The 117,936-nt window shown below is 46.1% G+C and overlaps 1 protein-coding gene and 1 non-coding gene across 5 annotated transcripts; both read left to right on the plus strand.

Annotated features, from left to right (window-relative positions):
- Positions 1-698: 698 nt before the first annotated feature.
- Positions 699-93,208, plus strand: TRPM8 (transient receptor potential cation channel subfamily M member 8). Of its 4 annotated transcripts, XM_061412695.1 has the most exons (25): positions 699-1,006; positions 4,831-4,904; positions 10,176-10,332; positions 12,482-12,659; positions 16,403-16,575; positions 17,387-17,561; positions 19,103-19,170; positions 20,813-21,010; positions 28,632-28,734; positions 30,031-30,149; positions 35,808-36,098; positions 37,898-37,993; positions 39,020-39,149; positions 40,613-40,758; positions 41,542-41,654; positions 42,462-42,678; positions 50,679-50,770; positions 55,880-56,021; positions 57,294-57,465; positions 59,299-59,476; positions 70,793-70,983; positions 79,534-79,633; positions 80,995-81,028; positions 87,399-87,491; positions 90,518-93,208. In XM_061412695.1, the coding sequence occupies exons 1-24, from the start codon at positions 890-892 to the stop codon at positions 87,447-87,449; spliced, it is 3,315 nt and encodes a 1,104-aa protein (XP_061268679.1). In that variant the 5' UTR covers positions 699-889; the 3' UTR covers positions 87,450-87,491; positions 90,518-93,208. The 4 variants fall into 4 exon arrangements, with proteins under 4 accessions (XP_061268679.1, XP_061268676.1, XP_061268677.1 ...); XM_061412692.1 differs by lacking the exons at positions 699-1,006; positions 4,831-4,904; positions 10,176-10,332 and having other exon boundaries at positions 12,202-13,111; XM_061412693.1 differs by lacking the exons at positions 699-1,006; positions 4,831-4,904; positions 10,176-10,332; ... (1 more) ...; positions 80,995-81,028; positions 90,518-93,208 and having other exon boundaries at positions 12,202-13,111; positions 87,399-87,487.
- TRNAG-CCC (transfer RNA glycine (anticodon CCC)) lies at positions 27,134-27,206 on the plus strand. The gene has a single exon. It is a non-coding gene; the product is annotated as a tRNA-Gly (tRNA).
- Positions 93,209-117,936: the final 24,728 nt, after the last annotated feature.

Consider the following 117,936-nt stretch of genomic DNA (forward strand, 5'->3'; position numbering starts at 1 on the left):
GTCATGGGAAACTGGGGGAGCTTGGTCCCAGGAGCAGACAGAGGGCCAGGGGCGGGGCAGAGGGGAGTGTAGGAGAAGGATGATGCCTTTGTTCTAGGAACCCCATGTTTGCTGTGTCTGCTCGACCGCCCAGGGATGTGGTGTAGCTGTTGGTGGATACAGGTCTGAGATAATGTTTGGGAGACAAGAGGGACAGGTTGCTCCTGCAGCTGGGATGGGAGACTCGGATTCCCAGAAGAGCAGGGGTATCCGGGGACATCTCCATGGCAACCAAGGCTTCTATGATACCCCCGGCTCAAGGCCTGCTCCTGGAGCCTGGGAGGAAATTGTCAGGGGCCCCTGGGACTCGTGTGCTGGCTCCAAGTGTTGGGGTGACCCAGATCTCACTGGTCCTCAGGCCCTACTGCCCTGTCGATCAAAGTCCTCCTCCCCCTTCCTGTGACTGGATCAGGGCAGGAGTCCTCTCTCCTACCTGTCAGCTGGTCTTCTTGCTGCAAGCCGCTGGTTACAGCTCTCTCCAGGGCCATCAGCTTGAAAGGAGCCATCCTTTCCCCTCTTATGTGGTGGTCAGGGATGCTGGATCCCACCCCCCAGACAAGAGGGCGCACCCAGAGGGGCCCTGCCCACAAGGGAAGGGCCAGGGAAAACATACGGAGGGACTGAACTCAGGCTGGGTCCTGGAGGAGAGATGAAGTGAGGAGAGCAGAGGCGGGGGGACAACTACCCCGTTAGGGGGGCCGGGGTGGGGGCGGGTAGGGATGGGGCTCTGGGGGCAGCAGACGGCGAGACCGGAGGGGCTTGGGGAGGGCACTGCGGTGAAGCCTTCAGTGAAGCCTGTCCACGTTGGTGACCCCATCTTCCCCGCTCCACTTTGTCCACAGGAGAAGAGATGTCCTTCAAGGGTGCACGGTTCAGCATGAGGAACAGAAGGAACGGCACCCCGGACAGCACCCGGACCCTGTACTCCAGCGCGTCCCGGAGCACCGATGTGTCCTACGCCGAGAGCGTGAGTTAAGCGCGTCCCCTGCAACACGCAGTTAAGGTTCTTTGGGGACCCGTACTCCTTCTTTAAAAAGTTCATGTCTCATCTCACTCTTGTCTGTGGATTACTTTTGTCGAACGCAGAGATGTTTTCTTTTCTCTGTTGTTTGTCAAGCATTTCTGTTTTAAAGTTTGTAACTGTAACCTTATGTTGTTAAAGAATGCATTTGTTTTGGCCTTTTAAAAAGGCCAAAGTAGATTTTATTGAAGTGTAGTTGACAGCACAGTGATTCAGTTAACACACACACACAAACACATATATGCACCTTTTCATATTTTTCATTATGGTTTATTACAAGATATTGCATATAGTTCTCTGTACTCTACAATAGGACCTTGTTTATCCATTCAAGAGTGCACCTATTAACTGACTTATATAACATTTTAAATACTGCACTTTAAAAAATATTTATTTTTAATTGGAGGATAATTGCTTTACAATATTGTGTTGGTTTCTGCCATACAGCAACATGATTCAACTATAGGTATACATATGTCCCCTGGCTCTGGAACCTCCCTCCCGCCTCCCACCACATCCCACCCCTCTAGGTTGTCACAGAGCACCTGTTTGAGCTCCCTGAGTCGTGCAGCAAATTCCCACTGGCCATTTTACATATGGTATCTATTTTACACACGATAGTGAAACACCATAGTATGAATATTTGGTTTTTACTACTTAATGCTTGGTGTTCTTGCTTCCAGCCCTGTGGGTTCACCTTAGAAGTGAGTTTTGAAGTCCTTTTATTTAATTCCGTGGCTGGTGGCTCATTCTGCATCTGCATTTGTCCTGGCTGTAGCTTCTGACCCTTCTCTTTGGTGCCCGTCTCACCTCTTGCCATTCTGTGTCCCTGCACACTGAGTTGCTGCTTAGGACTCGGGGCGGGGAGGGGTGACTTGGCAGAAGGCTCCTCTCTGCACGCCCCTCCCATCCAGTCCCACCTGCAGCTCCAGTGATGCCCGAAGGCTTTCCACTCACTCTCAGGTCCTAGAGAACACTCTCATGTGTCAGGAAATAAAGACAACATTCCAGTCTGATACCAAGGTCCCCCTCAGCCTGAATGATGAAAGTCGGGGTGGTGGCTGACTCTGGAAAAGGGAAGGAGGAGGAGGGACTGGGCTGGGGCTTCTGGGGTGCTGGGCATGTCAGTATTTTTTTTTTTAAGCTATTTATTTTTTTATTTTGGCCTAGCCCCTGGACATGCGCGATCTTATTTCGCTCCCCCAGGGATTGAACCTGTGCTCTTTGCAGTGGATGCTCAGAGTCCTAACCACTGGACCACCAGGAAAAGTCCCCATGCCAGTATTTTGATCTGCGGGGTGAGGTTCTCTGGGCACCCAGGCTCTTGCCATTCCCACCACCCCATGCCCACTTAGGTTTTGTAACTGCTGCGGGCACCCTGGCCCTGTGAGAATTACACCATGGGCAAGGACCCTGTGGCTTCTCCAGTGCCCTCTCCTCTGGCCTCCAGCAGTGTGAGACCCCTGGGAGGGCAGAAAAGGTCTTTCCGGATCCCACGTGGAGGCAGGCATGGGTGCTGTTGGCAGTCGGAGACTGACTCTTTCCTGTTTTGCTCCTCTGGGCTCCCCCGGAATTTCTGGATGGATTTCCCACTCTGCTCAGAGATGCCAGCTGTCATGTGGGTAGGATTTCTGAGACCACACAGGTACATCCCAGTTCTGAGGGTCCTCTTTATCCCTGAGAACATATACCTCTGCAAAGTACATTTTTCAGACGGAACTATTAGCAACAAGATAGTTTTTGTCCCCACCCTTTCTCCATCACCAGCATCAATTTCAAAAGCTTATACGTATAAGCTTATATATACTGTGGAGTTTTCTTTATCTGTGTGAAGTAGACTTAAAACTAGTGAAGAGCTAGAAAAAATTATGAAGAGGAAAGGCCATCACAGGGCTTCAAAACTTATTCATTCAGAGGATATAAGATTTATTTTTGCTTTCTACATTTTTATTATTAATATTGGTAGAAAAGAACCTACAAACCTAAATTCCCAGCCTAAGGAAAAACAATACAACTAACACTCTTGCACCCATCACCAGCACTTTTCACCGCATGTCAAAGCCCTCCACGCTCTCCTGAGTTTTGTGTTCCCCATTCCTTGCTTTTATTCATAAGTTATGGTTTGAATATACGTGTGTAAACAGTGGATGGTTCCGTTTCGTCTGTTTTGACATTTGTGGAGCCCCACCATCAGCTCCTCTGTGGGTTTGGTTTCTTGCTAGCGTCCTGTGTTCGTGGTTCTCCGAGTGACCGTGTGTCGTGGCTGTTGATTCAATCCTGCTGGGTTGGGCTTTCTCTTGCGCTCCTTTGTCCAGCTTAAGGGGGATGAACATTTGAGTTTCTGATTTTGCCTTTAGGAGCAGGGCCATTCTGAACCTTCCTGGATGTGTGAGGTGGTCCCTGGAGAAGGTTCTCTGGGTTGAGGCTGCTGGGTGAAGGTGAACACCTCTCCCTAATGGGAATTGGGGTTAAGACACAGGATTTATGGCGAAATATCATTTAAAGGGCCAGGTAAAGGGGGCATGTGGTTCCTATTCTCTGATGTCTCAGAATGTACAGTGGTGGGCGCCAGATGGCTGGAGGAGACTGCTGAAGGCACGGTGGGCCTTTTCCCAGGACAGGGACTGTCCCCTCCCTTTTTGTGGTGGCCTCGCTGTGGGGGATGAGGAGTCAGGCTTGGCTTTGGTGCAAAGACAGGAGGAAAACCCACAGGACACTGTCTGAGAACTGTGGGTGCCTAGTGACCTGATGGAAGTGGGTTTGGGCTGCCAACTGCACCTCCACGGGGCAAGATAGTCCCCTAAAGCTGACAGCCCTGTGCCAGGCATCTGAGCGTGCAGGGCATTCCCAGGACACAGGGACTATTTCGAGGGACAGCGGTGACCAGTTTCCAAGAGTTGTGGCAATTCGCTCACCGCCCACAGTGGGTCTGAGGCCCCTGCCTTGCCCTTCCCAGGCCTTTGGTGTCAATGCTTTCTTAATTTTTCCAGCCTGGTGCGAGTGTCGTGGGACATCATTATGGTTTCCCTTCACCTTTGCCTCATTCCCGAGGAGGCCGAGCACCTTCTCACACATTTATGGTTGTATATGCTCTTTTATTTAATGCCTGTTCACGTCTCCTTCCGTTCTCTTATGACGTTGTCTGTCTTATTCTTGGTGTCTCATCGTCCTTTATATATTCTATTGACCAAGCCTGTGGTGATCAATAAATGTTGCAAATATCTTCTCCCACTCTGGGGAGTATACATATTTTCAAAGTAGTTTTCAACCTTTGCCATTTGGTTTGCTTCTGTCACCTAAAGGGAAATTTTCCATCATGTGTCAGAATTAGGTCCTGAATATGCCTGATCACCTGCCCGTGGGGGGACAAATGAAAATTCGGAAAGAGCATCTACACGTTATCGTCTTTGGAAAAGCAAGCATTAGAGGAATGGGAATCTGCAGTAGTACATTATTTACGATACTCTACCAACAGATCCTTATTTTCCCCTGGTTGCTTTAGAGTTGAAAAAACATACTTTGCATGTGTGACATTTGTTACAAGATAATGCCAAGTAACTGTTAGAAAAATTTATATTTAGTTATAAAAACTTAAACGTATGCCTCTTTTTTACAAGCTCTGTATGCTCTAAAGGTGTGACGGGATACTGGGTGCCACCGATCTGCAGTGAATCCTTAAACCCTTTGAAGTAGGTTTAGTTTATTCATGAAGAGCAGCGGGGGTTAAGAGCAAATTAGTGATATGTTGTTCCCATGTTCTCTCTCCAAAGGACCTGGTGAATTTCATCGAAGCAAATTTTAAGAAACGGGAGTGTGTCTTCTTTACCAAAGATTCCAAGGCCACGTAAGCACCTCTTTTGCCTCCGATTTTGCTAGTATGTTCAAAGATAAATTATTAACAACCACGACAACAGACTAGTTCATTATTCAAGTCATTTGCATCTTGTAGTTCTCAGAAATGGTGTGCGAGCAGGAAGAATTTGGCAAGCAGCTTGTCCCTAGAGAGGTATCATTTCATATTTTAAGCTTTGGCAGGAGGGGGTGAAGGTTCCAAGACAGGCTGTCACTCTCTTGGTGTTCCCGTGGGCCTGGGAGCCCGCCCGAGTGGCTGTGGCAATCAGCCTTGTTATTTCATAGCCGTTGGCAGGCGACAGCAGGCATGCACACTCGTGGCAATCTGACCGGCTCCTCTGTCTGGCTGTTGACTGTGGCTATATCGTAGGACTTTGTTGTTTATTCTTTCTCTATATAGTAGTCTAGCTACTAACTGATGGTGTAGTTGCTGCCATAGTTTATGTTTAAAGGCTGTTGACCAGAGGCAGTTACAGCAAGATCAGGAGTGTTACAATCAGCCTTAGATCCAGCCTTGGCTTGGCTGCCTGTTCACTGCATGAACTGGAACTAATTATTATCTTCTGAACTGAATTTTCTTATCCTAGAAATCCAGCACAGTATACATTCTGGGTTGTGGTAAGGATTCAGTGGGATGTTTCATAAAATCCCTACTCTAGAAAGTTCTCAGTCAGTGTGCTTTCTTTCTTTGTATAAATTAGAAAATGAATATCAGAAAAAATAAGAGATTTCTATTTTGTCATTGGTATAAACTTAGTCATTATGAAGCATTTTGACAGAGTATAAATTCTGTGAGTCAGCTATCTACCCCCCATATTTCCCTGAAAGATTTTGTGTTAATTTGTTTGACTGGTAGAAAACACCGTTTGGATTCATTCACTCATTCAATCAATATTTATTGAGCATCAACTGTATCAAGGGGACTTTACATACTTGATCACGAATTCTACAACTGCCCTGCAAGGTAGCTGTTATCATTTGACTGACAAGTCAAGTGAGGCCTGGAGAGGCTCAGTGTTTTACCCAGGGTCTCATTGCTGGGCTTCCCTTGTGACTCAGATGGTTAAGAATCGGCCTGCAATGCAGGTGATGCGGTTTGAGCCCTGGGTCGGGGAGATCCCCTGGTTGGAAATGGCAACTCACTCCAGTATTCTTGCCTGGAGAATCCCATGGACAGAGGAGCCTGGCGGGCTACAGTCCACGGGGTGGCAAAGAGTCAGACACCACTGAGGGACTAACACTTTCACTTTCATATTGCTGGTAGGAGAGAAATAAAGGATTGAACCCAGTTTTCTGATTTTGTGCATTCTTTTTAAAATTATTTTTAAATTGGGAGAAAATTGCTTTACAATGTGATGGTTTCTGTCATACAGCAATGCAAATCAGCCATAATTATGCTTATATCACCTCCTCTTGAGCCTCCCTCGCCTGCCCCCAGACCACCCCGCTGGATCAGCACTATTTATAACAGCTAGGACGTGGAAGCAACCATGCATGCATTCTTTTCGGGCCCAGCTCCTGCCCCTTCTAAGGATGACCCTGCCTTGGCCTGACTGTATTCATCAGTACCTTGTCACTTGCAGATATCCAATCTAATTGGCTTAAATGAGTGGCGGTTGTAATGGGACCTCCTGGCTGGAAAGCACAGCCAGATCCAGGGCTTAATATTACCAAGACCTTGCCTCTTTTTTTACCTGTGAGTCTGTCCTTCTCTGGGTGTGAAGTCTCCTCCTTTGTAATGCAAAATGGACACCACAGCTCTGGCTGATACCAATTCAGCTTACCACTGAGGGGAAAGAGGGCCTGGTTCCTAGCAATTCTATCCAAAGTCCTGTAACCTTGATCTTGGAGTTCATGGCTCTTATTGGCCTGGCATGGGCCATGGACCAGCTCTAATCCTTGGGAAGGTGATGGAATATGTAATTGGCCAGTCTTGGGTCATTGGAAGGACTGATGCTGAAGCTGAAACTCCAATACTCTGGCCACCTGATGCGAAGAACTGACTCATTTGAAAAGACCCTGATGCTGGGAAAGATTGAAGGCAGGAGGAGAAGGGGACAACAGAGGATGAGACGGTTGGATGGCATCACTGACTCAATGGACATGAGCTTGAGTAAACTCCGGGAGTTGGTGATGGACAGGCAAGCCTGGTGTGCTGCAGTCCATGGGGTTGCAAAGAGTTGGACACGACTGAGTGACTGAACTGACTGACGGTGTTGTGTCCATATGGACCTGGTGTGGGAAGGATGGGTCCTCAAAGGAAAGACAGGGTGTTTCTACTAGCTGCAGCAGAAGTGGATGGAGGATAGGGAAATCTACAACTGCCCAGCTGATGGTGTCTGACTGCAGCTCAGCTCTGACCCCAAACGAAGGGATTTGCTGTGAGTAGCCCTCACCCTCCACAATACCAGCTGAGGACAGGAACACCTCGGGGTCTCCCAGTGCCTAACTCAGAGGAGACCCAAGGTTACAGACCAGAGTCAAGACTCCATAAGCTTTTTAACTCCTCATATTTGTTATTTTCATCTGTCTATTGGCAGCGGGGATGCTCTGTGTAATCTAAATTACTCATCAAGGGAAGTGACTGGTAACAGTGATACTGTAATCCTGCTGCTGCTTGGCACACCAGCTGACGTAAGCTACTGCAAATCTCCCCAGAGTTGTCCCTTATATGCTAAGCCCAGACCATTCATGTTTTTCTTCTTTAACCCCTTTCGGATGTCTGTTTCTTGTGTGGTCACGGGAGAGTGATGCCTGACTATGGCCCCTGTTGTTGAGGGTACCCTCTGAGACACTGCTGCCAGTTAGGGGTCGCCTCCTGGCACTCCCGAGGCTGTAGGTCCCTGGATCTGGGTTTGTTCTCTTCAGTTCTCACTGCCTCAGCTATCCTGGATTCTAGGTAGAGACAGGAAGAACTTTGCTTTTGCTGTAATGGGCTCTGTGTGATGGACCTTTCTACTATAATGGGAATATTCTTTATCTGCATCAGCCCATATGAGCATTTGAAATTGGCTAGTGCAACCAAGGAGCTGAATTTTCAAATTAAATTAAATAGCCACACATGGCTAGTGGCTACTATATTAACAGTGTAGTTCTGTAGGAGTCTGACTTGTCCCAAGGGGTAGAACTAGCATCCTGACTCTCTCCTAATCCTCTCTATCTCCCTTGTCTGTCACTTCTGTGCCTCCTCCAAGTATCTATGCTCCTAACGCCTTCCTAGCATTCTTCCCACCTCCTCTCCATTTGTAAACCAATTTACGTACATTGGTACTCAGATATGCAGATGACACCACCCTTATGGCAGAAACTGAAGAAGAATCAAAAAGCCTCTTGAATGAAAGTGAAAGAAGAGAGTGAAAAAGTTGGCTTAAAGCTCAACATTCAGAAAACTAAAATCATGGCATCCGGTCTCATCACTTCATGGCAAATAGATGGGGAAACAGTGGAAACAGTGGCTGACTTTATTTTTCTGGGCTCCAAAGTCACTGTGGATGGTGATTGCAGCCATGAAATTAAAAGACGCTTACTCCTTGGAAGGAAAGTTATGACCAACCTAGACAGCATATTCAAAAGCAGAGACATTACTTTGCCAACAAAGGTCCATCTAGTCAAGGCTATGGTTTTTCCAGTAGTCATGTATGGATGTGAGAGTTGGACTCTAAAGAAAGCTGAGCACAGAAGAATTGATGCTTTTGAACTGTGGTGTTGGAGAAGACGCTTGAGAGTCCTTTGGACTGCAAGGAGATCCAACCAGTCCATCTAAAGGAGATTAGTCCTGGGTGTTCTTTGGAAGGACTGATGCTGAAGCTGAAACTCCAATACTTTGGCCACCTGATGTGAAGAGCTGACTCATTTGAAAAGACCCTGATGCTGGGAAAGATTGAAGGCAGGAAGAGAAGGGGACGACAGACAATGAGATGGTTGGATGGCATCACCGACACAATGGATATGGGTTTGCGTGGACTCCGGGAGTTGGTGATGGACAGGGAGGCCTGGCGTGCTGCGGTTCATGGGGTTGCAAAGAGTCGGACACAACTGAGCAACTGAACTGAACTGAACCCAATCATCAAGATGGAGCCAGACAAGCTTCTCATTCGAGGTCACCCAAAACACACCCCTATTCTTGGAAGGGAAAAGGGTTTGAGAGTCACTCTTCAGTTGTAGCAAAGACAAATGGGACAGGGGCTTCCCTCCCCAGTCCTGCAATGAACTTGGGTGGGTGTGGAAGGACCCCAAAGGAGAGTGGCACAGAAACAGCTAAAGAGAGAGGGGAGGAAGCCACCTTGGACCACAACAGTGGGGAGGATCCTGAAACCACCAGGAGCAGCCTCAGCTCAGGAAGTGCCCCAGGGCTAGTCAGAGAAAAGCCTAAAGCAACTGCAATCAAGTCCAGTTGACTTTTTACAATTTTTCTTGGCCAAACTGAGTGATGCCTGAAAGACCTGTTCCAAAAAAAGAGGCAAGGTTACTGGTGGAGGAGTGATTTTGGATTCTAGGTTCTAGCTCAATTTTTATAACTCTAGAAAATATAGAATGTTTTGATATCAATACAGATAATTTCTATACCCTAAAGTAATTAAGATCTGGGCTTCCCTGGTGGCTCAGTGGTAAAGAATCCACCTGCAATAGAGGAGACATGGGTTTGATTCCTGGGTCGGGAAGATCTTGGGGAGCAGGAAATGGCAACCCACTCCAGTATTGTTGCCTGGGAAATCCCATGGACCGAGGACCCTGGCAGGCTCCAGTCCACGGGGTCGCAAGAGTCGGATGTTACTGAGCGACTGAACATTCCTGTGCACACACACATACACAGTGTTAGTACTTAAGACTTTCAGTTACAAGGAACCCAGGTTATTTTAACCTAAATGAAGAAATTTACTCTAAAGAAAAGGAAGTTCCCTGCAGAACCTGAGAGATAAGTGGCTGGGATCTAGAATAGTTAGGGCTATGGCCAGAGTGTGTGAAGGCTCAAGAAGTCTTCTCTGTTGTCGTTTATTCCATGCCTCCCTACATTCCTGCTTTCTTCTTTCTCAGTGGAGATGCAAGTGAAGTGTATTGCCTGAATCTTCCATGTCACAGGGATAAAACATCAAGATAGTTTTTAAACAACCGAGATGATGAAAACAGTCTGGAAATTAGATGTGATGCTAAAATCTCTTTTTGTGTTGATTTAAGCTAATCATGTGTGGTCTATGAGACGTGATGAAACATTAAAGTAGGTTTAATGAAATCTGTTCCTTCCTGTCAATATCCTCCTGCTCAGGGAGAATGTGTGCAAGTGTGGCTACGCCCAGAACCAACACATAGAAGGCACCCAGATCAACCAAAACGAGAAATGGAATTACAAGAAACATACCAAGGAATTTCCCACCGATGCTTTTGGAGATGTTCAGTTTGAGACTCAGGGGAAGAAAGGGAAGGTAAGCGATGGTTTTCTACTTGAACTAGCTAATCCATATGCTAACATGGTAGGTTACTGAAGTACCTTGAGTTACTTCAAATTGTCTGATAGTATGTATGAAAGCAGAAGAGATGGGTTGTCACCCAAAACATGATTGCAGAAAAAGATAAATCTTGTGAAAAATCAAGCGCTGTGATTAGATCACGTGTCGTGGCAACACTCCTCAGGTGATTGTTAAGGCGGTAGTGAGTAGTGAGGAAAGAGCAGAATGAGTTCCATGTGTAAGGTGCTGGTAACACCAAGGTGGCGGGTTCAGTTCCCATATGGGCCACCAAATGTTATGACTGTCTGGGCATGGGCTGGAAAAGAATTTCCAGATACAGAATATTTTAGAAGAGAGGATTCATTGAGAACAAAGGACTGAGGTAGTGAGAGGTGCTGCAAAGACAGCAGGCCGGCTTTCTGACAGACCAGGGAGAGATGACCGCCAAAGAGAGAATAGAGCGGGAGATGCTATTAGACCAGCAGGCCGATCCTGAGGTGTTTTCAAGGGAGAGCTGATGCTTTTGTGGGCTTGCAGCCAGTTTTTATAGCCTTAGGACAAAGAAAATTCCTAAGGGAAGGGTTGGCGTTTAGTCGTTGGTTCTATATGTACACGTGTTACTTAATATAGAGATGGGAGCTGGCTGGTTAGGGGCAGGCTGGCTCTTGACAAACAAGATGGCTTTTGACAATAGTGGTCGTGGAGCTTGGCTCATTCTGGAAATACTGGCCTGTGACCCAGGATGGCTGGCTTGTCATACAGTGTCCTTTCTCCAGGCACAGCACAGGCTCATGTGATATCCTCGTTGACCCTCCCTGCTACAGACAAATGCATTTATGGTTTAGTTTGGCATATGACATTTTTGACAGTAAATGTGGTCTTGAATAAGGTGACATTTTGCTTTGCACACCCACACTGCAGGCTCTTATACAGCATTTTACAAAGCTGTTTAATGGATTGTGTCGAATGGAAACAAAAAGGATAGTGTGAGAGTTGTGAGTTAAGTTTTATTGGGGGCAAATGAGGACTATAGCCAAGGAGACAGCATCTCAGATAGCTCTGAGGAGCTGCTCCAAAGAGGTAGGGGGGCAAGGTCAGTGTTACCTATGATTTTAGTGAAGGGGGTACGTGCAGTCAGGCACCCACTTTGGTAGACGCTTGCTGCTAGTCATGAGAAGCAGGTGTCTCCATGAATGATTTTAGTGCTTTTGTAGATATGAGAAGATGCAAGAATTTGGGCTCATTATAATATGCTGAAAATACCTAACTGTCTGAAGCCCAGTTCTGTGGGTTTTCCCCAGAGCACAGTGAGCTTCATTCTTGATCTCCACCCTGAACTCATTTCATGATGTGTGGAATGTCAGTGATGACAGTGATTGATTGCATCCTTGTAAAGGCAGCTCCCTGGTGGTTAGGATCCGGTGCTCTCACCCCCTCGGCCGGGGTTTGATTCCCCATCAGGGAAGCCTTTCTTCTTCCTCTCCCCCTGCCACCTACCGACCTCCCCGGTAGGTCCCGTTAGGGCTTGAATCTGCCTGCAATGCAGGAGACCTGGGTTCGATCCCTGGGTTGGGAAGATCCTTTGGATAAGGGAATGGCAACCCACTCCAATATTCTTGCCTGGAGAATTCCAAGAACAGAGGAGCCTGGCGGGCTATAGTCCATGGGGTCACAAAGAGTCGGACACAACTGAGGGACTAATATTTCCCCTTTCAGAGGCAGATGGCAGGTGACCGTTTTCAGTTGGCCATTATTAACAGTTTCCTTAAATTCTCCTCTGTCCACTCTGTCTCTTCCCAAGGCCTCTGTCTCGGAATGGGCCACCACTGTCTTGCCTCCCCCCTGTCTTGGCTCACAGTCTGTAGTTAGCACTCCTGCTGGAGGGCTCCCCAAAATGTAAATCCCTTCTGGCTTCTACTCTGCTTAGAACACCTGACGGGTGCGCCACTGCCTTTGGGATGAAGTCTCCAGCTCTCCAGCTGGCTGGGGTGTCCCCTTCCACTGCCCCAAGGGGACCTTCCTCACCTGCCATGCGCTCCCCTCCCAAAGGAACAGGTAGACTGGGCCACGCCCCCGCCATCAGGAGAGCACCTGCGGATCCTGATGCTTCTGTCCTTCCCCACAGTATATCCGACTGTCCTGCGACACGGACGCGGAGACGCTGTACGAGCTGCTGACCCAGCACTGGCACCTGAAAACACCCAACCTGGTCATTTCCGTGACTGGCGGCGCCAGAAACTTCGCCCTGAAGCCGCGCATGCGCAAGATCTTCAGCCGCCTGATCTACATCGCGCAGTCGAAAGGTGCGCGGGTCCCGCGGTGGCCGACGGGACCGTCCCGGGCGGGGACGTGGCGCCCGCGGGTTTGTCCGTCCAGGCTGCGCCACGTCTTTAGAGACTGAACGAAATTGTCCTCTACCATTCATGCGCAAGACTGCAGATACTCTAGGGCTGTATGATTAATCCTGATGTTAATTAGAAACAAGATCCTTAAATGAGGAAACAGATCCGGAACTCTGGAGGGTGGGGTGAGGTCGGGGAGGGAGGGAGGATTTCCTTAATCAGAGCTCAGGAAATTGCATGTGGGTAGTTGCATGTTTCTCTTAACCTAACGTTTTCATTTAGTCGTTTTTACATAAAACACTCAGAGTATTCTGGCCAATCAAAAAAAGAAAGTTTAATTTTTGCTGTTTCATTTGGGGACCATTAATATGCTTTGGAAAAAGTGACCGTGCCTGGCAGGTTGTGAGCGCCAGGTGAGTGTCTGATGGGGATCAAAACACAGAACCCTGGCTTTGTTATTTGAAATATGTTGCTTTTTTTTTTCTTTTTTGATTTTTTGTTATGATAAATTGTAAACCTACAGAAGAGTTGTAAGAATAATCTAGTGAATATCTGTACAGCCTTCACTTAAATTCACCAATTGTTAACAATTTCTCATGTTTGTCTTCTCCCTCTCTCTAGATATTCTCGTATTATGATTTTAAAAATCGTTTGAGGGATTCCCTGGTAGTCCAGTGGTTATTGTTGGTATTGCTCAGTTGCTAAGTTGTAGCCGACTCTTTGCAATCCCATGGACTGCAGCATGCCAGGCTCCTTGTCCTCTGTTATCTCCCGGAGTTTGCCCAGGTTCTTGTTAATCGAGTTTTGTTCTTGTTCAGTTGCTCAGTTGTGTCTGACTCTTTGGTAATGCTATCTAACCATCTCATACAGTGGTTCAGTTCAGTTCAGTTCAGTTGCTCAGTCGTGTCGGACTCTTTGCGACCCCATGAATTGCAGCACGCCAGGCCTCCCTGTCCATCACCAACTCTTGGAGTTCACTCAGACTCACGTCCATGGAGTCAGTGATGCCATCCAGCCATCTCATCCTCTGTCGTCCCCTTCTCCTGCCCCCAGTCCCTCCCAGCATCAGAGCCTTTTCCAATGAGTCAACTCTTTGCATGAGGTGGCCAAAGTACTGGAGTTTCAGCTTTAGCATCATTCCTTCCAAAGAAATCCCAGGGCTGATCTCCTTCAGAATGGACTGGTTGGATCTCCTTGCAGTCCAGGGGCCTCTCAAGAGTCTTCTCCAACACCATAGTTCAAAAGCATCAATTCTTCGGCACTCAGCTTTCTTCACAGCTCGACTCTCACATCCATACATGACCACTGGAAAAACCATAGCCTTGACTAGACGGACCTTTGTTGGCTGCTTATCAATATGCTATCTAGGTTGGTCATAACTTTTCTTTCAAGGAGTAAGAGTTGTTAGGACTCGGAATTTCCACTGTAGAGGGCACAGGTTCAACCTCTAGTCAGGGCATTAAGATCCCCCAAACCGTGGGGCGCAATAGCCAAAAAAAAAAAATCCTTTGCAAGTAAATTTTAGGTATCATGAGCTTTAGCTCTTAAGCACACACATTAGCACATGTCTCTGAAGAACAAGCTTGTTTTCTCATGTAACTGGTATAAATTTCAAACCCAAGGAAGTTCACACTGACCAATACAGTCATCTAACAAAAGGTTCTTGTTTTAATTTTGCTAATTATCCCAACAATGTTCTTCAGAGCAAAAAAATGTTTTTTGTTTTTTTTCTCCACCTGGATTCCAATCCATTTAGCTTTTCATATCATTGAAAGCTGAAAAGCTTTCTTTCCTCTGGAAATGTTCTTTAATCTTTTTGGCCTTTCAGGACCTTTTTGAAGACTATAGGCAACTTTTTTTTTCTCTCCAGAATTCCTTTCATTTGAGCTTGACTGATATTTCCTTTAGATTTGATTCTGTTTATCAAAGTCTAATATTTATTTTATTAGTTTAATGCTAAGATTGTAAAAACTTAATTTTTTTCATCATGGATTTTTGGGCATCAGTTTTTACATTTATTTATTTATTGGCCATGCAGCATAGCATGCAGATCTTGGTTCCCCACCTGACCAGGGATTGAACCCTTGCCCCCTGCAGTGGAAACTTGGAGACTTAACCCCTGGACCACCAGGGAAGTCCCTTGAAAACAATTTTATTAAGAATATTAGTTGACAGAACCAAGGTAGCATGTCTTATTCTAAATATGCTTTTTCTTAAAATCAAGAAGAAAGGCTGCTTTCTCCCCGTATTTATTCTTAATTTCCTGATCAACCAGATGGGACCACAGTAGATACTTTGTTATGAAACCCAGCAGCTGACTTCCTCACCACTAAATCCGAACATGCATAATGCATTCCTTCAGCAAATACTTCTTAAATGCATGCCATGTGTCAGAAATTGTTTTAGGTACTGGGAATACATAGAGTAGAACAAAGCAGACAAAAGTGCCCAGGCCGGGATTCTTCTTAGATGAAGTGAATGGGCGGAGCTGGGGGTTCATTGTCTTCTTGTACTCTGGGTCAGCCATGTGGAGAGCTGCTTTGTCTCCTATTGCCTCATTTGAAACGGGGGTATTGACAACTGAAATCTGTCTGCAGGAAGGAGACTGGGTGCCAGGGGGTCTGGAATTCACATCTTGTGAGAACTGGCCAAAGGAATGAGATCTGAATGTTCTAGGGACTACATCACATTTACCGTAAAATATTGGAAGGACTTTTCTGTGGGAGATGACTAAAGTAGCTCCCTGTCGGGAAGTCAGTGACAAAATTGGAGAATGGAGACAACAATGAACAAAAGGACTTTCTAACAGTTGGGGGAGGGGGCTGCCTCAGGACTCCTCAGAATTCAGGGAGACAGGTGGCCAAGCCTCAGGCTAGATTCCTGCCTGGGTGGCACACTGGCCTAGGCACATTTTCAGCTTTAGATGCCATTATTATGTGAAGTCATATTTTTAGGTATTTTGTTTACTACAGTTTTGAAAACAAAACTGTGAAAAATTCTTGGCCTTGCAAAGATCATCAAATAAAAACCTTCAAACACCAGTGTGCAAGCTTGTGCAATTTTAAAGTTAAATTGTAGGCACCAGGGTCATGCTAGAAGACCCCATGGACTGTAGCCCACCAGGCTCCTCTGTCCACGGGATTCTCCAGGCAAGAATCCTGGAGTCGGTTGCCATTCTCTTCTCCTGGGGATCTTCCTGACCCATGGATCAAACCCAGGTCTCCCGCATTGCAGGCCGATTCTTTACCATCTGAGCCACTAGGGAAGCCCAAAATTAAATGGTAGGCACCAGGGTCCTGCTGGGAAGATCACTCCAGATCCATGGGGCGGGAGGTGTGGGAGCAGAGCGTTCCACTTTCCATGATGACATTGCTTAACTTGCTCAACAGCTAAGGGCAGGTGCTTATTAGCCCTGAAAAGATTTACCTGAGAGATGATTAAAGGGACAGATTTCTTGGCCCCACTTCCCAGAGAATCTGATGATGTGAGTCTAGAGTGGGGTCTAGAATCTGTATCTTTTTAAGCGGCATCTCTAGACACTGGGACATCCTCTTCTCTTTCCTAAGTCCGTGTCTTAGGTTGAACATAGTCCAAAGTGTGGCCAGCGATGCTGGGTCCTGGTGCTCACAGGTGGGGCTTCTTTAGGGATTGAGCACAGGATGAAAAACTTATTCAGAGCCTCTGTTCTCCTCTCTTGTTGGCAGGTGCCTGGATTCTCACTGGAGGCACCCACTATGGGCTGATGAAGTTCATTGGGGAGGTGGTGAGAGACAACACCATTAGCAGGAATTCGGAGGAGAACATTGTGGCCATTGGCATCGCCGCTTGGGGCATGGTCTCCAACAGGGACACCCTTATCAGGAATTGTGATGTGGAGGTACGGGCAGGACATGAGGAGGTCTGCGGGGTCACGGGGGAGAGTGGCCCTGGCATGGGGCTCTGGGATGCCATCAACTTGTAGGAAGTTGGCCTTACAAGGTTCCTTTGGAACCTCAGGAATTAAAAACAAGGATGACATAATCAAAGCGGTTCTGTGAAGGAATTACCGATAGATGTGTTTTGTTCATGAAAATTTGTTCCCAGCAAATCCTGTTAGAGTCAGTTCTTTAGTTTTTTATTCTCTGGTACTAAGTCTTATGACAAAGTATATGTTTAATTACTTCTTTTCATAATCCTGTAACTATGTGCTCCTCAAGAGCTAAGACTTCATTTTATTCATTTTCTAATCCCTAGACCCTGGCATAGGTCTTGGCATATGATGGATTCTAGACAAATATGTGTATATCAATATCTACCTCTATCATATCCACACCCACACAAATATGTATGTCTGGACACACACACACACACACACACACTTTCCTGAATGCTATCAGTTTCAGTGAATTTATACAAAAGCACAGGGTGATGGAACAAGAACTGGATTGGGAATCTGATTCTTACACTGCCACCGGTCATTTATGTGACAATAGGCAAGTGATCCAACTATTTTGAACCTTCATTTCCTCATATTTAAAATGATGGCCTGAACTATAAGATTTTTAAGACCCTTCTGCACTTAGGAATCTGGAAAGAGGCATCAATATAGTTGAACCCAAAGAGTCAGCCTTTCATGAACCCATAAAGATGTCATCAGGCATTTTGGCCAACAAGCAAGTCTCAAAGACAAGTTGCTGTGTGCTTTTCAGGGATATTTTTCAGCTCAGTACATTATGGATGACTTCAAGAGAGACCCTCTGTACATCCTGGACAGCAACCACACCCACCTGCTGCTCGTGGACAACGGCTGCCACGGGCACCCCACAGTGGAGGCAAAGCTCCGGAATCAGCTGGAGAAGTACATCTCTGAGCGCACGATTCAAGGTCAGTGCTTACGAGATGGGACGTTAGAAAAACATATGAACAAAAGCAGCAGCAGCATCAACAATAGCTCCAATTATTGAGTGAAGCGTGGTAAACCCATCCTATCAGATGCTCTACTGCCAAAGAAGAGTCGTTGTATCTCTTCTTTAATATACTAGAAATGCCTCTGCTCCTATGATACGTACCCTCCAGTGTGCTAGAACATTGATGAATGCTGCCTTGTCCCACTCTGGCTTGGCAATAAAGAGACCTGCTGTCCATTCTGCTTGATAACATTTAAGACCTGGTAAAATTCACGGTAGCAAATTGCACTGATGAAGCAATGGGATTTGCTAGAGTAGAAGTGATAAAAAACCAACCCGCTAGCTTCACAGTTAGATGATTTACTTCTTTGACTATTGGCTACTTCTCTATACCATTGTTGTTTAGTTGCTAAGTCCCATCCAGCTCTTTTGTGACCCCATAGACTGTAGAATGCCAGTCTCCTCTTGCCCATGGAGTTTTCCAGGCAAGAATACTGGAATGAGTTGCCATTTCCTTGTCTAAGTGATTTTCCTGACCCAGGGATTGAACTCGTGTCTCCCACTCTTTACCACTGAGCCAACCAAAACCTCCTAAAACATTGGTTTCAGGGGGAGAATGCAACCATGGAGTGAAAGCCTTTATTTGCTATGGAAAGTGATAAATAATGTCTTCCTACTGCTGAGATGTTGGTGTTGAAATGTGTCCTGTTGTGGAACCAGATTACCACATCATCTAGGGACAGTCTCCATCACAGAGACTTGTTGGAGATAATCTCAATCTTTTCTTTTCTCAATGGGAAGTCTGTGGAGGAAGACATTTGTATATGCAGTCATCTCTCTGGAGAAAACACATAGTTATGCAAAATTTTCACGCATAGATTATGCAAATGAGTGAAAGTATAATTATTGTCAGGATAAATTTGAACCTGGCTTAATATATTCAAGTCAGTTCAGTTCAGTTACTCAGTTCTGTCCGACTCTTTACAACCCCATGGACTGCAGCACTCCAGGCCTTCCTGTCCATCACCAACTCCTGGAGTTTACTCAAACTCATGTCCATTGAGTCGGTGATGCCATCCAACCATCTCATCCTCTGTCCTCCCCTTCTCCTGCCTTTAATCTTTCCCAGCATCAGGGTCTTTTCAAATGAGTCAGTTCATTGCATCAGGTGGCCAAAGTATTGGAGTTTCAGCTTCAGCATCAGTCCTTCCAATGAATATTCAGGACTGATTTCCTTTAGGATTCACTGGTTTGATCTCCATGCGGTCCAAAATATTTATTAACAAAAGTCAATCATTCACAGACTTTAGCATTTTAAATAAATGTCATGCAATGTGACTCATGTCATGCTACTACTGGTTTGGAGCCCAGAGATGATCCATTGTGATCAACTGATTGTCAGGTTCGTTAGGTATGCAGCCAGAACCCCCACCCTGGGCTCAAGGGGCAGAAGTTCCCTTGAGGTAGGTGAGTATTTCTGATGAGCCCAAAATATATTTTATGTTTTATATTTTACAGATTCCAACTACGGTGGCAAGATCCCCATTGTGTGTTTTGCCCAAGGAGGTGGGAAAGAGACTTTGAAAGTGAGTCTTGGTTTGGTTTTCTGGAAGATCGGTCAACAAGTTTGCTCAACCAGTTTTTATTTTCATGGCTTTGGGGGCTCACCTAACCTAATCTGGTTGCTTTCTTTTCTACAGCAAGTAAGTAGCATTTTTCCAATCACACAGCCTGTTGCCCTAACAGACTTATGTTGTCTCCTCAGCTGAGAAGATTTAGGAAGAGACTTGGTAGCAACACGAATAGTCTCTGTCCTTACTGTTGGCTTTGGCCATCAACCAGCCAAATAGAAGGGCTTGACCTGAACTCACAAGACTCAGGAATGGTAACCAACACGTATGTTGGAAAACCATGGCCACCCTATGATCACACGCACTTAGAATTACATGAAATTTCTGGCAGAGTTAGTTGCAATCATAATCTAATGCTTCTCTTTGTTTATTATTTTCTGTAACAATGATCCATTCATTTATTCCTTCATCAGCAGGTATTTATTGTACCTTCTATGAGACCTACTGTTGAAAACATTATTAAATAAAGATTTTTCAGGGAAAGACTTTTCAGAGAAAAATTAGAGATTTTTTTCAGTGTGAAATAGTCAGTATGGAAATGCTTGAAGAGGCAGTCACATTAAAGAGGAAGAGAGATGGAGAAAAAGTAATTGAAGATGGTTGCCTCTATTATCACTCAGATTTTAGATTTAGAATTAAGGTTTCCAGCGAGGTGCTGCCGGTCTAGAGTATCGCATTTCTATAGCATTTCCCTCAAAGTCTGTTCAGGCAATTCACAACCCACAGATGCTACAGGAGAGAGGAGAAAGGGAAGAGAAACTACCCACTGAGTTCTTCATCCTTCAGCTCACTCTCCTATACCCTCACTCCCGCCCCAGCACAGCCCCGACACCCACCTTTGGCTCAGGTAGGGAGGTGAAGATGGATCCCAGCCTGATCTGATGAAGGCTCCACACTCCGTGGGCAACATCTTCTGTAAGGGAGACAGCACTCCTGGCTAAAGGAAGGGGCTGTGCTCACATGTACATCACTTTGTCTAGTTGTCAAGTAATTAAAATTCTTAAGACCTGATTCCCCTATGCTGGTCTCTGTGGTTTTTATCGGGGAAATAAAACTGTGGTATGTGTTTATCCAGAAAACAAATATATTTTTCTTTTCTTTTCATAAAAGGAGAAAAGAAAATTATTTGAGGAGGGAAATATGTGAGTCAAAAAAGTGTGCCAGCTTCTGGGAAGGTATTTTCATGCCTTAAATCTATGCATATTATTCACCTCTGGCAGATAAGCCATCAATGACAATGTTGGGTACCATCTTAAGAGTTGTCATTTAAATCTATGATGTCAATATTTGGAATGATCAGTTTTGTATAGAGGGATATTTTGAAGCACTTATTTATGGAAAACTTGCCAGCTGCACATGTCCTTACTATGGAATTTGATACTAACACAGGATGTAAGACAATTGGCTTACATTTTTGATTCTTAAATGGTTGCAAGTATTTGGTTTGCTTCTGATTGAAAATGAACCTCCCCTGCCCCCACAGAAGGATACAGTGCAGAGATGTGTCCGTATGATTTGTTCACCAGCTTGATTAGAGCCTCGGCTCCGGGCTGGGTTCTGTTGATCCTCTGGTCGACTCTTACCTCCCTTCTCTCAGGCCATCAATACCTCCGTCAAAAGTAAGATCCCCTGCGTGGTGGTGGAAGGCTCGGGGCAGATCGCCGATGTGATCGCGAGCCTGGTGGAGGTGGAGGATGTCCTGACGTCATCCATCATCAAGGAGAAGCTGGTGCGCTTCTTGCCCCGCACGGTGTCCCGGCTGCCTGAGGAGGAGACCGAGAGTTGGATCAGATGGGTGAGTTGCAGCGGGGGCAAGTTCATGGGAAGGGAGGGGGCGGGCGCTGCCACTGCCAGCCTCTACTAGCAGCTCTGGGCGTTTATACTTTCTCAGGGACTTGGAAACTGCACTCCAGCCCAAACAGGTTTTTCCTTGGAAACTGAAGCTCACATACATTAAATGACTTGCCTAGTCTCCATACCTCATAAGGTGTAGCAGATGGGGCTTAAATTCCAGTCCGCCTGTTTTCAAAGCTGATACTCCTTCTTTCATACCCTGATGATACACGTTGAGCTTCTGTGTTTCGTATCAGCCGTGGGGGCTGAGGGGGTGGGGGGTGGGGGGTGAAATCCCTGTGATGATGTTTTAGGAATGCAGATTCTAATTCGAATCTGTGTCTAGTGGAGAAGCTGTTACTACAGAAAGATTGCCTTTCTAAGTTAACTGGCCTGTGATTCATCCACAATCTCTCATCTTTCCTATTGGATCATGTAAGAAATGTGTACTGATTGAAATATCTCCGGCTTCTTGTTGCTAAGCCTGTATTTTAACAGAGTGCTGTGCTTTCTCACATTTCTCTCTGAATCATGACTGGTGTTGACTTGAAATGACTTTCATCTTGTTGACTGTTCAGTTTGTGATAGAGTTCACATTGGCGGGAGTGGGAACGTTCCCATCAGCTCATCTGAAAGTGGCCTTCCATGTTTGGGTTCTTAGGAGTGTGTGCTTCCACTTGGAAAGTTTGCCATAAAGGAAATAACAGGATGTAGACAGCAAGAGTTATTTTAATCATGGAACCCATTTCATCATTAGAGTGAAAGGTTGAATTTAGTATAAATATTTTTTATAAGTTCTTTAATTAACTTGGTATTTCAGCAGCATTTCATTATAGAAGAACCTCGAAGTGTCAAATTTGGCAAACTGAAATCCTGGAGTAGTGAAGACAATCTTGTTCTTGGTGGCATTTGTCATTATGTTGTTTCTTTTATCAAAGCACAGTTGATTTGCAATATTGTGTTCATTTCAGGTATACAGCAAAGAGATTCATATATATATATGCTGTGTCCATTTGCTCGGTCATGTCTGACTCTTTTGTGACCTCATGGATTGTAGCCCACCAGGCTCCTCTGTCCATGGGATTTTCCAAGCAAGAATACTGGAGTGGGTTGCCATTCCCTTCTCCAGGGGATCTTCTCAACCCAGGGATCAAACCCTCATCTCCTACATTGGCAGGCAGATTCTTTACCACTGAGCCACAGGGGAAGCCCATATATACATAGGCACAAAAGTGTATGTATGTGCATGCATGCTAAGTCGCTTTAGTCATGTCCTCTTTGCGACCGTGTGGAGCATAGCCTGCCAGGCTCCTCTGTCCATGGGATTCTCCAGGCAAGAATACTGGAGTGGGTTGCCATGCCCTCCTCCAAGGGATCTACGTGACCCAGGGATCAAACTTTTGTCTCTAAAGTCTCTTGCACTGGCAGGCAGGTCTTTACCACTAGGGCCATCTGGGAAGCCCCCTATATATATATGTTACATATATATGTAACTTTCTTTTGCAGATTCTTTTTCATTATAGATTATTACAAGATACTGAATGTAGTTCCCTGTCCTAAACAGTAAATCCTTGTTTATTTTATATGGAGTAGTGTGTATTGGTCTTTGTCATTATTTAAAGCAAGCATGAACAAATCAAATTCTTGTAAATAATGAGAATAATCAAGCCCATTGTCTAGGCTACCGGTACTCGGTATTAAATTAATGAACAACGAGACCCTCTTGGCTTTATTTAATTTCACATGCCTGGGCAGTTAGGTGATGATCCAGGGAAGGTGCGGCAGGATCAAAGTGATCAGGACACAAGTCCTTTCTGGATTAAGCCTCACTACTAAGACTCAGAAGATGGCAGCTGCATCTTCTTCCTATACCCGAGAGTCTCTGTTGGTGCTGAATGATGCACTGTCCAAAAAAAGCCCACGTGATGTTCCTACAACATCTGTGTTTCGCAGATTTTGCTAAAAAGGGCAAAGCTAGTGGTTTTCTGTGAAAGTTCTTGCTGGGATTTGCTTGTATCTTGTTCAAGTCCAGTTGAGGGGAATAGAGTGATATTAGCGTCATTGATGATGAAGGCCGAGTTGAAAGATGCGGCTTAGGGGTGCAGCCACCACGGACCTCCTTGTGCTGAGCCCCTGAATGAGACAGAGGAACCCACCCAGACAGAGGCAGCCCCGGAGGATTGCCGGCCTGCTGTCAGGCGACACGGAGTGACAGCTGACACTAGAGCACTAGCACCCTGTAAGGAGCAGATCCCAGCGAAGAAGCGGGAAGGGGCTGGCTGGGCACAGCCAAAGTGGTCAGTTGCCTATGTCACTCCCCAACCCCGAGCCAATCAAGGGAGAGGTGAAGAATCCGCCTGCCAGTGCAGGAGATGCAGGAAACGTGGATTCGATCCCTGGGTTGGGAAGATACTGTGGAGAAGGAAATGGCAACCCACTCCAGTGTTCTTGCCTGGAGAATCCCTTGGACAGAGGAGCCTGGTGAGCTACAGTCCATGGGGTCGCGAAGAGTTGGACATGGCTGAACATGCATACACACAAACGCCCTGAATACCCAGGAGCCCGATTTGAATAGAGTGCCCTCTGGGTGAAAATATGTGGGTGAGAGAAATACATATAACCCACAGTGGTTATTTCTGTTCCCCATATATTCAGACCTAAACAGCTTGAGTCTTTCCAAACATATCAAGGGAGCAACCCCAAAGCACAGATAGAAACCTAAGACTTTGTGTGTTGAACAGTGTCGTCAAGATACTTTCCTGTGATGGATGGAAGAAATCCAGCGGTCAGTTCAAGGATGCTCGCAGGCAAAGGAATAGACAACTCTTAACTCACCCATCAAAGATGGCCCTGGGTCCATTCCAGTGACTTTCCTCTTATTCATTATGCACATTGCTTGTAGAGTCCAGACAAGGTCATGTCCAAAGGGCCATGCCACCGTATGGGTCCCCATACCCTTTATAAAGGATATTAAAAAAAATTTTTTTTTGATGTGGGCCATTTTTTAAAAAGTCTTTATTGAATTTGTTATAATATTGTTTCTGTTTTATGTTTTGGGTTTTTGGCTGCGAGGCATGTGGGATCTTAGCTACCCAACCAGGGATTGAATTGGCTCCCCTTACATTGGAAGGTGAAGTTTTAACCACTGGACCACCAGGGAAGTCCCTTTATGAAGGGTTTTGATTTTCTGCTTCAAGAAAACTGCTACGGGAAAGTCACATGAAGCAGGCTAAATGTCAGACACATTTCACTTTCTATGATTATATTGCCCTTTCTGGGATGCGTATCTAATTTGTATTCATATGCTAATGATTTATCATAATTATAGTCATGTCAATCAGAAGACATACATCAATAATAAAAATTAGCCTGGCATTTTAATTGTGCACTTATATGGGGTTTGGCAGTTGGTAGAGATTTCCCAAAAGACAAAGCTCAAGAGTGGAATTATTAATGAATGAATGCATACATTCAGCCAGACATTCGTTGAGCAAGCTCTCAGGGGAGTTGCGGGTGGCCTCACTGGCCATGTGGACAAGCAGCCCCTAAGCCTGGCGTCACAGTTTCTCATCCTCCTCAAGAGACCCCATATGCTTGCCCACTGGGCCCAGGCCCTCCTCCCCACCAGGGCTCTCATAGTTCCCCACTCTGCCCACTCCCACCTTCTCAAGAGCTTGACCCTTCAGCGTCTCCCAGCCTGCCAGCCAACCCGGTATCATTCATTTCCAACACTTGCATTTATTCAGTAGTAATTTATTGAGCACATACTGATGCCTGATCCTGCAATAGACATTTCAAAAAGGAGAGTACACAACAGGGAGTGCCTGTCTTCAGAAAGAAAATGGAAATTAAAAAAAAAATTCCTGTTGAGTGATTACAGTACAGTGTGCTGTTTAATTTCCTACCAGAAAAGGGAGTTTTAAAGAAAATTAGTAGCGTGGATACACTGGGCTTGAGCCAAGGGAGCCTGGCCTGGTGTGGGAGGGCCTTTCAGCGGAGGGCTTCTCAGAGGAGGTGACGTGGGATCTGAGATCTGAGTGATGGGTGAGGGTCAAGGGTGAGGGTCAAGGGTGAGGGCTGGGCTTGTTTGGGGCACAGCTCCTGAGACTCGAGATAAGCCCAGCTCCCAAAGGGACTGAAAGATGGAGGTGAGGGTGGACGCTTTGAGGTGGAGACTGTAGGACTTAGGAGGGGCCAGGCCAGGGAGCTCCTTGAACACTGTCTAGAGCTTTTGGTCTCATTCAGGTGTGTCAGGAAGTCACCAAGGAGTTTGAGGCAGGGCGAGGTGTGATCTGAGACTGTTGCAGTTGAGCTCACACGGGCTGCAGTTAGGGGTCAGGATCCTAGGGGGACGGAGTACGGGTGGGTGCCCCTGCAGAGTCCTCTGGGTTCCATCCATTTGCTCTGTATCCATGTTCATCTTCTTCTTCTTCCTTTTAATTCCAAAGGAAAAGTTGTCCTGGCCCTTCTGTGCTGCCCACCCCCAGCTGGCCCCAGAATCCTGGGACCTGGACCCCTCCTCACCTGTCATTTCTGGCCAGGCCCCTTTCCTTTGCGTGAACAAAGGCCGCCAGCATGGTGGGAAGACCCTTCCCTTCCTGCCGTCAGCCCCTCTCCCTCTCCGTCAAACTCACTGTGGTCTGTGCCTTCCTGCAGTTTTCATCTATTTCCTCGTCACCCTAGGATGCTTCTTGAATGAAGCCCTTGGACACCACCTTTCCCAGGAAACTGCAACCTTAAGGTCACCTCCTAAAGTCAAAATTCAAGGGCGCTCCTTTTTTCTTTTTAAAAAATTGAACTCAAGTTATAATACTGTGTTCTATCAGGTGTACAGCCAAGTGATTGAAATATATATATGCATATATAAATAAATGTACTTACTGTTGTTGTTGTTCAGTCGCCCGGTCGTGTCTGACTTTTTGTGCCCCATGGACTGCAGCACGCCAAGCCTCTCTGTCCCTCACCATCTTCTGGAGTTTGCCCAAGTTCATGTTCATTTCATCGGTGATGCTGTCGAGTCATCTCATTTTCTGACCCCCCCTTCTCTTTCTGCCCTCGATCTTTCCTAGCATCGGGTACTTTTCCAATGAGTCAGCTGTTCGAATCAGATGACCAAAATACTGGAGCTTCAGCCTCAGCATCAGTCCTTGCAGGGAATATTCAGGGTTTATCTCCCTTAAGATTGACTGGTTTGATCCCCTTGCTGTCCAAGGGACTCTCAAGGGTCTGTTCCAGCAACACGATCTGAAGGCATCAATTCTTTGGTGTTCTGCCTTCTTTGTGGTCCAGCTCTTACAACTGTGCGTGACCACTGGGAAGACCATAGCCTTGACTCTGTGGACCTTTGTCGGCAGAGCAGCGTCTCTGCTTTTCTAGGTTTGTCATCGCTTTCCTGCCAAGAAGCCACTGTCTTCTGATTTCACGGCTGCAGTCACTGTCCTCAGTGGTTTTGGAGTCCAGGAAGAGGAAATCTGTCACTGCTTCCACCTTCTCCCCTTCTATTTGCCATGCAGTAATGGGGCCGGATGCCATGATCTTAGATCTTTAAATATTTAGTCTTAAGCCGGCTCTTTCACTCTCCTCCTTCACCCTCACCAAGAGGCTCTTTAGTTCCTCTTCGATTTCTGCGATTGGAGTGCTATATCTGAAGTTGTTAATGTTTTTCCCGCCTGTCTTGATTCTGGCTTGTAACTCACCCAGCCCGGCATGTCTCATGATGTGCTCAGCGTATAGGTTAAACAAACAGGTGACAGCAGACAGCCCTGTCATACTCGTTTCTCGATCTTGAACCAGTCAGTTGTTCCATACAGGGTTCTAACGGTTGCTTCTTGACCCACATATGGGTTTCTCAGGAGACAGGTAGGATGGTCTGGTATTCCCATCTCTCAGCTTTCCATAGTTTGTCATGATTTACATGGTCAAAAGCTTTAGCATAGTTGATGAACAGAGACAGATGTTTTTCTGTACATATATATGTGTGTGTCTATATATAAGAATAAGAATATATGTACACACATATTTTTATGTAAAGAATATGTATATATTATTTTCAGATTCTTTTCCATTAAAAGACATTACAGGGAATTCCCTGGTGGTCCAGTGGCTAAGACTCTGTACTCCCAATGCAGGGGGCCTGGGTTCAATCCCTGGTCAGGGAACTAGATCCCACATGCCACCACTAAGACCAAGAACAGCCAAATAAATAAAAATACATTAAAAAAAAAACAAGACATTGCATATAGTTCCCTGTGCTATACAGTAAACCCTTATCATTCGGACAATCCTTGCTGTTTTATATTTAGTAGCATGTATCTGTCAGTCCCATACTATTAGTTTATCCGTCCCCTCCCCTTCCCCCTTTGGTAACCATGAGTTTGTTTTCTATGTCTGTGAGTCTGTTTCTGTTTTCTAAATAAGCTTATTTGTATTATTTTTAGATTCCACATATAAGTGATATATAATTTGTCTTCCTCTGTCTTATTTCGCTTAGCGCCATCCATGTTGCTGCAAATGGCATTATTTCATTCTTTTTTTATGACTGATATTCCATTGTGTGTGTGTGTGTGTGTGTGTGTGTGTGTGCATATTTACCACATCTTTTTTGTCCATTTATCTGCTATGGGTGCTTATGACCTGGCTATTGTAAGTAGTGCTACTCTCAACATTGGAGTGCGTGTATCTTTTCAAATCAGGGTTTTCATCTTTTCTGAATATATGCAAGAATGCATATATAGCCAACCTGACCTGAGGCTTCCCTCTCTGCCCAGCCAAGACTGTAGTTCCAGATCTTCATGTCCAAATGTTGCCGGGAAAACCCACCAGCGCCTTGAACTCCGTGTAACCACAGCCAGACTCGCTTCCTCCTCTAGAGGGAGCTCTTCATTTGCAAGCTCCCTCGAAGCTGGCCTGAAACCTTAGAATCAGGAGGGGCTCTGCCTCTCCCCAGGCTCTTTTTTTTTTTCTTTCTTTTTTTTGTCTTTTATTGACCAGGGATCAAACCTGCTTCCCACTGCTGGACTGCCAGGGAAGTCCCTCCCCCAGCTCGTGAATCTTACAAAATGTCTTAAAATTAAACATTACAGAAAATCACAAAGGAAAATATAGAGAATCCCTCATCTCTTTATTTAATCACCACGTTGTCTTGGCTTTTATTCACATTGAATTTTCCTTTCTATAGTCTAAGCCCTTAGGACCACACTTGGACAATTTCTGTGATTTTTCTGTTGTCTTTTCCTGATTTATTCACTCACTCAATGATTGAGTATCTACCATGTGTCACATACACACACTCACACTCACCCCTAGTCATTTTATCTTGCAGCTTTCTGATAGGTTCTTTTGATATACCTGTCCTTATAGAAGCAGTGCTTTATGCTCATTGTGGTCAAGGACTCACTGTTTCAATTTAGAAATTAGATGCTGCGAGTATGGGCACTGAGAGGAGGGAAGGAAATCTGAAACATTCCTATAGGTCGTCTTTAAAAAAAATGGAACGAGACATTCCTCACCAAAAGAGAGAGAAGTTTATACTCCTCGGGCCTGAAATCAGTTGGCTGACAATTCTGCTCTTTAAATCTTGCCAGCTCAAAGAAATTGTCGAAAGTTCTCACCTATTAACAGTTATTAAAATGGAAGAAGCAGGGGATGAAATTGTGAGCAATGCGATCTCCTATGCGTTGTACAAAGGTGAGTAAAAATAGCTCTTCTAGAAATGTGACTTTCTGTGGCTTTTAATGGCTGGCATTTATTTTTTAAACAGCCTTACTGGAAATATAATCTTGCATTTAATTTTGATTATCATAGGTTGAAAGTTAGAATAACTATTATTGACCTCCTTGGATGTATGTATTTAATAGAACAAGAATTTTTATGTCATTGAAATACTGGTTAAATATGATCACAGTGCTTTCCAAAGAATTGTCTCCAGTAGTGGTTTAAAATCTTTTTCTGAGCCTCAGACACCTGGGAGAATGTGATAAAAGCTGTGGACCTTTGTCCTAGGATTCCACATCTGTGTACACATGTACACACACACTTCACACACAGATGATTCTGCATTCAGTTTCAGGGGCTAACACATCTCCTGAAGCTTGTGAATGAACCTTAGTTTTAAATTCTCATGTGTGAACTTTGCTTCCTGAGAATCCCATCCAGGTGAAATTACCTGACAAAGACCGTGCGGAGTTGAACCGCCTGATTAATATCTGTAAGGTATGCAGAGCAGTGCAAGGCACCTCGGAAGTGCATTTTTAGCATTAACTATTTATTAGAAACATTCTTGTCGTACTTGTCAGAAATGTGGTTGTAAGGATATTTATTGAAATGGGGCTACATCTGTAGAGATACACAGATACAGAAAATAATAGCTCTGGAAAAGACAAGTAGAACATTGTTATAATATAGCTCTTTATTTCATAGATTTAGATATAGTATAAGTCAGATGTGGCCCTGGATATGTAATATTTATGGAATCTGAATCTATAGGAAAATATCAATATGCCATAGTTACACTGTTAGGATATGGAATGGAAAGATATTATCACCTAAATTGATCCTCATCATATACTTTGGGACCTAGAGAATATGGATAAGAATCAGTGAAAATAAAGTGTCAGTGAAATGACAGCTCTGAGTGTCTGATTCCTTTTTTTTAAAGTTTTTTCTTTGATCTGGACCACTTTTAAAAAACCTTTAATGAATATATCATAATATTGTTTCTGCTTGTTATGTTTTGGTTTTTTGGCTGCAAAGCATGTGGGAATCTTAGCTTCTTGTCCGGGGATTGAACCCACACGCCCTGCACTGGAAGATAAAGTCTGAACCACTGGACCACCAGTAAAGTCCCTCTAAGTGTTTGATTCTAAGAGAATATGTTCAGAATCTCCTTTGACAAATGGCTCTGGTAGTTGGCTGTATGGAATGGTTCTGATGCTCTTGTTTCTGGGTGTTTGGTAAGTTGACTTTTTCCCTGTCCTCTTACAGCCTTTAGCACCAATGAACAAGATAAGGATAACTGGAATGGGCAGCTGAAGCTTCTGCTGGAGTGGAACCAGCTGGACATAGCCAATGATGAGATTTTCACCAATGACCGCCGATGGGAGGTAAATAAGAAGTCCTCTTTGGTGACTCCAGTGGCAGGTCTAGTCCGTTTCTAAGAAGGCCTTTGATACTGAATCTTGAAATGGACGCTCTGTCTGGTGCATCTGTGTTGCTAGGCCTCATTTTCTTCATCTGTTCTTGCTGTTGTTCAGTTGCTAAGTTGTGTCTGACTCATTTCGACCTCATGGACTGCAGCGTGCCAAGCTTCCCTGTCCATCACCATCTCCCGGAGTTTGCCCAAACTCATGTCCATTGAGTCGGTGATGCCATCCAACCATCTCGTCCTCTGTCACCTCCTTCTCCTTCTGCCTTCAATCTTTCCCAGCATCAGGGTATTTTCCAGTGAGTTGACTCTTCACATCAGGTGGCCAAAGTATTGGAGCTTCAGCATCAGTCCTTCCAATGAAAGTTCAGGATTGATTTCCTTTAGGATTGGCTGGTTTGATCTCCTTGCTATCTGAGGGACTCTAAAGAGTCTTCTCCAGCACTTCTTCATCTGTAGTATGGGATAATAACATTGACTTCGTAGTTTGGTTGTAAAGAGATAATAAAACTAAATACACTAATGTAAGGTAGCATCAAGCCACCAATATCATCTAAAGTTTACAGCTTTTCAGCTATGACGTGAGAGGCAATTCTCCATCTGGGTGTAGAGGTGAAGATTTCCTCTTAGGGGAAGTATATGCTCGACAGCGGTACTCATTTTGTGCCCTACTCTACCTTCCTAGCCAAATTCTAATGAGAAAACTGTCAGACGTGAGATGCATAAGAGACAAATAGAACAAGTTGATTGAAGACATACAATGAATATCATAGAAAATTGGGCCTCCCCCAGGCAAACCTGTGCCTCCAATATGGAAGTTGTATGTCCAGGAAATCTGTATTTTTTCCCCAGTAAGCTGACTTTTCTCATTTAGAATTATTTTTTTCACATTTATTCAGCTGCACTGAGTCTTGGTTGCAGTATGCGGGATCTCTCATTTCAGCATGGGAACTCTTAGTTGCAGGATCTAGTTCCCTGACCAGGGATCAGACTCGGGCCCCCTGCATTGGGAGCACAGAATCTTAACCACTGGACTGCTAGGGAAATCCCTCTCACTTTGAATTTGATGACAGCTGTAAGGCTACACTTTCCAGCAGCATCCTCTTGTATACAACTCAACTGAGATCCACTTCAGGAATTCTGTTTCATAGGAACAATTACAAAATGTCACACGTGGATCCACATAGCAGGGGCTTCTTTGTTTTCAGCTCTTCAGTCATTGGTGGGCAGTGAGAATTTCATTTTATATGTGTATAACAGTATAAGGCATGTGTATTTCATAACTTTGTATCCTTCCCAGTCAGACTCAGAAAACTTTTAGGCCCATTATCATATAATCAAAGATGAAGAATTCATTTATACTAACGTGATCAATTTTAATAATAGAATACAAATAAAGTCATGGTTTATGGACATTTAAATTATTCATTTCTTTAGCAAACACTATCTTTGTTTGGTTTTTACAGTATAATGAGCCCTATCTCATATGGCAAGCCTTGAGTTAGTTGAGGGAAAGTAGAATTGCAAGTAGATTTAGTTAATTGATTTGTAAATGAACCCATGTGTGTGAACTGTCCTATTTAAGTGAGGTTAGATGGTACAAATAAACATAAAGTTGGGCACATATTGAATTGATCATTTAATTTTACTAGCTTAGATAAAGATAGTTAAGCATGAAGGGTCTAATGGTTGAGAGAATGGACTCTGGAGCCAGCTCCTCTGCATGACTTAACCTCTGCAAGTTACTTAACCTTTCCATGCCTCCATTTCCTTGCACAGTGGTGAGTTGGGGTCAGCTCATACTGTTTTTGGAGAAGGCAATGGCAACCCACTCCAGTACTCTTGCCTGGAAAATCCCATGGACAGAGGAACCTGGTAGGCTGCAGTCCACAGGGTTGCTGGGAGTCGGACACGACTGAGCGACTTCACTTTCACTTTTCACTTTCATGCACTGGAGAAGGAAATGGCAACCCACTCCAGTGTTCTTGCCTGGAGAATCCCAGGGACGGGGGAGCCTGGTGGGCTGCCGTCTCTGGGGTCGCACAGAGTCGGACACGACTGAAGTGACTTAGCAGCAGCAGTAGCAGCCATGGGTACCACGGGGGCGGGGCGGGGGTGGCATTCTGATGGCATTTTGGGAGCCTGTTCTGAACTTGAATCTCTAAAGGCATCTTGACCTGTGTTACCTCATTTCATCCCCACAAACACCTACTTTACAGATGAGAAAAATGAGGTTCAGAGACACAGTCTCATTCAAGGTTGCACATAAGGTAAGGTAATGGTAAAACCAAGGTGTGGAGACAAAGGTGTGTCTGACTCTGAAGCTGTTCTCTTTCCCTGTGTGCCAGGGGTTCTCAAAGAGTGATCCCTGGACCGGGGGGTAGCACGGCCTTAACCTGGAAGCTGGTTAGCAGTGCAGGTCATCAGGTCAGCCACTGCTTTCTGCCTCTGTCCCACTGGGAGCCACAGTGTGGGCACTGAAGGGCCCCTTGCCAGTTCCCTGCCGGGGTCCAGCCCTGGCTGATCCAGGGTATTCAAAGGAGAGACAGCATAGGCGACCTATTTATTTAAATATTTTATCAAAGATATAAAGAGTAATAGAATGAGGATAGCTCAGTGAGGAAATTCAGTGGAGAAAAGAGGCTGAGTAGCTTGGTTTACGTGGGAGACCAATAAAACTTCAAGACAAGAAGTTTGCACCACTTACGTAGGCCGCAGGCGTCCTTCCGTTCTCCCAAAGGAGAGGAGACACTGAGGCCTCCCCGGTTGGATCTTAGAAGCCCAGGCATAATTAATAAGCATGGTGGCTTCCGCGCTCCAGATGGAGACTCAGCCAGAGTGAGAGAGAGAGCGACATGGGGAGACCAAGTTTCGGTGAACAAGGCCCGCACTTTATTTTCCAAAGTAGTTTTTATACCTTAAGTCATGCATAGAGGATAATGGGGGAAGGGGTGGAGTCATGCAAGGACAGCAGTTCCTGGTTCTAATTGAAGCCAGGCTTTCAAACTTATCATATGCAAAAGTTCAGGTGAATTACATCATCTTCTGGCCAGGAGGCCTGTTAACATTTTAAGAAACTTATTTTTCTCTAAAGGTGATTATTCCAAAGTCAGGAGCCACCCTCCAAAAGCATTAGATAAAGTTGCATTCCTATAGGGCAAAGGTGTGGTGGGCTCAATCAAGAAAAGAATTAACTCAAGGGTCCAAGGTTACAAACATTAAAGCTACTACTTACACCAATTATATTAATCAATACACTGCCAGGGACACAGCAGGTAAGGGATGCAGAGACTTAGCAGAAAACATTGGCCCAAAAAGTGAAAAACCCTTCACCAATACAATTTCTAATCAATCGTTTAACTGCTCAAAGGAATCTGTATTAGACAGTTTGGAACATCTCCCGCCTCTCACAGTTGGGAGGCTCTGAACAATCACATGTGGCTGGAAAAACCTATTCAGGCAGGCTAGGATTTCCAAAGGAGTTTGTAGGTTGAAACACTGTCACACCCAGGAACTGTTAACTGGAGCTGTAAGCTAACTCTTTTTCAGAGAGAGGTAGTGGGGGACAGCCCCCCATAAAGTCAGAGGTGTAGGTGAGAGCACAAAGCAGAAAGTAGGCAGACTCTGGTTTTGGGGGTAGATGCTCGAGAATTTCCAGGGGGACTCCTGAGGCTCGATCCCGCCTTTGCGTATGCCGAGCCTCCTTCCTCATGACCTTTGCCATGGACGGAGTTCCTCACACTGGCTCCCCGCAGTGATAGAATTCTAGTTGAGCTATTCCAGATCCTGAAAGATGATGCTGTGGAAAGTGCTGCACTCAATATGCACTCAGTATGCAATATGCCGGCTCCTGGCAGTTCCCTCTGCAGGTAACGTGTGATCCTGCTGAGACCAACATCAGACAGAAACAGAAACCGCTAATGCTGCCCTTGGCCGGGGATATTCCCCTGAACTGGGGCTCAGTCACGTCCAGTGAGGAGAGTGGATTGGGTGGGCGGCAAGGAGATGTGTGTGGGTTTGGCGCTGCAGCGCCCAGGCTCCTGGAACTGCCCCCACTGGCTCCAGCTGATGGTTCTCTGTGGTGTCAGATCTTCTGGTGTTTACTCGTGAGTGTTATTCGCTCCGTCATGTCTGACTCTTTGTGACCCCATGGACTGTATGTAGCCCGCCAGGCTCCTCTGTCCATGGGATTCTCCAGGCAAGAATACTGGAGTGGGTTGCCATTCCTTGTTTCAGGGGATCTTCCTGACCCAGGGATTGAACCCAGGTCTCCTGCATTGCAGGTGGATTCTTTACTGTCTGAGGCATCTGGATTTTAATGCTGGAATTGTGGATTTTTATGAACCATCTAATTTTTTATTAATTTTTATTGCAGTATAGTTGCTTTATAGGACTTTATAGTGGTTTTGTAGGACTTCCCTTTAGCTCAAGTGGTAAAGAATCTGCCTGTGATGCAGGAGACCAGGGTTCAATCCCTGGGTCGGGAAGATCCTTTGGAGAATGGAATGGCAACCCCCTCCAGTATTCTTGCCTGGAGAATCCCATGGACAGAGGAGCCTGGTGGGCTACAGTGCATGGGGTTGAAAAGAGTCGGACACGACTGAGCGACTAACACACACACACGGTTGCTTTAGAGTGTTGTTAGTTTCTGCTGCATGGCAAAATGAATCAGCCGTACGTGTGCACATGTCCCCTCCCTTCCGGATTTCCTTCCCATTTAGGACACCATGGTGCATTGAGTTCCCTGTGTTATACAGTATATTCCTATCAGTTTTCTATTTTATACGTAGTCTAATTGTTAATGTTGGCAACTGAATCAAACTGTAAAAAATATTGGGTTGGTCAAAATATTCATTCAGGTTTTGAAACACATGAGCGAACTTTTGGGCGACCCAGTACTAAGGAGGACGTTGGGAACCAGTGGTGTGATCTGTGGACCACTGGTTTGTGCCTGAAGAATGTATTCATTATTAAGATTTTCAATAGGCTTCTATGGGATAAGACTTATCAGGAGCCCAGACAGTAGAGATAAAGGGAAATAATAACTGGGTATCACTGTCAGGTGTTCCAGTAACTCATGGTTTTTGAACATGGCCAGGCGTTTGCCTCATGGTGTGTGAAGGGCAGCAGGGTGACTCCACGGCACAGACGCAAGAGTTGGTTGGTGGTTGGCTCATAATGGTGTCTACTGTAGACCTCAGAGAAGTGGTGTGAGCTGGATGGCAGGTTCCCTGCCCCCTAACAGAGCCAGTGCTTCTGTACGAGACATTGGGATCAATTCTTGATCAATGTCACCCCTATATGGTGCCATCGTCTGCACTTTACCATAGCACAAGGAGAAGTCCCATCCAAACCCATGTCTGGCTGATTTCAGATCCCACCATGCTGCTTCCTTCTCCTGCCGCACCCTGCCGCTCCTGCCGCAACGCTTGAGCTAAAATCCAACATTGTGTTACAACTGAAAAGATAAATTTTATTTCCAAAGCAGAACTGAAAGAGAATCTGATAATCCTGTTACTTTGTGGTTGAAAATGCGATGGAAGCTGAGAAAGAAAATGGCTTGCTTCTTTAACTGGATTTAGGGTGTGCGCCCTCTCTCTGTGCTCTTTCTCCTCAGTCTGCTGACCTTCAGGAAGTCATGTTTACAGCTCTTATAAAGGACAGACCCAAGTTTGTCCGCCTCTTTCTGGAGAATGGCTTGAACCTGCGGAAGTTCCTCACCAATGACGTCCTCACGGAGCTCTTCTCCAATCACTTCAGCTCCCTGGTGTATCGAAACCTGCAGATCGCCAAGAATTCCTATAATGATGCCCTCCTCACCTTTGTCTGGAAACTGGTTGCTAACTTCCGAAGAGGCTTCCGGAAGGAAGACAGGAATAGCAGAGATGAAATAGACATAGAGCTCCATGTATGTAGTGGGATGGTTGTCTGCCTGAATACTCTGATCTCTTGAGTCTTCCTTCAGAAAAATCTCTCTACCTCTCTAGATTCCTACTCCCTAGATTCCTACCTAATCACCATCATGTAGTCAACATATTGGGTTTGTTAATTTTCTTGCCCTACTTCATTTATTTAAGCTAGCAGATCCTACTGAGATAATAAATGGTGCATTTTCTTGCTTTATTCTTTGTGCTATATTTATAACTAGTTATTGCAGTGTTTATTAATTGCAGAGGTTGGTGTGATGCACTTTCTGAAGGTATCTAACAGAGAACAGGGGCAAAGAAATGGCAACCTGTTCATGCCTTAGCCTTTTAGATGTGATCTGCCTAAAACAGTTCTGTGCTATCCATGCAAAGGACTGGAGAACTGCCAAGTTTTCCTTTGTGAATGAAAAGGGAAGCAAATCTTTCCAAAAGGATAATCCTGGTTTCCACTTGAGAGGATGTTATGGATGTACCATTTACATTCTTTCAAGATTTTCTACTTAAAGGACAGGCAGGGCCAGTTTCCTGTACCAGCAACTCTTTGCTGAAGGCTTGCTCTGCTCAGAGCCCACTGAGGGTCAAGTTGGTGTATAAATACCCCAGCAACCTTCCTGCTCAGAGGGGATAATTCTGAGGCCTGTGTCCTACACTGCCCCCTAGAGTTGCCTAGTGGGACAGTTGTTGTTCAGTGGCTAAGTCACGTCTGACTCTTTGCAGCCCCATGGACTACAGCCCACCAGTCTCCTCTGTCCGTGGGATTCTCCAGGCAAGAATACTGTAGTGGGTTGCCCTTTCCTTCTCCAGGGGATCTTCCTGACCCAGGGACTGAACCCACATCTCCTGCATTGGCAGGCAGATTCCCGCTGAGCCACCAGGGAAGCCCCACGTGGTGGGGTTAGTTTCTGGTTATTTACCATGATAACCTGTTGGTCCGTCCTTTTCTAATTTCATTTCCTCAACCTTCGAGTGGTTTTCCCGGAATCACTTCTCAAATAAAATGCTTGTCTGAAATCCTTTTACTTCTGGGAAAACTCAAGCTAGGTCATTATCTTTTATAGTTCTTGAATTTTAATATATGTGTGTGTTGCAAAAATCTAAATGAGCTAGGTGTTTGAAGAAGTTGGAAGTGTTTAAAAAGCTGTTTGATTCTATTTATAGTGAAACTCTCCACAGTATCCATAACTGTGCAAGAAACATTTTGTATCTTGGTAAAACTTGTAGGAAAGATTAAAAGGAATCTATACATAGAGTTGTTTTTCTATCTGAAAAAGATTCCCTTGGGTGGCTAAATGAAGCTGGGATTCTAGCTGAAACATTAGGAACTTTGAATAACACTCCAAAGAAATAAATATAGTTTTACATTGTGATAATTGAACTTTAACTATCGGAAAGTCGGAATTTAGATTGAGCATTTTTCTAGATGAGAAGGAGAGTTATATGGTGAGAAGGAATTGCTTTCTCTTCTGGCTGTCAGAGTCATTCAGTTTTTAAATTGCTGTCAGCACATTTTTTTTCAGCCTTTATACTTTTCCATCTACTTGTACACTGCCTTTTGTGATAGATCAAAGATTCCGTGTCAGATTATACCACCTGGTGCACTGGGGAGATGAAACGCTCATCCCTATTCTCTGAAAATGGATTCAGGCACCGAGTTACAGAGCCCTCCAAACACGGGGTGCTCCCTAGGGCATCCTGACCGCATTTTCATTCTCATACTGGTGTGTCTGCTAAAGTGGTGTTCCAGCTGCAGGTGCTGACTCCCTGCTCTAACCCCTCCCAGGATGTGTCTCCTATTACTCGGCACCCCCTGCAAGCGCTCTTCATCTGGGCCATTCTTCAGAACAAGAAGGAACTCTCCAAAGTCATTTGGGAGCAGGTAAACGCCCAATTCCTTGGCAAATGTGCGCTTTGCTGTGGTTGTTCTGACCCTCTCAGAACTCACACATGTGTGCGCATATGTGTCCACGCTCAGTCCTGTCTGACTATTTGCTGCCCCAGAGAGTGTAGCCCACCAGGCTCCTCTATCCTTGAAAATTTCCAGGCAAGTATACTGGAGCGAGTTGCTGTTTCCTTCTCCAGGGGATCTTCCTGATCCAGGCTTTGAAGCTCTGTCTCTTGGATCTCCTGGACTGGTGGATGGATTCTTTACCACTGTTCCACCTGGGGAGCCTAATCTTAAAGCATCACTAATGAAATGAAATATTTGATGTAACGAAAATGGTTGTGGCTTGTTTTTAATGTGAACAGAGGTGTATTTGGGAGGGGAGGTCTCTGAAAAGTGCTGGGCTTTGTGGGCAATCCAGGAAGCACTTACTTCTTAGGTGTGTGTGGATGTGCGATTGTTTTCCAAGTGGATGAGGTTTTTAAGTTTAGTTTAAAAATTAATTTCTAGCTTTATCACATTATAGACAGGAAGGTATGGCCTGTACAAAATCTTCTCTGGGAAATGATTGATATTTTTCTCTGTGATTCCCTACATAATGATTTTTCTAAATGATTTATGAGCAGTTGAAAAGCAGTTACCTTCTCCATTTTTAGAGCCTACAATTAGGTACTGAATATTAATTCACACACGGTCTCACTAACTACATTGTCAGATCTTCATGTCCTTGGCCACTTTCCCATCTGAGCTCTTACAGCATGGGGGTGGGTCTTCAGACCTCCCACTGCCCCATCGAACTATCAGCTTGTCCTACATTGATCTTGATACTGTCTTTTTGCCTGTTAATTCCGTGTTCAAGACTGTGAGTATATTCAGGTTCAGGACTCTTGGTGCACATTGCACATCTTGCTGGGAACCCATTTCTTGCTTTTGCCACAATTTTTTTCCTTGTCTGACTTTGATGTTGGCTTGACCACAAGGGATTTAGAATTAACGGCAGCATGCTCACTTCTCTGAAAGACCAGGGGCTGTACTTTGGCCGCCCTGGGGGCCAGCAAACTTCTGAAGACTCTGGCTAAGGTGAAGAATGACATCAACGCTGCAGGGGAGTCGGAGGAGCTGGCAAACGAGTATGAGACCCGGGCAGTGGGTAAGCCTCCTGGAATGGGACCCGGGGGTGGCATAGGCACGCTAGGGGGCATTTACTGACTTTCCTAAGATTGAAGGTGGGGAAAAATGGGGGCTTCCTCACCCCACAGCCTCCCAGAGCCATATCCAGGTCAAGTCTAAGTAACTCAGCACCGTAGGAGAGCCTTGGAGTGTTGCTGTTCAGAAACCGTGACAGGTCTGAGGTTTCACCTGACGTGTGAGCTGATGGGTTAGCCTGCCAGTGTCTTATACCCATACCTAGGGAAGACCCCAGAGCCCTAGTTAGGGGCCGCAGATAGCTTATTACTATGGGAAAGGCAGCATTCAGAACAGCATCCAGGGTTGTTCCTTGTGCCTCGATTCCCCACGGGGTGATGTGAATAAGAGCTGGTGTTGACAGTCCCGTAGCTCCCCAAAATCAGGAGACTCAGGGCCTCTATAATATAAGACGACAGGTGAGCTGCCCAGCGCCCTCCAGGGGGAGGTTTCTCATCACCAGGAACAGAAGTGGGCAGAGGCCTTGCTAAGTCTGATGCTCCCGGAACATCTGTCCTCCATTTGCTTCACCTGCCCTTGAACAAAGCTTATCGGTGCCCCTGCTCAGAAGGCCCGGGCCATGCGAGGTGTGAGAAATCCTGGACCAAGTTGCCTCCCAGCAATGCAGAATGTTAGGCCAGTTCTATTTTTTTTTCCCCCCACTTCAGAGTTTTAAGTTTGCAGTGTGGCACATTGCCAACTGCAGCCGTGTTTATCTGTTGTCTTATCTAATGAAGAAATCCTCATGAGTTGAGCTTCTCTGCACTGGAAAAAAAAGGTGTCTGATTTTTTTCTTCTAATATATTTAAAATTTGAAGATACCATGTTGATTTCAGATTGATTTAGCTAGTCAATGAATCCTAACATTTGACTTTTAAAATAGCTCCTCTGAGGATCAACACACCAATCTCTTTGTCATAAGAGCACAAAATATGAACTCTTACGTGTCAAAATACGAGACATCCTCAATGCAATTGGTCAGTGTTTTTTTATTACATCATTTTGGCTTTTTTTTTTTGGCCCTGTGCCTTAACTGCAGAGACCCTCACCAAGAAAGCACAAAAGGTAAACGAGATAGCTGAGGGTCTGAATCCTCCCTGCTGTGGCTGAGCCCCATCAAAGCGGGGGCGGGGGCGGGGGCTCCCTGTGTTCACTACAGCTCAATGGGCATTTCTGACATCTCCCACCAGGAGGTGCTATGCCCTCCTGGGCATGTAATGGGCATGGGGTACCCAAAGAAGACCCCTTGCCCTGTGGAGAATTCTCTTCTGTTGGCCTTATCTCTGCCTTTTATAAACCAGGAGAGTCACAGCCGGGGTTTTGTGGAAGCCGGGGCTTGGCTGGGGCAGAGGGGACAGGGTGAGAAAGTGCTATGCTTTGGCCAGCCCTGCCTCCCTCTTCCCTCTCTCTGGGGATGCTGTCGCTTAGAGCTGTTCACAGAGTGTTACAGCAGCGATGAGGACTTGGCGGAACAACTCCTGGTCTATTCCTGTGAAGCCTGGGGGGGAAGCAGCTGCTTGGAGCTGGCAGTGGAGGCAACCGACCAGCATTTCATTGCCCAGCCCGGGGTCCAGGTGAGCAGCATGCCGTCACCAAACGGCATGCCTAGAAATGGGCCTTTCTCATCAGCTGGCTCTCGGGACCCAGGGTTACCTCTAGCTCGGTGTAGGGATGGGCCAGTTACACAAGCTCTCTGAGCCTTAGTTTCCTTATCTGTAAAATGGGCAGAGTAGGGGGTAAAGAAGGGCTTGCTATGAGGATTCAGTGAGACAGTCTGTGAGTGGAGCCGGCCCTTTATGGTAGCAGTTACTGTCACAGCCGTTATCCGTAGTACTGGGAGCAGGGAATTTAGTGTGAAGTGGGTTCAGCCACTGTAGGTGCTTTCTGCCTTGAATTACACTCACAGCAATTTGTGTCTTGTGCCTCAGGTTTGGGAGGGGAGATATTTCACCCACCATCCCAGCTGGAGGAAAGGTAGGGAAGGGGACAGACTGACATTCACCTACACACTCCTCGAATGTGCAATCACACTTTATCTTCACAGCATGCGTGCAGGTCAACATCATCCTGTTTTACTGACGAAGACTTGCACAATAAAAATTACAGTTGGTTAAGGTTCGTAGGTTTAGTGAATTTGGACTCATACAGCCTCTATTTTAAAGTCCACAGAACTGAAAATCAAGCAGAAGTTTCAGTGGTTTAATCATAGCCCCTTAGAATCCAGGTAACCAATATAAAAGAATAAGGATCTCAATTCAGAGAGTGAGGGGAGGTTTGAGGGCTGGGAAGAAAGGTTGCACACCATCCAGCAAGTCATTGCACTGATAAGGACCTGTTCCTTTGTCTGTTTCCTCTAGAATTTTCTTTCCAAGCAGTGGTATGGAGAGATTTCCCGAGACACCAAGAACTGGAAGATTATCCTGTGTCTGTTTATTATACCCTTGGTTGGCTGTGGCTTTGTATCATTTAGGTATGAAACCAAGGCACACAATAGTGTGTGCGTGTGTACATGCATCTGTGAATGTGTGAGCACGTGTGCGTGCACATGCACCTGTGTGTGTACACGCACCTGTGGGTGTATAATCGTCTGTGTGTATACATATATCTGAGGCTGTAGATGTACTTGTGTGTGTACAAGCATCTGTGTGTGTGTATATGCACCTGTGGGTGTATAAGTGTCTGTGTATATACAGACATCTCTGTGTATAGATGTACTTATGTGTGTACAAACATTTCTCTGTGTGTACATACATCTCTCTGTGTATAGATGTACTTGTGTGTGTACAAGCATGTGTGTACAAGTGTCTGTGTGTAGATGTACTTGTGTGTTTATAAGCATCTATGTATGTACACGCACCTGTCGGTGTATGAGCATCTGTGTGTACACGCATATGTGTGTGTACATTCTTCTGTGTGTGTACAAGCATCTGTGTCTGTACAAGTGTCTGTGTCTGTGCACACATCTCTCAGTGTGTGCTCTTGTGTAAAGAAAGCATTGTAAGGCCTGGAATTTATGACGTCCACTCTAGTGCCCGCACACATTAGGTCTGGGATCTCTGTGGGTTTTCCCTGGGCTTGAAACAGGCAGAAGTGGGGTCATGTCCTTATATCTGAGGCAGAATTTGGATCTGGTAGCCAAGCAATGCCAAGGCTGAATTCTGGCCGCCTGGCCCCAGCCCGGCTGTGGGTCTGTGTTCATCTGCGTTCAGCAGGGGAGATGAGGCCCACACAGCGATGCTGGCTGGGATGGTGACAGGGCTCTCTCCTCTCGGTCCAGGAAGAAGCCCCTGGACAAGCACAGGAGGCTCCTGTGGTACTACGTGGCCTTCTTCACCTCCCCGTTCGTGGTCTTCTCCTGGAACGTGGTCTTCTACATCGCCTTCCTCCTGCTCTTCGCCTACGTGCTGCTCATGGATTTCCACTCTGTGCCCCACGCCCCAGAGCTCGTCCTCTACGCGCTCGTCTTTGTCCTGTTCTGTGATGAAGTGAGACAGGTAGGTCAGCCCTCACGTGCGTGCCCCCTCCTGTCCTCAGTGGGTGGGGGCTTCCTACTGCCATGGAGGAACAGAAGCTGCTCCTGAAGTTCCAAAGTCACTATGTCCCCCAAACAAACGTTCTCCTTAGGTGATCACCCGTGAACATGAAGATGCACTTCCGTGAGATCTCAGCCCCAGGCCCAGGCTTTGCTCTGTAATTAATGTTAATGGAGATGAATTACTCGGGATCAGCAATGTGTTCAAAGAGCAGGTTGACCTTGGACTCTAAACCCACTCCTGTGTTTAGGGATTGGGAGCTATTTGTGGCCCTGTCAGTACCATCGCCGGGGGAGGCGGCACCATGCGTGGCAGGGAGACCGGAAGGACTTGCCGTTTAAGAGCATCTCAATGTGCAGTGTGCCAGATTGACAATGTTGGGAAGAATTCATATTCATTCTTGTGAATTTCAGGGAGTTCGTTTCAATTATTCATGGTGCTTTTCTGTAGTTTCTTGGGATCTGCATTGTTTGACATGCTCTTTCCACCCTTGAATCCAAACTTGGCCCAGGCTGGGCATGTATCAGTGTTCAGTTAATAGTTGTTGAATAAATAAATGTTGATGTTGAAGGTCAGTGCTGTCCTTAAACCATCATAAAAAGTCATCCAGAAAACCCTTTTAAAATGGTAATTTGTAAAGTGTATGAGAATTGCTCTTGCCATCACTCTCGTCCCATATGAGCCCAAATGCAAGAACATATCCATTCAACAAGTATGGCCTAGGTGCCTATAGTTTGTGAGGTGCTGTGCCAAGTGATACAAGATGTTTGGAGGGGCAAAGGATACTGGTTTTGACCACACAGAGTCACTGCCTAGAATGGGAATCCTAAATTGGTTTCAATTATCATGCCAACTCTAATACTTTTTGGTGCCTTCTAGGATCCCTGGCAATGGCACTCCACTCCAGTACTCTTGCCTGGAAAATCCCATGGACAGAGGAGCCTGGTAGGCTGCAGTCCATGGGGTCGCTAAGAGTCGGACATGACTGAGCGACTTCACTTTCACTTTTCACTTTCATGCATTGGAGAAGGAAATGGCAACCCACTCCAGTGTTCTTGCCTGGAGAATCCCAGGGACGGCAGAGCCTGGTGGGCTGCCGTCTATGGGGTCGCACAGAGTCGGACACAACTGAAGCGACTTAGCAGCAGCAGGATCCCTGGGTTGAGAAAGATTCTGAGGCTCTGTTTTCAGCAGGAGCGCACCTTAATGAATTAGCAGCATCTGCCATGGGCACAAGGAATGGCAGAAGTCCTGGCACCAGTGCCCTGAATCTGCCTTTGCTTGTCCAGTAGGTGGGAGTTTCAGGTGTGGACTGGAGATGGGGTACAGGTGGAAGTGTGTTGACCATGGTGAGATTATCAGGCTTCTGGTCTGATAATCTCCCCCAGCAGGTCTTCCCCAGGATCTGGTCCTGCTAAAGTGCAAAAGGCTTCTGTGATTTCGGAACAGCCTCACGGGAGCCCCAGCACTGGCTCAGGAGGTCACAGTTCAGCCCAGGGACCTTCTGTATGAGCCCATGAGGGCTAGGGCTGCGATGATGGCAGGGCTAGGGCAGGCTGCGATGATGAAGCACCGCCAGGTGGCTGAAACAGTGCAAGTTCATCACCTCATTGTTCTGAAGGTCAGAAGTCTGAGATCAGGTTGTGGGCAAGGTTGGTTCCTTCTGAGAATGCAAGGAAGAGCCTGTTTGAGGCCCCTCCCTGGTTCCTGGAGACTTGCTGGCCATCTTTGCTGCTCCTCTGCTGGCGATGTGTTGTTTGATTCCTGTCCTCATGCCCACACCACCTTCTCCCCATGTGCGTGTCTCTGTCCCAGCCTCCCTTTGTCATGAGGACACTAATCGTTGGGTCAGGGGCCCATCCTGCTCCAGTATGACCTCATTTTAGCTAATCCACACCTGCAAGGACTCTACTTCCAAACAAGGTGCTGGGGGGTATTCCTTAGAAGTATCAATTTGGAGGGGACATGGTTTGACCCACAACTCCTTCCATGCAGTCTATCAGTGCTGTCTTTACTTGCTAGTTCTTGCTCTCTTTTTTGGACTTAACTGCATATCAGCAGGCAGGGTATGAAAATACCTGCATGAGAGAATCAGAGAAAGATGGAAGGAGAGTCAACAATTAGAAATGGGCCATCGTGAGAGTTAACCAAGTTAAACTAGCACCTCTTGAGTTATGTTGTCATGGGAGTTGGCACTGCCCAGGGTCACACATGCTTCCTCCTAGACCAGTGGGGTCGGGGCTGGGGCCCTGCCTCCCTGCCTTTGCTCCACTCCCGGGCGTGGTTGACTACCTTTCAAAGCCACATCAAAGAGAAAGTTTAGCTACTGCAGAGAAAGACGATGAAAGGGTGAGTTTGAGGGGCTTTGGCTGGCTGCTGGGGGAAAGCCCTGAGTCTCACACCATCTTGGAGGCTAGCAGACCTCTTGTCCTCTGTGGGTGGGGGATGCCCAGCAGGGAAATAAGTCATGAGCCCAAAGAAGTGGAGAGGGAGAGAGAAAGAGAAAACCAGCAGGAATTGCAAACAGCATGGTTATTGTTCAGCTGTTCAGTTGTGTCTGATTCTTTGTGACCCCATGGACTGCAGCATGCCAGGATTCCCTGTCCTTCACTATCTCCCAGAGTTTGCTCAAACTCATGTCCATTGAATCGGTGATACCATCCAACCGTGTCATCCTCTGTCATCCCCTTCTCCTCTGGCCCTCAATCTTTCTCAGCATCAAGGTCTTTTCCAGTGAGTCAGCTCTTTGCATCAGGTGGCCAAAGTACTGGAGTTTCAGCTTCAGCACCAGTCCTTACAATGACTATTCAGGGTTGATTTCCTTTAGGATTCACTGGTTGGATCTCCTTGCAGTCCAAGGGACTCTCAATAGCATGGTAGTAACTGAATTTCTTTGATCTTCTGGTTTCCTGTCCTTAAATGGGCATCTTTCCTACTGTAAGTGGTAATTTTTTTCTGTTTTATTGAAATATTGTTACATAGCCCTGTATCCATTCCAGGTATGTAGTATAATGACTTAACGTACATAGAACTATGAAATGATAGCCACAGGAAGTCCCAGAGAGGAGCCACAGGACCGGATGCCTTGTGAGGCAACCTCGCCCATCTCATCCGCATCAACTGTACTGGGGAGTTCCAGCTCCTCGCCCAAACTCTGCTCCTAACCAGAAGTGGGTGGCAGGGGAATGACTTCATTCAGACATTTGGTTTTTATTCACATTTAATCCTTGGGTACTAGCATAGCAGCTGGCGCTATTGCGTTTCCGGCAAGCGTGTGTATCTTTTTAATAAATGAACTGAGAAGGCAGGGTCTTCCTGACTGAACCCCAGAGCTGTGCTGTGACTGAGAATAAGTGGGGAGCCCTGAGGCCAGAGCCAGGCTTTGGGGAGGAAGCTCGCAGGAAGGGCTCAGGGGTAGCTTTTTGGGCAGTGGGTGCTGTTGGCAGCTGCTTCTTAGAACAATTGATAAAAAGTTCTTTTCCTGCTCTTAACTGCCCCTTACTCACACTCCCAACATTTCTCCCCTAGTCCCACTCCTGACCCTGCCTCCTGGCTGCATTTCATCACAGAGCCTGCGATGTGATTCCCAAGGTCATCTGTATCCTCCAGGCACCTAAAGGAGCATCAGGTCCAGAGAGAGGGCGTCTCCTGGACTGCTTCAGGGGCAGAGCTGGGCCTGAATGGAGGATGCAGGGAGAGTCATCCTGGCTCAAGCCAACACACTTCATCCACGCCCTCCTTCTTTGAACAGATATTTATTGAGCACCTACTGGGTGCCAGGCAGTGTTTAGACCCCAGGGATGAACCAAGCAGGCAAACATCTCTGTCCTCATAGACTTTTTACCAGTTAGAGAAGACCGTCAGGGTCACTTCTGAGAGCTTTCAAGGAGAGGAGGTGAGCATGGCAGGTAGTGTAGAATGAGCGAGTTTTGAGTTGATGGGGAGATTGGCGGAGAGGACCCAAGAGAGTGAAATTCTAAGTCCTCTCAGCACAAGCGTGTCCCTTCAGATTCGGATGCATATCAACTGCTCGTCACTGATTTGGGTCATGCAGGAAGGAGCCTCAGGACAGGTGTGTTTAGCTTGGAGAGGGGCTCTGGGCAGGCGGAGTGTGTGGAGAGTTGCCCAGGAGAGACACGGCGGGGACTCTGCGTGGGAGGACGGCGGGCTAGTGTGCTCCCAGTTATTCCCCAGGCCTGACGTGATGCCCACAGTGTCCGACTGGTCCCAGCTGTCCTGCCTTCCAAATGGGTGATATTTGACCGTGTGTAGCTCTGTCCCATGGACGGAGGAGCCTGGTAGGCTGCAGTCCATGGGGTCGCACAGAGTCGGACACGACTGAAGCGACTTAGCAGCAGCAGCAGCAGCTCTGTCCAAGTTTGTCCTCTCTTTCTCTGTAAAAAGTTATTTTTTTAAATTTATTTTTAGTCGGAGGATAATTGCTTTCCAATGTCGTGTTGGTTTCTGCCGTACAACGTGAATCAGCTATCAGTATAAATACACTCCCTCCCTTTCGAGCCTCCCTCCTACCTGCCCATCCCACCCCTCTAGGTCATCACAGAGCACCGAGCTGACCTCCCCGTGTTACACGGCAGCTTCCCGCTAGCTGTCTGTTTCGCGCGTGCTGGTGTGTGCGTCAATGCTGCCCTCTCAGTTTGTACCCCATCCTTCCCCAGCTGTGCCCTCAAGTCTGTTCTCCATGTCTGAGTCTCCATCCCTGTCCTGCGATTAGATTCATATCTAATCATATCTCTAGATTCCACATGTATGCATTGTACGCATGCATGTTCAGTCACGTCACGTCTGACTCTGCGACCCCCAGGAACCGTAGCCCTCCAGGCTCCTCTGTCCATGGGATTCTCCAGGCAAGAATACTGGAGTGGGTTGCCATTTCCTCCTCCAGGGGATCTCCCTGACCCTGGGATCAAACTCACATCCCCTGCGTCTCCTTCATTGCAGGCAGATTCTTTTACTACTGAACTGTCAGGGAAGGCCTATATATATGCATTAATATACGATACTTGTTTTTATCTTTCTGACTGACTTCATTCTGTATAACAGGCTCTAGGTTCATCCTGTAAAAATTCTTCTTGAAGGGGCAGTTTGAATCCAGCAACCTTGCGTATTAAGGCAACGGTGAAGGACATGCTTAGGGTCAGGAGCGTGGGGCCCAGGCTAGCCCTGCCATCCGAGAGCCGCTCTGATTGTGTGGTCTGTGAGCCAGTCTGCAATGCCAGCCAGCCTTGCTGATTCTTGTCATTACAGAACTCTGACACTAGAGGTTGCTGTTTTCCCTCAGGTGTGCAGTCTCAGGCCTTTGGAATTCTCCATGCGGTTGGTTTCCTCAAACCATCAGTTCTGCCAGCCTGGTACTGTCTTAATTAACCCAATTCACACTTGTTAGCGAAAATCAAAACCAGGCGGGATGCTACCTGTTTCAGATCGTGTCTGGGTGTCAAACGCATGCTCCTCGGTGTCTGCCTGGGTCCCCTTGCCCGTGGGGGGATGGTGGTGGCAGAGGTTGCTCTGTTAATTGGAATTTTTAACCAAGGCAATCAATGAGAACAAACAGAGTTAGTTGCTAAATAGCTCTTAGGTCTGTTAAGCAGTCTGTGAATGTTTATTTAAAATGAGGCAAGTCCCAGCATCCCTTCATGGAGAGCACACTCATTCTTTAGGCCCTCGAATCCTGAGAAAGATGGTGAAATATGGTGTTTTATGAATGTAGCCTGACCCTGGCATTCCTTTCAGAAAAGAGACTGCTGTTCCTTTTTAAAGATGTCTTCTTACTGTAACAGTATCTCCCAGCCGCAGAATTGATGTACTTACCGTTCCTCCCATCACGGGTTCAGAGGCTGAGCCAGGCTGGCGCTGCCCTGTTGCCCTGTGCCTACCTGCCTTGCAGGCCAAGGTCTCAGAGAGGGAAGTAGGTGGCAGGGAGAGCCTGTCCCAGCCGCCCTCATCTTGCCCTGGGTGGGTGGGGACCCACGTCACTGGGGTCACCCAATGGACCGTTCTGAGCCCATGAGATCCGCCACCCACAGGGGAACAGGGTCAGATCAGGCTGCTTATATCTGGGGGATTTTTTTTTTCGTATTTTTTTTTAATTTAAGTTTTTATTTTGTATTGGGGTATAGCCAATTAAGGGCTCCCCCGGTGGCTCACTGGTAAAGAACCCACCAGCCAAATGCAGGAAATGTAGGAGACCCAGGTTCAGTCCCTGGGTTGGGAAGATCCCCTGGAGAAGAGAGGGCAACCCACTCCACTATTCTTGCCTGGAGAATCCCATGGGCAGAGGAGCCTGGCAGGCTACAGTCCATGAGGTCGCAGAGTCAGACACGACTGAATCGACTGAGCACGCACGCACATAGCCGACTAACAATGTCGTGATAGTTTCAGCTGAACAGTGAAGGGACTCAGCCGTACATATACATGTATCCATTCTCACCCAAACTCCCTCCCATCCAGGCTGCCACACAACATTGAGCAGAGTTCCATGTGCTGTATGGTAGGTCCTTGTTGGTTATCCATTTTAAATATAGCAGTGTGTACCTGTCCATCCCAAACTCCCTAACCACCCCTTCCCCTGGTACACCTGGGGGATTGTAATACTTTCTTGGTGCTTGATTTCATAATGTTCTCACCCCCTTGCCCACTAAAGTTGCCATTTGCATTTATCAACGAGTGAAGAGAAGTGCTTCCTGAGAAACTGATGCTGTTTCTTGAATCTCTTCCAAGTCTAAGACTGGGGGATCCCCATGGACTGTAAAGAAGCAGGGTGATGCTGGAGAGAGGAAACCGGATTTCAGAACCCCGAGACCCACCACTTACTGCCTTTCTGTCTTTGGGCGAGTTCCTTTGCTTCTTTTTCTCAGGCCCTGGTTTCAGGTGTAGAATAGGAAAGGAGATATCTGGATAGCGGGTGGCCCATGGTGGTGAGTTCATGTAGTAGAGTTGAAAAGTGCCGTGTTCCTTTGATGACGCGTGTTTGTTGTTATTTTCCTCTTCCCTGAGTAAGGCAGGTACGTGGTTTCCTTATCTGAGCTCACTGGGACCTTTGGTCTTACCTCCCCTCCGACCCTTATCACGTTTCATTTTAAACATGTTTAACATCTATCTTTCCCGTGGGCCAGTGGATTCCTTCAAAGTCCACGTTGCACCCAATCTGATGTCTTTGTGTCTCAGGAGCCCACCACAGGTATTTGCAATCCTGTGGACTCTCAGTAAATATGTTCTGACTGGATAAGCAAATGACAGGTGAGATGACCTCCCTGGAATCACCCAAATCTAGTGGATGGATTGCCAGAGAGGCTGTCCAGATGCAGCCTCTTCTAATGGAGAATCTTATTCCTCTTCAAGTGTTTTCCTGACATGCTTTCTTCTGAGAAATCATGACTGATATATGCACATCATGACAAAAAGATCCTTAAGACACATTGTTCACATCAGTCATTTCTGTGACCACATCTGTTCCCTTAGGTACCATGTATAGCACCTGCGTGCAAAAAAGGGTTTTTTAAACTTCTAAAAAAAAGTTCCCTTTTTAAAGACCTTTTATTGTCATGTGTCAGAAAATATTTATAGGAAACACACAAATCTGTGATGACGGCAGTATGGGTAACAGCCTTGAAGAGTTGTCCAGTGTGCAGCCTACACCACTGTACGTGGCGGTTGGGGGAGGGTTCCAACTTGGCCCACACAGGCTCTGCAGGTTCCTTTTTAAAGAACAGTAAGGATCCCTGTGTCTTTTTCCTTGACTTTGTTAGCAACATATGAGCAGCAGAACAGCAGGCATGTGACCTTACTTTCCAATCCCCCGGGAATCACAGGGGTCAGTTGCAGGGCATACTTGGTACATCACGGACTCAAAATGGATCTGGAGAGAAATGTGTGAGCGTGAATAAACCTGGACACAGCTGATGTTCCAGCTGCTGTGTCCTTTCTGTCCCTCTGCTCTGCAGTGGTGCGTGAACGGCGTGAATTACTTTACCGACCTGTGGAACGTCATGGATTCACTCGGGCTTTTCTACTTCATAGCGGGGATTGTCTTTCGGTAAGTAGTCCTCAGCACATCTTCAAGTGTCAGTGTGTGGATTCTCTCAGGTGGAAAGGTGGAGGAGAGACATTTCAAGCCCAAGATAAGTGAGATAGGGTGAAATATGGTCCTGATATTTTATGAATACAGGGCTTCCCTGGTGGCTCAGTGCTAAAGAACCCACCTGCCAATGCAGGAGACAGGGGTTCGATCCCTGGGTCGGGAAAATCCCCTGGAGGGGGAAATGGCAATCCACTTCAGTATTCTTGTCTGGGAAATTCCACGGACAGAGGAGCTTGTGGACTACAGTCCATGGGGTCACGAAGAGTCAAATACGACTTAGCGACTAAGCAGCAACAGCAGCAACGTTATGAGTATGGTGGTGGTGGTTTAGTCACTAAGTCGTGTCTGACTCTTGCGATCCTGTGGACTGTAGCCTGCCAGGCTCCTCTGTCCATGGGACTCTCCAGGCAAGAATACTGGAGTGGGTTGCCATTTCCTTCTCCAGGGGATCTTCCACCCACTCAGATCTAGGAATCGAACTCAGGTCTCCTGCATTGCAGGCAGATGATTTACCAACTGAGCTATGAGGGAATAGACTATCTCCAGAACACCATTCAGAAAATCGGTGGCTATTCCTTTTAAAAAATGTTTTCTTACTACAGCAGTCCCTCTGAACCCCAGAATTGGTTTGCTTACAGTTCTTCCCATCACGTGGCCGGAGGGTGAGCTGGTCTGGGGCTGCCCAGTTGCTATGTATCCTCCCTGTCCCCCCCATTTAGAGATTATTACAAATGCCTGTTGTCTCTGCCTCTTAGAGACACAGCCTGGTTGATATAAAGTTGTGTCTCCTCTCATCCCCCCTCTTGGTGATCTGTAATTGGAAAGGGGTTCTTCATGGTTTTTCTCTTTGCGCTTGTATAATTTGGGGAGAGGAAATTAGAAATTGAGGGCCCTAGAGAATGATGAAGGTGTAAATATCACACAGCGTTTTGCTTTGAGGCCATATAATCTAACATGCATTTAACTTCAACTCAAATGTTGGTTCTGGAGCCTGCCCTCCCAGCTGCAAGGTTTCCTCAATCTCAGAACTCATGATTGGAAAAACCAGTTGGAAATTGTGTTTGGAGGGAAAAAGCAACATGACTTCACCTGACAGGGATATTGGGGTGCACCCAAACCGTGAGCCCCCTTGCCCAGTCCTGCTCCTTCCAGACCTGCCTCCCCAATAGCTTCAAGGTGAAATTCCTGGTTCTGATGGAGCAGAGAAGCTTTTCTATTCGTATTTACACCCACTTAAATCAAATCCCTTATGATTATACAGTGGAAGTGAGAAATAGATTTAAGGGCCTAGATCTGATAGAGAGAGTGCCTGATGAACTATGGAATCAGGTTCGTCACATTGTACAGGAGACAGGGATCAAGACCATCCCCATGGAAAAGAAATGCAAACAAGCAAAATGGCTGTCTGGGGAGGCCTTACAAATAGCTGTGAAAAGAAGAGAAGCGAAAAGCAAAGAAGAAAAGGAAAGATATAAACATCTGAATGCAGAGTTCCAAAGAATAGCAAGAAGAGATAAGAAAGCCTTCTTCAGCGATCAATGCAAAGAAATAGAGGAAAACAACAGAATGGGAAAGACTAGAGATCTCTTCAAGAAAATCATAGATACCAAAGGAATATTTCATGCAAAGATGGGCTTGATAAAGGACAGAAATGGTATGGACCTAACAGAAGCAGAAGCTATTAAGAAGAGATGGCAAGAATACACAGAATAACTGTACAAAAAAGATCTTCATTACCCAGATAATCACGATGGTGTGATCACTGACCTAGAGCCAGACATCCTGGAATGTGAAGTCAAGTGGGCCTTAGAAAGCATCACTATGAACAAAGCTAGTGGAGGTGATGGAATTCCAGTTGAACTATTTGAAATCCTGAAAGATGATGCTGTGAAAGTGCTGCACTCAATATGCCAGCAAATTTGGAAAACTCAGCAGTGGCCACAGGACTGGAAAAGGTCAGTTTTCATTCCAATCCCAAAGAAAGGCAATGCCAAAGAATGCTCAAACTACCACACAATTGCACCCATCTCACATGCTAGAAAAGTAATGCTCAAAATTCTCCAAGCCAGGCTTCAGCAATATGTGAACTGTGAACCTCCTGATGTTCAAGCTGGTTTTAGAAAAGGCAGAGGAACCAGAGATCAAATTGCCAACATCCGCTGGATCATGGAAAAAGCAAGAGAGTTCCAGAAAAACATCTATTTCTGCTTTATTGACTATGCCAAAGCCTTTGACTGTGTGGATCATCACAATAAACTGTGGAAAATTCTGAAAGAGATGGGAATACCAGACCACCTGACCTGCCTCTTGAGAAATTTGTATGCAGGTCAGGAAGCAACAGTTAGAACTGGACATGGAACAACAGACTGGTTCCAAATAGGAAAAGGAGTACGTCAAGGCTGTATATTGTCACCCTGTTTATTTAACTTCTATGCAGAGTAAATCATGAGAAACGCTGGACTGGAAGAAACACAAGCTGGAATCAAGATTGCTGGGAGAAATATCAATAACCTCAGATACGCAGATGACACCACCCTTATGGCAGAAAGTGAAGAAGAACTAAAGAGCCTCTTGATGAAAGTGAAAGTGGAGAGTGAAAAAGTTGGCTTAAAGCTCAACATTCAGAAAACGAAGATCATGGCATGCAGTCCCATCACTTCATGGGAACTAGATGGGGAAACAGTGGAAACAGTGTCAGACTTTATTTTTGGGGCTCCAAAATCACTGCAGATGGTGACTGCAGCCATCAAATTAAAAGATGCTTACTCCTTGGAAGGAAAGTTATGACCAACCTAGATAGCATATTCAAAAGCAGAGACATTACTTTGCCAACAAAGCTCCGTCTAGTCAAGGCTATGGTTTTTCCCGTGGTCATGTATGGATGTGAGAATTGGACTGTGAAGAAGGCTGAGCGCCGAAGAATTGATGTTTTTGAACTGTGGTGTTGGAGAAGACTCTTGAGAGTCCCTTGGACTGCAAGGAGATCCAGCCAGTCCATTCTGAAGGAGATCGGCCCTGGAATTTCTTTGGAAGGAATGATGCTAAAGCTGAAACTCCAGTACTTTGGCCACCTCATGTGAAGAGTTGACTCACTGGAAAAGACTCTGATGCTGGGAGGGATTGGGGACAAGAAGAGAAGGGGACGACAGAGGATGAGATGGCTGGATGGCATCACTGACTCGATGGACGTGAGTCTGAGTGAACTTTGGGAGTTGGTGATGGACAGGGAGGCCTGGGGTGCTGCGATTCATGGGGTCGCAAAGAGTCGGACAGAAGTGAGCGACTTATCTGATCTGATCTGAGAATGAGAAGCTTTACAGTGAGTGCTCACACTATGATGTGAACTGGATAAAGCTCAATTTCCTCCTTCAAAACCTCCCTTTCCGCTTGGGTTAAAGGCTCAGCTTTTGGATCACGGTTGGACGTGATTTCTGGATCATTCCAGTTAGAAAGCACATAAGGTTTTCAATGAACATGCTAGCAGATGGTTAGTTAATCAAATGATCTGGTGCAAATGAGGTAAGTTTCATTGGGGGGAACCTGGCAGGCGCAGGTGCCAAGTGGTTGGCATCATTGTGGAAGCCTTGTGAGCCGGGAAGTTAGCGACAACAGGATTGGGTCCTACAGTAGTACAATAAATCCCCTCCATTCGAACGTGTTTTGTCAGGGGAGTGTGTTCATTAAGTCTGACAAAGTTAGCCTAGGGACCCATGTAACACAATCTGCTATATAGTACTGTACTGTAATAGATTGATAGTAATTTTCACTCAAATAATACATTAAAAAGAAACACAAAAAATGAAACATTTTTGATCTTACAATATAGTACCTTGAAAAGTATAGTTCAGTTCAGTTCAGTCACTCAGTCGTGTCCGACTCTTTGCGACCCCATGAACCACAGCACGCCAGGCCTCCCTGTCCCTCACCAACTCCCGGAGTTCACTCAGACTCACGTCCATGGAGTCAGTGATGCCATCCAGCCATCTCATCCTCTGTCGTCCCCTTCTCCTCTTGCTCTCAATCCCTCCCAGCATCAGGGTCTTTTCCAATGAGTCAGCTCTTCACATGAGGTGGCCAAAGTACTGGAGTTTCAGCTTTAGCACCATTTCTTCCAAAGAAATCCCAGGGCTGAGCTCCTTCAGAATGGACTGGCTGGATCTCCTTGCAGTCCAAGGGACTCTCAGAAGTCTTCTCCAACACCACAGTTCAAAAGCATCCATTCTTCGGCGCCCAGCCTTCCTCACAGTCCAGCTCGAAGCAGCTGTATCACTGCTCCTTTACGCTTGCTTCCGGACATCCTGGGCTTGAAATGAAGTTACAGCACGACTGTACTCGACACTGTGGTTTAGCCACTGAGTCGTGTTTGACTCTTGTCGGCCCCGTGGACTGTGGCCCACCAGGCTCCTCTGTCCACGAGATTTCCCAGGCAAGAATACTGGAGCGGGTTGCCATTTCCTTTTCCAGGGAATCTTCCCGACCCAGGGATCGAACTTGCATCTCCTGAGTGGGCAGGCGGATTCTTTGCTGCTGAGCTGCTTGGGAAGCCCACGCTACACAGAGCTGTGCAGTGCAGTACACAAAGCCCAATCTACAGGATGCGTGCTCTTGACAGTGCACACCAGACAGCTGAACTCACTTACACAACTGGACGTGGGAACCCATATTTGCATCTTTGAAAGTTCACATCTCGAAGATCCATGTGGAGGGGACTTACTGTATTTAGGCTGAAGGGCTGAAGCGTCGGGAATCTTGGGAGCTCTGCTGTGTGTGATGTCCTCGTCTCTCCTGGAGTCACGAGGGCAGTGCACGCGGCCCTTGGTGTTCAGTGGCTGAAGGGCAGGTGCAGACCCTGGTCTATTTCCACTTTCAGTTCCCAGGCTTTTGGCTGTTTCTTCACGTTTGGTTATTTTTAAAACTAAAACTTTGATTATAAATCAACTACACTTCAGTAAAATTAAAAGACAATATAGCAAATACAATCCAGAAATAAATAAAAGTGATACAAAAGCACAGCTTTGAAATGTGTTGTCAGCATCTCACAAAGTCTTTCCCTTCTTTCCACAGGCTCCACCCTGCTAACAAAACCTCACTGTACTCGGGACGAGTGATTTTTTGCCTGGATTACATTATATTCACCCTAAGGTTGATTCACATTTTCACGGTCAGCAGAAATTTAGGACCCAAGATTATAATGTTGCAGAGGATGGTAAGAATAAAGAGTATCTGTGGTTAGTTGTCCTTCTTCTGACTATACCCAGAGTTCCTTTCGTTGCTGAGAGGAACTTTTTCTCCACAGAGGGATGGTGGCATTTCATAATCAGTAGCGTTTGTTTTTTTTGATCTGTTTTCCTCAGGGGCCCCTTCCAGGTTAAAATTTAATGAAAGATGACTGTTGGGAGCAAACTGCATAACTCAGCACATTCCTAGTAAAGATCTCTATTTAGACCGTCCATGTTACCAAGTACTTTCACTTGAGTCTTAAGTATTCACTAGTGGTGGCACAGTGGTAAGGAATCCACATGCCAATGCAGGAGATGCAAGAAACTCAGATTTAATCCCTGTGTGGAACAGATCCCCTGGAATAGAAAATGGCAACCCACTCCAGTATTCTTGCCTGGAGAATCCCGTGGACAGAGGAGGCTGGTGGGCTACAGTCCACGGGGTCACAGAGTCAGACACGACTGAGCATGTGTGCGTAGGCAGGATAGGGACTTTTACACTCATTTCATAGATGTGGACAGTTGGGTTCAGGAGGTTCACATGTTTGTCTGGAGACATGCAGTGAGCTAGGAGCAAAGCGAGGTCTGGAACTTTAATCTTATAACCACATAATACAGACCTCAGGGAAGCACCACCAGACCCATCTCATGGGGCCAGAGAACAGAAAGATAATTACACGCTGACCACGTTGCTTCTCCCAGCTTGTTCTCCACGTGACCCAAACCTCCGTGTTTTTGTCTTTAAATCGGATGGGCGTTTGAATGAGCTCATCTCGAGGTTCCTTTCCAGCGCTGAGCTCCTCTGAGTTTGTGGTTTTAATTCAAAGCATATCTGGGGCATCGAGTCACCATGAAGTCATGCTGTGTGTGCAGAACATTAAAAACAATAAAATGGTGTATTGTTGTTTAAAAAGGAGAGCTTTTATTTTCCTTAAAAAAAAAAAAAAAAGCAATAGCTCAGGGGTTGGCTGGAGAGGAGTGGGGCACTGTGGAGTTGGGGCCCTCTTCTGCTCCCAGGCAGGTCTCATTCAGAAAGTCTCTGCTCTGAGATGGCCTGGGAACCTGCAAGCAAAGATGCACCCATCAGTGCATGCCCCGAGACCCGGGGGTGATGATGAGCATGTCTAAAAATTTGTGGGTGGATGATGCTGGCTGCCGCAGGTCCCTGGGGCCCCTCTGCCCTTCTCTGTGGTCAGCGGAGCAGTCGAGCCGCCCTGGTGCAGTCCTGACGCTGCTCTTCTGTCCTCCTCCCTCGACAGCTGATCGACGTGTTCTTCTTCCTGTTCCTCTTTGCCGTGTGGATGGTGGCCTTTGGTGTGGCCAGGCAGGGGATCCTTAGACAGAACGAGCATCGCTGGAGGTGGATCTTCCGCTCAGTCATCTATGAGCCCTACCTGGCCATGTTTGGCCAAGTGCCCAGCGATGTGGATGGTGAGCCTGACATAGTCCCGATGGGGACAGCTGGGACATGAAAGATGCTTCCAGAACCAGCTCTCAGGGAGCCTCCAGGGCTTCCTGGTTTGATCCTGAGACCTGTCCTAGGAACAGGCTGCTGGAGTCCGGCCAACATCAGGCAGTGGACACTAACCCTCAAAGCCTTTTCCTTCTCCTGAGCAGGATCTTATGTACCCTGGCAAGCTTGTCCCCAGCATCTCAGCCTGCAATTTTTAAACCTTCTTAAAAAGAGTGTTTCTCAAACTTATGACAGCAGCATGGCCGATGACAGCCAGAATCCTCACTGGTGTAGAAAAGAGTGTTGTGGGTCTGTCCAGAGTGACAGGGTACCCATTTATTTCAAAAAGTGCAATAGTGAAAAATTTTGCCCTGGAACCTGGGATTTAAGCTTCTGGTATGAGTTCACTGCCAACTATCTGGAGGCAGGTTAATGGTAGCAGAGATGGCACTCATTTGATCACAGCCAGTTGGCATAAGGAAAGCATGGGGCATGTGCAAACTGGTGTGTGTTTTGGATAAACTGTAGAACATCTTTGTGATGCTGGCAGTAGCTTGGGCTCATCGCGTTCTGTCCTGCCACAAGAAAAACCCCCTGATGTTCGCCCGGGCCTAGGCTTGTATTTCCTAGCTCCTTGGTGTTTTCTCAATTATCCCCATGGCCTCATGTGGTCTTTCTGGTGTCTTCTGCTGCAGTCTCTTCCAAGACCTTAGAGAATGCTCTTTTCCATGCGCCGATGGAAAGGCAGCTTGTTATTATCATTCCCCAATCTGCTCTCTGCACTTGCCAGTTTACATAAGTGGGTATGTTTTGTCCTCCCAACAGTCCTACATGTTGGTGGCCTTAGTCCCACGGGAGGCGGTTCATGGTGACCTCAAGAGTCAGTGACAGGTAGTGTTCAAGTCCTGGTTCCATCACTCGTGTGCTCTGTGACCTGGGATGCAGTTGGCATCTCAGCCTCTAAGTCCTGCTGCAGGTCACACGGGTGTGGCACCATCTTCTCTGACAGGCGTGTCACCAGCCGGCAGGTCAGACTCGCACGCTCAGCGGAGGGTCGAGTCCAGCGGGACTCCTGGAGGGCCAGACGCTTACATCCACTGCCTTCTCTAAGATTCCCAGGAAAAACTCCTCATCCTCTCTTCCAGATCCAGACTTTCTCCATGGCCCCCATTCTAGGCTGTTGCCCCCAGTCACACAGATGCGTATCAGCCTCTCAATTTACCACACACCCCTCCCCCCACCATTTCCTCCCTGGTAGCCATGTTCGTTTTCTACGCCTGTGACTATCTCTGTTTTGTAGATAAGTTCACTTTTTACCACTTTTTAGATTCCACATATAAGTGATAGGGCTTCCCTGGTGGCTCAGCTGGTAAAGAGTCTGCCTGCAATGTGGGAGACTTGGGTTCGATCCCTGGGTTGGGAAGATCCCCTGGAGAAGGGAACGGCTACCCACTCCAGTATTCTGGCCTGGAGAGTTCCATGGACTGTGTAGTCCATGGGTCGCAAAGCATCAGACACGACCGAGTGACTTTCACTACAAGTGATACCACATGATACTTGTCTTTCTCTTTCTGACTTGTTTCACTTACTGTGATAGTCTCTGGTCCATCCGTGTTGCTACCAGTGGCGTTATTTCGGTGAAATATGAGTCAGTGAATGAAGCGTGATTCTGAGGCTTATGCCCAGTTGGGTAGAGTGTCTTGGAACAGTGCCCAACACAGTGCACGGTTTTCACCTCGTGGCCCGCTGGGGTGCCTTGGTGCCACCCTTCCGAGTGTCCTCACCTTGCCTGTTGGTTGCTGCATCCTTAGGTACCACGTACGACTTCTCCCACTGCACCTTCACTGGGAACGAGTCCAAGCCCCTGTGCGTGGAGCTGGACGAGCACAACCTGCCCCGCTTCCCCGAGTGGATCACCATCCCCCTGGTGTGCATCTACATGCTGTCCACCAACATCCTGCTGGTCAACCTGCTGGTCGCCATGTTCGGGTACGTGCTCGGTGACATGCTGGACGTGCTCGGAGACGCACTGGATGTGCTCTGAGATACACTGGACGTGCTCGGTGATGCACTGGCTGGGTGTCCACGCGATTCCAGGCCCCGTGCTGGGCTGGGCTGGAGGCACTGGGAGGGAGGCAGCAAAGGTCTCCCTTGAGGAACGCATGTTGGAGGTCTCTAGGGCACTGGTGGTCTAGGGTAGGGAGGGGCCTTGAAGGGACTATATTACAAATATAGTGTGTCCCTGTAAGCTATAACATGAGTTTATTTGACCCCAAAGACAGATGACTGTGACCCCCTCCAGCATGTTCAGACTATTAGATATCCTCTTAGCTACCTCCCCCGAGCATCGCGATGCTGGCCTGCCAGTGACTGCATCCCAGCTCAGCTCAAGGTCCTCACGTTCTATGGAGTCAGATGGATGGTTTCCAGGGCTTAAGGGACTCAGCTGTTAGGTAATCACTGCTTTAAAATGTTGAGTTTAAGTACAAGTCCAGAGCACAGGGTCAGGAGAGTGATTCTCTTTGGGGCTTGTGTCTAATAAGGTTGGCGTGAGAACTCGATGGGACTCTGAAACATTTTTATTGCCTTTGGCCATTCTCTTTAATACATTTAGAAAATCATGTTTGTCTCACCCCTTATTCTTTCTTAAGAGGGTTTCAGAGAGCCTCATGTGTCGGTTACAGTGGAAGTACCTTGGTTTTTTATGCTGTTGCTGTGAAGTAGCTGGTTATATTGAGTACATGAATCCTGGCACAGAGAGAGACACATAGTTTAGAAACAAAATATAAATTAAAAAATTATTTGTTAAACCTTGGAGTGAATGAAAACTATAGTTGAACCCCCAAACTGGGAAACTATGACAGACAAGAAATACGTTTGATTTCATTAAACAAATGTTTTAGGTACAGGGGACCGCAGATAGAGTCACGTGATAAATGATAGCCTGGGGGCAACCTTCGCCTGAATGTGAGCAGAGGCTTCCAGTTCTTAAGATAGAATGGGCTCCTGCACACTGGAAAAAGAAAGATGAGCCAGTAGAAAATGGGCAGTTTAGTTCAGTTTAGTCTCTCAGTCGTGTCCGACTCTTTGCGACCCCATGAATCGCAGCACGCCAGGCCTCCCTGTCCATCACCAACTCCCAGAGTTCACTCAGACTCACGTCCATCGAGTCAGTGATGCCATCCAGCCATTTCATCCTCTATCGTCCCCTTCTCCTCCTGCCCCCAATCCCTCCCAGCATCAGAGTCTTTTCCAGTGAGTCAACTCTTCGCATGAGGTGGCCAAAGTATTGGAGTTTCTGCTTCAGCATCAGTCCTTCCAATGAACACCCAGGACTGATCTCCTTCAGAATGGACTGGTTGGATCTCCTTGCAGTCCAAGGGACTCTCAAGAGTCTTCTCCAACACCACAGTTCAAAAGCATCAATTCTTCGGCGCTCAGCCTTCTTCACAGTCCAACTCTCACATCCATACATGACCACTGGGAAAACCATAGCCTTGACTAGACGGACCTTTGTTGGCAATGGGCAAGGGGAATGCAATTCAGAGAAATTTAAATGGTCCCTAATCATATGGAAAGGGGCTCACCCTTGTTGTGGGAAAAGTCAGATGAAACCAAGAGCGAGGTGCTGGTTTAGGATCTGTCAGGTAAACAGACATCACAGGAAGGGTTGGGGGTGGTTCTGGGAGTCTGACTTGTCTCCAGCTTTTGGTAGAGTGATCTGAAAATAGCTATTAAAAATATACAAACCTTTGGCCCAAGTCCTTCACGTCTGGGAATCTTTACTAAAGGCACATATGTAAGAGCACTTATTAGATCCATCATTTGATGCCTGACGATACGGTGATGACAGAACAAAACATGCTCTAGCCACAGCGTGGAATACTATGCAGCCCTTAAAAAGAAAAGGTGGGGCCTCTGTTTATTGACTTGGAAGGATATTTTGTTAAATATAAAACGCAAAGTGCAGACTTATTTTAGGTTATAATCTTATTTTCTGACAATAAAAAAGAAATTTAAAAAATCACAATGATCACATATTACTTCTATAATTAAAAAAACAGTCAGTTGTCACCCAGAGCCGTGAGGGGTGCCAGGATTGTAATCGAGGGTCATCTTTCTCTGTTGGTCAGTGGCCCGCCCTGGAGTGAGGCTGGGTGGGGGGGACACGTGCCTCTGGGGACATCACGCATCCATGGTACTGGGCAGCGAGTGGTCATCCGGCCTTCAGGAGCACAGAGACATCCGCCTCTAGTCCAGGTGCTTCCAAAATGTGACTGCTTTGCTTAAAATTCTGGCAGTATTTTAGTATTTCCCCACAGTGTTCGGGGTAAATTTCAACCTCCTCCAAGGCCGTCTGTGAGCTGAACTTTGAAAACACCTTAAGGATTCCGTCCGCAGGCATCCCACCTGTTCGTCCCTGAACGAGGTGATCTGTCCTGCCTGACACTTTTGCAGATGTCACTGCTCTGTCGGCATCACCTGTTCCATCTTGATGGCTCCCTCCCCCTTCCTCCTTATCCTCTAAGGAGCCCAGCAGCATCCTTGGCCTGAGTGGTCCATGTGCCCTCCCTTCTATGCATAATGACCCCATGCGCCCCCTTCACAGCCATAGCCTCCTCTCCTTCCAGACTGTAAGCTCTGGAGGGCAGAGACTGTGTCTGTCTCAGTGCCTGGCCCTTCCTGGGTTTGTTCCATGGATGAAAGAACAGAATTCGTTCTGCTTTTAGTTCCTTATTCGGTCACCAGTGAGGAGCTTAGCTTCCTGTTCTGTTAGTCAGGCTGAAGTGTTAATAGTGAAGTCACTCAGTTGTGTCCGACTCTGCGACTCCATGGACTGTAGCCCACCAGGCTCCTCTGTCTATGGGATTTTCCAGGCAAGAGTACTGGAGTGGGTTGCCATGTCCTTCTCCAGGGGATCTTCCCGACCCAGGGATCGAACCCAGGTCTCCCGAATTGCAAGCAAATGCTTTACTGACTGAGCCACTAGGGAAGTGTTAATGGTGAATGTCAAACGAGTGACGGGTTCATCACACGGATAACATCTGCTCTATGTCAGGTGTGTGGGCCACGGAGGTCACGTGGCCATTGGTCCCACTGGCCTTAAAGAGGGAGTGTGCAACCACTCCCCTCCCTCAACCATCACTGGCTCTAACGGGGTCCTGAAAAGGACTTAGGGATCCAGATACCTGTATTGCTTAAGGGAAGCTGGACCATGTCAGGCCGCCGAACGTCCCCAAGTCTGAGCTTGCAGAGAGAGATGGCAAGAGGAGTGATTATGTATCCATGTGAGGGCAGAGAAGGGAAGACCAAGTCCCAGACTTGAAGCAAGAGTGGGGAGGAAATGAGATGACTGGGGTTCTATTTGACAGTGATAGCCTCTCCTGTCAACCTTTATGTTGAACACTGAGCTGCCCCTGTAAAAACCGACCACCGATATAACATCTACAACCATTCAACAAAAAGGCTGACAGCTCCCAGTGCTGTGGACTCTGAGTGACGTGAATTCAGGAGATCTCAAGAGGCAATGTGGAGTAGTGCTTAGAGCTTGCCTGAGTCTGTGTGCTGTGACTGTGTGTGTGTGTGTGTGTGTGCACGCGCGTGCTCAGTTGTGTCCAACTCTTTATGACCCCGTGGACTATAGCCTATGGCGGACTCTCTGTGACCAGGCTCCTCTGGCCATGGGATTCTCCAGGCAAGAATACCAGAGTGGGTTGCCATTTCTTCCTCTAGGTGTTCTCCAAAGCCATTCTTCAGGATTGTATCAGTTTGTAATTCATTATGCCCTTGACAATCATAAAATGATAGAATTTGGAGCTGAGAGGGACAGGAGTCTGGCCTATTTTTTTTGGGTCAAGGAAGTGGAAGATGGGCAGCTCAGCATCTGCTGTGCTGGCCACACTGCGGTCCAGCTTGCTGTGTCCATTCGAGACTTCAACCTGAGTGTTTTCCCCATGAGACCTGAGCCGTTGGGCTGTGCTGGCCACACTGTGGTCCAGCTTGCTGTGTCCATTCGAGACTTCAACCTGAGTGTTTTCCCCATGAGACCTGAGCCGTTGGGCTGGGCTACAGCCCACTGTTGCCTCATTCAGTGCTTAAGTGTAAAAGCTGGAGGAGTTCCCTTCCCAGGGGGGCTTCCCGGATTCCTCTTGGGCTCAAGCAGAGGCCTTTTCTTTGTTAATCCCTGTCTGGGCACTTGAGAACAGTCCCCTTGCTATCCTTAGGCTAACTGATCAGAACACTGTCTTGGAAGATGGTTGTAATGGTTGTTCTGGGCTTCCCTAATAGCTCAGCCGGTAAAGAATCTGCCTGCAATGCAGGAGACCCTATTTTGTTTCCTGGATCGGGAAGATCCCCTGGAGAAGGGACATGCTACCCACTCTACTATTCTGGCCTGGAGAATTCCATGGACTGCATAGTCCATGGGGTCACAAAGAGTCAGACGCGACTGAGCGACTTTCACTTTCACTTTTCGAGCCCACAGCTCTGGGCTATGACCCCCATCTGGCTTCACATCAAAATATTCGTGTAACAGCTTAACTATACACAATGGCAGCCTTTTGAACTCAAAGTAAATGAACACTTGGGATTTTAAAGCGATATTGGAGTGTTCTCTAGATGGTATTCAGCAGGGAAAGGAAATGGATGTGAACATCTGTGATTATTCCACATTAAAATTATTGATCACAGGCCATGTGAGGCTTATCAGAGCACGGAGTGAACTTAGTTGTCAGTAGATGACTCGGGGTCATGTTAACACACAGCTGAGGCGCCTGCAGGTACTGGGTCCTGAAGATCAATCCACCAGAGGCTTTTCTGCTGAAACGGACCCACAAGACATGCCCTGTCTAGGGTGATTTCTAAGAATGATTTTTTAGTCTTAGGACTAATGTATGTTCGTTACAAATATGGAGCAGAATAGGAAAAAAAAATATCATGTGGTACAGACTTAAGCGTTGGGGTGACTTCATTAGTCCCAGGCAGGCTACTGAATCAGGATGAAAAGGGAGCAGATAATGGTAATGATAATAATAGCTAATATTTATTGACACTTTATTGGGGTAGGCACATTCAAGTGCTTCACATGTGTGGCCTTGTGTAAATTAGTCATCATTTTTGTGTAGGTGTGGCTTTATAACCATTTATAAATGAGGAGTTGGAGGCAGAGAGAGGTTAAAATCTCTGCTATTTGAGACGTAGAGAATGGACATGTGGAGATGGGGATGTGCGGTGGAAGGGGAGGCTGGGACAAATTGGTGGAGTGGGGCTGACATATATGCCCTGCCATGTGTATAACAGCTAGCAGGTGGGAAGCTGCTGTCTAACACAAAGAGCTCAGTTTGCTGTGCTCTGATGACCTAAGGAAGCAGGGAGATGGGGACCGAGTAGGGAGAGAAGCTGAAGAGGGAGGGGATGTATGCTTACCTATGGCTGAGTCGTGTTGTTCAACAGAAGCTATCACAGCATTGGAAAGCAATTATATTCCAAAAAAAAAAAAAAAGAGAAAGAAATCCCTGCTATCTGAGGGTGATGGGCACGAGGCATAGTGATATAAGACGATGTGATGTGATACAAACAGTATAAACAGCACGAAAAGGCTGTTGATAAAGGATCATGGTGCTGAGTGGGGGTCATAACTTGCGACAGATCCCAGGTGGGCAGCAGTGAGTGGGTGAGACCTTTGCCCTTTGAGGTTGGGTTGGAGAGGGAGAGGTAGAGGAGATAAATCGGTCTGGGGAGGACCAGCGACTACAGAGGGGAGGAAGTTGAAGTGGTAGGTTATGGAGTCTTTTCTGCCGTGGCAAAGAATTTGGAGTTTTTCTTGCAGATGAAGGGAGGTGTTCATGGGTCTCTACACAGGCAAGCCAGAGAAAGCAATGGCACCCCACTCCAGTACTCTTGCCTGGAAAATCCCATGGACGGAGGAGCCTGGTGGGCTGCAGTCCATGGGGTCGCAAAGAGTCGGATACGACTGAGCGACTTCACTTTCACTTTTCACTTTCATGCATTGGAGAAGGAAATGGCAACCCACTCCAGTATTCTTGCCTGGAGAATCCCAGGGACGGGGGAGCCTGGTGGGCTGCCGTCTATGGGGTCACACAGAGTTGGACACGACTGAGGTGACTTAGCAGCAGCAGCACACAGGCAAACAGCATAATCTTAGTTGTGTTACTTTGACAAAAACAAACTCAGCGTTTAGCATCACAAAAACCAGTGCCATGAAATCGCTGACTGTTTCTTACTGGTCTCTTTGATGCATTTTTGGTGCCACAGAGTCAGGGGGGAGCCTGGATGTGCGGAAACATTTTAACACACCCGCTGGGGCACTGCATGGGTGCAAAACGTCAGGGTGATCCAGGGTCCTTGGATATGGCTAGTGTGTCAGGCAAAGAAGGGCAGGTGGAAAATGCCTGAAATCTGTGAAAAGCTTGGAAGAGAGGTTGATCTGCTTGCAGTCTAGCTGGCAAGTTTTTTGTATTGCAAGTTTTTCTAGATTCTGACATCATTTTAGCGTCTACTTTTTCTTTATGAATTTTTTGCAGACTTTCCATTCTGCTCTGTGGATTGGTCTTTCTTTTTTTTGTTTTTACTACCAAACGGCTTTAATTACTGATCTTTAAAAATCATTTTAACATCTGTTGTATGAAGGCCCTTCATTAGTCTTACTTAGACTTTTCCTGGCTTTTCTTGTATGTTTAATCAGATGGAGGGCCTAAGGCTTATCTTCTGAAATCCGTTTTTCTTTCCTATTCCAAAAATTTTGTTAATGAATTTTATTGTGCTGATGTTAACTTTGTAGATTCATTTAGGGGAAGCTGAAATCTAAAAGAAGTGCCAGAAAAAAATGGGTTTTTCTCCACTTAATTAAATACATATAGTTCCTCAGTTTTGTGGACTTTTTCCACGTGGATATGGTCAATGTTCTGTACATTTTTTCCTAGCCATTTGTGGTTGTGAGTGATATAGTTTTTCTATTATGTTTTTTCGATAACTGTTTTTTGATGTGTAGGGAGGTTATGAAATATAACTTATTTTGGAATAAGTCTCTTTTGTTATTGTTCAGCCGCTAAGTCATGTCTGGCTCTTTGCAACCCCATGGACTGCAGCATGCCAGGCTTCCCTGTCCTGCACTATCTCCTGGAGTTTGCCAAACTCATGTCCACTGAGTTGGTGATGCCATCCAACCATCTCATCCTCTGTCACCCTCTTCTCCTCCTGCCCTCAATATTTCCCAGCATCAGGGTCTTTTCCAATGAGTTTAATAAATAAGAAACAGGAGGAAACTTCCATGATGTGATGAAAAGAAAAGAGAGAAAAAAATAATTCCATGTCTCCTTACTGAATTCTTTTTTTTCTCTCTCTTTTCTGTTTCTCATGTCATGGAAGTTTCCTCCTATTTCATATTTATTAAGCTCCTTCTTTCTTCTACTTCTTTTTTTCCCCTCCTAATCAGAAATGGATGTTGCATGTCGCCAGAAAACTTTCTAGCAATAATTGAAATGGTATTTTTTCTTTTGATCTATGATGTATTATGAAAATGATGAATTACATAAGTGACCTTAATATTTAGTCATCCTTTTGTTCTTTGGTCAGGCACATTACTCTTTTAACGTAATGCTGAATTTCAGCCATGTGTATTACAAGGCTATCTGAATCCTAAACATTTATCTCTCAGTAACATTTTCACTGACAAGGGATGTCTGAGGGTTCGTCTCTCCTGTCTCTTCATCCTCTCGTACTCAGCTGCTCCTAGGGGACAGAGATCCTACCGGCTGGGTAGCTGAGGGCACAAGATATCACGAGAGATGTTTAGTCAAAGGGGACTGTGCTCAGATTTCCTTGGTGGTCCAGTTGTTAAGATTCTGTGCTTCCAATACAGGGGGCGTGGGTTCCATCCCTGGCTGGGGAACTAAGATCCCACATTTAGCGTGATTCAGCTAAATGTTTTTCTTTAAAGGTGGAGACCTTGCAGAATTTCTCCCAAGGAAGACACTAGATGGCCAGTGCTTGGCAGGGAGAGTGAGGACCATCAGAGTTGGGTGGATGAGAGCCTGAACCTGAGGGAGGGGCCCTGAGCTGCTCTGGACATTTGGGTTTGCTGAGGGGGTTGAGATGCATCGACAGCAGAACTCAGCCTCTCCTCTACGGAAATGGAAAACCATGTTTAAGAACATCAAAATCGTTCGAGCAAAGTGCTTTGAAGCAGTGCCCAGTTATTAGCCTGCCCTGGGTAGTCCTCATGTCTTTTTGGCGGAGGCTGGGGCTGACTCGAGAGAAGAAGAGCAATCTAGAAGGTCTAGGGTGAGATTTGGCTCCGGGTCACGTTTATCCTTTTCTGCTGCTCTCTGGGGGAAGGTGGGCCTGAGTAAAGGTGGACCTCAGCATGGTCAGCCCTGGAAATGTGTGATTTCTGCAAAGCGGCCTTTGGGTATTCATGTCCAGTAATCAGCCAGCTCGTCTACAACCCCTGGGATGCGGATCAGGGCTTTTACTGCTTGCCCAGGAGAGGAACGCTGCTCACTGGATCCACCTGGACCCTGAAGTGCAGAGGAAGCAGTGGTTCCAGCTGGGGCTCCATGGAGCCTGCTGGGTTGTCCTGAGGAGCACCTGGGGCAGAGACGGGAGGCAGAGTTCTTCAAGGTGAAGACTGCTACCAACACCAGCCTCTGTTGTGGGCACTGGTCTAAGTGCATTTTAGACCAGGGCTTGGCAGCCTTTTCGGTATGTGCCAGCCATGGTCTGGCTTCGACCAGAAATGCGGAAAGAAGCCATGCCTCATGCCCCTGCACCATCCCCTCCTCTCTGCTCATGGCCCCTTACAGAGCAGTTTTGGCCCCTGGGTCACATTGCCAGTTCCTTTTCTAGATGACCTGGGAGGCGTGAGATGTTTTCCTTTGCCTCTGAGTGACTGGTGAGGTAAGATGCCAATCTCTTCCCACTAGGAAGGACCCTTCTCGGCCATAGTTCCACTCAAAGCTTCCCAGGAAGAGAGGGACGGTTCATGTTCTCCAGCTCTAGGCATCCTGAGTGTTCCTCCCTTCAATAGGAAGGAGTAACTCCTTTTGGATAAAACTTAAGAAGACAACATTTGATGCAATTATTTTTTTTTTTTTAATTTGGGGCACTGCAATAGCAATCGGCAGAAACCATTTTTGGGTGCATAGATAAGGATTTAAGATGCTGCTCCCAGGGCATTACCATTTGAATGGTGATACTGGTTCTAGCACAAAGAATAGAGTAAAACGTGATTCCTGGCAGGCTGCCCGCCTGGACTTCGTTAACCCGGGCGTGCCTGCCGTCCTCTCTCATTGCAGCAACAGAAGCCGGCGGTGTCCTTTGCAGATGCAGAATCAGCAGGGACTGGCCAGGACAGATAATGATGCTGGGTGTTCGTCTCCGAGCAACCTGACCTACATTTGGAAGAAGCGGCAGCTTCCCTGCTGGGTTCAGTTTGCTGCACGCTCACGCATCACAGTCCTGTCTGCTTGTCACCTAGAGAATCTACCACGTAAAGATGACACATGATCAATCAAGAAACCATTTTACATGCCTAGTCTGGGAGGTTATGGATAGTAGATACTCAGTAAATGTGAATTCCCTCCACTTTAAAAACCACCCCCTATTGAAGAGGCATTCCCTGCAAAAGCCTGCCCCGCACAGACCCCAGGACCTGGAGGAGTCTGATTCATCAGTCAATGCCAAGATAAGAGGAGCTGAACTTACAGGCAAAGTCACAACCGTGCTCCATGTAGGTTAGGGCTTTGCTTGTGTGTATGACCATCACTTGCCTGAAGATATTTAAGTCTTAGGTGGTAGTGTGGCAGAGAGCAAGAGTGAGGTCTCACAACAAATGAATCCCATTTGGCCTGCCTGAGAAGTTTGGCCTCTGAAATTTTTACCCAGAGTTTGGAGAATTTAATCTATCTGCAATCAGGGTTTGCTTGGAGGTGATTTCTAAGCATTCACTGCTACTTCTTTGGCTCTTAATGGGGTGGTTTGGTGTTAGCAGTAAAACTGTCTTGGATGATTGAACTTCAGTGAATGGTAGAATGCATCACAGTAATCTTTTACTAAGTAGTCCAAGCAGATCAGCGATTCAATGGACATGAACTTGGGCAAACTCCGGGAGATGGTGAGGGACAGGGAAGTCTGGCGTGCTGCAGTCCATGGGGTCGCAAAGAGTCGGACACGACTTGGTGACTAAACAACCACCACCACCAAGCAGGTCCTTTTGAAACAAGCATAACCCAGAACACTCATGCGCCACGTCATGCGATGGCATCGGGCAGTGACAGGGCGAACAGGCTCTGGAGTGGGTCGCAAGGTCCAAATTTTGGCTTCATCACTTCCCAGTTGGGTGACTCAATTTACCTACCCTGCTTCTGCCTCAGTTTCCTGATCTGTTAGTCATAGCACTTATATGCTGACAACAGGGTCTGGTGGATACAAGTGTTGGCTACCTTGCAATCTTGGTTTAATTTGCAACCAGTAAGTCAGTAGTATAATCAGACATTTTCCCAGTAAATAGACATCCTATTTTTCCTTATGGGGATCTCTTTCTCCCTATGAACTGTGATTTACACAGTGGGATGGTATTGTAAGTAAAAACCCAAGCCTTATTATTTCACTCACATATAAGCATTTTCCCAAAGTATAAAAGTTAGTTATAAACGTAATTTTTAATGACTGCATAATGTAATCTTATGGATTAGCCATAATTTGTGATACATTTTCTTAGTGTTGAACATTTTGGTTGTTCCATGCTGCTGGGTGGATGGTGGGGGCACCAGACACCCATGATGTATAACCGTTTCTATATTCTCTTTTCTCAGTGTCTCCTTATTCTTAGGTTAGATTTCCAGAAATAAAATCAATGGGTCAAAGGGATAAATATTTTTAAGGCCCTTGATAAATATTAACAAACGGCTCTCCCAGATCGTTTATAATTAAACTCCCACAATGACGTAGGCAAGTTATTCCTATGAGAGTCATCCTCTTGGGCCTCTCAATATGAAACACAATACCAGAGTAACGGACAAAGAGAACCCTTGAGAGGTCTTGAAATAGGAATCATTTTAAACTTCATTGGACAATCTTTTGTGATTAGCAACAACAAGACAAAAGCCAGATCTAATTTTGACCCAGCACGAACGAAAGAGTGCCTGAGTTGTTCAGGCTCTGATACCAGCATGGATTTTTCTCTCCTGTGTCAGTGAGAGCTTGATACCGATGTCGCCGTATCCGGCGCTGGAATGGCCAGGCCTGTGGAAGGCTGAGTCTCGACCCTCTCTCCCCTCCCGCCAGCTACACCGTGGGCACCGTCCAGGAAAACAACGACCAGGTCTGGAAGTTCCAGAGGTACTTCCTGGTGCAGGAATACTGCAGCCGCCTCAACATCCCCTTCCCCTTCGTGGTCTTCGCCTACTTCTACAAGGTGGCCAAGAAGTGCTTCCGGTGCTGCTGCAAAGAGAGGAGCACGGAGCCCTCCGCCTGCTGTGAGTGGCTCAACCCTTGCGCCGGGGCCCAGAGGCGAGGGTTCGTTTCTGGGAGGGTGTCTGGTCCACATCTCAACGGTGGGGTTAGTCACAGTTATTTCAGCACTCACAGTGATGTGTCCTGAGACTTCTCTGATGGCCCAGTGGTTGAGACAGAGCTCCCAAGGCGGGGGCGGGGGGCCTGAGTTTGATCCTTAGTTGGAGAACTGAATGAGATCCCACGTGCCACACAACCGAAAAAAAAAAACAACCCAAGTGTTCGTCTGTGAAGGTCAGGCGTCGAGTCCCCCAGTGACTTAACTCAGGAGGAAGAATAGATTAAGAAAGACATCTAGATCTGCTGGGACAGCCTTGTTCCAGGGGGCTCGCTTTTGGACGGACATCATAATGGTGTAAGTAGGATGTTGAACAAACACAATGGGTGGGATAGTGTCAAAATGTGACTTGTTTCTTGCTCTCTGTTGCTTCCGTGACATTTATTCTCTGGGAAACCTTAGGTCTGATTCTGGCAAGGCTCATTGCTGCAGAAGCCAGTACTCGAGAAACCAAGCACCACACTCAGAGAGTTGGAGAATCAGGTTTATTACGCTGGCGGGCCCAGAGGAGTTAACACTCTCAGCTCTGAGCCCCGAATAAAGGGGTTACAGAGTTTTTATAGACAGACTGTAGTGGGCAACACTAGCTGTTAATAGGCTGGTTTAAACTAAGGGGTTTCATGCATGCAGGAACAGCAGTCAAGATGGGGAAGGGGATGCCTGGCCTGGACAGGCATGATTAAGCAGGTTTGCAGGGGCTGGGCGATTACAAAGAGCAGGACAAGGGTGAGTGAGATAAACTCAAGTTCCTAGTATTGCACGTCCCCACCTTCTGAGACTACGTGACCTACGTGATCTAGTCTTTGCAAGGGGCGAGCTGAGTTACAGAGGCAGAACGAGAAGGAGGTTATGTCAAATTTTAACTTTTCCTCTTCATTCGTGACTTTTCTGGTGGCTCTTAGAGAAAATCTTCCGATGACCTTACTTGGTTGAAGAATCTCAGTTTAGGAATTGGGACCCGCTGTCCAATAGATTAACCAGCCCGTTCGCCGTCTTCCAGAGGGGAGGCTCCGCTTAGCACCCTTCTCAGCTGGTGGACTCGTCAGGAAGGGTGGGCCATTGGCTTTCCTCTCTCCCTGCCTCCTGCCCACTCACTCACCAGCTGCCCTAACTGGCCTTCTGTGGGTTGGAGCGTGGGAGAAGGGAGAGGAAAGAGCAGAAACCCTCTGTGGAAACAGTGGCGCTGCCCTGGGCTGGCTTCGTGCCCTCTGGCCTGTGCGTGTTTCCAGCTGACCCGTGATCGTGTGGCGCGTGGTGGATCCTTCAGCTGAACCCTGCCCGACCCCTTCACACCAACCACTGCTCCTGGGGTCTGGCAATGCTTTCTCTGGGGGCTGCTCCCCGACCCGAGCCTCTGGTCTCCAGGGGTGTCTTCTGCACACTCTCCCACACCGCCTTCTGGAAGGCAAGAGTCCACACGGCCGTGGGGTTTGCTCTGTCTCTCTTGCATGCTTGCCCACCTCCTCAGCCCTGTTAGACTCTAGGCAGGCAGTTCCCCACCAGCCCCTCTGCTCGCCCCGGCTGTGGGAGCTGGACTCTCTGACCCTTGACCCTCGGTCACACCTGGTTCCACCATCTTTTTGGCTGCAGAGAACCCACATCCGGCTCTCTCCCCCGAGACCCTAGGGTTTCCTAATGCCCCTTCCTCGAGCCACTAAGCTGGGCAAGTCTTCCTCACCCACAAATGTGTTTCCATCAGATTCAGCCCAAGGGAGAGAGAGGCCTATTTTCCTTCCTCCGGATGTTTGGACACGAAGAAAGAGTGGGAAAGAGCACCACCGGCTCCTGTAGCTTGTCCTCTAGCCTCAGGCTTAAGTGGGGGCTCCATCTCGGGGTGGGAGTGGGGCGCAGCTGCAGGGCAGACGTCTGCACATTGACGGGGCCCAGACCCTTTGGGGTCCACACGGATCTTTCCATTTCTTTTAAAAGTCAGAAGGAAAAGCAATAATTTTTAGGTGACAGAAAATCTGTTGGTACATGTGTAGGAAGCCAGCACTTCCCTGGTGACTCAGACGGTAAAGTTCTGCCAACGGTGCGGGAGACCCAGGTTCAGTCCCTGGATCAGGAAGATTCCCCTGGAGAAGGAAATGGCACCCCACTCTAGTACTTTTGCCTGGAAGATCCCATGGTCGGAGGAGCCTGGTAGGCTACAGTCCACGGGGTCGCCAAGAGTTGGACACAATTTCACTTTTACTTTCATATATGTGGGTGCATGTTCAGTTATGTCCAACTCTCTGTGACCCCATGGACTGTAGCCTGCCAGGTTCCTCTGTCTTCATGGAATTTTCCAGGCAAGAATGCTGGAGTGAGTTGCCTTTTCCTTCTCCAGGGGATCTTCCTGACCCAGGGATCCAACCTGTGTCTCCCATGCCTCCTGCATTGGCAGGTGGATTCTTTACCACTGAGCTGTCCAGGAAACCCCTGTTGGTATATACTTGTCTTTATACCAACCCAGTCATATAATCTTTTAAATATTTTCTTCATCCAGGAAGGGGCCCATGATGGCAGAAGTGCCAGTGCTGAGGGCCTGGGGTGACTGACTTATCTCAGTAAAATTAGAAGTCCTGTATCCCAGGGACTCCATCAGTTCAGGGACTCACAGAGGTCATCAGTGGCTCTGTGTGCTGCCTAGGGATGCAGAGTTGATGACCCAGATTGGACTAAGCCCTAGAACCTGTGAGATTTCCATTCTCTCTTTTTTTTTTTTTTTTGAGGAAAAGCCAAGAAGGGTCTCACTGAGTCTCTAAGAAGATCTCTTGTATCTTATCTAACAACTCCATGAGACCTGGTTGCTTGAAACAGCTACTATTTATCTGCTCACTGACTGGGCTTCCCCCGTGGCTCAGACAGTAAAGAATCTGCCTGCAATGTGGGAGACATAGGTTTGATCCCTGAGTTGGGAAGATCCCCTGGAGGAGGGCATGGCAATCCACTCCAGTATTCTTGCCTGGAGAATCCCCGTGGACAGAAGAGCCTGGCAGGCTGCGGTCCATGGGGTTGCAAAGAGTCATACACGACTGAGTGACTAAGAATGCACGACTACCATCATGGGATTCATGTTTCATTTTGGGCCAATCATTCCTGTCTTTCTAGTATATCCCAAATATTTTGATGATTCAGAAAGTAAAAACATGAATTTTACTAACCTAGATATGATAATTGGCTGTAATTAAGAAAAATTTAATTTGCTAAGAACCATCATTTTTTTGTTTGATTCCTGCAAAGAAAAATGGGGGAAAGATACTCAGGAATATGACCTTCAGTATTGTTCATAATTTGCTTCTGTGTTACTCCTGCAGCCATGATCCCCTAAAGTCTGGCTTTCAGAATGTAAATGTACAAGGACCCCCATCTCATGTCACAGTTTAAAGAATCCTCATTGTCGACTCTTTTAACAGCATTATTTCAAGATGTTCAATGTCACTTTGGGGATGTCATTAGCTATCGCATGTATGTAATTGCCTTTCCTAATGAGGAAAAGTGTTTTGACAATTTGGATAAGTTACCGTCTTTCTTCTCATTGTTTTGCTGTGGAAGACAGAGTGAGTAATTTCTAACCAAAAGAATGAGAAGTCTTTATATCAGGAATGGGAATTGAAAGCTGAGACCTGGAATTTGTGCTCAAAGACTACACCCAAAGATCAGGGGCATGTCATGAAGCGTCTCAGAACTACCTTTGAGTCTGTTTTGAAGCCATGTCATGGATGAATGTCTGTAGAACCTGTGGGAGGGCTCAGGGGACCAAACCAAGCCTGCAGACCTGGAGGCAAATGCAAAGTAAATTTAGGAAATGTGTTGCCAACTAGAGTCTTTGGCAACAAGTTTCATACTTCTTCCTGAATGGTTACAGAGGAAAAACAAATGATGGAGAAAGGTTGTGGGGAGGAAGGTTTGATGAAGTATGAAGGAAAGTGAAAATGAAAGTAAAAGTCACCTAGTCGTGTCCGACTCTCTGTGACCCCCTGGACTATACAGCCCATGGAATTCTCCAGACCAGAATACTGGGTAGCCTTTCCCTTCTCCAGGGGATCTTCCCAACCCAGAGATCGAACCCAGGTCTCCCGCATTGATTGTTTGCCAGTTGAGCCACAGGGGAAGCCCAAGAATACTGGAGTGTGTAATCTATCCCTTCTCAGGGGATCTTCCCCACCCAGGAATCGAACCAGGGTCTCCTGCATTGCAGGCAGATTCTTTACCAACTGAGCTATAAAAGCCATGTCTAACAGTTAGTGCTGTCTGGAAATAATTTGGTGCCTTGTGACGTAGGGAATTCCTCATCACCAGTGGGATTCCAGCTGGGGGTGGGGAGGTAGAGGGGCTCCATGGGAGGAAGGTCTGCTCTCCAGCCCAGAATCAATAGAATCAGGAGACGTGATGTATGGGTGAGGACAGATCAGTCCTTTGGATTCAGGATGGGCTGAGAAGGCAGGATAAGATGCAGATATCCTCCCCAAACTTATTTGTGATTAAGCATAATAAGAACGTAAATGTAGAAAACAGGCATGTGGACAAACGGGGGCCGAGGAAGGTGAGGGTGGGTGAATTGGAGATGAGCTGTCTGGTGGCCTCCCATTCCCGTTCCATTTCTGTATTCTTCCTGAGACTAAGAGCTGTCTGGAGAAAGTGTCGTTGGCTCACTGTTCCTCCAATTGTGGTGAGCCCTTCAAGGAGACAGGTACAGAATAATACCACTCATTCTGACATGTTGCTTTCTCTAGTTGAAGCTCCTGTCCACTTGCTGGCCAGGTTTGGGGATATGTTTTCATTCATTCATTTATTTTTTATTGGAGTATAATTGCTTTACAATGCTGTGTTGGTTTCTTGGTGAGCACACACACACTACCCTGTGTAAAATAGAAAACTAGTAGAGAACCTGCTACAAAGCACAGGAAGCTAGTTCAGCGCTCTCTGACGACTTAGAGGGGTGGGAGGGGTCCCAAGAGGGAGGGGATACATGTATGCATATGGCGATTCACTTTGTGTACAGCAGAAACCAGTACAACATTGTAAAGCAGCAAAGCAACATTTGTTGGTCAGTTGCTCAGTCGTGTTTGACTGTTTGTGACCCCATGGACTGCAGCACGCCAGGCTTCCCTGTCTTTTACCATCTCCCAGAGCTTGCTCAAACTCATGTCCATCAAGTCGGTGATGCCATCCAACCATCTCATCCTCTGTCATCCCCTTCTCCTCCTGCCTTCTGTTTTTCCCAGCCAGGGTCTTTTCCAATGAGTTGGCTCTTCGCATCAGGTGGCCAAAGTATTGGGGTTTCAGCTTCAGCATCAGTCCTTCCAATGAATATTCAGTGTTGATTTCCTTTAGGATGGACTGGTTTGATCTTCCTGCAGTCCAAGGGACTCTCCAGAGTCTTCTCCAATTAAAATAGATAAATAAATAAAGTGAAAACAAATCCCCCAACCTGGCCAGCAAGTTGACAGAAACTTCAACTAGGGAAAGCAAAGAAGGCAGAAATAAGCTGTGTTCATCTGCACCTGTCTCCTTGAAGGAGACACCACAATTGGAGAAACAGTGAGCCAACGACGCTCTCTCCAGACAGTTCTTAGTTTCAGGAAGGAATAAAGACATAATGGGGGATGGGGGTGGAGGACAGAATCCTCCAGCCACTATGCAATGATGACAGAAGACAGGGACCCAAGAGCCTCTTTACTCCCTGGAGATTCTGGGGCATCTGGTCACCACCTGCCCTTTTGTCTTTCTTTCGGGATGGCTAATTCCTGAACCACAGCATTCTGTGGCCGTCGACTCCTCTCACGGTAACTCATTTCCTACATTTACTTTGCATTTGCCTCCAGTGATAGGAGAATCATGGGGTTTAAGCTTCACATGGCTCTTCTTTAGAGAAAAATGCAAGATTTTTCGAATAACTTTTCAGAAAAGGTAGAATCCAAGCTTCCCTGTTTTGTACTTTTGGGCCGATACTTTCAAGTGATGGTAAAATGTATGCTACCCAGTGATTACAGTTTTATAAAACCCATCGCTTTTCATGAATGAAAAAGTATTTATTTATAGAGCATTTGAAAAATACAGAGAAGCTCAACTGAGGGCAAGAGCAGATGGGCTTCAGACGGTAAAGAATCTACCTGCAATGCGGGAGACCTGGATTCGATCCCTGGGTTGGGAAGATCCCCTGGAGGAGGACATGACAACCCACTCCAGTATTTTTGCCTGGGGGATCCCCGTGGACAGAGGGGCCTGGCGGGCTGCAGTCCATGGGGTCACACACAGTTGGACACAACTGAGTGACTAAGCACAGCAGCACAGCACATCTAGAGATAAATATTGATAGCATATTGGTATTGATTCTGTTATTCTTAGGTGGGTGTATGATAATTTGATTGCTGTGTACATACATATTCAAAATCTAATTTGCTCATTTAACTAATAACCTCCCATAGAACATCTCCCATCACCATAAGTATATACCTTTATGACAATTTTTAGCTGTGGAATATTCCAGCCTATGGATATACTGTACTTCATTAAACCAATCCCTTGTTAAGCATGTATAGTTTCTCCTCTTTGGTTACTATGTCTATGATAAGCAGTTTTATATATTCATTTTTGAATGCATCAGTGACTTTTTTCCCCTTTGAATTCTTTTCAAAGGAGAAATTTCTAGATACAGTGTATGTACGTGTTGAAGTCTTTTGATATGTCTGTTCCCATCCCATCCCTCGTTCCCTAACGCTGTAACAGTTCACAGATTTTCCCCAGTATATGGGAAACCTGTTTACTCACCTCCTTGCCAACACACGGTACAGTCGTTATTGTAGACCCTGCTCAGTTTCCAGTTTCGTTATGAAAATGCTATGTTATTGTCTCAGTCAACATTTCCTTGATTCTTAGAGAGGTTGGACATTTAGTCATCGGCCATTTTTGCTGTCCAGCCACCTAGTTCAGGAGCATCTATCCTTTTCCAGGTGATTATTAAGTTCTCCTATTGGGCTTCCACATACCTTTAGTTTGAGGAAAACAAATTGAGAATGACTTTGCTTGGAAAAATTCAGTTAAGAGAAATTCAGTTAGGAATTATTTTTTTAAGTGAATGACCACCATTGAAAAATAAATCTGGATATTGCTATCTGCGATCTGCTTCAATTCTGCCCCTTGCCTATTGGTTCTGCCTCTGACTCCCAATTAATTCTGTTTATACCTAGGAAAACCTTATAACAATTCCTAAACTCTAACATCTTGAGGAACAAATTTAAAACTAAACACTGCTGCTGCTGCTGCTGCTAAGTCACTTCAGTCGTGTCCGACTCTGTGTGACCCCATAGACGGCAGCCCACCAGGCTCCCCGTCCCTGGGATTCTCCAGGAAAGAACACTGGAGTGGGTTGCCATTTCCTTCTCCAATGCATGAAAGTGAAAAGTGAAAGTGAAATCGCTCAGTCATGTCCAACTCTTAGTGACCCCATGGACTGCAGCCTACCAGGCTCCTCCATCCATGGGATTTATCTTATCTCAGAATAAGATAAAGTGCATGAATATATGCACTTTTCTTTCCCCACGAATTCATATAGAGGATTGCTGTCCATTGCATTAGTCCTGGAAACACAGGTGACTCGTTGATCTGTTCTTTTGTTTGCATGCCATCTGAAAAGCTAAGTCACTGTAAAAAGTGTTAGTTGCTCAGTTGTGTCTGACTCTCTGCGACCCCATGGACTGTAGCCCCAGACTCCTTAGTCCATGGAATTCTCCAGGCAAGAATACTGGAGTGGGTTGCCATTTCCTTCTCCAGGGGAACTTCCCAACCCAGGGATCGAACCTGGGTCTGCTGCATTGCAGGCAGACTGTTTACTGTCTGAGCCACCAGGGAAGCCCTACTGTTAAAAAAAAAAAAAAAAATGAACTAAAAATCTTGCTGGAACATTCCCCAGGCCAATTTTGCAGCACACCTGGCTTAGGTGAGAGGAAAAGACTAAACATAAGATTTTCCTTGAGGTCTACACCCAGGCTGCATATTTCAAGAGGATAGGTATGAAGTCCAGGGATGATTCTCCTCTCCTCCAAAGTTTCTACCCCAGCGTTAGGTTGAGAATAGATAATCCATCAGTAATAATCCAACTGAATAATCAGTGTAGCATTCTGATGTCATCAAAATGGGACATGGGAATTGTGAGAACCAAATTGAGTACTGAAGTGATTTTGTTAAGTCACAAGACACACAGATGGGCTATGGCTGGATCTCGGTTTGGAATGCAAATTACATTCCTATTTCATGCAAGCTCCAATTTCTCATCGTTACCAAGAACTTCATTACTATTCCATTGCTCTGCTGCAGTCACTAGTGAGTAACATTAGTCAGATCAGCCTGTGCAGGACGAATCCAAGTCCTTTGGTTCCAGAGTATGGCAAAATGCCTAGCAGGTGTTGATTTAGGAGGGAAAGGGGTAAAGGAAACAATTTGAATGTTTTTCTTTGTCTCATTATTCAAGGTTTCAGAAATGAAGACAACATGACTCTGGCATGGGAGGGTGTCATGAAAGAAAATTACCTTGTCAAGATCAACACAAAAGCCAGCGACCCGTCAGAGGAGTATGTCAGCCGTTTATTCCTGCTTTGCGAGGGTCCCCTTGTGTACAGAAGCTAGCAGATCACAGGCAGCTTACTTGAACAAACTCTGTGTAAAGAAAATTCGCACCAGAGAGCAGCATCAGGAGGCTCAGACAGCCAAAGGTGACAAACAGAAGGCTGTGTCAGCCTTCCAGGAAGGGCAAAACCTTCCCCCCTGCTATCTGATGGCCCTCCTGATTGCAGGGAAGAAAGAGATGTTGATATTTGGAACCTGCAAGGCAACGCCATGGACCAGGTGACCAGAGCATGGGTCCCTGTGCCATAGCTGCAGAGGTGAATTCTGGGAAGATCCACAGATCATGGGCAGCAGTCATTACTTTACAGGGTCCACACATGTGTCTCTGCGAGGAAGAAACAGAGAGATTAGAAGATGGCAAAGCCCTTGGGTTGATGTGTCACAGACTGTTCTTGTCCCTGAGAAGTCCTGAGCATCCTCTATGAGGCACATGGAGTTGCTGTAAACATCCCATAGAACTAGGCACATCACTCCCTCCATAGATGGTCCACGAAGAATGTGGGCTGCAGGGTCTCCAGGAGCATGCCCTTTGAGCTTAAAATGGGGTTAACAGGGTTAATGCTACCGCTAAGTCGCTTCAGTCATGTCCGACTCTGTGCAACCCCATAGACGGCAGCCCACCAGGCTCCCCCATCCCTGGGATTCTCCAGGCAAGAACCCTGGACTGGGTTGCCATTTCCTTCTCCAATGCATGAAAGTGAAAAGTGAAAGTGAAGTCGTTCAGTCGTGTCCGACTCTTAGCGACCCCATGGACTGCCGCCTACCAGGCTCCTCCATCCATAGGATTCTCCAAGCAAGAGTACTGGAGTGGGGTGCCATTGCCTTCCCCATAACAGGGTTAATAGTCAAATGTAATTCTAACGGAGAGCTCCAAACACACCTCAGAATTCGTCTAAGGAAGAATAAACATAAGAACAACTACTCTCTTTGTTAGGCTTAACACAGTTATGGGGAGCACGGGACGTGAGGTGTGCTTTTTCTCTTCGAGCAATGAGGCAGAGGCCTCTATCCTCCTCTGTCCCTGGACTCACAGATTTTAGTTTTGGAAGGAAGGAATGGACATTACATGTCATCTTCCACCTCCCACCCACATCAACAAAGGTAGCATCAATTTGGTGTCCTTCCAACTGGGACAAGAATGCAATTCTGCTTTGATTGGATATTTGGAAGAAAGTAAAAATGATAAAAGTAGCTGATGTTAATTTAGTTGAAGATGAAAATGATCTGTATTTTGTTTTTTAAAATGGAACCTAATAACCTTTTTTCTCTCTTTCTCTGTTTTCTCTCTTTTTAAACATCTTTGAAGAATAAGGCATCGTTTTAGACAGCTGGATACAAAGGTAGGGTCCTGTTTATAGTTTGGGAAATATTTTTTAAACTCTATTATCTTTGAGCTTTCAGCTAGAGGCCGGTGTCCAAAAATAAATGAAGTTAATTGTTTTGAAAAATGGATATGACCCTCTTCTGTGTTCAGTTGTCTTCGTTCAGTGTGTGAAGTCTGACTGCTGGAACAAAATTGCTTCAGATGTTTCTAGCCCACGTGGGAATAGTCCTGAGTCCCATTTCTACAACGTCTGAAATTTCTCCTGCTTCTGTCTAACCCAGGACCCCATTTCTCTTTTTCTCTCAAGAGAAAGATGCTTGCAATGACAAGGAGCACCAAGCAGGCTCAGAAAATCAGCTTGGGAGCCTGGGAGCCTCTATGCCGGTCTTTGTTGCCACTCTAATTTGTCACCTACTGAATTTGAATTATGAATGTGTGAATACACACATAAATGTCAGGCCTAGAGAGGGAATGCCCACCTCCATCCTGAGCTGGGCAGCTGGAAATTACGATTTGGTTCAGGAGAAGTGGCATTCGATTCATAAATACTGGCTCCCTGTTAGACTCTGAGGAGGAGGTGGTGTCTCTCTTATCATGGCATTTTGAGGATGGGCCCTGGGTGTTGCAGTCACATGGCACATTTGCTGCTTCCTGCCTTGCCGCCCCCAGGATGTGCTGTTTCACTGCTGACAATACCCCTTCAGGGGTGGCAGGGTCTCCAGTACCCAAATCCCCTCCTGTAGGAGCGTCTCAAGGAACATTGAATAAATGAACCAAAAGTGCTCTTTTCGGAGCTCTAACTGATGATTTATCCAGTCCACAATTCCTTGCATATGTATTTCTGTGTTATCAGCAGCATGTAAAACATCTGAGGCCATGTGTCCATGGGTCTCCCTTCCTGCACTCTGGTCCCGTGCAGGATGCTGAACTGATGCCTGGAACCTTCCTACCTGCACCCCCTGCCCCCATGGCTTGTCAATTCCTTCATCGCCTTCCCTCCCCTGGAGCCGCCTGCTCCATACATTGGTGTCAGCCACTCAGGATGATGGTACATTCTGTGTAGAATGTTTCTGTCACAATCAGCTTTATTTCCCTACACTTTAGGGACTTCAAACAACCATCTTATTTCCCTCTTGCTTTTCTGGATCAGGAGTATGGGAAGGGAACAGCTGGGCAGTTCTTCTGCTTCTTGTCGTCTCAGCTGGGTTTACGGGGCTGGATTCAACTGGCAGTAAGGCCGGGACCTGGCCCCTTGGTGCTCCTCCTCATTGCTTTTCTCCCCACATGACCGCTGATCTACGTAGCTTGCGCATCTTGGGTCGGTTCCCTTTGTTCCATAGGGGCTGGCTTCCAAGACTGAGGAAGTGCTCCCCAAGGTGGGACCTGGACCTGGCATGACGTTGAGTAAAGAAGCCCCAGGCCAACTGAGATCTAGCTGGGGGAAGAGTTAATGCCACACGTCCATCCTCTACCCCTCGAGGTGGGAGTGATGCGTAGACATGGAGACACGTGACAGCTATCTTTGGAACCACACCATCACACAAGAGTATATCCTGTTTCAACTGCTCTCCTTCTGATGTTATACTATTGCTGGTTTTTAATTGAGTGACTAGGAAGACCCCTAGTATGCTAAGGCTGTATATTGTCACCCTGCTTATTTAACTTCTATGCAGAGTACATTATGAGAAATGCCAGACTGGATGAAGCACAAGCTAAAATCAAGATTGCCAGGAGAAATATCAATAACCTCAGATATGCAGATGATACCACCCTTATGGCAGAAAGTGAAGAGGAACTAAGTGAAGGAAGAAGAGGAAAGTAAAGAAGAGCCTCTTGATGAAGGTGAAAGAGGAGAGTGAAAAAGCTGGCTTAAAACTCAACATTCAGAAAACTAAGATCATGGCATCCAGTCCCATCACTTTATGGCAAATAGATGGGGAAACAATGGAAACAGTGACAGCTTTTATTTTCTTGGGCTCCAAAATTACTTGGGCTCCAGATGATGAAGCAGTCATGAAATTAAAAGATTGCTTGCTCCTCAGAAGAAAAGCTATGACAAACCTAGACAGCATATTAAAAAGCAGAGCATTGCTTTGTCAACAAAGGTCTGTCTAGTCAAAGCTATGGCTTTTCTGGTAGTCATGTATGGATGTGAGAAATGGACCATAAAGAAGGCTGAGGGCCAAAGAATTGATGTTTTTGAACTGTAGTGTTGGAGAAGACTCTTGAGAGTCCCTTGGACTGCAAGGAGATCCAATCAGTCCATCCTAAAGGAAATCAATCCTGAATATTCATTGGAAGGACTGATGCTGAAGCAGAAATTCCAATCTTTTGGCCACCTGATGTGAAGAGCTGACTCATTGGAAAAGTCCCTGATGCTGGGAAAGATTGAAGGTGGGAGGAGAAGGGGACAACAGAGGAAGAGATGGTTGGATGGCATCACTGACTCAATGGACATGAGTTTGAGCAAACTCCAAGAGATGGTGAGGGACAGGGAGGCCTGGTGTGCTGTGGTCTGTGGGATGTCAAAGAGTTGGAGATGACTGAGCCATTGAATAAGGAAGACACCATTGGGCTAAGTGCCATCAAAGCAAACATGGCCCCCAAATTTCATGAATGGACCCTTTGTTGAATGTTTTGGGTGTGGGAGCATTTTCAAGCCGAATTACATAGGATTAATTAGGAATAACACTTTGCAGTATCAGGAGTGTTTTCCAGATTACCTGAGTCTATAGTATCAGGGAACAAGGTCAGCAGCTGTGAAGACCCTAAGTCCAGAGAGGCATGGAATGTTGTAGACTAGAGAGGGACAGTGTGAACGAGAGGGAACTCCTAGTGGGAAGAAGGGGGAAGCTATTTTGTCCTGTGAGGGAACTTGTTGGCCTCTTTAGGGATGCGTTTTACTCCCCCACAATCCTCTGGGGACATATCTGGGGACACTCCCTTCAAAGAGCCCTCTGGACAGTCAGAGTGGCCACATAAGAGGGACTTAAACAGTTTGGCTTGGGAATAGAGGTATGAAGCATGTGTCTAGATGTGTGTGTCTGTATGTAGAGAAAATAGGCTATTTTTGGTTATTCTGTTGCTTTACTTTTGAGTCCACTTGAGGTGGCTTTGTAGGGAGTTGATGGAAAGTGGACTTGGGGTTGAACTCAACCTTCTGTGTACCTTGCTGGGGGGCATGCAGAGCCTGGGCAGGATGGCAACACGGGGACGGAGCAGAGTGGGACTGGGGTCAGAGGTCAGCCGGACATCCAGGCACTGGTCCAGCTGAACTGATTCCCGGGTTCAGGGAGGCCTCCTAGTTGGTGAGCTTCTGGGAGGGTTGGGGTGATCCGGTGGTGGGGGCGGTGGGCCTGAACAGTGGGGGCTGTGGGGGCTGCTGAGGGGGTCCCAGATGGTTGCAGTCACAGTTGGGGGCTGTCCACACATACATGTGAGCCTGGGTTCTGTGGGGCCTTCAGGGGAGGGCCTTGGGTCAAGGCCCCTTGGCGTCTCTCTGGCTGTGGAGCTCAGCCTCTTTGTGGCTCTTATAAGAAGTCCCCCACATGCTGCATTTTTCAGGTTTTGGTAGAATTTAGGCAGATCCCTCCAGTGTTCTTGCCTGGAGAATCTCAGGGACGGAGGAGCCTGGTGGGCTGCTGTCTATGGGGTCGTACAGAGTTGGACACGACTAAAGTGACTTAGCAGCAGCAGCAGCAGGCAGATCCCTGGGAAACCATAAACCACACAACACAGAGCCCTCGGCCCCACCCATGGACTTCACTGCCTCTCTCCCCTCTCTTGGGGCTCCCCTGGTGGCTCAGACGGTAAACTGTATGCCTGCAATGTGGGAGACCTGGGTTCGATTCCTGGGTTGGGAAGACCCCCTGGAGAAGGAAATGGCAATCCACTCCAGCATTCTGGCCTGGAAAATCTCATGGACGGAGGAGCCTGGTAGGCTATAGTCCATGGGGTCTCGAAGAGTTGGACACGACTGAGTGACTTCACTTTCACTTTCACTTTCTCCCCTCTCTAGTCCTGTCGCCACCCTCTCTCCCTTTTATCTCCTCCCCCATCCTCTGTGCCTTCTCCTCTGAACAACAAAAAGATTCTCCTTCATATCCAAAGAGAATTTTAGGGCTGGCCACTTGTTTCTTGAGCAAGCTCTTAATGTCTTCAGTTCAGTTCAGTTCAGTTCAGTCGCTCAGTTGTGTCCGACCCTTTGCGACACCATGAATTGCAGCACGCCAGGCCTCCCTGTCCATCACCAACTTCTGGAGTTCACTCAAACTCACGTCCATTGAGTCGGTGATGCCATCCAGGCATCTCATCCTCTGGCGTCCCCTTTTCCTCCTGCCCCCAATCCCTCCCAGCATCAGAGTCTTTTCCAATGAGTCAACTCATGTGTAGGCATGAGGTGGCCAAAGTACTGGAGTTTCAGCTTTAGCATCATTCCTTCCAAAGAACACCCAGGGCTGATCTCCTTTAGAATGGACTGGTTGGATCTCCTTGCAGTCCAAGGGGCTCTCAAGAGTCTTCTCCAACACCACAGTTCAAAAGCATCAATTCTTTGGTGCTCAGCTTTCTTCACAGTCCAACTCTCACATCCATACATGACCACAGGAAAAACCATAGCCTTGACTAGACGGACCTTTGTTGGCAAAGTAATGTCTCTGCTTTTGAATATGCTATCTATGTTGGCCATAACTTTTCTTCCAAGGAGTAAGCGTCTTTTAATTTCATGGCTGCAGTCACCATCTGCAGTGATTTTGGAGCCCCCAAAAATAAAGTCTGACACTGTTTCCACTATTTCCCCATCTGTTTCCCATGAAGTGATGGGACTGGATGCCATGATCTTCATTTTCTGAATGTTGAGCTTTAAGCCAACTTTTTCAGTCTCCTCTTTCACTTTCATCAAGAGGCTTTTTAGCTCCTCTTCACTTTCTGCCATAAGGGTGGTATCATCTGCATATCTGAGGTTATTGATATTTCTCCTGGCAGTCTTGATTCCAGCTTGTGTTTCTTCCAGCCCAGCGTTTCTCATGATGAACTCTGCATAGAAGTTAAATAAGCAGGGTGACAATATACAGCCTCGACATACTCCTTTTCCTATTTGGAACCAGTCTGTTGTTCCATGTCCAATTCTAACTGTTGCTTCCTGACCTGCATATAGGTTTCTCAAGAGGCAGGTCAGGTGGTCTGGTATTCCCATCTCTTTCTGAATTTTCCACAGTGTAAACCATACTAAACAGTGTATTGAAGTCCTTTTACTGCAAAAAATATAGAGATTTCTCCAAAGCCCTCCAGTAAAAAAAAAAACAAAAACAAAAACTCCATCTCATTCTTACACCAGAAAACAAAGTCATTCCTTAACCTTAAATCTGTAAGTAGGAATCTTACTATGCCTTCTTTATTTTAGGCAGCCCTCATGGTTTCTTTTTGTCCTTTTCTAACCTCACAGTTAAATTATGAGGTTAATACTGGAAAGAAGCCATAGTTAAACTGAGAGTTTTCCTTGAGTGAGTGATTTAGCACGTTGGAAACCAACTGTACAGAGATTGCTTTATGTCTATAGCTTTTATCAAGTGTAACAATATGGCTTGTAATTTGAAGTGATCTTTATCATCTTCATGTATCTTGTGTAAAAACTTGTGAAATATGCATGTATTGAAAATAATTTTATCATGCCTTTTACCTAAATTTGTTTTGCTATTTATACTGTGTTTTTGGTGAGGGGAGACACTTTATTTGCAAAAACTTGATTAATGTTATATTATTTTCATTAGTGTTATACTCTTATCAAAGCAAAGCATTATTGATATCATTTATTGGTATTAGTTACATATAACATTATGACTTACATGTGTAAATTTGTATCTGTATATAGGTTATATATTATTTCTGTGTTGTTAAAAACCTCTCATTTCTGTGTGGGAATCACTAGTGATTAAGATTCGTGCTTCCCTGATGACTCGGCGGTAAAGAATCTGCCTGTAGTGCAGGAGACACAGGTTGGATCCCTGGTTTGGGAAGATCCCCTGGAGAAGGGAATGGCAACCCGCTCCAGTATTCTTGCCTGGAAAATCCCACAGAGAAGCCTGGTGGCCTACAGGCCATGGGGTTGCAAAGGAGTCGGGCATGACTTAGTGACTAAACAACAACAGTAGCAAAAACTAATCCTAATTGGTGCTAATGCTTATTTGCTAGTGATTTGATTTCAGAAAGTCTGTAGTGAACAAGCTCTGAAATATCACCTGTCTGATATTCTGCCGTACTCCAGGCATGGGCCATACTTCTTATTTCATGTATAGTTAATCTGTTTCATGGAAAAGCCTTAGAGTCATGATTTAAAATTTAAGTTGGAAAATTGATCTAAAGACTGGTTCTGTTTTCTCCTTTCCAAGCTTAATGACCTCAAAGGTATTCTGAAAGAGATTGCTAATAAAATCAAATAAAACCGCATGGACTCTGATGGAGAAAAATTTAATTCTAGCAAGGTAAGTCATTTTAATAGCTTTCTTCTTTTTTTGATCTGAAAATTTACATATTTTGAGACTAATTCAAAATCATGATATTTTCTCAGTTCTTTTATTTTCACATGTGATCAGATTTGCAAAATAACACTGGTGTAAAAAAAACAATCAAGGGATATAGAAAGGATACAGGTAGAAACCCACCTCCCATAACTCCCCCTCATGCCCACACTCCAAGACTGTTCCCTGATCCAAGGTGAGCACTGATAGCATCCTTTTGAAACAAAAAAAAAAACTTGCAAATTGTACAGCTATTTTGACATTAATTGAATCAAGATCAGACTATTCAAAGAGTTGGCCTTTTTTTTTTTTTAACTTAACTCTAGATCATGAGTGTCTTTACAGATCTGTGCTTCAAATATGTACCTCATTCTCATGGTGCATCATTGATGATTATTGCTGTAGGGGATACACAGATGTCTGGGTCTTTTGGTTGGCTTATTTTCTCTCAACAAATGCATGTTGATCACATCTTACTACCAAAAATGTTTTAGTAAACCTTTTAAGATTTGGGGGGCTTCCCTGATAATTCAGACAGGTAAAGAATCTCCCTGCAATGTTGGGAGACCCTGGGTCAGGAAGATGCCCTGGAGAAGGGAATGGCTACCCACTCCAGGATTCTTCCTTGGAGAATTCCATGGACAGAGGAGCCTGGCAGGTTACAGTCCATGGGATCACAAAGAGTTGACTGAGCCACTAACGCTTTCTTTCACTTTCAAGGTTTTTAGCAATAGCTCATTTGCACAATAAAAATGTAATTCAGTTAACTGGCAAAATTGAGCCCAAGGCTTTGCACCATGATCTGAGCATTTACTTTAATTAAGTTTTCTCATTACCTGTCCAAATGCTGAAACCAAATGTTAACAATGTTGTTAGGGAGTCGTAGAGCTAGGAGGAAACAGCTATGAGCATTCCATTTGATTAGAATTTTTTTGAGAAAGTGAATTGCACGGAATGGAAACACAATGAAGGCTCCCTTCCACCTTCCCTCTTTCCCTTCGTGTTTACTGAGCACCTTCTAAGCGCTGAGGCTCAGACTCTGATTTCTACCTTTGCATAAATCCTCTCACAGCAGAATTTCTATTCACAGAGTGGCTGTGTTATAAGGGTAACTGTATTAGGACCCATTTGGTTTATCTGGTCACTCAACACTTTTCCTTGGGTTCTGACAATTACAGATTGTATTCTAAGCCCTCTATCCTGGAAGATTTTGTAAGGGCAAGATTGGCGCATATTTTATTTGCATATTTATTTTGTGTGGAAGCAGGGATAGCCTCGCAAGTTGCTCAAGAAAACAAACCTTGTACATTTAGGAAGAACGCATTTCAAGTCTTCCATCGTGGCACTTCACGAACACAGCATCATACTTTACAGTAAATTATAATTCGAGTTTTGAAGCATTTGTTATTTTGTTTATGATCTGAGCCATAGAAAAAGCAATTAGGAGGTGATGAAACAATTCAAAATGATTAAAAAATCCATAGAGGTGTAATAATCAGAAAAGATGTACTCATCCACCTCTTAAAGCTCTAATCTCATCTCTTTTTTTTTTTTCCAAAAGTGTTGACTATGAGGAAAATGAGCGCACAGACTGGTTTCTTAGCAACCTGCTCTTTGCTTAGACTTAATTTTTTTTAAGGTAGGGGGAGTTAATTCATTGGTGAATGAACATGAATGGGGAGAAGGACATTACTTCATGTCCATGTGGGCATCTGTGAGCCTGGGGATGAGAAGAGCATGAGAACACAGAGGCCCAAGATAGTCTTAACCACAGATATCTTTAGAAACAGTGTGCTTGGCATGTGCAGTTTGTTGGTATACTTTTGGGTAGAAGATCCATTTTCTTTTTTTGATGTCGTCTGTCTGGCATGTCCTTAAGAAGTTCACAGAAAATGTAATTTTATAGGCAACCACCTACATGCTGCTAAAATATATATTTTTTGATTTTTTAAATTGAAGTATTGTTGCTATAAAATATTATATGTTATAAGTGTACAGTATAGTGATTTGCAATTTTAAAGGTTAATTCTTTAAACGTTAACTCTACTTATAGTTCTTCTAAATGTTGGCTACATTCCCTGTGTTGTATAATATATCCGCGTAGGTTATTTTCTACCAATAGTTTGTACCTCTTACTCCCCGCCCCATGTCCTGCCCCTCTCTCTTACCTCTCCCCACTGGCACATGGGGCTGAAATATTGTTATTGTAGTGTCTCTCTGATACTGCTTTCTCTAGAGAGGTGAGGATATCTTTCCTAGGAGTAGGGGCAAGGAAGGGAATGCCAACTCAAGCGGGTGTAAGCTGGGCACCAGTGAAGGCAGGGCAGAAGGGGACACCTGGGGACAAGTCTTTATCAGTTTGCCCATCGGGGCTCTCCATCTTGAATCAGCCTTTGATCCAATAACTTGGGATGAGATGTTTGGGTATAAATATTTCTTCCTCCCATGCTAAAATGGAAAGGAAGTAAGAAGCAGGGTGAGAGAAAGCTATTTGTTTGCTCGTACCCTTACACCTTCCCTGAGGACAAGATGGAGTGAAGGTGGGGTAGGGGGTACTTCCTTTGGGTACCAGAAATTGTTTGGTCCCTCCATAATCATCCATCGGTTCTTGTGTTGGCTGCACTTAAACTCCAGCTCATCTCTTCGGTACATCATTGCAGTTCTTTATGTTATTATCAACTCATCCTTGTGCAGAAATCACTTAACAAATAGGGCACTTGGAAGCTTTCTGGGACGCAAAGCTTATCTTTGAGTTGAGTCTTAACTATAGTCATTTTGTTTACATTGGCAAAGTGGTCAGAACTCACCTCTTTAAGGGAGGAAAAATGGTCATGTACTCGCTCCAGTACTGAAAAGCAACGTCTCAGTGCCTGGTTTAGGCACTTAGGCCCTCTGTCAGTATGTTGCCAGTGTGTTTTAGAGCCAACACTGTTCTGAGAACAGAAGAGGGAGATGGCTCTTAAGGCAATGCTCTCCCTTTGTTTTCACAGGTCGCATCAGACGTCTGCATGGAGAAGATTCAAGGGATCCTGCTGAACAGTTGCATCTTGACAACAGCTGTGTTCCTGACTAAGCGAGAATTGTTCAGGCCCCTGGGTGCACCTTGATGGCTTTAATCACTCCAGTGTGCTCAGTCTGAGGATAAAATGTGTCCCCGATTTCACTCAAGAAGGCGGATATAAAGGAAGAACATTTCCTGCTTCCCCCAGGCCTCCCTGTTGCTCTCCGCGTCTCCGGGGCCAGAGCCCCCTGTGGATGGTCTGAGCTGCCCGGTGTTCTCCCGTTTCCTCCTCTTGTCCTCCTTGGACCCATGCATGTTAGGGAACGTCTCTCCTAGGAATAGCAACCTGGTCTTGCTTTCTCTCCTGGATCCTTACTTTGTCTTCAACTGATTCTCTTTTGTTTCCTTTTTTTTTTGTATTATGTGACTACTTAGCTGTCACAGTGTTAAACGTTTCTGCAGTCAGGTCAGATTCTAAGACGTGCTACAGCTAGAGCACTCTGGTTTTTTTCAGGAGAAACTCTCATCATTGCTCTCTATGATTTTAATCATTAAAGCAGGTGATAAAGCATCGTCTTCCTGCACGTGCCCCAGGAACCCCACTTGACGGAAGTACCCCCTTCCTAGCAGTGCGAAAAGGCACCTGAAGATGACCTCCCCAGAGGCGCATCTGGTTTTGTTTTCACTGAGTGTCCCCTTGCTTATTATTTCCCCATTATAAATAATTCATGGGTATGATAGGAAATTCCTGGGTATTATACAAAACATAGACTATGAGGAAAGTAGAAAATATAAACAGTCTCACTATCTGAAGATAATCACTGCTAACAAGTCAGAGTGTTTTTTCAGGTCTGCTTTTTTTTTTTTCCTATGCATGTTTTATGTCTCTTTTAAAATTTTATATAAAGTCAGCATATAGACTTTACATAAGCTTTTTCACTTAATATTTTATCCAAGATGTACTCTTTATATACAGGGTCTTAAACTTTACATTAACACTTGCTTGCTGTTCAGTCTCTAATGATTTCTGCTACGTTGGTCATTGAAGGTGGTTTCTTGTTGGCCAATGGGGTGAGCATCTATGCGTATGAATCTTTTTCCACAGCTGGGAAAATTTCCCATGGCTAGATTCCCAGGAATATGTACTTCTTAACAAAGTATTTATAAGGTTTTTTACAGAAATGTTTAGCAAATAGGAATTGTTAGCTTGATATCAGTTCAGTTCAGTTGCTCAGTTGTGTCCAACTCTTTGCGACCCCATGGTCGCAGCACGCCAGGCCTCCCTGTCCACCACCAATTCCCGGAGTTTACTCAAATTCATGTACATTGAGTCGGTGATGCCATCCAACCATCTCATCCTCTGTCGTCCCCTTCTCCTCCCGCCTTCAATATAAGTCTTATCAAACTATTTATAAGGCTTTTTCAGAAATGTTTAGCAAATGGAAATTATTAACACGATACAGAACCTAGAACTCCTAAGATAAAATATTGCATCTAATCCTTAGTTTAGGAAGAAACCAGTATACTTATTTCAGTATTATAGAGGTGAGGGCATTGGTATAGAATTCAAGGTATTATGTTATTGAACGCCTGTACTCCCAGCTTTGTCTGGAAGTGGTGTTATCTTTGCACAAAAAAAGTGCATAAAGTTATTTAAACATCCGTGATTAGTTTTTCCACTTTGAATAGAATGTACTCAGTGGCTAAAGAAGAAAATCTTAGAAGGAAACTATTAAATGATTAACTCATTAGAAAAACTACAAAAGCATGAACCAAAAAAATGTTTTTCTGTTTTGTCTGGGCAGTAGTTAAAATGACTCCTCACAACATTCATGATGTTTGTAGGGAATGAACACAAATAAAAGGTGTCTTTTTACCTAAACCTCTTTAATGACCTGACAAGGAATCTTAGTGGTGGGGATGATCAATTCATGGTTTTGGATTCTGAAAGGTGGAATAAAATTTACTTGACAAAAATTGTCGATGAATGGAATTTTCAAGTTTTCTCTGTTAGCGAGAGAATTTTGTTTTTGTTTCACCATGGCAACTAGAAGAACTGCCTTTTCTGAATCCACCAAGATGAGGCTTGTGTTATCGCCATAGTGACTGGAAAAAAAAAACAACAAAGTATTTGGCCCTGTCCATAAGACCACGTAGAGAATGACAACCATCCCAACCTTTTGTCCTCAATTCAGATGGTGAATGTGAATAAAATCAGTAACTTGAAAACCTCCTAGAAGATGAAACTTAGCATAACTCTTGGCTGATCTCCTTAAATGTGCTTGTCCCTGTGTTCACGTTTTCATAGACTATGCTTTTGTTAGTGTAAGAAATAGGCCGCGTGCACATCAACATCGTGAGTAAAAGCAACTGCTCCGTTGACACTAATGACAGAGAACTTGAATGATGCTCGGAGTCCACTTAGGGGAGCTGCCCGGTGCTTCCAGCTCGGCCAGCCTGGCGGAGGTTTTCGTGTGGTTCCTCTCCGTGGTCTCTGTGCAGGACAAGTCCTTGTTTCGGTGCAGCTCATGACAACAGCAGCGTCTTGGCTGCACCTCTAACCAAAGGTGCTGTCTTTGTATCTGGTATTGAAGGTGTCCTGGGCGTGTGTACACGGCTGCTGTTAGCCTTGCGGCTTGGTTCAATTGACTGTGTTGAATTAAATGAGGAGGAAATGTCATGGGTTGCCTTTGTCATTCTTTTGAGAGTGGAAAAAAATACAGTCCCTCCCTTCAGATTTATTTCTGTGGGGATCTGACTCGCAGAGTTACATGAGCTGACTTTGATAAGCAGATAACTCGAGCATTCTGATCGCATGCAAGCAGAAGGCTGTCCCCCATGGTTCTGATTCTTGCCATCAGGGCCAGGTTTGGATCCATGGTCGCTTTTTGGTGCCCCCGGTTGGGCACCCGTCTACACCCCCAGGGTCTCCAGCTTCTGTGACTTGGAGACACCCTGCTAGGTCACCACCCTTTAGATATGTGTGGCTGTTTCTGAGCTTACAGGGTCTCCTGTGGGCTCAGGATCTGTCTTGGGGCCAAGATGGTACCTTATGTCCACAGCCCCACGTGCTGATGGAGGCTGGGGCCCAGACCCCGTTTCCTTGCTGAAGGCAGAGTCCTCCAAAGCCACCTTGGTTCCAGACACAACTGGGGAGTGTGTCTCCCTCCGCTGCCCCTCCCCTTCGTGGTCCATGTGGTGGACTGGACTCGGTGGTCGTTATGGACACAGCCTCTGCCCACAGCCTCCACCTCAAAAAGAAACGTCTTAGGAGTCAGGCCCTCCACTGAGCTGGGGCCGGGTTTTGGACACAAGCATCCCATTGCTTCTCTGAGCCACCCCCACCCAGGCACACATAGACTGGACAGGTCTCAATTCTCCTGAAGACGGAAAACATGAGGGCAAAACGGCCTTCAGTGGCCTGTCCCACTCATCCGTCAGACCTTGGTTGTTGTTTCTGAGCCATAGTTTAGGATCAAGCTGGGGCTTTGGGACTCCATGGGCTCATTTATAGCCTCAAATTTTTAATCAATGTTTTTCCGCCTACAGAAGTCTTGTTTGACTAGGAGCAGTTTCCCTTATTTTTCTCATAATGTGCAATGTGTTGTCAGTAAGTGGCCACTGTGAATACTTCCTGGGGATTAAGAATAAAATAAAAAAAAAATAAATCAAAATAAGAAAGGAACAGGAGGCCCTGCTCTCCACCATCTTACAATCCATTAGAGGAGATGAAAGTGAAGTCGCTCAGTTGTGTCAGACTCTTTGAGATCCCAAGGACTGTAGCCCACCAGGCTCCTCTGTCTATGGAATTTTCCAGGCAAGAGTACTGGAGTGGATTGCCATTTTCTTCTCCAGGGGATCTTCCCGACCCAGGGATCAAACCCAGGTCTCCTGCATTGCAGGCAAATGCTTTACTGTCTGAGCCACCAGGGAGACAAGATTGATTTAAGATAAACAGGGACTTGATGCTTCCTGGTGCTGCTGCTGCTGCTGCTGCTAAGTCACTTCAGTTGTGTCCGACTCTGTGCGACCCCGCAGACGGCAGCCCACCAGGCTCCCCCGTCCCTGGGATTCTCCAGGCAAGAACACTGGAGGGGGTTGCCATTTCCTTCTCCAATGCATGAAAGTGAAAAGTGAAAGCTTCCTGGTGGCTCAGTGGCAAAGAATTCACCTGCCAATGCAGGAGACCTGGGTTTGATCCTTGGGTCAAGAAGGTCCCCTGGAGTAGGAAATGACTACCCACTCCAGTATTCTTGTGGAGAATTCCATGGACAGAGGAGCCTGGTGGGCTACATTCCATGAGGTTGCAAAGAGTCAGACATGACTGAATGACTAAGCATGCATGCATGCATGATGCTGCAGGCAGTAAGTTGAGCGCAAAGGCCATGAGTGTGGACCCAGGAGGGACTGTGTGGGGTGAAGGGTCCAAGAGACACCTGATCTTTCGGCAGATGGAGGAGACTGGCTTCCCCTAAATCCCTCTGTGTTTGTATCAAAGAAATGCCTTGAGAAGCTCCCTGGGGTAGACAGCAAGACCCAAGTAGCTAAAGCTAGTCACTGACTGCTGTTCACCAGCAGGGCTGAGGTGTTTGAAGTTGTTGGAGGTGGGGTGGATTGTGGCAGGGTTATTGAGATGGGGACAGAGAAGAAAGACGAAGGCCAGGAGGGGTGTATTAAGGGGTGTGTAGGGTGTTGTTCTTGGGAGCGCCTCTTTATGATGGTACCAATCATCAGGAAAGAAATACAAACCAGGAAGGAATCATGGAAGCAGACAGAGAACACGTGCAGGGACCATATCGCACCTGGAGCCACCCACGGGCTCGCGTCACGCTGGGCCACTGCAACATCCTTCTATGTGTCTCCCTCACAGCACCCCCTCCTCCCGATCCTTGGCCCTGCCTGAGAGTCATCTTCCTGACACTCCCCACTGAGCATCCCGTGCCCTGCTCATGAGTCTCCAATGGTTCCCCACTGAATTCCTGCCCAAATCCCAAAAAGGGAGCTTATGACTGGGGCAGCCTGGCCCCCACCCACCTCTGCAGACACACGATGTGACCTCCTGGCCTAGTCCCCAACCTCCAGGAACAGCTGTCCATGTAGCTCTCCTGGTCTGAGTCAAATGCTGTGTCTTCCTCCCAGCCTGTTTCTTACCACTGACCATCCAGCATCCTATATCCCAGGAAAGCCACACGGCTTCTGTGGTTTTGCTATGTGCCTCAATGGATCGTTTACTAGGGAACAGAAATCTGGGACACATTTACCTTGCTGTGAATCCTAGCTTCACTGCTTTCTGGCTGTGTGACTTTGGGAAGGTTACTTAAGTTTTCTGTGCCTCAATTTCAGTTCAGTTCAGTCGCTCAGTCGTGTCTGACTCTTTGCAACCCCGTGAACTGCAGCACACCAGGTGTCCCTATCCATCACCAACTCCCGGAGTCCACCCAAACCCATGTCCATTGAGTTGGTGATGCCATCCAACCATCTCATCTGCTGTCATCCCCTTCTCCTCCTGCCCTCAATCTTTCCCAGCATCAGGGTCTTTGCAAATCCATCAGCTCTTCGCATTAAGTGGCCAAAGTATTGGAGTTTCAGCTTCAACATCAGTCCTTCCAATGAACACTCAGGACTGATATCCTTAGGATGGACTGTTTGGATCTCCTTGCAGTCCAAGGGGTGCTCAAGAGTCTTCTCCAACACCAGAGTTCAAAAGCATCAATTCTTCTGTGCTCAGCATTCTTTATAGTCCAACTCTCACATCCATACATGACTACTGGAAAAGCCATAGCTTGACTAGACGGACCTTTGTTGGCAAAGTAATGTCTCTGCTTTTTAATTTGCTGTCTAGGTTGGTCATAACTTTCCTTCCAAGGAGTAAGCATCTTTTAATTTCATGGCTGCAATCACCATCTGCAGTGATCTTGGAGCCCAAAAAACTAAAGTCAACCACTGCTTCCCCATCTATTTGCCATGAAGTGATGGGACTGGATGCCGCGATCTAAGTTTTCTGAATGTTGAACTTTAAGCCAATTTTTTCACTCTCCTCTTTCACTTTCATCAAGAGGCTCTTTAGTTCTTCTTCACTTTCTGCCATAAGGGCGGTGTTATCTGCATATCTGAGGTTATTGATATTTCTCCCGGCAATCTTGGTTCCAGCTTGTGCTTCCTCCAGCCCAGTGTTTCTCATGATGTACTCTGCATATAAGTTAAATAAGCAGGGTGACAATATACAGCCTTGATGTACTCCTTTTCCTATTTGGAACCAGTCTGTTGTTCCATGTCTAGTTCTAACTGTTGCTTCCTGACCTGCATATAGGTTTCTCAAGAGGCAGGTCAGGTGGTCTGGTATTTCCATCTCCTTCATAATTTTCCACAGTTTATTGTGATCCACAGTCAAAGGCTTTGGCATAGTCAATAAAGCAGAAATAGATGTTTTTCTGGAACTCTCTTGCTTTTTCAGTGATCCAGTGCCTCAATTTACTCATGTGTAAAATGACCTCCTTCCCTTCAGAGAGGTGGGAGGGTTAAGTGAAGTAAGTTTAGAGGTGCTTAGGTCCAGGCTGGCACTTCTTTACTGCTCAGTGAAGGCCCGTTGTTTTCCAGTCACTAAGTCATGTCTGACTCTTTGTGACCCCACGAACTGCAGCATGCCAGGATTCCCTGTCCTCATCTATCTCCCAGAGTTTGCTCAAACTCATGCCCATTGAGTCAGTGATGGTATCCAATCATCTTATCTTCTGCCACCCCCTTCTCCTTTGACCTTCAATAATTCCCTGCATCAGAGTCTTTTCCGATGAGTTGGCTCTTTGCATCAGGTAGCCAAAGTATTGGAGCTTCAGCTTCAGCATCAGTCCTTCCAATGAATGTTCAGGGTTGATTTTCTTTAGAATTGACTTTTTTCCCTTCTATTTACCATGAAGTGATTCAATGAAGATTAGCACTCTTTATTGCCACCACTCTTAGTTTGTTCCTTTGTTCAAAATCTCTCCACCTCTCCTACTCTATTGTCAGGGCCCAACTTGGGAATCACCTTGACCCTGCACTCCCAGAGAAGCTCTGTCCTGAGAGAGTTTCCCAGCTTTTCTACCTCCTGGCCGTGTGGAAGATATGAGTACCAACGGGTCACCAGAGTGCTAGAGGGGACTTCTCGAGGCCACAGGCCCTGGCCATGTCCCCACCCAGCCACCCAGGAACTGGAGAGTGAGCACCTCACTCATTGACCCCCTGCTTGGATGGGCATCTTGGCCAGGAACCTGTGGTTAATAGTTTCCACCATGGTCCATTGTGGGTCTCACTCCCTCCCTCGCTGTGACCTTCCAGAGGGAAGGGCTTTGTGTTCCCCCTGTGTTTGGCTCACTGCATCTGGACGATGCCCGATCTATTGTGGGAGCTCAATTAGACACCTGTGCTGCTGGACTAAACTAGTCACCATTTCCCATGTGCCCTGTGGTCTCCTTATCAGTCTGTTCCTCCTCCCTTCTTGGCTGGTTAGAATGACTCATCCCTTCTCAGGTGGGCTCAGTGGTAAATAATCCACCTACCAACGCAGGAGATGCAAGAGACGTGGGTTCGATCACTGGGTGGGGAAGATCCCATGAAGTAGGAAATGGCAACCTGCTCTTGCAGGGAGGTCCCATGGGCGGGGGAACCTGGTGGTTCATGGGGTTGCAAAAGAACTAGACGTGACTGGGCAACTGAGCACATACACACGCACCCCTAATTAAGTGCCACCCTGCCCTTGCCTTGCACCGCAGGCAGAAGTCACCAGTCCTTCCCATGTGAGTTTGGAACATGATTTGTAAACTTGACTGCAGCCCTCCCAGCCTGTCCATGAGGTGTCATGGTTGTTGTGTAGAAATCTCTCCTCCTACGGGTTTAGGAGCTCTTGTAGGACAAAGATCTGGTCTTTTATATGATTTCATTCATCTGTGCTCACAGACACACACGCTGTGTGCCTCACCATGCTTGGATATTACAGAAACCCTGTCCCCAGGGATCTTACTGTCTGCAGGGAGTCCTGAGACTTGGGGGCTGATGGCGGCTGTAGTACGGGGGTCCAGGAGGCAGGTATGAGGGCCTCTCGACCTAGCTCTGGGGGAGAGGCAGGAGGGATCCCTCAGAACCAGCAAAGCGATAGAGAGGGTTAATCCAGGAGAGGAGGGGAGTGTCTGAAGCGGAGGGAACACACACAGCAGCAGGGACATGGTGGAAAGCAGGAACTTGAACCAGCTCAAGTACGTGTGCTAAGTTGCTTCAGGTGTATCTGACTCTATGTGACCCCATGGGCTGTAGCCCACCAGTCTCCTCTGTCCACGGGGATTCTTCGGACAAGAATACTGGAGTGGGCTGCCATTTCCTTCTCAAGGGGGATCTTCCCGACCCAGGGATTGAACCCGCATCTCTTCTATCTACTGCATTGGCAGGCAGGGAAGCCTGGGAAGTGCCGCCTGGGAAGCCCTTGAACCAGCTCACCTGGGCTCAAATCCTGACCCCAGAGTACACTTAGACCTGACCTGGCAAGAAGCCCCGACCCGCAGGACGTTAGCCTTGAACCTGTGAATCCCTTATTAACTTCCTTTAAATTCTGGATTCTGTATTCTCTGCAAAACGCTTCACCGTATGGTATGGGAAATTCACCCTTACATGTCAGGAAAGTTTAGCTGGGGAAGACAGCAACCAACAGACACCTACAGGGAGCCGTGCTCATGCAGGCAGAGAGGAGGGGGCTTCCTGCAGGGCACAGGGGACCGGTGTGGGGGCCACTGCGACACGTCTCCTTCCCACACTCGAGCCGGAGTGCGCTCTTCACACAGACACACAGAGGAGCATTTGCTTTTATTTTGTGTGTTCATTCACTCAGTCATGTCCAACTCTTCGCTACGGACTGCAGCCCGCCAGTCTCCTCTGTCCATGGGATTCTCTAGGCAAGAATATTGCAGTGGGTTGCCATTTCCTACTCCAGGGGGGTTTATTTTAAAAATAAGCCAAAAAGGGTGTAGCTCCCAAATTGAGATTTAATATATGTGTACACACACACACACACATATATACATAGTTCTGAGGTAGGAGAATAGTGTTTGCAGTAATTTTGTGTGCATGAATGTAAAACCTCATGTGCTCCTTTGCCTTCCTGCTGTTGTCTTAGTATCAGTCGCTTAGACGTGTCTGACTCTTTGCGACCCCATGGGCTGTAACCCACCAGTCTCCTCTGTCCATGGGGTTTCGTAGGCAAGGATACTGGAGTAGGTAGCCATTCCCTTCTCCAGGAGATCTTCTGGACCCAGGAATCGAACTCAGATCCCCAGGCAGATTCTTTACCATCTGAGCCGAGTACAAAAGAACAAATTGCGTTACAGCGCTGCAGTGACCCCAGCTGAATAGATGTTAAGCAGCAATGGTCTCTGTCCCCATTTCCTGTCCCCCCGCCTCCTCCCCCTGCACCCCCGCCCAAGCCTCCTCCAGCCTTTCCTTTCCTCACTGTCTCCCTCCTTCCAGTTCAGCGCTGGCAGATGACTCTGATGTCTACTTAATTTTTCTTGGAGATGGGTGAAGAACAAGAGCAAAGCTGCCCTTCCACACTGACAGAGAGGCTTTTTGCCTCCAATTTCACCTCTCACGTCCCCTGGTTCAACCTCCGGGCACAGACAGCCCCCACCACCCACCCCTTGCAAAGTGAAAATCCCCTGGGCGCCCTCAGCTTTGCCTTGAATCTGCTCGCAGAAGCTGCCAAGCTCTCTTATTATTCCAGAAATGGATTTTCTTTCAAGCTCCTCTGTCAGTTTCTTTCAGGCAGATCAGGCGATTTATGGATGCTTAAGGAGCCGTGTGCCTTCAGTGACCCAGAACAGAAGACACTCAGGAGTCCTGGCTCTGGTGGCAGGAGGGCGGGGGTCATCAGCACACTCACGGGGTTTCCCTAACAGTCCACCTCCTCCGGGAGACCCCAGGCACAGCCTGCATTCTCTCTCCCTGCAGACCCCACGCTGTCTACCCACCATAGCCGCAGTCTCTGACCCCTGCTGTCCTTGGAGAGTCTGGAAACAAGAGACTCTCATGGCAAATGAGGGTTGTTTCCAGGTCAAGAGAGTCATTTCCTTTCCACTTGGGAGAGCACTCGGCCTTCCGGCTCCAGAATCCTGGGCCGTGTTCCTTCCTCTTGAGCTTTCCTCTGATCCGTCTGAAATGAGGTGACACCGTTTCTCCCCTGATTAAGCAAAGAGAGGCTTTCATTTTCAGACTTGTGGTGCATTTGACTTGGAGGGAAGCATTTGGGGGTTTGGCGAGGGGGAGATAAACTCACTTTCGTCAAGCACTCACTGCCTGCCTCTGGATGCAGTGTGCCCAGATTAATTCTCAAAGAACGAGGACACCTGTGGGTGAGCAGCCGCCTTTAAACCACTCTGGGCTTTGGGCTCCTCATTAGAGGGAGGAGAAGTTGAGCTTCATCTCTCCCCAGGCCCTCCCCTCTCTGAAACACCAGCCTTCGCGGCTCCCTGGGTAGATGAGTAGAGCTTGGCTTTGGCCAGAATGCTGATGGATTTTCTCTTCTGGGTCATTTCGATGGCTTTGAGCTTATTTCTGTAAATGTGTCTGGGACAAGAGGGTGGATATGAACTGAGGAGTGCTGGCAATGACCTTCCCTCTCACCAGCCTGCCAGGCTTCAGAGGCTTCCTCAGGCCACCTCTTGTAGGAATGCTTATGGTGACAGGACTCTGCGGGGATGGACACAGGCAGGCTAGTGGAAGGGAGAAGGGAGCCCGGATGTGAGGGAGTGTTTACAGAGTGTGGAGAGACTGAGGTCCTGGCCTGGGTGTATGTGTTTGTGTGTACGAATGTGTGTGAAGCGCGTGAATGCATATGTATGCATATGTGTGTGCAAGTGAACATGTGCATATGTGAGTGTGCTTGTGTGTATGTCTGCACACGTGTGTGCAGGTATGTGTGTGAAGCATGTGCACACACGTGTGACTGTGTGCCTGTATGTGGGCACCATGTGCACATGTATGCATGCAACGTGTGCGAGTATGTGCGAGAGCACATGCACCCACATGTGCGCACACGTGTATGTGTGAACATGTGTGCACACATGTATACATATGTGCACGTGTTCGTGCATGTGTAGACATGTGCTTGTGCATATGCACATTTGTAGGTATGCCCGTGCGTGTGTGTGAACACACGTGTGTGTGCGTGTGTGTGTGCGTGCACACACAAACCATCTGGCACCCTCCTTGTTTTCCTCTGTCCCACTTGTTCTCTGCAGTGGCTGCCTCCAGACACATTCTCCTGGAAACGTCTGGCTCCCCCTTGACTCCATCTCCTTCTTTGCCCTTGGTCAATAACCTTACTTCCTCCTCCCACCCGAATTCCCATGGGCTCACTCGGCCACCCTCTTCCAGATTTGCGGACACCCTGACACCCACTGAGGGGCCTTCCTTCCCGCTGCCCTTTGTCTTCTCCAAGTCAGTTCCTTCCTCCTGTGCTTTGGACTCCATCCTGTGCTTGTGCTTCTCAGGAACCTTCTAGGGCTGGTTACTCTTCTTCCTCACTTTCCTTTTATCCCTTCTCTTCTCAAGGAGATTCTCCCCACTGGAAGTGTTTCTGCTTGCTTCCATATTTTCCATCCTCAGAATCGAGCTCTGCTGCCCTCCACCTTCCGTGGCCCTTCTGTCTCCTCCCTCTTACCACCTGAAACCTCACAGAGGTGCCAGGACTCTCGGGCTCCATTCCCCGCTCCCCACCCCCTGCCACACACAGGTGACTGAGTCTTCTCCAACCATCTCCACACCCCTCTGCTTGTGTGGACCACCAGTGTGCTCCAGTCTTCTGTCCACAGGTGTTTGCCAGTCTTCCTGTGACCTCTCTCCTCCAGGCTTTCTGGAACCCCAGTCTGGGCTTCTCCCTGACTTGATAAGCACCCTCTCAGTTGCCTTTGAGACTTGCCCTGCTCTGCTCATCTGTCCATGCTGGCTTTCCCAGGCTCCATCCTTGGCTCTCTCCTGTACTTGGGTTCCCTCCTTCACACCCTGGCTTCAGTTAGCATCCACATGATGTCAGTGCCCAGGTGTATGGCTCCAGCCTGTATTTCCCACCTGAGCTCATACCTGCTCATCCCACTGCCTAGCTAGCATTTCTCCTTTCCTTCACTAATATTTCCTGTGATAGTGCCGGACAGAAATTCTAGCGTCGTCACTGATGATCTATTTACTCCCAAGTCAAAGCCTGTCCTTTGTGCCTCCTAAGTATCTGGAGTCTAACCGTGTGCCTTCTTCTCCACTTAAATCCAACTTCTTCTCGCTTTACCATTCTCATCCAAGCCACTGTTTTCTCTTCCTGAACCACAGTCATAGATTCTGATGACCTGATCATCTCCTCTAAATCCTTCTCTGCATCGACACCAAAGTGATCTCTTCAGAATGAAAATCTGCTCATGTAATGCTCTTGTTCAAAACCCTCATAGAGCACCCCATTGTTCTTGGGATAATGACCCAAGTTGTTAGCAGTGCCTGCAAAGCTCAGTGTGCTCTGGTCCCATTTATCTTTGTAGAGCATCATCTGAAACATGCTGCCCTCTCCCTGAACTCTGAACCTCTCAAATTCTCAGAAGGCACTATTAAAAAAAATATTGGAGTGTAGTTGCTTTATGTGTTATTTTCTGTTCTACCACAAAGTGAGTCAGCCATATGTATACACATATCCCTTCTTTTTTTGGATTTCCTTCCCATTTAGGTCACCACAGAGCACTGAGTAGAGTTCCCTGTGCTGTGCAGTAGGTTCTTATTACTTATCTAGTTTCTACATATACATAATAGTGTGCATACGTCAATCCCTCATCCCCCCTTTCCATCCTCAGTGTTCATACATTTGTTCTCTATATCTGTGTCTCTATTTCTGCTTTGCAGATAGGTTCACCTGTAGCATTTTTCTAGAGGGAAGAGGGATGCAATTAATGGTCAGTTAATTGTCTGCAGCAACTGGCTTGAAAGAGACAATAGGCATGGGAAAACTGTACTATTCACCCACTCAGAGGGGACATCTGCCCTCTGACTCCGGGGACTTTGCTCGTTGTGTCTCATCTGTCTGGAAATCTCTTTCTTGCCACATCACACTTTGTAGTGTCCACTATGATGCGTCTCTGTGGTGGCATGAGCCCTCCTCAAAGGGTCTTAATCACTCTTGCCATTTTGCATGCCTTTATGTGATCCTGAAGGTATGGTTATCTTCCTGGCTAAATGTGTAAGCTCCCTGCAGTCAGGAACCATGTCAAGTTTGCTCCCAGATGTATGTCCAGCAAGCAGCTCAGTGCCTGGCACATAATTGCTAAGTGATGTGCAGCGTGTGAGTGAATGGATAAATCAGGTAATTTCTGGGAGACAGCAATGGATACACTGGTTTCTCACAAGTCTGCACATTTGCCTCTGTTTCTGTTTGTTCAAGGATTTTCGCATGAGGAACAGCCTTGGAGATAGAAGTCATTTCTCCCTTTAGAAAAAAGAACAGGCCCACTAACACTCCATATAATAAAGATAATATCTTCCTCTGGAAAAAAAATGGCAGGCATGCTCACTGCCCCTTAGAAAAGCCTAGGATTCTCTAAGATCTTCTTCTGTAATGTGGTTGACCATGTGTGCAGGTATCACCTGGCTCTTTTTCATGTTGCCTTTGGGAATCAGGGCTCAGGTAACCAAAGCAACAGATGTAGATACCCTGGCTACTGCTGTGAGTGATGGAGCCTCATCTCTGTCGCAGGAGTATTGGGTCTTCTCTCAGCGTCCATGTCAGCTACATGTTGTGAAAAATTTCAGACTTTTCCCAGGGCCTGACATTAACTAGAGTCCCAGGTGGCGCAGTAGTAAAGAATCTGCCTGCCATTGCAGGAGATGCAGGAGACACAGGTTTCAGCCCTGGATTGGGAAGATTTCCTGGAGTAAGAAATGTCAACCCACTCCAGTATTCTTGCCTGGGAAATCCTGGGGACAGAGGATCCTGACAGGCTACAGTCCATGGGGTCACAAAAGAGTTGGATACAACTAAGCATATCCTATTCTGGGCATAATGAACATGAAAAGCAATTCTATTTTATCCATTTTGCATGTTTCTTGGATTTCAGTATCAAGATGTTTAGAAATGAAATGTGAATGCTTTGAGGGCCATCCCTTTATTCCTTCCATACAAATAATATCCTTGAAATACCTTCTGAGCCAACAAAGGTCCGTCTAGTCAAAGCTATGGTTTTTCCAGTAGTCATGTATGGATGTGAGAGTTGGACTATAAAGAAAGCTGAGCACTGAAGAATTGATGCTTTTGAACTGTAGTGTTGGAGAAGACTCTTGAGAGTCCATCCTAAAGTCCATCCTAAAGGAAATCAGTCCTGAATATTCATTGAAAGGACTGATGCTGAAGCTGAAACTCCAATACTTTGGCCACCTGATGCAAAGAACTGACTCAATGGAAAAGACTCTGATGCTGGGAAAGACTGAAGGCAGGAAGAGAAGGGGACAACAGAGGATGAGATGGTTGGATGGCATCCCCAACTCAATGGACATGAGTTTGGGTCAGTCTGGGAGTTGGCGATGGACAGGGAGGCCTGGCGTGCTGTAGTCCATGGGGTCTCAAAGAGTTGGACACGACTGAGCGACTGAACTGTTCTGAATTGAGACCCTCTGAAGCCACCAATGGTTTTCATCTCTTTCTTATATGTTTTCTTTTTCTCCTTCTAATTTTGCAATTTTTTCCCTCCTAGGTCTTTAGTCTCTATTCTCTTCCAAGTGGTTAAACTAATTTCTCCCACACTGCTATCCAGATTTTATAGAGGACTCTGAAAGAGAACATACAATCAGGGTTTAATAAAGCATCAAAGAAAAAGCTCTGGGCCGGAAGTTAGGAGACAACTTTTACATTCATTAGGAGTGATTGGTTATGGGCAACTGGCAGGTTGCAAAACTTGTTTCCTCATCTGTACTCCCTCCCTCACTCAACAAGTCACTTATTGAATTATTTGCAATAAATGACTTTGTTCCTGCCTTCAGAGGACTCACTGTCTAATGAGGCAGACAGGAGAACTCAAGATCTTCCCACGGTGAACAGTGTGACATCAAAGGAAATCCTGGAGAGCCACTGCAGAGCCCTGCAGTGGGCAGAGGAAAGTGATCTGTCAGAGTGAGCCGGGGCCTGAGCCCAGTCTGCTTGGGCGACTGGCCATGAAGAAGGCCAGGACAGGGGCTTTAGTCAAAGGAAGCAGTCCCTACAATTTTTACTGAGTCTTTCCCTTATCATCCTTGCTTGCCAGGCTCTGGCTCTATGATCAAACCTCTAGTGCTAGTCTCCCTCCCAGGGGAGAATCTTTATCACCCCCAGGGCCACGTGTACCTCGTGGACAGCAGTGTGAGGTTTCTGTGAAGGGCCCAGCCCCCCTCCACCATAAGCCTACTGTCTGGACCCAGCCTTCTTGTCTGCCTAAAGGGGATCCTATTAGCATCCCCCATGGGGTGGTCATGCTTCACTGATAGCTCAGCCGTAAAGAATTCGCCTGCAATACAGGAGATGCAGGTTTGATCCCTGGTCTGGGAAGATGCTCTGGAGATGGAAATGGCAACCCACTCCAATATTCTTGCCATGAACCTAGGAGGCTGGTGGGATACGGTTCACGGGGTCAAGAGAGAGTCGGACATGACTGAGAGACTGAGCACGAACACGACCGGTGGTTGTGGGACCTGAGGGCTTGACACAGACCTTGGCAAAAGGCAAGCATCCAAGTGCCTGCATCCAGATGGGGGCAGGGAAACTTGGAAATTATTCATGGCCTCTAGTCCCATCACTTCATGGCAAATAGAACAAGGAATCATAGAAGCAGTGACAGATTTTCTTTTCTTGGGCTCCAAAATCACTGCAGATGGTGACTGCAGCTATGAAATTAAAAGGTGCTTGCTCCTTGGAAGGAAAGTTATGACCAACCTAGACAGCATATTCAAAAGCACAAATATCACTTTACCAACAGAGGTGTGTATAGTCAAAGCTAAGGTTTGACTATATAGTAGTCATATATGAATGTGAGATTTGGACCATAAAGAAGACTGAGCACTGAGGAATTGATGCCTTCCAATTTTGTTGCTGGAGATGACTCTTGAGAGTCCCTTGGACTGCAAGGAGATCAAACCAGTCAATCCTAAAGAAAATCAACCCTGAATATTCACTGGAAGGACTGATGCTGAAGTTGAAGCTCCACTACTTTGCCACCTGATGCAAAGAGCTGACTTATTGGAAAAGACCCTAATGATGGGAAAAATAGAGGGGAGGAAGAGAAGGGGCGACAGAGGATGAGATGGTCAGATAACATCACTGACTCAATGGACATGAATTTGAGCAAACTCCGGGAGATGGGGGAGGACGAGGAGCCTGGCATGCTGCAGTCCACGTGGTTGCAAAGAGCTGGACAGGACTTAGCCACTGAACAAAAACAACTTTATTTTTTGCCTCTTTGAGAACACAAACATTTCCCCAGTTGGCCTAGCATTTCCATCTGCCTGGGGTGGGAGGAGGGAGCCCAGATCAGAAACATATCAGCATCCTGCAGGGAGGCAGAGATAATTCCCAGTTTCTAACATGCATAATAGGATTAGGGAGTAAGCAGTTAGCCTTGGAAGGCAGAATATTGTCTAGAGGTGGAATTTACAAACTCTATTGTTCTCCTGTCCTGTGTCTTCTCCCCACCAGTCTTTAGAAGGAAGACAAGAGTGATTCAGGGCATCTGGTGAGAATATGAAAGACTGTCAGTATTATTTACATCTATGTGAGTCAATAGAAAGAGTTTAACAGCCTCAGTCACCTGGCGTTGGCTGACCTGCCAGGAACCAGCAGGGAGACAGAGCCATGCTGGCCCCAAATAGGTCCCATTCCTTCTGTCCTTCAAACAAGCATATGCTTGGAAAATGGCTGTCATGAAAATATCCATATCTTATCAGGTAGAAAAAAATTAATATTTCTAATTCATTTCAGAGAGGTACAAACAATCTCAAGAATTTGGAAAAATCACAGAAGCTTTTAAATAAATCTTTGGAGTGCATTCAGTGATTGAGCCTGCAAACAGGTCCTCTGATTTACATTTTTAAAATAAAAGTGTGCTATTTTAAAATTAGCTTTATTCCAGTCTCATAGAAATGGCATTGTGCTTCCAAGGGGTTGGAACATGGCTAGATGTGGTTAATGGAAGGGTTCAGTTCAGTTCAGTTCAGTCACTCAGTTGTGTCTGACTCTTTGCGACCCCATGAATTGCAGCACGCCAGGCCTCCCTTTCCATCACCAACTCCCGGAGTTCACTCACACTCACGTCCATCGAGTCAGGGATGCCATCCAGCCATCTCATCCTCTGTTGTCCCCTTCTCCTCCTGCCCCCAATCCCTCCCAGCATCAGGGTCTTTTCCAATGAGTCAACTCTTCACACAAGGTGGCCAAAGTACTGGAGTTTCAGCTTCAGCATCAGTCCTTCCAATGAACACCCAGGACTGATCTCCTTTAGAATGGACTGGTTGGATCTCCTTGCAGTCCAAGGGACTCTCAAGAGTCTTCTCCAACACAACAGTTTAAAAGCATCAATTCTTCAGCGCTCAGCCTTCTTCACAGTCCAACTCTCACATCCATACATGACTACTGGAAAAATGGAAGGGTAAAAGCTTGCAAATCATTCTTTGTTGGGGGTTACTGAGTTCTTTAGTTTTCTTTGCTCTTAAGTGATGCTTATGTGTTGGTTGTGAAAATGGAAACAGACTCAGGATTTGCTCCAGGGCTGAGCACTTGGAGTTGTGTGGCAAAGATGCCAGTAATGCAAATCATCTCTCTCTTCCCTTTTCTGCAGAGAAAGATGACATGGAGGAGAACATGGCAACCCACTCCAGTACTCTTGCCTGGAAAATCCCACGGATGGAGGAGCCTGGCAGGCTACAGTCCACAGGGTCACAAAGAGTCAGACACGACTGAGAGACTTCACTTTCTTTCACTTTCTCTTTGGGACTCTCCATTAAAGGATTGCCCTCCAGCACACCCCACTGCCAACACACACAGAATTGTCGTCCTGGAGATCCCCTTTATCTCAAAACTTTGGCACATTAAACCCCTGGTTCCTGCAACTCAACTTGGCAAAGATTATTATCCCTACCTCTATAACTATTGTCCTAATTAGTGGATTGTATTTCCCGGCCTTCTTTGCAATAGGTGTGCTCTATAACTTATTTTTGGCCAGTGAGATACAAACAATAATGTATGTTAACTTTGGAAAGTGTCCTTAAAGAAAAGAGGCTCACCCTTTTCTGTCTTTTTCCTCATCAAACTGCACATAATAGAATGTGTTGGCTGGAGCTTCAGCAGGCATTTTGGGTCATAATGACAAGGATATTTTGCAGAGGTCTAAGCCCCTAATAATTACAGCACCACAAACCAAGCACCAGTCTGTTCATTGCCACATCTTTATTTTTTAGTGTGAGAAATATACTTTCATCTGGCATTCAATCTAGTATTAAGCTTTTGGTCACATGAGGTTGAAGCTGTTTCAAACTGGTCTTTTTGCTCAGTTAATTCCATTGTTTTTGTGGAGCACATCCTCTTAGCTGTGGCTCAGTCAGGAAATAGAAGCAATTCATATCCATGTATGAAGACTTTTAATACAGTAAAGAAACTGTTAAAACTTCACAACTTTTATGAAAATTAATTCCAAAGGGATTAACTAAGTATAAAAAAGGAAATCTAACACATAGGTAAACATTGATGTTATTCCAAGCTGGAGGAAGACTGTCTAAAGATGACACTAATAGAAATCATGTTGAGTGGGTTTAAAATAAAAATAAGAAATGAAAAGTAAAATCATTTGTGATACGTGGAACACCAAAAATAAAATAATAAATAAAAATGAATAGGAAACATTAAAACTCGGAATTGCTCATCAGAGTTCTTTCCTTTCACCACGATTTCTCAGCCTTGGAGCTATTGACATTTTGGACTTGCATTCTCTGTTATGGGAATCTGTCCTGTGCCCTGTAAGGTGTTCAACGGAATCTTTTGCTTCTACCCACTAGATGCCCACTACAACCTCTCCCCTAGTTGTTGACAACTAAAAATGTCTCCAGATGTTGTGAAATGCCCTGGGGGTAGGGGGGCAAGCTGACTCCCAACTGAGAACCATTTGAGTGCTCATCAGAATCCCCTGGAGGATTTGTGGGACACTGATGGCTGGTTCTTCTCCCTAGGGTGGCTGACATAGTAGGTCTGGGTTGGGGGTTGAGAATTTACATTTGCAGTAAGTTGCCATGTGATGCTGAAACTGCTGGCCCAGGGAACACCCTTTGAGAACTTCTGATTTCTGCCACTTTGATTGAAAATAAACATGCCATCCCCTATAAAATAAAAGTAACAATAATATTGACGTTTTGAGAACATGGAAAAAGACAGCGAAGTTCAGGAGTTTAGAAACCAGGCTATTACAATAAATTGGAAGACAGCTGCAAAATTTGTGGTTTATGGATTGGATGAAGATATGGTTTATGCTTGGTCTTCCCAGGCGGTGCTAGTGGTAAAGAACCCACCTGCTGATGCAGGAGACATAAGAGACATGGGTTCGAGCCCTGGGTCAGGAAGATCCCCTGGAGTAGGGCATGGCAACTCACTCCCATATTCTTGCTTGGAGAATCCCATGGACAGAGAAGCTTGGTGAGCTGTAGTCCATGGGGTCACAAGCAGTTGAATGTGATTGAAGCAACTTAGCGTGTACACACATGGCTTATGCTTGCTCTAAATTTAGTGATTTTTCTCAAATAATATTACTGGAAGGATGACCACAATGAAAAGAAACTGTCTCAAGAGAAATGATAAAGGTAATAACAATGAATTATTAGTCTATGATGGATGTCATACATCTTTATTCATCTTTTCCAAATTTCTCATTAAGCTTCCAATGATAAGTTTTATATAAATTTCCAGAGGCCACATAAGAAAAGTTACACTGTACTCTTCCCTTAGTGACACAGAACTTTTAATACCTTAACTAAATCCTTTTTGTTGGAACAGCAGGAAACTGCTGGAATTATTGCTGTGTACATTTCTGCCAATCAGAAAAAGAACAATGAAAGAAATCATTGTGGCTTGAATTTAAGTGGTTGGCTTCTATTTAATCTTCTAGGTTTACCAGACATGATGGAACTCTGCAGAGACATTTTTAGTAGTAATCGCTCTTTAGCACTCATCAGCGGCTGCCCTGCATGCCCATTGTCAATGTTTATTGTAAACAAATGAATCTGAGAAATAAAATGATTTATCCTCCGCACCAGCAGGATACAAACAAAATCAATAGCCCTGTGCTGGCAATGTTATTTTATTGTTGTCTCCTTAATCTCCTCTACTTTTTGCAATTACTTCTATTATTACTGCTCATTTAATGAGACCCTGGAGTTTGGAGCCAGATGGTGCAGTCAGTTAAATCTGGAAGGCCATAATAGAGTTGAGTTCAAACCAGGTTAAGAGTAACAGAATCACAAACCTTAGCGGTCGTCATCTCATAGGGAATGGTTTTGTGTACATTTTGTGCACCAGAAATCGGTACAGGCTTCAAACAGAAAGACTTGGATTGAGGTTCAGAGAGACCAAGGGGGCTCACTCACTCACTCATTCATTCATTTACGCATTCGTTCAACAAATATTTAATCATGTTTCTACCTGGGTGCTTTAGCATCACGATTCATGGGGTCACAAAGCATCAGACACGACTGAGCGACTGAACTGAACTGAACTGAGCTACCTGGGTGCTGCACTTTGACATCAACAAGACAGGTGTGGATCCTGCCATGTGGAACTTACAGTCTACTGTGAAAGTGAAAGTCGCTCAGTCGTGGCCTACTCTTTTCGACCCCATGGACTGTAGTCCATCGAATTCGCCAGGCCAGGATACTGGAGTGGGTAGCCCTTCCCTTCTCCAGGGGGTCTTCCCAACCCGGGAATTGAACCGGGGCCTCCTGCATTGTGGGTGGATTCTTTACCAACGGAGCTATCAGGGAAGCTCACAGTCTATCAGCCAGTTCAGTTCAGTTCAGTCACTCAGTCGTGTCCGATTCTTTGTGACCCCATGAACCTCAGCACTCCAGGCCTCCCTGTCTATCACCAACTCCCCGGGTCCACCCAAACCCATGTCCATTGAGTTGGTGATGCCATCCAACCATCTCATCCTCCATTGTCCCCTTCTCCTCCTGCCCTCAATCTTTGCCAGCATCAGGGTCTTTTCAAATGAGTCAGCTCTTATCAGGTGGCCAAAGTATTGGAGTTTCAGCTTCAACATCAGGCCCTCCAAAGAACACCCAGGACTGATCTCCTTTAGGGTGGACTGGTTGGATCTCCTTGCAGACCAAGGGACTGTCAAGAGTCTTCTCCAACACTACAGTTCAAAAACATCAATTCTTCTGCACTCAGCTTTCTTCACAGTCCAACTCTCATATCCATACATGACCACTGGAAAAACCATAGCCTTGACTAGACGGGCCTTTGTTGGCAAAGTAGTCTCTGCTTTTGAATATGCTATCTAGGTTAGTCATAACTTTCCTTCCAAGGAGCAAGTGTCTTTTAATTTCATGGCTGCAATCACCATCCGCAGTGATTTTTGGAGCCCAGAAAAATAAAGTCAGCCACTGTTTCCACTGTTTCCCCATCTATTTCCCATGAAGTGGTGAGACCAGATGCCACAATCTAAGTTTTCTGAATGTTGAGCTTTAAGCCAACTTTTTCACTCTCCTCTTTCACTTTCATCAAGAGGCTCTTTAGTTCTTCTTCACTTTCTGCCATAAGGGTGGTGTCATCTGCATATCTGAGGTTATTGATATTTCTCCCAGCAATCTTGATTCCAGCTTGTGCTTCCTCCAGCCCAGCATTTCTCATGATGTACTCTGCATGTAAGTTAAATAAGCAGGGTGACAATATACAGCCTTGACGTACTCCTTTTCCTATTTGGAACTAGTCTGTTGTTCCATGCCGAGTTCTAACTGTTGCTTCCTGACCTGTAAACAGATTTCTCAAGAGGCAGGTCAGGTGGTCTGGTATTCCCATCTCTTTCAGAATTTTCCACAGTTTATTGTGATCCACACAGTCAAAGGCTTTGGCATAGTCAATAAAGCAGAAATAGATATTTTGGTGGAACTCTCTTGCTTTTTCAATGATCCAGCGCATGTTGGCAATTTGGTCTCTGGTTCCTCTGCCTTTTCTAAAACCAGCTTGAACATCTGGAAGTTCATGGTTCACATATTGCTGAAGCCTGGCTTGGAGAATTTTGAGCATTACTTTACTAGCGTGTGAGATGAGTGCAATTGTGTGGTAGTTTAAGCATTCTTTGGCATTGCCTTTCTTTGGGATTGGAATGAAAACTGACCTTTTCCAGTCCTGTGGCCACTGCTGTGTTCTCCAAATTTGTTGGCATATTAAGTGCAGCACCTTCACAGCATCATCTTTCAGGATTTGAAATAGCTCAACTGGAATTCCATTACCCCACTAGCTTTGTTCGTAGTGATGCTTCCTAAGGCCCACCTGACTTCACATTCCAGGATGTCCAGCTCTGGGTGAGTGTGAATGATCACACTTTCGTGATTATCTGGGTCGTGAAGATCTTTTTTGTACAGTTCTTCTGTGTATTCTTGCCACCTCTTCTTAATATCTTCGGCTTCTGTTAGGTCCATACCATTTCTGTCCTTCATCGAGCCCATCTTTGCATGAAATGTTCCCTTGGTATCTCTAATTTTCTTGAAGACATCTCTAATCTTTCCCATTCTATTGTTTTCTTCTATTTCTTTGCATTGATTGCTGAGGAAGACTTTCTTATCTTTCCTTGCTATTCTTCGGAACTCTGCATTCAAATGGGTATATCTTTCCTTTTCTCCTTTGCTTTTCACTTCTCTTCTTTTCACAGCTATTTCTAAGGCCTCCTCAGACAGCCATTTTGCTTTTTTGCATTTCTTTTTCTTGGAGATGGTCTTGCTCTCTGTCTCACGTACAATGTCACGAACCTCTGTCCATAGTTTATCAGGCACTCTGTTTATCAGATCTAGTCTCTTGAATCTATTTCTCACTCCCACTGTACAGTCATAAGGAATTTGATTTAGGTCTATAGGAGAAAGAAAATATCAAACAAACAAGCAAAATTACTACCCCTTGTGTTAAGTGCTAGGAGGGAAGAAGCAGACAGCTGAAGTAGGGGGAAAGGATGTGTGACCTTCAGGTGGGTGGTTAGAGAAGCTCTCCTGGGAGGTGCTATTTAAGCTGAAACCCACATGATAGGAAGATGTGCAGGTGAGGAAGCAAGAGAAATGTCCATGTCCTGTGGAAGGAATGGCACAAGCAAAGGTCAAGGAATGGAAGTCGCTTGTCCTGGAGGAACTTCAAGGATACCGGTGTGGCTGGAACCTAGTGCAGGAAGGAGGGTGGCCCAACAGGAGGCCAGGAGCTGGGGGACTCAAGGATGATGTGTGTGTGGGGAGGGTGGAGGGCGATGGGTATTTAGGCGCTGGGATTTTCTGGGGATTTTAGACACAGGCTTTGTGCCAATGTGCTGATGACTAAGACTTACAGGAAGAACACCTTTTGGGTGAGGGCAATAAGTATTCATGATCCAGACGGTACGTAAAGTCAGAAGTGTGAGTTTAACCCTTTGTGCAGAGGGCAGGGAAAGCAGAGGGAACATTTTGGTTAATAAATTTGCCTTGTGTAGTAGCAACAATTAGGATTTTGCATCGCTGCACTTCCCTTTAAGGCACATCTTTCCTGTTGAATCTACCCAGTGTTCCTGCTTCCGTCCCCCCGCCCCCTTTCCTCCTCTGTGTTGGTAACAAGGCCTGGCCTGCCTCTGGCAAACGTCACCTCCCCACATCAATTACACCTTTGGAAAATGGCTGCAGCATTCTCCCCGTGGTTTCCTGTCTGTTCTTTTTCTTCTTGGCCTGAGTCTCCATCTCTCCTGTTGGATACTTCTGCATCTGTCAACCAAAGTGACACACAACCATCTGGGAACCAAAGTCAGGAAGACTGAGCAAATTGCCAAAGACCCCAGTATCTCTAAGAACTCTCATAGCAATTTATGCTTCCCTGTTGGCACTGACATGTGCCTTGTTTAAGCAGGGTGAGCTAGATGATTAATTTATTTAGATGTTCTCTGGATGCCGATAATTCTTCAGTGCTCAGCTTTCTTTATAGTCCAACTCTCACATCCATATATGACTACTGGAAAAGTCTTTTACATAACAGATTCTAAAAAAATATTTATCAAATTAAATTCTTGTCAGCAGTTCCTATTTATTGAGCAATTAATTTGGCCAAGCATTCTCTCTAGGGTTTGTTATTTAATTTTTATGTGATGATTGATTTTGTGTGTCACCTTGGCCATGGTGCCCAGATATTTGATCAAGCATTATTATAGATGTTTCTTTTACATCAGTCAGTCATCAGTTAAGTCAATCAGTCTTGTCCGACTCTTTGCGACCCCATGAACCACAGCATGCCAAGCCTCCCTGTCCATCACCAACACCTGGAGTTTACTCAAACTCATGTCCATCGAGTCGGTGATGCCATCCAGCCATCTCATCCTCAGTTGTCCCCTTCTCCTCCTGCCCTCAATCTTTCCCAGCTTCGCATCAGGTAGCCAAAGTATTGGAGCTTCAGCTTCAACATCAGTCCTTCCAATGAACACGCAGAACTGATTTCCTTTAGGATGGACTGGTTGGATCTCCTTGCAGTCCAAGGGACTCTCAAGAGTCCTCTCCAACACCACAGTTCAATAGCATCAATTTTTCAGCGCTCAGCTTTCTTTAGAGTCCAACTCTCACATCCATACATGACTACTGGAAAAGTCTTTTACATAGCAGATTCTAAAAAATAATTTATTGAATTAAATTCTTGCCAGCAGTTCCTATTTATTGAGCAATTAATTGGCCAAGCATTCTCTCTAGGGTTTGTTATTTAATTTTTATGTGATGATTGATTTTGTGTGTCACCTTGGCCATGGTGCCCAGATATTTGATCAAGCATTATTATGGATGTTTCTGTGATAATTTTTAGTGAGATTAACTCTTAAATCAGTGGACTCTAAGAAGTCAGATTGCTCTCTGTATTGTGTGGGGGCCTCATCCAATCAGTTGAAGGCCTGAATAAACAAAGACTGTTCTCCCCATGAACAGAAAGGAATCATGGCAATAGATGGCTTTTGGAGTTGAGCTGTAACTTTCCTAGGTCTTTAGCCTGCCACCCATCCTGCAGGTTTTGAATTTGCAACACTCCCACCATTGCATGTGCCAACTCCTTAAAATCAATCTCTCTCTGTGCCTTCCTGAATAATAACACGCCTTTACATCTAAACATTTATGCCCATTTTGTGGATGAAGAAGCTGAGGTTCAGAGGTGCTGAGTTCATGCCTGAGGATACGTATCTGACAAGCATGGAACCAGGATTCTGGTCCAGGTGTTTCTGAGCCCCAGAACAGTACAGCTTCTAAAGCGTGAATTCAAGGACTGAGAATACCATGAATTACAAGTAACACAACATGTATTTACTGTAAGAAGTCTCTTCTTTTTAATGATTCACAAACTACCTTGAAATCTTACAGTGCATGAGACTCATCAGCATGCAAATACCTTGTCATCCAGGTGAGATGCGAAAATAACCGTTAGCAGAGAAGTCTGGTGGACATGAAGGCACGTCACTGCTTTTTACTGCATGTGAACTTGCTGGGCATATTTACATTCTGAAGGTTAAGTTCTCTCCTTTAAAGTCATAATTTCCAGTGAGATTGTGAAATAACCACACATTTTTTACGAACAGTCATCTTTAGGAATATGAGAGGGAACGAAACAGATAACATTTTAAAATTAACCACTTTGTGGAGATGCAAACATAGAGAACAGACTTATGGACATGGTAGGGGGAAGGAGAGGGTGGGGTGAATGGAGACAGTAGCATGGAAACCAATGGGAATTTGCTGTAGAACTCAGGGAACACAAATTGGGGCTCTGTAACAATCTAGAGGTGGGATGGAATGGGAAGTGGCAGGAGTTTCAAGAGGGAGAGTTTCATATGTATACCTGTGGTTGATTTACAGTGATGTATGGCAGGTCAGGAAGCAACAGTTAGAACTGGACATGGAACAACAGACTGGTTCCAAATAGGAAAAGGAGTACGTCAAGGCTGTATATTGTCACCCTGTTTATTTAACTTATATGCAGAGTACATCATGAGAAACGCTGGGCTGGAAGAAACACAAGCTGGAATCAAGATTGCTGGGAGAAAGATCAATCACCTCAGATATGCAGATGACACCACCCTTATGGCAGAAAGTGAAGAGGAAATCAAAAGCCTCTTGATGAAAGTGAAAGTAGAGAGTGAAAAAGTTGGCTTAAAGCTCAACATTCAGAAAATGAAGATCATGGCATCCGGTCCCATCACTTCATGGGAAATAGATGGGGAAACAGTGTCAGACTTTATTTTTCTGGGCTCCAAAATCACTACAGATGGTGACTGCAGCCATGAAATTAAAAGACGCTTACTCCTTGGAAGAAAAGTTATGACCAACCTAGATACCATATTCAAAAGCAGAGACATTCCTTTGCCAACAAAGGCTCGTCTAGTCAAGGCTATGGTTTTTCCTGTGGTCATGTATGGATGTGAGAGTTGGACTGTGAAGAAGGCTGAGCGCCAAAGAATTGATGCTTTTGAACTGTGGTGTTGGAGAAGACTCTTGAGAGTCCCTTGGACTGCAAGGAGATGCAACCAGTCCATTCTGAAGGAGATCAGCCCTGGGATTTCTTTGGAAGGAATGATGCTAAAGCTGAAACTCCAGTACTTTGGGTACCTCATGTGAAGAGTTGACTCATTGGAAAAGACTCTGATACTGGGAGGGATTGGGGGCAGGAGGAGAAGGGGATGACAGAGGATGAGATGGCTGGATGGCATCCCTGACTCGATGGACATGAGTCTCAGTGAACTCTGGGAGTTGGTGATGGACAGGGAGGCCTGGGGTGCTGGGATTCATGGGGTCACAAAGAGTTGGACACGACTGAGCGACTGATCTGATCTGATCTGATCTCTGATGGCAGAAACCAATACAATATTGTAAAGCAATTATCCTTCTATTACAAATGAATAAATTTAAAAAATTAACATGGAAGCAACCTAGAAGTCCATCAGCAGATGAATGGATAAGAAAGCTGTGATACATATACACAATGGAGTATTACTCAGCCATTAAAAAGAATACATTTGAATCAGTTCTAATGAGGTGGATGAAACTGGAGCCTATTATACAGAGTGAAGTAAGCCAGAAAGAAAAACACCAATACAGTATACTAACGCATATATATGGAATTTAGAAAGATGGTAACAATAACCCTGTATATGAGACAGCAAAAGA

Source organism: Bos javanicus, chromosome 3 (genome assembly GCF_032452875.1).
Source record: "Bos javanicus breed banteng chromosome 3, ARS-OSU_banteng_1.0, whole genome shotgun sequence".
Classification (NCBI taxonomy): domain Eukaryota; kingdom Metazoa; phylum Chordata; class Mammalia; order Artiodactyla; family Bovidae; genus Bos; species Bos javanicus.

Coding starts and splice junctions, on each gene's coding strand:
- TRPM8 (XM_061412695.1), top strand. CDS start 890: ATGTCCTTCAAGGGTGCACGGTTCAGCATGAGGAACAGAAGGAACGGC. Junction 39,150..40,612: donor GTATGAGACCCGGGCAGTGG/GTAAGCCTCCTG, acceptor GCTGTCGCTTAG/AGCTGTTCACAGAGTGTTAC. Junction 59,477..70,792: donor CTGCTGGTCGCCATGTTCGG/GTACGTGCTCGG, acceptor CCCTCCCGCCAG/CTACACCGTGGGCACCGTCC.